Source organism: Tauraco erythrolophus, chromosome 1 (genome assembly GCF_009769465.1).
Source record: "Tauraco erythrolophus isolate bTauEry1 chromosome 1, bTauEry1.pri, whole genome shotgun sequence".
In the NCBI taxonomy this organism is placed as follows: Eukaryota; Metazoa; Chordata; class Aves; order Musophagiformes; family Musophagidae; genus Tauraco; species Tauraco erythrolophus.
The window spans coordinates 14391948-14536126 of record NC_141465.1 but is presented as its reverse complement, the minus strand read 5'-3'; the positions used below and the strand labels follow the sequence as shown (position 1 = coordinate 14536126).

The 144179-nt window shown below is 39.4% G+C and overlaps 4 protein-coding genes across 8 annotated transcripts; 2 read left to right on the top strand and 2 right to left on the bottom strand.

Annotated features, from left to right (window-relative positions):
- Positions 1 to 8439: 8439 nt before the first annotated feature.
- Positions 8440 to 28511, bottom strand: NSUN3 (NOP2/Sun RNA methyltransferase 3). Its single transcript, XM_086629385.1, has 6 exons — positions 28419 to 28511; positions 26725 to 26834; positions 24713 to 25056; positions 22920 to 23074; positions 22371 to 22492; positions 8440 to 8980 (listed from the first exon to the last, which is right to left on the bottom strand). Exons 1-6 carry the CDS (start codon positions 28509 to 28511, stop codon positions 8710 to 8712), a joined length of 1095 nt encoding a protein of 364 aa, XP_086485511.1. The 3' UTR covers positions 8440 to 8709.
- A 5979-nt stretch (positions 28512 to 34490) lies between these two features.
- ARL13B (ARF like GTPase 13B) lies at positions 34491 to 84193 on the bottom strand. 5 transcript variants are annotated; one of them, XM_086628965.1, is made up of 11 exons: positions 84156 to 84193; positions 79001 to 79175; positions 77183 to 77253; positions 73652 to 73901; positions 49275 to 49380; positions 45816 to 46018; positions 43368 to 43464; positions 41936 to 42158; positions 41343 to 41459; positions 40812 to 40880; positions 34491 to 36032 (listed from the first exon to the last, which is right to left on the bottom strand). In XM_086628965.1, exons 2-11 carry the CDS (start codon positions 79057 to 79059, stop codon positions 35956 to 35958), a joined length of 1272 nt encoding a protein of 423 aa, XP_086485091.1. In that variant the 5' UTR covers positions 79060 to 79175; positions 84156 to 84193; the 3' UTR covers positions 34491 to 35955. The 5 variants fall into 5 exon arrangements, with proteins under 5 accessions (XP_086485091.1, XP_086485169.1, XP_086485263.1 ...); XM_086629208.1 differs by lacking the exon at positions 40812 to 40880 and adding an exon at positions 39280 to 39323 and having other exon boundaries at positions 36002 to 36032; XM_086629284.1 differs by lacking the exons at positions 34491 to 36032; positions 40812 to 40880 and adding exons at positions 38888 to 38914; positions 39280 to 39323.
- STX19 (syntaxin 19) lies at positions 53330 to 64093 on the top strand. Its single transcript, XM_009989034.2, is given in 3 exon segments — positions 53330 to 53507; positions 63091 to 63445; positions 63448 to 64093. Coding segments are annotated over 2 exon segments (870 nt in total). The 5' UTR covers positions 53330 to 53507; positions 63091 to 63162; the 3' UTR covers positions 64035 to 64093.
- An 863-nt stretch (positions 84194 to 85056) lies between the features above and the next one.
- PROS1 (protein S) lies at positions 85057 to 119469 on the top strand. The gene is made up of 15 exons (XM_086628717.1): positions 85057 to 85135; positions 89647 to 89804; positions 90879 to 90903; positions 91232 to 91318; positions 94340 to 94462; positions 94615 to 94737; positions 96672 to 96797; positions 104000 to 104121; positions 106644 to 106762; positions 108859 to 109048; positions 110034 to 110201; positions 111263 to 111431; positions 113036 to 113184; positions 113983 to 114196; positions 117113 to 119469. Exons 1-15 carry the CDS (start codon positions 85057 to 85059, stop codon positions 117256 to 117258), a joined length of 1998 nt encoding a protein of 665 aa, XP_086484843.1. The 3' UTR covers positions 117259 to 119469.
- The last annotated feature ends 24710 nt before the right edge of the window (positions 119470 to 144179 follow it).

The window sequence follows — 144179 nt, the reverse complement described above, 5'->3', positions numbered from 1 at the left end:
CTGCTATAAAACATTGTACATTGTCAGTAAAGATAATGAATCCTCTCATTAAAAAGTAGCCTCATAATTTAAAAAATGAATTCCCAGGTTAGCCAACATCTGGAAATTGGTGGAGTCAGTCAGACCTTTACAAAGTAAACAAAAGGTACTGGGCCAAGCTTGGCTTTTGTTGCTCTAAGACCTATGTGGCTCATAAGTATCAATGAATTTATGCTCATATCATTTCTATGAGTAAAACACGTAATTCTCAGTAGACAGATGGAAAAACAAGACCTGGGCACTTTGTGGACACAACAGTAAACGTGCCTCAATAAGTCTTAACTCTGTTTTCAGACAAGTCAACAGGAATTTTTGATTTTGATAGCAGAGTTAGGCCTACGCAAAGCGCTTCTAAAAATGTCAGAAGAAAATTGCCCAAAGGAAATCAATAGAAAAAACAGGAACTGAACTTTGACCTCCTGAGCTTCAGGCTAGTGCTATAGCCACAACGGCATCCTCTCCACAAAGCCATACTGGTGGTTTATAGGTGCTTTACAATGAATGGTGTTATGGTGCACAGTTCAGCACTTGAGACGTAGCTCTACGTGAAACTGTTTTCAGCACTTGAATCCAAGGTCTGCATTCTCTGGAGAACCATGTAGGAATATAAATCCCAGCCTAACAGTTCAAGTCAACTTTGTATATATAATTTTTTAAAAAAGACTATCTACATATTTAAAAAAAACTAAACAAACTTCTGAAAATACCAAGATGGTGAAAACTAACCAACCAAAACCAGTTAATGTGTCTCAGATAACTACTGTTTTACAAGTGTGGCTGTAGGGGACTGGATGCAAGTGGACTGGCTTGTACATTTAGATGATGCTAATGTCCTTCAGAACAGTGGTGTTTGTCTGTCCAATTACTGTGTCACCTCAACACAGCACACCTGCTTAAATCAACACATTCATAAAGAGACACTCTTCAGTGTCATGGCACTAACTAAAGGCAAGTGGACTTCAACAAGCTGGATATACTCTTGCGTACATCCAGTCAAGGAAAGAGTTCATAAGTCTTCACATAATCCAATTCCAGGACCCGTGACTGCAGCAAGCACTAAGTGGAAGAGTGTATTGAACAGTAAGGCTAGGTCATCCGTCACCTGCAGTGCAGTCTGCTGAATTATTTAGTCTCTACCAGTACATAACTCACAACTACACTCTAAGAGTTTTAGTTAAACTGAAAATTTCTCATTTGGGTCCTCTGCAAACCCTGTTCTCACATTAAACTGGGAATGTGATTGCTCTCCAGCATATATTATTGTGAAGAAAGGAAGCTTCTCAAGTGAAGACATCAGCCTGTCAAGCAATTCCATTTCCAGTATGCACATTCTGAATGCTGCTATGAATCCAGATCTTCCAATGCAAAACCTGCAGGGTTTAGAGCTACTAAAATATGGCTCAAACATTGTACATTTTCTTTAAATAGGGTCAAGGATGATAGGTCTGGGAGGGAACAGACACCTTACCATTATTTAAAATGTTTCTCAATAAGAACACTAGCTAAAATACCCAAAGAATCAATAAGTAAGGGTTTTTTTTTTTGTTTGTATCTTGCTAATTGAGCGAGTCACTATCCAAACAGATGCTTTCCAAAAGGGACCTTTCTTAGCCTCTGGTGCTGCAGACTGCTGTGCAACGTACTAACCCACTGATCCATGCCGCCTTCAATTTTCTCTGGTGCTTCCTATTTTTCAAACGCTGAAGCATAATGTTAACCTTGTAAGTGTAACATCTATTTCTAACGTAGTTACCTCCTGCAATTTATTTGGGCAAATTTTCCAAAGACAGTACTTTACACATGGAGACCTTCTACATGCATACTGTGTCTAAAATAAATAAACAGATAGATAGATAAATAAATAAATGTCAACCTTTAAATCTCGTTTTGAAGACAGATCACGTTATCTCATCAGCTGGAGACTACATCAACGGTTGTGACTTAGCTGCTTTATAAAACATTCTCCAAACCTCAGATGAGAGGCACGTTATACACGGAAAATAGTGTGTGCAGCAAATATACATTGTATATCTACAAAATGGGCCATATCCCACTGCCATTAAAATTGATGGGAGTTTTGCCATTCACTTCAATGGGATCAGCGGCAGTATATAAAGATGAATTGGCTATAAGTGCACACACTGGCGCTTTATGGGCGTGACAATATAAAAGCCCTGTGTGAAGTAATGAAATGAATTATGACAGGGCTGGGTATGTCAATCTTCCTTCTTTTACCTTCAGTTGCTGTATCAGGAACATTAAACATTTCCCTGGTTAGCCATAGAATCATAAAAATTACCGATAAAAAAGTACTATTAAGTCTACTTCTTGCCAACACAAAATTATTCCTCCCTGTACCTTTTCTAATCCTCTGTGCAGTCTAGTTTTACACCACTCAAATGTTCTGGCATCTTCTCCTTCCTGTAAAGAATTATTCCATCAGCTACTTAATCACATACTCAGCGAAGCTAGATTCTTCCTAGAAAATAATTTGACAAAGCAACAAACTCTACCAAAAAAACATGATATATTGCTCTGAATTTCCTCTTATTTCACTTCGGGACAATCAGAAAAACACTTTTTGAGAACTCTATCAGTTAAATATTTCTCTGCTTTTCATAGCCCACCACATCCAAAGACAAGCAGTAGTAGCTGCTCGTTTGTTGATTGTGAGTGTGTGATGGCAAACACAAACAGGAGGCAGGGAGGTGAATTGATCCTTTCGTTCTCTGAATTTTGAGTAACATAATTCCAGAAGTATGTTCCAGTGGAGACAAGAAAACTGAAATCTTTGAGGTAAAGTTTTAGCCGTTTATGGCAGGTATATTGGAGACTTACCAAAGCAGAGTACTGGAACTGGTGATATGGGAGACCCTTTTCAATAATATGTCCATAAGGCACACACAACGCCAAGTCCCTTGATACAGGCAGTCCTCATTTTGTCAGCCAAAGAGAATGAGGAGTTTCGGCCACCGTTATTTCTGGGCAAAATCTAATTAAATGTTCAGTCTAGAAACCACCATTTAATTCTCAGTAACACACACGTGCTTGTCTTACAGCTCTCAATAAGGCTGAAATCACTAAAAAATGAAGCCATCTTTCCGTTGTTACTTTCATGTTGCTCCTTGCCCATCCACTCCCTACTGAATTTACACTCTTCTGGGCTTTACACTGTTTTAAGATAGGGCAGAGAGAACCAGCCTTCTTCATCTTTTAGGGTAGGATGTTTAATAAGTGCTGAGAAGGTTAAAAAAGGGAAAAAGTGGATCTAAAAGACATGCTACGTTTTTACGCACCTTCACATCAAGGGACCTCGAGCAGGTTATGATGCTACAAGAACACCTGTTTGGAGACGGAAGTTTTGCCTTGTTAGTCTGTGCCACGTTAAAGTACATCAAAAGATGGTTTGAAAGCCATTCCTTCGCAGAATTGTCCCACTGAAGCAAGACGTGCACCTCTAGAGATCTCCCCAGTAGCAAAGACAGTTACTGGAGACAAAGAGAGAACCAGTAGGAGTCGAGTCAGGGCCCATCCCTGACCAGGTGCCGCTACGCAAGTATTATACCAGAACAGGATGGGTGACCGAGACAGAGCAACAGTTAACCCAAATCTCTTTTAGATCCTTGTGAGAGCTACTCTGACCCTTACGTAAACCAGCCTCTCACCTGTTCTGACCACTTTATTTGATTAGCTTGTCACAAGTAAGGTCAGGCCAAATGGTTATGGTCATTAAAGAGGAAAGCCATACATCAGGGAAGCACCATCTTGTAAAGAACAACGTAAGAATGTCACTAATAAGCTGAAGCACTAGTCTCATTCAAATTTGGGTAGCTGTACTACCTTCTAGTGTTTCTACCTGCTTTGACAAAAGACTTAGTTCTTCAACAACTTTTGGAGCACTTCTTACTATACAGTTGATTATTACCTGTGGTTTTAGGGTAGCAGATCCATTTCCTTTTCCTCTGTGACCATGAGGGTTATAGCACTGTGACGCACAGGTAAGTGACTATGGTACTGCCGTGTCCATAGGACCATCGCAAAGTGAAACAGCAAAGAAGCATTTATGTAAGTGATGACCTTAACGCAGCTTTAGGGAGTGGAAGTTCTTCAGTGAAATACAAAGACTGGTATGAAACCCAGCTTTTTGTGCTCTCAAGAGTAGTTTTGACTTTTTGATGGGGGCGTTTTATTTTGGTACCACCTGAAATACATTTTTTTAAAATGGAGCCATGTGAGCTCTATGATGTTTGCCACTGTTGAAAACTATGTACAACCACTAAGAAAACAGAACTTTCCAAGGCCATTAGACCTTGACCTCAAACCTTAAGAGGCAGCCAGGAAGATCAGATGATGAAAGCATTTCCTGTCAAATGTTTCATGATTGCTATGATCTGTCTTTTAAAAACCTATCTTTAGTCAAAAATCATGAGGTGGGGACACAGCAGCACCATCTAAATGCTAAGACTAGCGATTGCATATACTCTCCGCTCTCTGATCCAAGTTTCACAAACTGAGAACTTGAAGTTTCACTTTTACCTCAGTTTTTACCTGCAAGTTAAGAGACTACCCCAATACATGCTGTTCGAGTTTCTCCTGGAAGAAAGGGCCTTGTTTATAGCCAATATTGCACACAGTTAAATCAGCTTACCAGCAGGCCACATTCTGCGACAGAACAGACTCAAAATTTACTCCCACCAAATCAATTTTTCTGATAGAAACACTGCACCCATACTTCCATTCATTTTGCATGAAACAGGCAGCCATGCTCTTTTTAAATACCCTCCAAGTTTAAAGCAAAGCCCCCTGCAGTTTTCACGACTGATGTCCTCAAAAGCCATTTTTTCTCCTAAGATAGACAAATGGACTAAGGGGACCCTCCCACCCCAGCACAGGTAACTGTAGCCCCCACTCTTCCCCAAAGGAACTCTCTTCTCCCCTCTGCCCAGACAATCACAGACCTTTTCCCATGCAGGGTGCAGTGTTGCTGCTCCTTCATGCTAAAAGCCGTGGCAGCTCTTCTTCGGTATTTCACATTTTTCTTCCACTGCTGTAGCCTTGATCTTTTCATTTTATCCCTCTTTCAGTGTGCTACACCTTCTCTTTGCACATCTTACTAAGAAAGCCAAGAGTTCGTTAGTCCCCTCATTGACTGTAACAGTCCACAGCCATTTGTGTGTAATCTGTTTTTCCACTCTGTTCCACAGTGGAGAATGCTTTTGACAAGCCATAATTGAATTGTGTCAGTTGTCACTGAATAAAGGATAAAATTTGGCAAATACTGAAGTTGCCTTTATAGAAGGCCTTTGTTGTTTGTTGTGCCAACCGCCCCAAAACTAACAGGGAAATTACTTTTTGTATGTTTGAAAAGGGAATAGCAGAAGAGCATGATAGTTTGAGCTCCAGTTGTCTCTGCTACCTCTGAGGGATACTGGTGCTGATGTGTGCTACGCATACCATGATTGTGAGTACTGGCACAAACACTCCTAATTGCCTTTACTAGAGATCATGCAGACTCCTCTGGCTGCTCTATCTCACATCTTTTGCACTGGCAATATGATCCCTCATCTTGCTCACCTGCCTTTTTCCTGGGGCTGCAGTTTCCTCTAAGTTAAAGAGGCTGACTTGTTTAATAACCCATTTCCATCAGCATTGTTCATGAAAGAGGAGGCAGGACGTAGTAGAGGAATTAAATTACAATTCCCTGGGAAAAAGGTGTAAAAAGGGAAAATGTTGCAGCCGATCCTGAAGGTGAGCAGAAGCCATCTTAAGACATCAGAATTATCTAAGAGGTACCTGAAAGGATATGAAACCTTTTCAAGAAGCACCATTGAGTGGAAGCTGCTTCCCCACGTGTGCAAATCTTGCCCCTTACCTCTACAGGCACGTCTCTCCTCCTTTCTGCTTTTCCCTTCTTACCCCCTCTCCCTTTATATGTGTTTATCAAATCCCTGTCACCAACCAGAACTGATTAGAACAGAAAAAAACACCAACTCTGCAGCACTCTGGACCAGTATTCATCTTCTACGAAGCAAAATAAATACCACCTTATTAACTAACCTTATTTTCTTGTCCGTTTTTGGTGCAGTTTTAGACTAGTTGAAAAGAAACTCCAGGAAATCAGCAGAGTTATGCAGAACTCAGTGCAGCTTTTCACATATATCAAGGAGGCCTTGAGGCATAATTTAGGCCTAATGCAACACAGTTCACAAGGACTTGCCCATATGCTTAGAATGAGCAAAGTCCAGTTTTCAAGGATCACTTTGTTCTTTCTGTGATTACTGAGCCCACGTTCTCCTCAACCATTCACTTTAACCACATATTTTAATTCCATCCCTGAATAAGTTACATTCTTGGCTTTCCATTTCAATTTCCACAGGGCAAATAAAACTGATGGAACGCATTTTGACAAGGGTACTGTTATTTCATCCAATAGCCTGAGATGACTCCAAATCTGGATATTACATTTAATGTTTCTGGGACAGATGCTGTTAGGTCTTTTCGTAGGAACACAGTATCATCTGCATACATTAGCAACTTCTGTGCCTGAAGTTGCATACGCTTTATATCCTCTTAAGTTTTCAGAGACACTGCTGACAATTTAATACTACAGGGCACCTCAAGCATTTTTCATCACAAAGGAGGAGAAAGAATAACCGTGGGCAGAGTATCTTAGTGCATTTATTTCCTTCAGCAAAAAGTGTAGCAGCTAGACACTGTTGTGATGGCAAACCACCGAACCCATCCTCCTCGTAGTCACAGAAGACTGAAGAACCAAAGGTATTGCTCATGATCAACAAGTGCTTTTAGGCAACAAAGATCTTCTTCAGTTCAGGTGCCATGGTCCGGAACACTGCCCCCTCGCTTCTCTGGATGCTACGGACAGGACCTTGCCAGCAGCCACAGTGCTCAGAGCGGGGACAAACGTCGAGCACTCCGTGACCATGGGAGTACTGACAGGGAATTGGTGTGAATGCAGAGTTGAGGCTCATCAGTGTAACAAGGTGAGCAGAGAATAAAGGCAGTGAAAAGACAACTGAATTTTTCAGAGACAAAAGGCAGTTCAGTGACAGTTGTAACAAGCATTTCTGAGCTCGGAGCAACAGAATCACTGGATAATCTCACGTAGAACTATTGTACTTCCAGTGTAGTTACATAGAAATCCTTACGGAAGACCTCAGGCAATCAACTCTACTCCTGCCGTTGTTAACAATGTGCAGAATCATCAATTTGGTAGTTTCTCCTGTATTTACAAGTTGATAGTCTTTTGTATTCAGAAAAAAAAAAATCAAATCTGCATTAGCAAGTCTTGTTTGTGATTGCAAAAAACTTATAACTACACATATACATAGAGATGTACACATAAAACATACGAAATACATAAACACAGTCTCACACACACACACTTCCACACAAGCAACTCATCTACCAGAAAAAAACCTTTGTTTCTTAAGACACCGTTCCTTAAAAAATATTATAAGCCTCAATCAGCTTATAAGCTCAGAAGAGGATGAAAGGACTCCACTCCAAAACAAGCACTCGACATAACATACACACTGTCATATGATGTACTCACAGGCAGAATCCAAGCACTGCTGGATCAGGAGTTTTCACACCCAACCCACAGTCAGTACACGGAAGAGACAGTTTGCCTGTGCATACTCATGAACACATGCACGTAGGTCTACACATTTATCCATCAGGGGAACCTATGAACAACATCGGCCCATGTTCTCACTGAGACCCTCTTTCCTGAACCACCACAGATATGACATCACAAATTCACATAACGTGTCTTCACTCGGTGGATAAGCCATGTCTCCATATTGTCCGTTTTGCTCGTCCTAACTGTGATTATGTAATAAAACTCTCTGAATACTGTGCTGCTATTGCAGTTCTTAATCATTCTGCTTCTGTTTCAGATATGTGCTCTAGAGACTGCTGGATATACTGCATTATGCCATAAACTGAGTCTCAAAGCTAAATAAGCCTAATGTTTTAAGGACATTTCAATGTAATTTACTCAATTTATATTTTTGTAAGCTCAAAAATATAAAAAAAAAGAGAAAGCTGGTGTCAATATAGCTACTGACCTTTGTGACTGTAAACAAAATACACTTTTTAACCAGTAAACAACCTAACAAATATGAAACCTGTTTTGCCAGCGCTTGGAATAGTCAGTGCTTAAGATGACAGACTCTGCATACAAATCAGTTCTCACAGGTAAACAGATTTCTAGTTGTGTTTGAGAGAGAATGCAGGATTTCCATAACTTCAGAATCAGGCACGATTCAGACAATTTATTTTAAAATATACTGTATTCAAGCCAAATTAGTAATTAAAAACAAACTAACAAAAAAAAAAAAAACAGTGAAAAATGCCACACAGGCCTCTATTCTAGGATAGAAATCAGTAAAAGAGCATCACCTTGAAAATAACACGTCTCCCATGACTTCATAAGGACTTCTCAGAGGCCGCAAGTCCACATTAGAAGACACTTTCTGTATTTTAAGCTAAACTAATTTACATGTCTAGCTTCCTTTTTATCAGGCAGCAGCTGATACAAAACTGCAATGCTCTAAATTCAGTTGCCTTGGACATGTTCATATACACACACCATATTAGACATAAATATTAATTTATCACATATCTCTCATAAAAAACTAACAGGTATCAGATGGACTTCATTTTCTTTAATTTCGCTACGTACATTGGACCCCATGCTCTCTCTTTCTCTGGGAGAACCAGAAGTTCATGCTGTTGCATACCACTGAGAAAAGCGAATTCCTGAGAAACAGCTTTGGCCATTGCACTTATGTCTACAGGCATAACATTACTGCAGGAGTCTAGAATGAGATTTATTACATCGCTGTTTTCTGCCTTTGAGAGAGTGCACGTAGAATACACCAACGATCCACCAGGACGCAGTGCTTTAATTGCAGACCTGCAAGTAACGAAAAACAAGATTCAACATAAAAAGTGACATACTGGGGGTGGGGGAACATGTAAAGACTTATAAATGTCGAATTATAAATAGGTAAAAATAAATATGAGAAAAATAATATAAAGAAAACGTCTTAACAGTATATAATTGACAGTTCAGGAACCACCTGCAACACATTTTTGCCTTCTCATTTATTACTGTAGTCTCAGTTAACTGAAGGTATTTTTTTTATACAACAGTGACAAGTAGAAAGCAGCATCCATTCAGAGTTGCAGAATATACTTCAAACATTTATATGCACAGCACGACTGTGAAAATGCTGCAACTGTGCATACAAAACGGGTTACATCACATCAAAAGTGCTAGTTAGATACTTAGATACCGGCTTGCGAGAACCAATACCAGAACGTACAGTTGCAGTAATAGCCTGCACTAATTACTGGGCTGCAATTTTACAAATATTTCTGCAAATTCTGCAACTTGACTCAGGGGTTTCACTGAGCCACTACTTTTCAACCTGATTTCCTAAATAAATATGACTTTTAAGAACATATAGTCTGTTTATGTGCCCTTCCTGTATTAACCTGCTGACAAATTCTGGCTAAACTAAGGCAAAATAGTGGCTTAAGAGTTCAACTATCCTGAAGGATTTATGACTCCTGGTGGATAGACAAAACAGAGGTTCTTTTTCACTTCCCCACTGAAACTGAGATTAAACAGACTCTTTACTTTCCATTAAAGCAGGTCTGCTTTATCAGACAGATAAAATATCATCTATAAGAGTACAGAAATGAGATATGCAATCCATATTCACATACTGAATTAAAATTAAAAGAGTAAGGAGAAAAATCCCAAATATTGCGCCACAGAAGAGCATTTTTCAAATCTGGTACCACCACATAACTGAAGGAGGATGCTACATTAAAGGTTCATTTGCTCTCTTAAGATAATCCCTTTTAATCATAAACTTTGGAGCCTTCAGGGACATAACAGCTCAAAGACTGAGTTGTAAGCTAGTATTCAAACAGATCACTTCACTGCTTCTGGAAAACAGATACTACTGAGCTGAAGCAAACACCACATTAAAATACAATTGTTCCCTAAACAAAACTTCTTTGGTTTAAAAACAAGAGAATCTGAAGAGGTGAATGCTGTTATTCAGCTTGTGAGTATCAGAGAGACAACAAAGTAGGTGCTCAGGGGACCACAAGTGTCACTGGGAATTTAGCAGGTGCACAAGGGCAGGGCAGATACTGGAAGCATCGACTCGTGGAGCACAATGACATAAACAGTCATGAGGTATGGAAAGACACTGAATAATCTTCAATGGGTAGATATTATTGACAATACTGCATTGACTCCCAGTCCACTACCTCCCCTCCCCAAAATCTACAGGGAAAGATAAAAAGAAGGAAAAAAAATAACAAAAAAACCCTTATCCTCAAACCAGTGAGGTGAGCAGCTCCCCAATGCAGTGAGCCTGATTCAAAGCCCTGATAAACACACACAATGCCATTGAAACAGCAATTCCTCCAGAGACAAGCTGAGGACTTTCTAAAGGTGGTATCTGAACAAAAACAGTTGAGAAAGGAAAGAAGAAAATAAAAGGAGGAAAAGATAAGTCCTTTTAACAGGACTGGGCTTTTTCAGGAAAAGAATCAATAAAGAAAAGCCTCGTCACAAGCAGGATCAAAGCAGATCACAGATCAAAGCTGCTCTGAAAGTCCTGTCTGAAATAATAAGGAAACACCAGGACAAGTGACTGTTTCAGACAGAGAGAATACAACTCTGGCCACCTTCCCAGGTGAAAACTCCTGCGTCTTATACCCAATCTGTTACTCTTCCATGAATCTTGGTTATGTTAATCAGCAAGCCAAGTACATATTTTACTGGAGTCTATCTACTCCAATTTTAGTCAGTGTAAAAGAACAGAGCGCTCTCAACAGATAATGCTCAAACAAAAACCAGTGTTTAATGCCTTTGTTGTATCGGTCTTCAGTACAAAGATGGAGAGTGAGCAGAGAGCTAGCACATTTAGCCTAAGTGAGTGAGCAGCTCAAGTTCAGTCTGTTACAAGTAAAGAACAAGTTACAGAGTACTTAGGTAGTTTGAATAATTTCAATTTAACTGGGCCTGATGGACTCATTCTAGGATACTTCCAAAATTAGCTAAAGCTATCACAAAATTGCAAGCTTATCTCAGACCTCTGGCTGGCTTTTGAGAGTCTACAAAAACGTTCAAGAATGTTTTAGACACAGGTTGATGTACAGGACGACATTTGCAATGCCACCTTGAGACAGTAAAACTGAGCAGATGTCATCCTAACGTCCCTTCCAGATCTTATTTTCCAAAATTCTGCAGTTACCAGCATGCACTTGGATTGCCCAGCTCCAGATATTCATCCTTCTTTCCTTCTGCATCTCAACACACATATATACTCCTTAGCAGGCTACAAAATCACCGGTACTGGACCCGAGGCCCTAAGCTGTCTCTGCTGTCTCTCCAGCTACCTTTCTTGTTTGCAGCTGTCCTGCTGTGGCTGCAGCTGTCCATTTAAAAGGCCAGGGCTTATGCTGCTGCTCTCTGGCCTGTCTGAGCAACCACAGCACGCCCAGAGGTATGGAAGGTAACTGTCATGAAGCAGAGCAGGAATGTACCACCTTCGCTTCTCATGCACGACAAGCCAGGAAGAGAATTGCATGCTGATCCCGTCTCCTTGGCCTCATATCAGTTCTGGAAAACATAAAAGCATTTTTTTCCCCTCATGTAATACTCGCTTGCTTTCTAGCTTTCATATTAGAACTCAAAGAGAACAGGGCTGAAGTCTAAATGGGTTCTCATAAAGTTGAGCTGATCTTCACAGTATTATTAGAAACCACCTACTTTACTAATTTTCATAGAATTTCCTGCTCCAGCTACACTTTTTCCATGCATACAGCAATGCTGAGCCATGAGAGGGCAGCTAGTTGGCTTGAATATGTTTTTGTGTGACAATCAAGGTGTATTTTTAGCGTACCTGATAACTTTACTTATAGAGGCAGATAAGGGCAACTGCTTTCCTACCTGTAAGACAGATACTACATAAACATTTAAACAATGAGAAAATATTTTTACCATGTAAAAGTGGAAAAGGTAAAAGGTAAAGGTATATATACCAAAAAAGTAGATGTAGCTACAGCTTGCAGGGTTAAAAGTCTGGACACTTGTTAAGCATCCTTTTCTTACCACATATGAAGAAACAACCGTTCAAGGTAACACTTTCAAACGCACCACGCTCCGACAACTGAGTCACTGGGGCAGTGAGTAAGAGGAAAGAGCAACACAGGCTTCTGAATGAAATCCTGAAAAATCTCACATCGAAACCTCCCTAACTCTAAGCCTCCTTAGTTTGGGAACCTTCATGGCCCATAACCCAAAAAGGCCAGGCTGCTCAGTGCAGTTATCTTTATTCTGAACCTAGGCCATGAATTAAAATATCTAAGGAGGATTACTTTACGCTGCAAGGTTAATCAATGTATCTATCCATCTTGTCAAGCCCAGCAACAGTTGTTTCAGCGCCTGTGTTCAAAGTCAACCGACGGCATCCCTGATTAAGCCGTGCTCAGCTTTTCATAAACCTGCACCGAGCTGCAAAATTCAAAGCGAAGGAACGCTGGGCTCAAAGTCAGAGGGTGACACTGCGCTGGGCTAAGCAGATTCAGAGAGTTTGGTCCCCTCATCATTGGCACGACAGAGAATCCATTCATAAGAGAATTCATTCAAATAAACTTAGGAAACTAGTCTTTCTCTATAATCAATGGAGGGAAACAAGCTTATCCAAGGGACAGGTCAGAGCTGTAACATAACTTACGGACACCTAGCAAAACCCACCACTGCTACTACGACTCCCCCATGTAAAAATGTAAAATTCCTCTTACATTAGGCATCTCGATTTTCCCTTAAATCCTTACTTAAAGCTTGACTCTTAGCTGAAGAAATGTGGTGCCTGTTATAAGGCGCTTTGTAACTTCCAAAAACGGGCTCCAAATCTAGAATGATTAAAAAGGATGCTAAGGCAAATGACCTTAAAATATTTTTACACCTGTCTCATTATAATACATTATTTAAAAATAAAATACATGACTTAAAGGTAATTAATCTGCAGTTATTTTACTCTTAGTGGTACAGATGACCTTCACGTTTATTAAAGAACTAAAACTTTCAGTTTAAATACAGATCTATTTAGAATTAATTTTGTAATTTTAAACTCAGGTATATACATTTACCATAATGAATTTTACATGTTACAGGCACTAATACTGCAAAGTTTCAAGCTTCATATGCAGAAACATAAGAACACATATCAAAGGCACAAGAAACTTTTCCTGGAGCCTCTTGACTTGTTCACCTCTCCCTACAACCATTTTTGCTTTAGTAACATGACAATCCCTTAGTACTTGCAATCAAGACCCTAATCAGTACTGGGGCTGATGTTATTTAACATGGACAGCGGGATTGAGTGCACCCTCAGCAAGTTTGATGATCACACCAAGCTGTGTGGTGGTGTGGCCATGCTGGAGGGAAGGGATGCCATCCAGAGGGACCTTGACAGGCTGGAGAGGTGGGCTCATTAGAACCTCATGAAGTTCAACAAGGCCAAGCACAAGGTCCTGCACATGGGTCAGGGCAATCCCAAGCATAAGTACAGGCTGGGCGGAGAATGGATTGAGAGCAGCCCTGAGGAAAAGGACTTGGGAGTGCTTGTGGATGAGAAGTTCAACATGAGCCGGCAATGTGCACTGGCAGCCCAGAAAGCCAACCATATCCTGGGCTGCATCAAAAGAAGCGTGGCCAGCAGGTCGAGGGAGGTGATTCTGCTCTTGTGAGACCCCATCTGGAATACAGTGTTCAGCTCTGGAGTCCCCAACACAAGAAGGACATGGAGCTGCTGGAGTGGGTCCAGAGGAGGGCCACGAAGATGATCCGAGGGCTGGAGCACCTCTGCTATGAAGACAGGTTGAGAGAGTTGGGGCTGTTCAGCCTGGAGAAGAGAAGACTCTGGGGTGATCTTATAGCAGCCTTCGAGTACTTAAAGAGGGCCTACAGGAAAGCTGGAGAGGGACTTTTTTCAAGGGCATGTAGTGATAGAACAAGGGGCAATGGCTTTAAACTGAAAGAGGGGAGATTTAGATTAGATATAAGGAAGAAATTTTTCACTGTGAGGGTGGTGAGGCACTGGAACAGGATGCCCAGAGAAGTTGTGGATGTCCCATCCTTGCAAGTGTTCAAGGCCAGGTTGGATGAGGCTTTGGGCAACCTGGTGTAGTGGAAGGTGTTCCTGCCCATGGCAGGTGGGTTGGAACTAGATGATCTTTGAGGTCCCTTCCAACCCTAACCATTCTATGATTTGATTCTAAAGCAGTAGCACTTTCGACAGTTGACATGTGTAACTCAAGCTCTTATGTTGCATGCTATCATACTACACCACTGCAGAAGTGTAAGGTTATTGTTTCAGTGCCATAAGACAGTCAAGGCATAGCAGAAAAGACTAAAATTGGCAAAATGTACAACACTCCGTTAACATGCCCTATGTAGTAATTATGTTCTAGAACTGCAAGTACTATTTGCACATGCTAAACTAAAGAAAAAAAAAGTCAGCTCTTTTCTGGAGTTCTGAACACAACTTTAGTACATATCAGCACATCACAATTTAGGAGACTTTAGTGATATCAAATAGTCCAAAATTCTAACGGTACTTTCAAATCATCAATAGCTTGGAATTGCAATAGCTAGAAAACTGTGGGATAGAGTGACATTCACTGGCACATCACTCTGTGAAAACTTGCCTGACGCTTCTCCATACTTGCTTTAAACTACTGACACTATCACTTTACAGCCACCAAATCCACACTTAAATCTTTCCTGCACATAAACTCAAGACATGTCTGTAATCCAAGCAAAAGGGTAACTGATGTCCATTTCATTCAAGGAGTACTCTAAACCAATTTAACACATGGTTTCCTTTTTTTTAAAAAAAAGAGTTATTAGCAAAACTAACTTCTATGGAAGTCAGAGATACAGAAGATGCATTAGAGTAATCTATCCTAATCTCCTGTATTACAGGAGTACTAGATGAGATTTTTTTAAAAGAAATACATTATTTTAAAGCAGTTTTAATTAGTTTATTTCTCAATATTTACTTTAAATCTAGCAATGGAGAAGATGCTAACAAATTTGGGAAAATAGAGAAGTATTATTACTTAATATCTGGGGGAAAAAAGGTCACTCTAGAGCCACACAACTACTCCAAAACCAAAAAACTCTTACATGCAACTAAAACATAGCCAGAACCCAGAAAGAGGATTTTTCACACTTACAGAAAATTAAACATGATAGGCTGCCATTTCGCTCATTCCAAAAGTCCTGGTGTCTCAAACATCCTTTTAAAAATAGGTAGACAATAAATACATATTTCATACTATAGCTAGTACCTGTGTGTCCAGCCTGCTCCTCCTGTGCTTGGGTTTACGTTGCATGCCATCGGAAGGGTCAGCATTAATTATGTTAACCATTCAACCATTTTCAGTATTAAATTAAAAAGATTACATATATTTTAGGGCAGTTTTAAAACAATACGACGCTTCAACAGTGCCCTCTTTTGGCAACTGGTATGTATTTCTGCTCAATATGCAAGATAACGTCTGATCAGAATAAAAACTGCCAACCCTTTTGTAAGCTATTCAAGAAACAAAGCATCTCAAGACGCACTTGCTTTATCCTCGATCCTGTTCTTTTATTGACTACAGATATCAGACATATTCTTCTTCCTCTTGCGAGAGTCCAGATGCACTATGGTAATATGGCCTGCATGTTAAAGGTTTTGCTTTTATTTTTAGTCCAAAGTGAGTAAAAATGGTAAGGAAATTCCTCCTGTGTCAAAATACAATTTTTTTTTTTTTAATACTTTGTGACGGGTGGTGACAGAGCTGCACAGGAGACAGAGATACCAGTTCAAGTATTCTCTCCATACCCCAAGCATGTCCTGCCTCTGCTCCTAAGTAAGCTTTGTTACTGCGGAGAGACATTGCAGTTGAGAATAACATGGCAGCAACAGGAGGAACATGAAGTGAACTGCTTTTTTTTCAGCATTAGATTGAACTATAAATAAAACTAGACATAGCCACAAAAAAAAAAAAAAGACCCCACAAAAAACCCGAACACCACAAACCCAAATAACTCACCCTATTCTGCTCTAGCCAAAATTTATCCCGAAAATTCTGATAAATAACATTTCTATAGCAAACTATTTTAAATTCTTCTAAAGCCAAGACTGAACCTTGAGTTTAACGTTGTTGAGCTTTCTCCTCTAAAACACGGCGAGTTCCAAAACACTCATCCTGTCAACCCAGAACTACGAGACATCCTTCGCAATACCAGAACTGCAGCGCCCTTGTAGTGGTAGCAGATCAGCTTATTTCCCATTCTCAGAGTTAAGAAATGACAACACAACCCTCAAGAATTTTGCTTCCACTCTCAACCTGGCAGCTGCCTCGCACACTCACGTGCTGGGTTTCTGCATGCTCAGTACCACTAACAGCAAGGCTGTTTCTAGCTGGCCAGCCTCCAGCAGCCAGAGGCAGTCCACTGTGACAAACCTTCAATCCTCCCTCGTTTTCATCATCCCAGAACTACCTTCTTATCTTAAACACTCTCAGAGGTCCATCCCTCTTCCCAACTTAAAATCACTATTTACAAGAAGAAAAACATATATAGCCCAAGCAGAACCTTCTCAGCTAGAGACGGGAGAACGAAAGACTTCTGAAGTCCGCTACAGACTTTGCCACACAGCTTTAGAGCTGGCGTTTTTCATTACGGCTTATGAACCACACGTATAGGACTGAAGGTCACATTAAAGAAAAATTTGTGTCTGAATTTAAATCTGTGGTCCCAAGACAATGACCTAGCTGCTGTGTAGCTTATTTGTTTATTTGTATGTTTATTTATTAATTCAATAAACTTTGTTTTGCAACATATCATAAGGGACTTGATCAGGAAGTTACTCACAGGGCGCTGTCGAATGCTTAAGGAACCAGGCAGTACTTAAAATCAGAAACTATTTAACATCTCTGATTGAAAACAAATGGAGCCACAACACTCACTATTCGTGAAGAAATTCAAACCAACGAGTCTAAACTCTCAGTAAAATGACTTATACCTCCAGCAATATAACCAGTAGTGTTTGGGGAATGGCACAGCACAAACACGTCACATTTAAGCATACAAAATTAGAACAAAAAACAAAGTCTCCTTGTCCAGTCAGCAGTTATCTAACCCTTTTCATCCAGAGGAGCAAGGATGCGCGGAGAAGGAACGCCGTTTGCACAGCAAGACACCCTGAAAAGCACACCTAATTTAGAGCTGGGGCTAGCAGTCTACATAAACTATTCAGCTTTCCAGAGATGGAAAGTGGTTAAATACGGAATCATTCACACAACCCACAGAAGATTTGTTGGTTCAACAGTTGCAATTCTAAAAAATTCCCAGTGGAGCTAATTGACTAGATGGTTATGGATAACGAGTGGATTACACGGTCCGCTACAGTGGAGCAAAGGGAAAAATTCCAGGGAAAGAGCTGAAGAACAGTGTGATGAAGCAATCCTCAACACAATTTTCTCCACTTTCCTACGTGCCCTCTTCTCCTTCTCCACAGAAAATGGCACCCCCATCACTTCCTCCCTCAGCTCACCTCTCCCACTCCTGTGCCATTGTTCAGAATTCCCTCAGGTCACTTCAGAACACCCCTGAACTTCACCCACGGGACTCCAGTGCAGGACTTCAGCACACACTGAAACAAATCTGTTGTATTTCCGGAGGGACTCCCTCGTGCTTCTCCTTCCCCCACGACATTCAGCCTCGCCATCCTTTTAATGCCTGACACTAAAACTCAGGCAACTTCTATGATGGTATATTTTTTTAAAGGCTCAAGACATTGGCTCTCCTCGCCTTTGCAAAGAACCCCACAGGCTGAGATTTTTTCATCAGTAGCAAATCACAAGCAAAACTGAGCCACTTTGCCTGGACAGGACAACTAGCTAATTGCAAGTATCTTCCCTTTTACTTCCTCATTACATGCCCATGTGCTATAAAGGTTTTTGTCTTCATCGAAACAGAAATGGTACAGTGGTACCATATGCTAAATATATGACAGTACATTTATAAAAAACAATTTTTGCCTTCACACTACAACAACAAAAAAAAACCGCACAATTAAGAGCACACAATTCCTCTTCTAGGTACATGTGGAAAACTCTGTATTTCCGTGAAAACACAGAGGTGACAACAAATGTGAGAGGAGGAGTATCAGGATTTTTCCAGTAAATCACAGTATTTATTACATATTATGTGAAAAAGACTTTTTTGTCAAATAAATCTATGGCTATACGTATTCTATGAAACCATGTCGCTAATTTTGACATACCAGAGAAAACAGAGCAGCTTATAATTTAAGGTTTGTTATATTTATGTCCACATTTTCACCAGAAGTTTAAACATTTATTTTAAGTAAGATATATTTTCAAAGGTCTGGACCTGAGAAAATAAAGCAGGTCTTGTGGCATGCAGATTGGCCTTCAGAGACTTAGGTTGCCAATTCTACCCAATGACTTAAGGGCAAACGTCGATATCATTTTACTTCCTATGTGTGCATCTTGGTAAACCACCATACCAAGCAGCTGCATGATCAGCAGTCTCTGCTCCAGGACTAAAGCAGCAAGACAAACACAGATCAAAAGCTTTATGAAGCCGCTTGCACAATGCCTGGTTACTTACGTATGACATTAACTAATGGTTTAAGTACCCTTTACTTCAGAAAGACAGGTTCAGAATATTTGGGTCTAGTTTTTTAATTTATTTTTTCCTTTCAAGTAAATCATGTGCACAACCCTCCTACCTCCAAAACTATTCAATGAGTAAGAAAAAAAAAAACAAAACCCTCAAAATTTCTGGCATTCTTTTCTTGAAAAAGATCAGCAACTTCAAATACCACGTTATGATTGATATCCAAAGCAAAAAAGTTCTTTATACAGAGGGAAACATTAATTTTATCTCACTATTGCATTCTACTTGCATAGGGTTTGTAAGAGGAGATACATGTGTTATACAGAAACAGACACAGTTCCTCAAAAATCATATTTACAAACAAAACAGGGACTGAAACATTTCATTAACTAGGAAAAAGAAAAGGTTTTCTGGATTTCTCAAGTTTAATGCTTCATCCTGAGTTCTGAAAAATGAGAATACCTAGAACTCGAAAGAGATCAACTAGGAAGACGAGCATTTTGTATGGCTTATTTTGCTATCAGTAACCCAAAGCACAATTCAAACTTCTCAGGCACCGCAAATTCCCCCCAAATCTCTTAACTTTGTGTGTGCATGTCTCAGGTACTCAAAACAACTTCCCTTGTAGCGTACTACAAGGGGGAAAAAAGAGGTGAAAAGGAAAGTCAGCCAATACATATCTTTTAAAGTTAGCCTGAGCTCCTGTGGACCAGAACTCTATTACATGCCAATTAGAGCTGTTTAATCACCGAGAGATGTTTTGTATAGAAGAGTTACAACAATGGAATGTCTTTGCTGCATTTGCTAAATTGTATCCTGTTGAATGTATTTTCAACTGAACCCTAACAAGGTTTCTTTCAGCTGCAGTAACTGGTGTAGGAATAATTACAGCATCTGTAACCATTTCACCACTAAGTCATTATGCACTCAAGATTAACCCAAAATTTAATTTCTATCCAAGAACTGATAACATTGGTAAATCCACTTACGGGAACCACTGCATTTTGTGCTAGCATACAGTATCAGGAAATGAACGTTCCTTCCTTACTCTGCAATTTGTTTTCTGCATGAACACTCCAAATAATAACAAGATTTGCAGGGTGTTCTTGGATTACAACACTCGGCAGGGATGCTTTGGTTTCAGTATTAACAATCATTACAATCTCAATTTCCTTCAAATCAGTGGTGCCCTCACTGCTTATAAAATTTGCTGTTCAGCATTTATGCCACTTATTTACATTTCAGATTTTACTCAGACCGGAGAAAGAAGATCATTGCATCAGTTTCAACGCTTCACCCAAATCTTCATTCTCTGAAGCATTTAATTCTTCTCATTTGTGTGTTATGCTTAATACTACTGCTAAACTGAAATAAAGCTTGGTCCTTGTACTTCAAGCTTCATGTTCAAATCGCACAATATTTCTTACACTACCCTCAACAAAATTGCTGGGATCCAGCTTTCCACTTGTTTTTGTTTTACAGATACAGGAAACAAGGTGAGAAACGCCCACAAGCACAAAGCATCAGGTGACCTGAATAGATAACCCAGAGGCAGCTCTGCATGAGCTGACTCACTTAAGATGCAGCACAGCTGGATTAATGTAGGTTCAGCCTTCCTGAACATTACTGGAAATATCAGAGACGGGATTCAAATTCAATTTTTTATTTATAATTATGGACTCCAGCCATAAAACAAAGGCTTGAATAGGTAGTATTCCACGATTTTAGTTTTACCAGACTTCTAATACACTTGCATGAATTATTTAGCCTTTCCTAGTCTCATCGTTTCCTTTTTCCCATATGAGACGACTTTAGTATGGGAAATTCGTTCTAAAGTGATCAGATAAAAGGAACAATAAAAATACAGTGGACAACGATACCATTTACTAAGTATTTGTGAAATATTTTACCCAATAGTGCTTGTAATCTTTCACTCTTGAAACTAATAATTTACTTCATATGCTCCAAAATCTTTTAAAAGACAAAAAAATATTCCAGTGTACATAACAGTGGATTGGTCAATCTACAGAACTACTGCAGGCCTATGTTGAGCAATCAAATTGAAATTACCATCCTTTTACTTCAATTTACATATCAAAAGTATTTCGTCCTTACAAATCTAATTCTTATTGCTGTTGCTATAGTAAAGTATACTTTTTCAACAGAAGCAAAGTTCTCCTCTTGATTTAGGAAAAATTCAATTAAATCTGATTTGGGCTGACAGGAATGTCTCCTTTTTAAAAAACAAGGTTCCTGCTGTCATGAGTTCTTGACTTCAGGATTACAATCTGGAGTGATTTATGCAAATTCTCAAAATTTCTCCACATGATATATGCTTTCTTTTGATAGGCGTTCACAAATTGGATTTTATATGTCAAATATTGAAAAGGGAAAGCTGAAACAGGTCAGTGTTTTAAACGTGATTGATTTCTTCAAAGGAAATGGGTGACATGATGCATTACTGCAATAAGATACTCATATTTCTGTTATAAATCATAGGCTTCTGCTAGGCCTTTTTCAACTGGAAGTCATGCAAAACTATCCTGAACTACTGCAATGGGAACTTACCCTAAAAACTTTTTTTTTTTTACGGTATGTTATTTTTCCTTCAATTTGCTTTGAAAGATGGACTTCAGGCATGACTGTTACTTTGCCAAACACACTCCAGTCTAGCATGTATATTGGGAAATGACTTTTTTTTTTTCCCAGCAAGAAAAAATGTGGAGATTGAAATGCTTCAGAAACGCTAGCCTATGGCTGGTATCATTAAAAAACTAATACATGACAACCTTGACTTGGATTATTGGGTGTATGTTCTTGAAAAATAAACAATCCCCTCTCCCTCACCAAACCCCACATTCTTTTATTTCACCCTACCAACTATGATCAGTAGTCTTTCTGTGCAACAAGTATGACATTCAAGCAGCATGTAAGAACGTGCAATAGTGGACTCAATCTCATCATATAAACAGCCTAGAAAGCAAATTCCAAAGCAGCCTTAATGATCTCAGTGATGGCTGGTAACCAGTCCTGACTTACAGCTCAGTTATCAAAAAGAGTGTAACAAAGAACCAAAAGGGACAATTCTGTGAAAGAACGACGACAACAAAAGCAGCCTGGGAAAGAATGCCAGCTTGGCAAGTTTATAGACTACTTTCACAGATAGTTAAAAACCACCACTATCGAAAATTACATGCGTGTTTTTACTTCAGCTAAGGACTATATCTGAAACCATTTTAGCTGTGTCCAGCAAAAGTATTTTTATGTGGTACCAGACTGTTCTGAATCATCTGGAAATGGACATATATGTGAATAAGCGAGTTAAGAGAACTGTACAGCAGTAGGGCAGCAAAGCACCTAGGCCTCACTGCTTATACTACCCCACACAAATTTCCGTATTAACGTTAACCTACATCAACTGTTTATTCTAAACAGCATTGCAACAACATACTCTTCACATTCTTTTCGCATGGTGAAAGCTGGTTTTGGTTATTAAACATGACAAATCTTGCCCCCATGTCATTTTTATTAATTACGAAAAGCTCCTTTAACAGCTTTCCTTTGTACTCCTCACCTTAGCAGATGGAATTGTAGAGATGATAGCTCCTTCCTTTGCAATAGCCTGAGCGTAGCTTGCTGAGTATCAGAAGAGAATAGCCAGCTTCTGTCATTTGAACAAGGAGCATCAACCAGTACCTGTAAAATAAATAACAGCAAATAAGACAATTCACAATAAAAGATATTCACCTTCCGAACACTGTGTGCCAAAGATCTACTCAGCTTACTTTTGCAAACACTTAGAACACCCCTTTTTATTTTCCATCTTAGGGGCAGAAATTATCTAAATTATTACTATTTTGAGCTGTTTTGCTTTTTTTCTGGGGTGTGCAGGGGAGGTGCAGAGGGAGAGAAGAAACTACTGCCCCAGAAGTACCCTTTACCTGAACAGCTCTCACTTGTTCCCCTCCTTAATTACACATCATGCAAAGAACACAGCTGCAAGGTCTTCAGAATTCACTACCAAGGCTAGATGGGTAACATCAACTAATACATGATCAAACACACAGGGGAGAAAAGTAAGTAGAATGCAGAAATATCATTTGCTAAAAAGTAATAACATTACCTTGTCATATAATTCAGGTTCAAGATCTCCGATCCGTCTACCATCCAATTTAGAGACTGTTATTAATTTAATCAAAGGATCTGGGATGAAAGATTCTATTGTCTGTTTCAACCATCTCGACCTCAAATCATTGTATTCGTTACAGTGAAATTGACCTTAGAAAATTTAAAAAAAAAATAAGTAAAACAACCTAAAAAAAACCTTTGTGGTTTTCTTCTGTTTTGTGGGTTTTTTTTTTTTACAAATATAAGGAGTTACACTGATTTCAGAAGTTCTACTGTTTTGCCATCACTGCCATAGTGTTTACACCTTATCTACTCATGTTTGTTACTGCACATTTTATAAGAACGCTGAATTTTAATAAATCTGAGTAAATTTCAACATGCTCCTACAGAGCAACCCATAAATATTTACTAGCAAACACTTACTATAGCAACAGACTTCCACAGTAAAACAAACTTTAAACAAGACCCATATCCAAAGACCAGTACTAAGTGCCTTTCTGGGCTCCTTTAGCTACTGTCTAAATGAAGTATATGCCCCTTATCAATTAATAATTGCCTTTTAAATAAATAAAATATCAGTTTTGTGTATACTAAGTCAAGCAATCCAACTCCTGATTTATTCGAAATCTAAGCCACAAGTGTTTTAACAAAAGCCTTTTGGTTGCACCTACTCTTAACAATGTAGTGAGAGTAGTTACCCCTTCAGAAGGAACACTACTGTTGGTGGTACCCAGACCAGAAGCACAGCATGCTATTTTTCCTCTTAGTCCTGTTTTCTAATTTAATAAAATTTCTATTTTGATGTATCCACAGGCTGTCCTACACCATGTTTGCCACACACAATACAGTACATCTTAGCATTCTCCAAGAATATATTAAGAATCAACTTCCTTGCACCTTATGTTCTCAGCAACAATTTGGTATCTTCAGAAGCAGCCATGGGATATAAGCAGTTTACTTCAAATCTTTTGAAAGGGCCATCCATGTTTAATTTACCTCATTGGCATCACCTCATTCCTCTAGAAGAGGGAGGGACAGGTGCAGGTGGTTATAGTAACGGTCTCATCAGTAAGAACACAAGGTGCTGTGAACATTTCAAGACAATTACTACCCAGGATAACACATAAACTTGGAAACAGTAATAACAGGTTTGCTTTAACTCCCTGGCCTGAAAGAACTGAGCTGCTGCTTGCTGTTGCCTTCTAAACACTGTGATTATCTTAGTGCCCTCCTGCAACATCTAGGTGGATTGTGACACAGAGCTTATTAAATACTGATACAGACCAATTCCTTATAAGCTTTCTCTCTCTGCCTAGATCTTGCACATTTCGTTTGTTATGCTCTGTTTTACATCAATACAGCTAAATTTACTTATACTAATCGCATAGCACTGGCCAGAGAGGTAGCAGAAGAAAAGAAAAAAAAAGTACAAGTATTCTAAGATTGCAGATTACTTACCTCCCTGTGCCAACAAACAGACATGATATTAAGTAACTTCTTGAGAAGTAACAATAAGGGAACCAGTTGAGGAAGAAAACACAGAGCTACTCCACTTTTGCCTGTCAGTCTGCAGTATATTAACTATTATTAAATAACTACTGCATTTTTCATCCTGTTTTAGGTAAACAGACTTCACAAAAATCTTACTAAACAGCATGGAACTACTTGGAATATAAATTGTTTGGGTTTTTTGCTCCCGATCCAAATCTTGTACAGCAAACAGGCACAACTGAAACATCCCAGGCACAGAGCCAGGGATCAGCTGCTGCCAGCACCTCGGTACGTTACCTGGAGAGGCACACTGCAGTATAGCTACTGATTTACCCCCTGGTGCAGCACAGAGATCCAAAACGTCTTCCCCATCTTTCACTTCTAACGCCAACACTGGCAACAGTGAAGCAGCATTCAGCAGGTAATACTCTTTCAGTTTACCAGCCCGGTGTTTTTGTGCAGGGAATCTCCCAGGAGTTCTCCTGATGTAACACTTCAATGATGCCGGAAGATAGGGTAAAGGTCCTTGAAAGGCAGGATGATATCCCTTCACGCTCAAGGTGTTCTCCAGTTCAGCAGACTGGCTGAACTTGTTAAGCAGAATGGCATACTGCCAGCACAATGGGTATGTGAGCACATCCCTAGATTGAAAAAAGGAAAAGCTATTTAATAACTTGGCAAGCAAAATGAGCTTTCCACAGTGTAGAAAGCCTTTTCTTACATAAGGGTAACAATCTCACCATTAGGTGATTCTGGTATAATCAAAAAGGGATTATTTTGATTAGATATGATTAAGAAAAGAATACAGGAAAATAATTTTAAATGGGAAATCAAGTCACTGTTTTCTCTAAACATTGCATTTAAAACACTAACTTCTTCCAATACAAGACGTTCACTATTTTTCCCAATTCTTTAACAAATGACTGTAGAAGTTATAAATCATGAAGCATAATGCTCTTCCTGACTATAAAGTACTTCCCTAGGGACAAAGAACAACTGTAATATTAGTTGTAAGAACCACAACAAAAAGAATCATATTGGCTTTGCAATATGGTTATTCCAGCCAACAATGTAAAAAGTCATTTTTACAAGTGTTCTTTCCTAAATTTCCTTTTATGTTCTGCAAACATTAGGCCAGAAAAACTCGAATGAAGGTAATTCCTGGGAGACAGTCAAAAAGTAGTGCTTAAATGGTAGGAACATGCTTGTTAGTATTTCGGTTCACTTTTTCAGATCTTTCTTATATGGATTTCCCCTATTTCCATTTTAATTCCTCTCAGTATTTTTTCATTTAGCCTCAAACCATACTTTTCAGGAGTACTCACTGCTTCAGAGAGAAATACACATTGATCCAATCTAAAAGAGTTTTTAAGGTGATTCACTTAAACTAATGTCTATCTATGGGGATTTTTTTGTTTGTTTATTTTTGGGGTTTTTGTTGTTGCTTTTCGGTTTTTCTTTGAGGGGAGGGTTGAGGTTTTTTTAAACAATGAAGACACTTAGGTTAAACTACTTTTTAATCCAAACAGGATAAACCAAAGAGGGATGCTCAGAGGAATCACATGGTTTCTAAGACTCTGATTACATAAGATGCTTTTCCTTTCAAAATAATGTGGCACTGAGCATGGGACCACTCCTCATGCACTTCAGGTCAAAGCCAACTGCTTTTGTTCAAATTCCAGTTGAAAAGTACATAAGCTAAGCAGTAAACTTTTGGAGAAGGGCTCTTCTGCTGGCTTTCCTACGAGCAACAACCACCAGCTAGCAGAGAAGGGAAGATGTCTTCTCTCAATACAACACTCAGTACTTTTGCGGCTGTGTGATCAAGGGCCAAATTAAGTGATATCCTTTTCTGTACATGTCATTAATATTCAATTTCTTCTAATTAAAGAAATCAGGGAATGAACTTTTCTCTAAACATCTTTGTCCCAGTCTCTCAAGACACTATAAAGCTATATAGAAGAAACCCTAACAGCAGCTGTTAAGTATAAAAGGATGCTTTTTGGACTACATTTTTACAAAACAGTCAACAAACACACAAGATGACAGCCTCTTTGCAGTGCACGTGTATACAGGAGAGCAGAAACTTCATCACGTCCAAAAGAATCATGTGAAGGAAAAAAACTAAAAATTTCCAAGCTTTAGTCTTCTGTTATTTCGCACTTTTGCACTAGTTCTAAACTGAAAATAAACTGAAGCAGTAGCTACAGTCCATGACTCTTTTCAAAGTCATTTTATCAAGTATTTAAAAAAAAGAAAAAACAACAGAACCTCTCCCCTTCCTCCCCCATCTCCTCAAAACAACAGACCTGACACTGGTCCATGTATCTCCCAATTCCTTTGTGTACTGCTTCTCAAAATGATCCAGAACGACTTGACAGATCTGCTTTTGAAGTTTCCCTTTTGTTTCATTTTCCAGCTTCAGAGAAAGCAGAAAAGTAGTAAAAACAAACAAATGAAACCCTCCCTAGTTCTCACTACAATTATTAAAAGAAGATTTAAATCAACTTAGTATCAGTGCCATTAAGATGCTGAAATGTCAGTCACAATACACACGTGAGCGAGAGGTAACAGAAATTTCAGAAAATAAACAAGTTAAGCTGGTATACCCTCTTCTTGCCTACCTGTGAAGAGGTTATTCAAAGCTTGTCGATAACTCTCCTTCTCCATATCCACTATGCTAATAATACAGTGGTCCCTGGAACTCTGCTATACCAGGAGCAAAACAAGCAAGGTATGATTATCATCATGCACTATGATCACCTCTGCCAACATGCACCCACGTGTGTAACTAAAAGAAATAAATTAATTTGAATCATTGTGGAAGGCAGATGGAGTTGAGCAGCAAAGCACTGCAAGAACTAATTTATTCCAGGAGCAATAAAAAAAAAATCGGCTATAATTTTTGGTTCTTTTTTAACTATGAAAATGTCCTACTTGGGGAGGAAGGGAAGAACTTTCAGTTTTTAAACGAACTGGTGCTATTCAGAAGGAAAACTCCAGAGGGAAACAATAAATTTGGATAATTTCCCTCCCTAAGGGCATGCAACAGCTCACCCCTCCAACCACCCTCCTCATCCTCCCTCCTGCCTCCAGCCCTGCCAAACACTGGACCCCTCCGAACAGAATCACCGGACACAAGCAGGAACCCGAAGGAACTGCTAATCTCCCAGCTACTTCTGTTGCCTCTTAATTTCTTATTTAAACATCACAGAGCGTTTCTGGGTGCGATTTCTCTCTCTAACACGAAGCAATTCCTGCACGAGGGCTGCACAGCCTGGCAGCGGGAGCCGCTGCTGTACCGTACCGCACCGCAGCCAAGCGCGGCCGGGCACGGCCCCCGCGGCACGGTCGGGTACGGGGGGGGCCTCAGAGCGGCCGGGCACGGCCCCCGCGGCACGGCCGGGTACGGGGGGGCCTCAGCACAGCCGGGCACGGCCGGGTACCGGGGCCCTCAGCACAGCCGGGCACGGCCGGGTACGAGAGGCCTCAGCACAGCCGGGCACGGCCCCCGCGGCACAGCCCGGTACGGGGGGCTCCAGCGCCAAGTACGAAAATCGAACAGCCGCGCGCTTGTTCGCAGAAGGGACGAGGGGACGACAAACGGGGTCGAACCGGTGCGGCGCGGGACGCCGGCGCTGTTCGCGAGCCTCCACCGAGCTCTCGCTAAAGCTACACACACCCCGAACCGCCAACGCCGCCGCTTCGAACTGCGAAGTTCCGCTCTCCACCCACGGCCGGCCCTTGCGCTCCGCTCCGCCCTGCCCGCAGGCTGACGCCGCGGCCCCTCCAGAGCAGGGGAGAGGCGAGCCCGCCGCCCCACGGCCGCTCCCGCCGGCGGAGGCGGGACACGGCGACGGCGGCGGGGACCGCTCCCGGGCCCGCGGAAGCGCACCCACGTCAGGACGCGCAGGAAGGTGCCCCGAGCGCCCCTCCCGTTCCGCTTGCCCAACTCCAGCCGCGCCGCGCCGCTCCCCTCCCCGTTCCCCGCCCGCCGCCTCACCGGCTCCGAGGCGCGGGCGGCCGCTCGCCGCGGCAGCGAGGCGGCCCCGCCGCTGAGGGGCACCAGCCGGGCCGCCGCGCGCGACAGCCGCATGGCCCATGTGGCGCGGGGCGGGGGGGGTGGGCGCCCCCTGGCGGCTGAGGGCGGCACCTCCGCGCGTCCGACTCTCCCTCTTGTCCCGCCGCTCGCGGGAGGTGCGGGGGAGGGGGCGGGGGGGGACGGTTCGAGGGCGGGTTGGTTGGTTGGTTTGACTTTGGTTTCTTTGTGGTTTTCTTTTTTACCGTGGGAAGCTGTACTGTCCTCCAGCCCCCTCTGCCTCTCCGGGAGACAAACCAGGATTATGCAGCGATGGGACCCTCGATTAATCGATTTACAAAACCAGTGCTCATGCCAGAGCCCGCTCAAGCTGCTGCTGCCATCCGTGCTGCCACCGTCAGACCTCTGCTAATGGCTTTTCACCAGTCCTTAACTCCTGGCTGGTCCAGGCTGACGCACGCTGCGTGACTGCTCTTCAGCTGCTCAATGGCCTCCTCTAAACCACACCAGGGATCAGCTCTAGCTGCACCTGCTGCGGCCGCAAAGACAGCACGCTGTGACAAACTTGGGAATTATTCACACAAAAGTCTTACACATGTTTTCAGATAGGCCATTCTCTGAGAGTCATAACAGGGAGAAGAGCCAGACCCCAGTTCACCAACTGTAATCGGTTTAGCAGCACCAACATCTGCGTGAATCTGCTGGAACACTTGGACAGTTTCTCTTCTGACCACTCCGTCTGAACAGATCCGCAGAGACCTGCAAACTCCTCCCAAGAGACAGGGCATTTTGCTGTGTTCACAGTCTCTCGCTGCGGTCGTCGTGGCCTGGCAAAAGCAAAACAGTCACCGCACACCCTCTGTCTCTCTCTCAAAAGCTCACGGGTCCACCAGCGCTTGCCGGGTCCATCAGTACGAGTGGCCCTGGTGGAAAGAGCCAGTTTGTTTAACAGCAGTTGCGATTAACGGCTGCCCACGCGGCTTCTGCGTGCCGAAACTGGCCTCTGGAATCCAGGCTGGAAAGGGGTGCAAAGGTAAAGGCAGGAGTGCTATCATACAGATCAATATTTGAGTTTCAGGCGCTGACTAATGAAGATTAAGAACGTTTATGCAAATCTCACGCAAATTATCATCCCATTTGAGAACGTATTTAAAATGTTTCAATCGGGATCCTGACAAAGAGGCAAAATGGAGACCTCCTTCCTATCAAATGTGAAAGGAAACCAAAGGGCTTTTTGATAAACGAGTTGTACCACGGGACATGGAACAAAACTGATGTATAAAGTACAGCTCTCTGCAGTTGTAATTCTGCCAAGACCAGTAACGTACCAGAAAATACATGCAATAAATGAATTTTACTGTACCAATAAAACAAAAAAGTATGCTGAGTGAGTTGCCTTCCCCTCACTCTAGGGCAATATTCCACTTGGAGATGGTGCTGTCAGTCTTGCTTAATGTGTCTGAAACCAGTAAGATTTGCAACACATCAGAAGCAAAAAAAGGACTTCAGTTATATTGTTCACTGGCAACACTACAGTCGCAAACAAACTACAACAAAACAGTAAAACGCAACTGCAACCTGTATCTCTATCGTGTGCTATCGAAGAGATGGACTGACCCTGGGAGAATTATCTTCAGCACGTTTTGAAAGGCAGGCTACTGCTCCTCTTCATGAAAACCAATGCAAAACTATGCGATTTCTTTCACCTGAGCAACTACGCTTGCCAAGGTAAGTGACCACCTGCATGCCTGGATGCCCTGTTAAACCTCAAACTGCAAACTGTAGCTCATTTCTGCAAAATCCATTGTATCTCCACAACTCCACTATAACCTCAGTCCACAATTCTCTTAACACGTTTCCTTTAAATGTATGTTACCTTATTTAAAACTTGTTTTTTCTAAGCATGTCCTTGCGTTCAGGAAAGCAAAGTAAGAGGACACAGTGCATGCCCTGTTGTCCCCTGATACTTTCAGAGAGTGGAGGATGGCTGAAATGTCTTACAATTAGCAAGTCAATATTCAGAACCAGCACTACCAGCACATCAACATCCACCAAGCCTAGCAAACAGAAGACAGGTCATTACTGTGACTTTCACTGTTCAGTTTCAGGTGTCCACAGCTTCTTGGATCAAGCACAAATTCTGAGTCTTCCCCATTATTATACAGTAATTTAGAAACACACAAGCAAACATATCCTCCTTGTTTGTTATATTAGAACAGACTTACCAAAAGCTTGCTAGGTTTTATGGAGATCAAAGTCATGGACAGTATGACTTCTAGGATAAAATATGTAGTTTAGAAGATCACGTAAAGTAATGCTATTGGGATGTAGTACTCTTTGGGAAACTTTTTTAAGACTGTATTTTTCTGCGTGATACATTTTTGGACACTGCTTTTTGCAGTAGCAAATGCAAACGTGGTGGGAAGACCTGACTAAGCATCAGTTTGAGGTCTGCAATATCTACTACCTTCTGCAGATAATTTTTAAGTGTATGAATACACTTCACAATCCTGAGTCTCCTATTCTTCCTCAGTCCTTCAGGCTATTATCTAGCTGCTTATCAGTGAATCATGATTTCAGTAGCACAGCTACCTTATTCAGGCTCACCTGGCTTTATTGGTCTCCACTAGTTTAACCCACATAGTTGATTTGATCCAATAACTTCATTTTTTGTAATTCATCCTCACTTAGCTTTTCCCTTTCTCAATCTTTCTATTAGTCCAGCAGGAAGAGAATTTGAAGTCATCTTAAATTCATATTCACTGGAGAGTATACATAGATTGCTCACTATTCCATAGTCCACTTTCTTAAAATCTTCTGGAAAGCACAGATTTTCTTACCAACGAGCAGTTGCCAGAGCAATCCTAAGTAAGAAAATACAGCTTATATGAACAGTATGGGAAAAAATAGAAAAGAAACCACCTCCAAAAGCCTTCACAAAACCAACCAAAGAAGAAAGATTCTTCTGTGTCCTAAGATAAACTTGTCTCAAATTATACTTTCTTTAAAATATAGTTCCTCACTCCATTTACAGATGCATCTATTGAAACAGTGTGGAGTATATTCTATTCAAAATAGTAAAGTACTTTTAAGTTGAATGAACTCCAGAAGCTAGGAAGCTAACAGACAGTATGGCAAAGCCTGTGGATACCATCCTGAACTTATAGGTTTCAACTGAAATACTCGAATACCTTAGTGGAAAAAATACCATTTGAATGTTATTTAAAGAAAAAAAAAGCCTATGCTGCTTGCTTTGTTACTGTCCATCAATCTTTTCTAATGTGTCACCATTATATCAATGAATAACTGTTCTCAGGAAATACACTGGTTTCTACTGGAGAAGAAAATTATCATGAGACCACTCCTAGCAACCTTATTTTAAGTCATCTAAAATACCAAAACTGAGAAATCCATTTTTAAGTGAAAGATAGGCCTCCAGGGGACAGAACTGGAGTTCTTTGGGTTTCAAGGAAGGGGCAATCACCGCAGCCTTCATAAAGCTGACGACACAGAATTCACAGCCCAGAAAGTGAGAGATCACATGGGCTTAAAGCCTGCTGCACAGAGGGCTTCTACGGCCCCACTGATAGCCAGCGGGGTGACTGACAGGCTCGAGGATTGCTAGCCACGCTTGCCTTGCTGCTTCCATTTTGATCTCGTGATCGGGCTCCAGGAGGGCCATGAGAAAGCTGGCATTGGCTGTCTAGTGCAGGCAATTCTTTTAAGGTTCTCTAGTTCTCCATCAAGACTGTGGAACTGAAATAGAACTCTCCCAAAATTATCAAATAGCTTTGTCTAAAAACACATTGCTTTTGTCCCACCTCAAGCGCCGGATCATGCACTTGGGTGGGTCACAACCCCATGCAGCGCTGCAGGCCTGGGGAAGAGTGGCAGAAAAGCCAATACCTGGGGGTATTGGTCAATAACTGGCTGACTATGAGCCAGCAGTGTGCCCAGGTGGCCAAGAAGGCCAATAACATCCTGGTTTGTATCAGAAATAGTGTGTCCAGCAGGACTGGGGAAGTGATCATCCCCTTGTACTGGTACTGGTGAGGCTGCACCTCCAATACTGTGTTCAGTTTTGGGCCCCTCACTACAAGAAAGCCATTGAGGTGCTGGAGCATGTTTAAAGAAGGGCCACGAAGCTGGTGGAGGGTCTAGAGAGCAAGTCCTGTGAGGAGCAGCTGAGGGAACTGGAGTTGTTTAGCCTGGAAAAAAGGATGCTGAGGGGAGACCTTATTGCTCTCTACAACTATGTGAAAGGAAGTTGTAGAAAGGTGGGTATCAGTCTCTTTTCCTAAATAACAAGTGATAGGACAAGAGGAAACGGCCTCAAGTTGTGCCAGGGAAGGTTTAGCTTGGAGATTAGGAAACATTTCTTCCTCAAAAGGATTGTTAAGCATTGGAACAGGCTACCTGGGGAAGTGGTTGAGTCACCATCCCTGGAGGTATTTAACAGAGGTGTAGATGTGGTGCTTAGGGACATGGTTTAGTGGTGGACTTGGCAGTGTTAGGTCCACATTTGGACTTGATGATCTTAAAGGTCTTTTCCAACCTAAATGTTTCCATGATTCTATGAATGAGTGCCCTTCACTGTGCATTATGTACATGAAGAAACCACGTCACAAACATGAAACTAAACCTAATGGATATCAAATATACCTACTTTTAATAACATAATTATAGGTATTATTTTCTATTTAAAACCCTTAAATCTCTGAGTAAGGTTCTTCTGTGGATTCTAGGTTTTTGCTAAAAAGGAAGACAACAATAAGAACATCTTATTTTGAAGCATTGATTAACATTAATTCAAGCTTATGAAAATTACTATTCCTTATCTTAGAAATTTAACTTACCTTTAAAATGTTTTGTCTAAAATATATTTAAAATGTTGCGCATAGATAATGCAAAGTGTTCTCCTTATGTAGCACATTTCTGTGCTCTTACCAGTCATGTATTTAAGTACAAATACTCTTAGCTGAATGCACTGATACATTTTGAAAGCATCACAACTTTAGAAGACTTCTTCATTTCTGCAATATTTGTTAGCTCTCAACTTACAACTGTGCAATTTAATACCTCTCAAATATTAAGTGCACTATCAAAGCATTTTATATGTATACATATATACATAACTTCGTGCCGATCTATCAATATATGGTAAATTTGACGACATTGCAGTTGTAAAAATATGCAAAGATTCTGTCAATAAGGTCTCTATTTTGTACATTTCAGCACTGTAAATGAGACTTGCAGCCATTAAACATTTATGACTATACTTGCTTCCAAAAAACGGTAAATTTATGATAATGTGGGAAACGTTGATACTGTGCATGAGTTTTACTCTAGACACAAATTTCATCTTAAGCAAATAAAAAGTCAAGGTACTATAAATTACTGAAAAAAACTACTGTAGTAAATAATTACAGAGCATATTAATAAACAAAACCATGAAACCTTTTTGAGTACTTTGGTCATGTATTTTTAAAATTTATTTTAAAAGCAGAAACAAAACTGATACGAGTCCACACACACAACACACATAACACTCGTTTCACATATGAGTTGAAAAACATTTCAGTTTCTCAAATTTTGTTACCACAGTAGTATTTAGCTTTATTTTTAATAAAGACTTCCATTAATTTGTTTTAGATAAGTGTTAAAATAAAAGGGTAATACATTTCTAGGAACTGAAGCTGTGAAAAAATAAGCCTGTGAAAGTAGAGCCTTTAAGCCAAAAAATTGACGTGGTAACATAGCCAAAAATAAGATTGAGATTGCACACAAACATTTATGCAATCCCCAACCACTTAACATTGGGTTTGTTGAAGTGAAAATGACTAAATTCTGAGAATAATCAAACTGAACCATGTTACACTATTCGAATACGATAGAAGTATTCACATGCTGACAGTCACATACAAATTGCTTCATCCTTACCCTAAATTAGCAAACTTGGAAAATTCCTCTCCACCCATTCCAAACTTAATATTCTTAAGACTAATTCTTACCCCCCCCCCCCCCAACATACTCTTTAAAAATCTTAATTCATAATTTCATTTTGATTAATACGGTAGATGTTTATTTGTGCAACTCATTGCCGTAAGGGGTATATGGCAAAAATTTCTAATGTCAAAGTGCTGAACATATACATCACATTGTTTTAACATCTACTACAATCATTTGGTAATACCATGTTATGGAAGACAGAGTGTAATAGAAAATCTCTAAGTACTGCTTCTTCAAAAAACTTTTGAATGGGGGTTTGATCCTTGCTGTAACTAAGTGGCAATTATTCTTATTTGATACACCATTACACAATATACCAATGGTTATCTCCAAGGTAAGAGAAAAAACAATTAAATAGGAATATATTCAATTGTAACTCTTCTTGTTTATTTATCACTTGTATGTGATTTTTTGATATGTAAAATCAACACATTACATGGAACTATTATATATTATTATAGTATTATATAAGACCTTAAGAATCTGGGGTTTCTTTAATTTTCAAGACAGTATTTTAGTATTACCGAGATTAAAAATTGCTGGAGCTTATCTGCATACTGGTTGATTCAGTTTTCCATTCAAATTGATGACTGAATTAGTGCAAAACTTTCACTCTGTGCAATTTTCTTGTACGTTGTAGTAGATGATACAATATTCAGCTCTATTTTTTCAACTGAATTTATTACCTATGCCAAACTCAGTTAACAAAACAAAGAAAACAACACGTACGAAAACTTTCAGACAATTCAAATAGCATTAATTTTGTATAAAATGTATTTATATTAAACTTTCCTTTCTACCTTCCCCTCCCTTCAGATTGCCAGAAGTATGAAATACGCATCTGGTAATGTAATCCCTAATAAGAGGTATTGCTACAGTAAGAGAAATGTAAGAGTCAAACACACTCTATTTGTATGCATTTGACTATCAGCTTTCTCATGTTTTCTAGGATTCATTTTATTGGTAGTAGGTATGCATGTCCACTCAAACTTTCAAACAATTTTATAAAAAGGTAGAAAAATATACTCAGTATTTGTTGCATAACCTTCCTATATTCACCCTATCACATATGAATCTTACAAAATGCTTTAGAATAATTTATTAGCTGCAAAAATACCAATGCAGCACCTGGAGAAAGGTCTTGGTGAGGATGTACAATCCAGTACTTTGAGATCTTGAAGGTATTTTTCTTCAGGTTTACAGCTATGTATTTTCACAAGTAAACCCAATAAACATTCAATATCATGTTCATATGAGCATCCAAATGACTTTTCTTGATCTCATGCTAAATCCTGAAGAAGAGCTGGTGATGTGAAAAGTAAATGACAAAGTCTGATCGACTAAGTACGATACAATGAACTCCATGTTTAATTATCACCAAGTTATTTTGCAACAAGTTGATAGTCTCATTTTTAAAAATTTCCTTCAAGGGCAAAAAATGTTTCTGATATAATTTTTTAATTGTGTTTTTTAAATGTTACTTGTGATCCAGTTAAGCAATGACATCATGGGTATCACTGTTGGGTCTTTGGCGTATAGTCAGCGGGGGCAGAGGCTTTCCATAGAAATCTGTATAAGAAATGCCAGACAAGAAAAACACATTAATCTGTCATTTACCGTCTCCTTTGCTTCAAGTTGTTTAAACAAGGTAAATTCTTGCTTCCTTAATGAAAGCTAGGTAGCCTGCACGTTTAGAGCTAATTTCTACCAGCAACTTTCAGGTATAGTGCTAATTAACGTCTGGAGGTGTATTGGCCAAAACCGGGTTTAATTACGTTTTATTATACATGAATCAGCTTTTGCAAGATCAAGCCCAAACGTAATCTGTAAACATGCCTAAAAATTGAAAATGAGACATCCAAAGTGTACAAATAACAACTGAAAAAAATAAGTATCAAAATTTGAATGTTGCTGTAGTCAAGCCTGCATTGCAATTAAGTTTTAAGTGACAGTAACGCTATGCAGCATCCAAAATTTTGGGACCATTTATGCATGGCATCTATCTCAAAAGCCATACTAACTTTCTAAAAGAACTATATTAAGAATTTTTAGATAAAGTGCATCATTTCCTTTTGTCAATAAAGGAGTTTAAACTCGTAAAATTGTTCACGGAAAAGTTAAGTACATCAGAAGAGAATAACAAATATTTCCAAACATTTGTAATTGATATAAAAGAAAAAACAAACATGCAGACTGGTACATGCAAAGCATTTCACAAGCAAAATAATGAAAGATGGTAAGATGAAACAGGTAGAAATCCAGAAAAATAAAAGCAGCTTTTTGAAGCACTCAAATCTCCATTTTGTTTATACAGACAATGTCCTCTCCAACAAAACCTTGATGGCCTGCCATCACAAAATTCAGCTTTAATAAATCACAATTTTCCAAGAAAAATATATCCCCACTTGTTCTACATATGCAAAAACTTGTGTTAAAATCGCATTCCTGAGCTAAAATCGACAAAAGCTAGCAAGCTGGATTACATTACTCTAAGAATGTGTGTACATGTCTGTAGGATCAAGGTTTTAGTTATCCTTACATTTAATCAGCAAAGTAACAACACTTTTATATTATTGTTGTAAATATTTTAATAGAGCTAATTCAGTGTTACAGCAGCATGTGAAAAGCAGCAAAACTGCAACAAATGCTTATAGGGTAAATGAAAACCTGTACAATGGATGTTTTTATTAGGCAGTTTCTTGAGGTCTGGCAGATGACTTTAGGACTGGCACACAATTTTACCTCCTATAATAAGAGAGGTTTATTATTCTTGCAAATGTATCCTCCAGTGACAATAAATAGATGCTCATTACCTAGCATTGTGCTAGCATCATTAACGTGACTAGAAAAATTGCAGTCTTTCAGTGAAAATAAGCATATAATTAAAGATTTATATAATTGACTCTGCTGCCTGTTAACTCTGCCTAAACATCCAATGCAATGTTCTCTGCTAAGAATGACACAAAAATGACTCAATATATATACCAAATAGCCTGCTTACCAACACTTAAATTTTTCAGATGGCATATTAAATCATTAAGGCAGATTTATGTCTCTGAGAACACCTAGCATTAAAACCCAGACCTTTGGAGGTTGTTTCAACCTCGCACTACACTAACTTTATATATTTCAGCAGTAAGGTCTACCACGTCTGTGATAATTCAAAAAAAAAAATTTTTAAGACACAAACAAAGGAATAACTGCTATCCTAACTGACAAAGACCTGTACTAGAATGCATATGAATACTGATAAACACCTGTTCCTATGTTTTTCCATGGACTGGCAGAAATCAACACTACAAAAAGTCATATCTGTTTTGAAGCTTAAGGGGATTGACTTCCATTGAGGAGCTATCAAATGCTTTATTGATAATGGTCTTGGACATAGACTTTGAGACTACTCCTGAAAATAACCTTTACGCATAACCAAGGCTCCTTAAACTTTTAAAAGCAGACTGCTAAATACTTTTTTTTCCCTTGCCCTTATGGACACTAACCATTTTACCTGGAGTCCTGACAAAAGCATCTACCATGCATCCTACTGGAATTGAGGTTTTTCACCCTGGTCTATATGAAGGTATGTGCTCATTTGCCCCATGTACAAAGACTTTGCAGTCACTTAGCCAATAACAGTTTGTCAAAGCAAATTCTTCAACAGAATGCAGTATTACTATAAGAAAAGGTGCACTTCAGAGAATCAAAAAAATCCACAGAAAAGAAAGCCTTATTAAAGTCCTAGCTAAAGGAAATAAAAATTTTAAAATTCTAAGCTTTCACTGCAAATTGTGCCTTCAAGCCATTTATATCAATTAATCATGAAACCAATAAGGAAACGCAGCCCTTTTATTTCACAAAGGTTGAGTGCCTGAAACACTTTTAAAACCACCTTTACAGTGAATTTTGGGTGAAGCTGGGGGAAAAAAGCCACATCTGATTTATTTCTCTGCTGAAGGGAGAGTCAAAAAGAAGGTGGTTTTCAGAAAGATGCAGTTCAGGGAATATTCTAAACAATGGGTCAAAGGTAGGCTCCACTGGTCTTAGGAAAACTCAAATGAGTTTCCAAGCAGGAGCAGGTTCTCCATCTGCAAAATATGTAAAAACTCATTGAAAAACACTGTTGCCTGACAGAAAACGGGCAAGGACAGATGGCGAGTTAAAATCAGTGCAAGATGGTAGTGTTAGGTTAATTGTTGAACTCAACGATCTTAAGGGTCCTTTCCAACCTAAATGATTCTATGGCTCTCAAATGGTCTGAGTGAGAAACCAAGTGCTTTAAGCAATGTAAGTAATTGATGCTCTTTGATATCAGGACCTAACTAAAGGTTTAACAATGCTCGACCATGTGTTTGATGAGCTTTTTTCATTTATAAATAGTGCTTTCCTAATAGACCTTTTCTTGCTTTCTGAGGATTTTCTGTATATATGTGGATCTTGTAAGTATCTCAAAATTCCTGAAAAAAAAAAAAAGAATCTCAGCAAGTTGCTGGCAATGCCTTGAATTCAGCCGCAAGGTCCTGAGCACTCCAAGTTTCCTCTGATCTCAATGGTTACATGTCTGGTCAAGAGATTGTTCCCCTGCCAACATCTTTTCCATCATGAGATTCTAAAATACTTTACTTATTATCCTTATTTTACAAATAGACTAAATTAACACAGATCTCAGGTTACTAACTTACACACCTGTGAATAGGGAACCTAGCTTAAGCATTTTTTTTTCTCTCTTTGTCCCACCCACGCTCATGCTACAAAATGCAACATCTCCCTTAGGCACAGATAAAAATTGAGTACCACCTCTTCCCTTTTTTCCCCTCCCTACCTCTTCATCTGGCTTTTCTTTCTTGACGCCTTCTCTCTATATGCCTTTAAAAAAAAGAGCAAGACGGTTTTAGGATTAAGACTACAAATTACATTTTATGCACATGAATTATGCTTCTGTGAAAAATGAGTATCTAGGTTTTAGAGATCTTAATTCTCCTTTAGGTGTCTTGTGATTCTTTGGCAGAGAAGCTCCATGTTCTGTTGCTTCAGACCTTCAGCAGATACGTCCACATAGTAGTACAATCAATTCAAGTCAGGGTTAAGCTCAATAATCACTACAGCCACACTGAGCTCCTTTATGAGTTCCTCAATTAATGTTTTCTTTGTTCAACCTGTTTAAGTGCTCCCATTGCTTTAGTTTGGTTATCCTCCTCTCATATTACTCTAGATGTCTTGATATTCACTTGGCTTTTCAAAATTTGAAAAATAAAAATGTAAGAAAAATGAAGAAATTATAATCTAAATCTGAGAAAAAGATGCAATATGAGCATATGAAAAACAATCTTCCGTGGTCTTCCAAAAATAGTCATTACTGAAGAGAGAAATCAAGCATCTGCCTACTACACCTTGACATTTCCAGTTATTAAACTTATTTCTCCTATCAGTTTGTGAACTTTCAGGGACACTGGCTCTTCAGATAAAGCAGCAGGTCCCAAGCTTTATCACTGACATCTCTCCTCGCAGACTAACAACCTAGTTTTCAGTTGGAAGTCTCACTACCTTCAGCAATCAATGTTGGGCTTTTCACCATAGCTAGGACTGCAGTCCCTCCTTTGAGTTGCTAACATAACGCACTTAATTCAGAGGCGCCCACACGTCTTTAGTTTTCCTTTACAAGAAAACGCCACCAAATAAATGACAAAAACCTGACAGACTATGCTTTTAAAACCACATGGAAACAGTAGCAGTGGGTAGAAGAAATTTTAGACTATCTCAAGACCAATGTGGAAACAAACAGGCAGCTTAGTGCAGAACCAGCCTGGATGTGAAAGAGCCACTATGAATGCCAAATGAATAAGCCCTCCTGGATCTCCGCAGTGTCCTCTCTGATGAGTACCTCAGACTTCCTCCTGTATCCAGATAACCCAGCTCCTGTCCCCATTGCATCAGATAACGATGAACTGTTTACATATGGACAATGGAAATATGCTTTGAAACCTTCATGTTGAATGCAATATGTGTTTGGACTCTTAAAGTAACTGGTCCTATTACTCCTTGTTATATGGCACATTATAATATTTAGTTGCATGCTGCTGTGCAAATAACTTCAGACCATACATAGCTTCTGATATCCCATGCCACTTTAAATTTCGTAAGGGAATCTGAGAGCACTTACTCTTTTTGGTGAAAAAAGAAATAAGACTTGAAGAATCAAAAAGATGCTTTCTGCTAAGCAAAAGGGTTAGCTTTTGGTCAATGAAAACTGGCATTAAGAAATTAAAAAAAGATGAAGAATAAAATGAATGTAGAAGTGAATGAGCAATGGAGAATGCTTTAAAAACGTACAAAACCTCAAATATTTTCAATTACCAGCATGATGTGTTTCACCAAGAGGCTCAAGTTTTCGAAGTCTATTAAGTTTGGGAGTTCCCCAGCCAACTAAAGGAAAACAAAGACAGTCAAAACATGCCACGACTGCACTTGATTCTGATGAAACGTACAGAAGCCAGTTCTCTTTTGGAGAAATTAAAGCATTTAGAGATGCCAAAAGTGTGTAATATATTGTATAGATGGTGAATAATGACTAATACTTTAAAAATAAACTGATTTACCCTTAAAAATATTGTTATTTTTAATCACTTTTTCATCAGTGAGTAGTCAAGTTTCTGACTTTTTTTTTGTGAAAAAAATAACATCTTCCCCCACGGAACAGATCAAATCAGTAGTGCTGAAAGTTCATACCATGAAGTGGGAAACGGCATCAAAGATTTCCTAGAGAAAATGCTTTAGTAGCGTATGTCTGTATGAAGACCATTCCAGTTTCATAATTCACAAATGGATATTTTAAAGGATTAATAACCACAAATTGATAAATCAATTATTGTTTGTTAGTACACTTACCTGGTGGAAGAGCTGGTGGTGGTGTAGGATTTTTGGGAACAGCGTCCTCTGAATTAACAGGTTCTACTCTGTGGCCCCTTTTTAATTTTGTTTTTTTATTTTTTTTCTTACTGTTATCTAGACCAAACAGAAATCAAGCATTACACATCAAGCAGTTATATTCAGGGAATATCTTAGATCATCTTCTAATACAATTGTTGGGGTGAGATACATCAGTGTTTTCAGTCCAAACTTATACACAAAATTATGTGAAATGTAAAATATACACAACATTTTGCTATAGAAAATAAACTGTGAGCATAAAATATATGCAAACTCTAGGTTATAACAAAGCAATTCAGCTTAGCTTGGTACTGATGGAAAGTGGACCACATATTTGATTATGATAAAAATGAACCTAGTTTCAGCTACAGTATGAGTCACACCAACAAATACACACTTTTTCAAAGCAGATTTTCCAATACAAAAACCTAATGGTGTATTTTTGTGTTTGCAATACACTAAGTTGACGTGTGGTATCATGAAAAATAATACAGACAGAGGGAAGAACTATGTGAAAAACATTAAATGACACACTAAAAGAAGCTGTTTACCCGAGTCAAGGCATTCTGAGGCTTGCTGCTCATTCTCTTCATGCTGCAAAAGCTGCGTAGTTGTAGAATTGCACGTTTCTTGTCTACTATCATTTGTGTTTTGGCTGCTGCTACTTGATAAATGCTGGGCATCCATTTGTTCCTGCTCTGTTTGTGATTTCAAGACCACTGTAGCCTTTTCAGTCTCCAACCTTTGCCGCTTCTTTTCCAATTGTTTTTCATTCTAACAAAAAGTATAAGAATTTTTTTTTTAACAACTTCTACCGCTGTAAACTGACTAAAAAGACAGGAAGGTTATTTTAAATGTCAAAATATTACTAAGATATTTTTATATCCCACATCTAGCATAGAAAATATTTTAAAATAGGTGAAGAAATTCAATTTCCAATATACTGTCCAGAGGAAGGAAAGGAATTTAAAAATAAAAATAAAAAAAAGGATTACCACCAAAATAAATTATCTTTAGGTTTATAGCCTGTTTTCTTGCTTCTTTGTTTTTGGTCATATGACAAAAAAAATGCTAGCTGTATAAACAACATCAACAGTCCTGAGCAAAAGGTTAGAAAAATCCTAATTTCTTCCTCTTCAATTATCTTTTTTTTTTTTTTAATGATTTAGTTAAAACAAAACACATGTGTACGGAGCTTAAGTATCCAGAAAGTGCCACCATGATTTGGACAAATACCAGTTGTGTCATACAGACTCAATGACGGGCTGTTTCACAGGTTCTATATCACTAAATCACCATCTCTGCAGTACTCGGAGCTATATCCTCCTCTTTTTACTCTGCACGAAGCTGACTTTACAAGATATAGCAATACGGATGCTTTTGTCCTGGAGAGAAGTAGATGTTTGAATGAATTACCGGAAAAGTCTCTGAGAGCTTACATGTTTTGTGAGGTTTTTATCAACTGAATAAAAAAATATGGTACAATAAATAAGAAGTACCTGAACTCTGAAACACAGGTTAAGGAAACTTTATATATTAGTATGCTTCTCGTATTTCAAAGCTAAGAAAACTTCTCCGTTGTCTGTTTTCAACAGAACACAGGCTATCCTTGGAAATCTAAATAGCTGAAGTAGTCAGGGAGATTTTCTGTGACTCACTACATCACTAAAACACTTTACAAGAAACTAATCAACCTTGAATATTTTCCACTCCTGAATATCCAATAGCTTAATCAGGAAATGCGTTCAGTCTGTGTCTACAAAACTTTTTGTCCCCAAATCAATAATAGGAGATTTTCTTAACATGAAAACATTGATTCAATGCACACAAAACAAGACTGCTAAGATTTAAAAAGCTAAATAAAATAATGCTGTGCATACAGACTTAGAATAATTCTTTTAAATGAACCATTTTTCTTATTACCTCTCGGACATTTGTTAGTGGTAGGTCTAACACGATCCAGATTTCCACATATTCTCATACCTCAGAGATTACAGCAGATATAGGCTGGAAGGGGTTTTCAGCGTTCCCAGGCTCAGGGTCTTCCTCATCAGGTACACTTCTGCCTTCTTCTCTTTCCCTTTGTTTTGTTGTGTTTATGATGTTGTTGTTTTGGAGGTTGTTTTTTTTTGGGGGGGGGGGGGAGGGAGGGGAGGGTAAGAGCAGAAGATGAACAAAGAATTATGAAGAAGCCATAAATTTTACATAACAGAGACTTATTAGGTCATCTAATTCACCCTCCAATTTATGTCAGCTGATTTTTACAATACGCTGCTGTATTTTGAAAAACATTCTACAGAAATCACAATGACAGGCTAACATCAATAAAGCACGAGTAGGTGTTCCGGCATAGGTAGAAACACACGCTGCTACGTGCCAGAATGTTGAATCAGCACTTCAGGAAGCAGAAGCAGTTTCTGAGGACAGGTATGTTACAGAATACATCTGTAACTGGAAAGTTTTGATTGTTCAACAGTATGCTGAAATTTTCATGCTGAAATTTTCACACTTGTAATCTTTTATAACAATTGATTCAAGGTATTCAATCATTTAGAAATAAAAATAGTAAAATCTACGTGGTGGGAAACCAGACTATCTAAAACTTATTCTTCTATTTTTAATACACCTCCATTTCTCCTAATTCTAGAATTTTCTTAATATATATAAGAGACAACTAGTACCAGACTATTCAGTTTATGTAGCAACAATTAGGGAATCATATTTGCTTCAACTAGGCTCAGAAAAGTTCAGAAAGACATGTAATGCTCGGTCTACTGTTGTTGCACCAGCACTAGTTATTTTTTATGTACCAGATCTCTGTGTAAGAATTATTAAATTACTATGTATTAAATAAGGTATCATTAATAAAGCATATGCTCATCAAATACTTTTCATCAATTGATTTGATGGTACTTGTGCACAGGAAGTCACTGTTACACCAACTTTACAGCTGCAAGTACTGAGAGAAGAAGTAACCCCATTGTTCAGAGGCACAGATGGGAATGACAAGGAGGTCACTGATCCACTTGTGAACCATGCCACTTGGAAGGAGGAGCCAGCGCTATGTTAAAACTTATTGGCACTACCTCTCTCTCTGGTTTTCCATTTGGAACAAGATGATTTCTACTCACATGGTGGAGGAAATGCACTTTAAGGAAACATTCAGGGAAACCAATCTAAACAAAAAGCAGTCTGGGGAATTATTAAAACACAGAATGAAACAGAATTACACTTGAATCAAGATTAACCTGTTCCTTACAGTAAGAAATCGACTTGATGCAAAACAGCAAAATGAGAGTTAATGCCATGTCTTACATCCAAGACAAAGCTACAGGCAAAACCAGCAGAAGTTACTGGTTAGCTTTCCTCCAAGACACAAGAAGTTCAGCAAAACTTTTAAGCCTTTAATCCAATTCAGACCTAATCAATTCTCCCAGTGAACAAATACAATCAAGATCACTGAGCAGGAACATAATATATGTAAAATATCAGTCAGTCAGTCCTCCTCGCTACACAGCATAAACCCAACACAATCCAACATGGTCAGAGGGTTTTGTCTACACAGAGACATCTGGCACACACTAACAGCACATAATTTTTTAATAAGTTTGTGAAATAAGAACAAAGACTGTGTCAAATTCCAGGTATTTAAAATGTGCTTAAGTAATTTACTTGCTGAAGTAAACCAAAGCAGCAAGAGTACAAGCCAAGATACTTCACAGTAGCTTCATAGTTACTTCTGACAGTAACTGAGACTCGCAAATCTCTGCATATATAGGGTAGACGAGCGGGGGGGGGGGACGGACACACACGACAGAGGTATTCAGCACATTTTTTAAGAATGCCCCAGTAAAATGATTCACATCAGTCTCTAACAGAAACCATGGTGGGCTGCTGATGACCGCAAAGGGCTTTGAAGGGAAGTAATAAATCACTTGTCCTGCTTCCCTTCCCTGCATCATCTTAAGTCTTTCCATGCCTCACCTGCTGGATATCCTGAAGTTGTGCTGATTAAAATTTCCCATCTAGTCTTTGATATTCACATGCGAGTTACGAAGTCTAACTTAAGAAAAGTTTATTTTAGAACACACTTGAAGGTAACTAAAGATTAAATGACAGGATTTATTTTTTAGGTTTGCCTCTTGTGAAGTTACATTAACAAGGCCAAATTTATTCCACAACTACCTTGCAATTCTCATTGACGGTGAATTTCCAGCACAGAGCCAATAAAACAAAGGTGATGATCCAGGCAAAAACTTGTAGGTCTTAAAGGTTCTAGCATTCAGGTCTGTACTTTAAGTATGGAGACTCTTGGATTGTAAGCTTTAAATCCTTGATAGCTTAGTTCCCACAAGGTCTATGTACAGGAATGAATCAAGTGTCTTAGAGAAAGGGAGGAAGGGGAGGTAGAAGAAGTTACAGAGATAATACCTTTCTTCTCGTATCCTTCTCACTCGCTCAGCTCGTTCTAGTTTCTTTTGTTCTTCATATGCTTTTTGTTCTGTAGTGTCTCTTTGGATGCGCTCATTTAAGGCATCAAAATCTTTTGCTATGATATGTAGAAGCCAGTATAAACCCTTTTTTATTGATTTATCAATTTTCTTCCCACAGCCCATGATAGCTGAGCAAGGTTCCTGTAAATAAAAAGAGAAGGAAGGGAAAATTATTTGCAGTTCAGATCGCATTCCTTGACTGAAAACAAGAAACCAACTAAACAATTACCATTTACTGTGAAGATTGCAAAACTCTGAGCAGTACGGGAAATTAATTTGCATTTAGGTATTCTATACATTTAGGTGGGTTTTTTTGCCAACCCACATTAGTTCTACCAAATTCCATTATTTCTAGTCCCGTTTCAAAAATACTAGAATACTGCACAGAAAAACATGTTTGCATGTCTATCTCTAGACATATATATACACACCTGTTACAACACACAGTTGTTATATATACACCTGCTATATATATTTACACACCTGTTTCTGTACACATCCACATATATGCATCTATATAGAAACATAATTTATCAACCCCAAATATGTATGTTCTGTTTTGCTGCTGGTTTATAAATAGTCCATGTTATATTTAACTAGTAAAATGGAAAAAACGAGATGCAAGAGAATCAGCTTAGCTTCAGTTCATGAAAGGAATGTTAGACTTGTTCATAAGCACCGAGGGGATAAATAAAATCCCGAGTGACTTTGTCAGAAAAACTGCCAAACCAATTCATTTTTTTTAGATGAGAACAGGTATTGTGCATAGGGGTGAAGCAAAATATTATGCATCTTGACTGGAGTAGAACTCTTGTCATGATATTCTCATCAGCAAGCTAGAGAAACATGATCTAGGCAAATTTATGGGAAGATGGGTGCAAAACCCATTGCTAAATTAATTTGGAATGCTTTATCTAGCTTGCATGCAACAACTCAAAAAAGTGGATTGACTGGAAGGATCAAGAAGAGCACAGTGAGAAAAATCAGACAAAATTGGTCATGAAAACACATCTGGTAAGAAAATACTGAAGGAACAAGAGTGGTTCTCTTGAGATGAAAAAGCTTCAAGGAGATATAATAATAGCCTTCAAAAACACAAGACATAACTGCAAACAGGAAAAGAATCATTTGCTCTTCATGTTCATTGTCAGGAGGACAAGTATAATGAGTTTGAATTGGAGCAAAAGAGATACGGCTTGATTCTGGCTTAGAACATGAAAAAGGACCACGTGACCTCTCAAGATCTCTTCAGAACTATTTTTCAGAATGTTTTGGAGCACTGTATGGGTCTTTAAACTGTTCTCTGAACAATAATTGAATAGATCCAGCTATGTATTTGACATGAAGAAATGATATTTCATACTGATTGTGTTCAGGATTTGTGTTCATGAATGAAGGAAGATTAAAAAGGACTAACTCTCCAATGTCAACACCTAAAAAATTCTCTGTGTTATCTCTCCATTTGACAAGCATTTAAATGACACCATAGTCAGATATGGTATGTGCGATTTACAACTGAAAAAAATACTTCTGACCTATTATGTCCCCCTGGAGTGCCAAATCTAGTTTGCATTTTAATATGTCCCTACTTTATCTAAATTAAGGTTCAAACATGAATGTTATTCACTATAGAACACTACAATACTCTCTAGCAGAACCTAATCAGGGCTAAGATGTATAGGCAATAATACCTTGTTTCTCTGAGAAAACGAAGATAAAACAATAGATGGTACTGGGGCAACTTTCTTCTTGGTTTGCGCTAAGATTACTGTTGCTGTATTTCAGTTACGAAATATAGAAATTTAGAAATATAGAACATATAGATACAAAAGAAAAATAGGAAAGTCATTCTCACAGACACTGTGAGACAAATGATCCCTTCCATTTTCTTTAATATTTGTGGAGAAATGTAAAGATCAAGAAGAAAACTAGTTAGAAGAGTAAGAACAAACCAAAGGTTTTTTGGTCCTTGCCTAATTTTATTTAAATCTTATTTCACAATGCCTCTGTTTAAATTCACCCCGTGAGTCTTCATATTGAAATAATTTGAGACCATGTTCACCTTTAATACGCCTAGTAAAGAAGCTGCCCATTGGAGTATGCAAGACTCTCACAGCTGCTTTCAGCTAAAATGACTCAGAGTACGCGATCTAGTTTCTTTGTTGATTACACCCAAGATATACATGGAGAACAAGAACAGCATTTTACTGGAACATGTCATAAATTAAGTAATTCTAAAGTACTGGAAAAATACACTAGAATCTTTGAGGTCTTTTATACTGATAATGCTGTACAAGAAAATATTTTTGTTACAAGTCCCTTGGAAAAAAAAAAAGGTGAACTTGCAATTTTCATGTTTATGATTGCTACATATGCATAGTGCAAAGTCTACTGACTGAAGAAAAGCACTTAAAGAATCAGGACATAATGAACATAGCTATGCCCTGCTATAACTCCACTTTCTAGAGAAAATAATAGCAACACGTATTACACTATGAACTTTGCAACTCTCCTTAGGGAATTAAAAGTCTTTTCTAAACTTTAAAATGCAAATACCATCTGGAACGGTTTTGCAAAATTGCCTTCTAATTTTGGTTAGTAACAGCATAACTCTTACTATCTTTTACAATATTTCTTATTGCAATTAGAAAAAGATGGTAAAATTAAAGACCACAAATAGTTAACTGGTTGATTAAACAAAGGCTTAGAGAAAACCTCAGGGAATACTGATTTGGATAAATTATCTGAAATATTGACCAATATTAAGTAGCTTTCGTGCAGATTCCTGGTTTTGGCTCCCCTTCGCCTTTTTTTTTTATGGTTTATTATTACTATTTTTTTAACGTGACTATGAATACTACCTCTGAAATGTAGCTGGTTTAGGACAAATATTACTAGCAACTAGCTCTAACAGTGTTCTTTAGTGACTACTGTGGTGGGAATTAGATGCCCTAGGAATTAGATTAAGTTCTTACTGTTTGCCAGATGGTGACTCAGACTAAATGATGATTTTAGCTATGAACAGAAATGAGACAAACATCATATCCAAAAAGCGATCCTTCCCGAATGTCAACGTAGGCAAATTCCATTTCCTGCTTCTTTTTAAAAAGATGGAATATTAAATTTGCTGTCCAATTAAACAAGTTTTAAACCACATCAGTAACTAATTATTCTTACCTGGTTTCGGAACGGACCAGCCAGTACATTTTGAGGATCCTTGCTAAAAGCAGAACGTCAAGGCGAACAGTAGAATTGCTTGCAGAACAGAGATATGTACTGTACCTTTGCTGGGATTGCAGGTGTTTAGTTTCAGTTTTACACCATGTGGCACAATCTCCTATCTTATTGCAAGCTTTACACATATATTAGAAAACGAAGCATCTTAAAATATACTTACAATTTGACATAGACACTTGTGTTCATTGACTAGCTTTTCCAGAGATAAGGACTCGATTACATCTGCTTCTGACAGAGCTCCTTCTCTGTCCTGTTTATTTGCCAGTCTAAGGAAGAGACCAAAAGAAACACTTAGCACCCTGACATGAGAGAGACTCTCAGATCTCCGCAAGTGAAGTTTTTGACAAAAGTAGGACGAAGAAGGGGAAGAAGGAGAAAGTAAAGAGAAACGCCTTGTTTCAGCTTTAATTCTTAATTGCTCTTTATACTTAATAAACATGTTAGTCCATGCACTATTTTCAGCAGATACTTACATTAAATATTTGCTAAGATGTTTAGTAATTATTTAATAATTATTAATAGATGAAGCAATTATATTTTAAAGCTAAGAAGACGGATGTAAAAAACTACTGTTCTACATCTGGAGCTACACAATACAATCCACTGGAATCTACGGATCAAGTTCAGAACTTTGCAACTTCCTAAACTATGCACATTTCCCCACATAATACTGCTTCATGACCAGCTCAGGTCTGCCTACTATCCAGAATTTCTCTCTGATGCCAAACAATTTTATATGTAATGTTTTGAACCTGCTCTTTGTAAGTAAAACTTCAAGCTCAGAGGGAGGAACTTGCAAGAATGGCTCTAAAAACGTACCTTATTATTAGAGGGAAGAAAAAAAAATAAAGGTGTATGAAACCCATAGCTTACAAAATAAGTATTCTGTAACATGAAGTGCCATCATTGTCTTATTTCTTAGAGATATGGTAGCAAAGAGGACTCAAGAAGATAAGATAAACATGTTAAGTTTTTGGGGAACTGTTGTTCTTGATCAGATTTGTCTTCCATACACTCTGTAACTGCATCCAACACTGCAGCTAATAATGTGTTTTTCAAAAGGCACAAACCAGATCTGATTTACCATCCAAAGAATGTGATTCATTATTTCACACTTTAATATCGACGTTCACCCTGAAGCAGAGGCTGTTGTGTTCCTTTCAACACTGTTATCAATAACTGCTACAAAGGCAGGAGGGCTGTCCAGAATTATTAACATCCTCAACGCTAAAGTTCTTCACCTCAGCAAACTCCTGGTGATACCATGTTCTAACCACACACAGAAATGAAAGTTACTTCCTTTTATCAAGACTAATTTTTTAATGTTTCACTGAAAACTCTACACATGAAATGAACCTGGAAAAGCTTCCAATCTAAAGCCCTAAAAGGTACATCGAAAACTACATGAAAGAAAAAGCACAGGTAATTGCCAAAACCTGTATGGAACCACCTCTCACAGAAGGGCAAAATCTTTTCCCTTATGGGGGTTTCTCTAGTCTCTCCAAGTAATAATTTTCATGAAACTCACAGGATTTGACTAGCCTCGAGACCTCAATTTCTTGATTAAAATGGATTTAAATCGGTCAACATCCAAGAAGGTAGGATGGATTAGTAAGGTAAGTTTACCTAAGTATTCAGGAATGTGTTAGCCAAGCAGATGTATTCTCTGAGAAGAAACTTTAAAAAGTAAACTTGCAGTCACATTGGTCAATGATTCTCTGAGTTCACTTAAAAGCAAAGTTTAATAACAAATGAAGAAATTTAGATAGAAATCCAAAATACAAATGTTAAACAGACAAACAAAAATAACAAAAAGAAACGCATATGAAATCATTCATGTTTCCTGAGGGTCTGAGAGTTCTAGAAGGAATAAACAAAACTTCACAAAAGGGGTCGAGTCAAAAAAGAGTTGTTCCTATCTTCCATAAAAACTTGTGACAATAAGATATACAGTCTTACGTCTCCCATTACCTGCTTTTAATTAAAAGCTAGTATGATAAAACTCTAGGAATAATGAAAATACATTAAATAATATTTTACAAGCGATAGACTACTCCTGTTCAAAGTTACTATTTTTCGGCATGAAAAAACTGGTACTGTTTGCTTTGAACCACCATCTATCATTCTAGAATATAAGCATACAATACAATCTTATTTTGCATTTTCTACAACACTAGTAATTCAAGCTAAGTGCAAAAGCTGCAAAAAGGAGTATTCCATAGCATTAGGGAACCTGAAAATTGCACTTGCCTTTCTCTAATAAAGGAATTCCACTAAAATAATGTTCTTCTGAAATTTAGCAACCCTTCTATTACATGAGAACTCTGATTCAACTTTCTGGGTAAAATCATAAATATTTGGCTTCCATGAATGCAATGGCAGATGGTTTTGTAACCAGACATCATAGCCTTTCTTCTGAAATGTCAAGTCATCATCATTAACTCAAATGGCTTTTAGGGAATGTTAGGCCAAAGCTCCTCCTCCTTTCTGGGAAGGAACAACTGTAAGAATTCACTCCGTAGTTAGTAGAAATTGCCAGCACTTCAGTTTAATGTAAGACCTTATTCCTTCCTGTTTTCCAGAATTGCAGTATGAGTGCCTCAATTCTTAATTATTTTACTCCCAAGAGAGTTTTTAGCTTCAAAGAGACATTAAAAAAAAGCTGTGTTGGATCTACAGCTCAAAAACCATTCCTTGTCACTATTAACCTCATGAACTATGATTCATTATCTAATCTTTCTTTTCAAGAAGACTTTATGAAGGAGACCATAGAAAGATGGCTTCTCAAGTGTCCATTCTCTCTCAGTCTTCATCAGTCTTAACTATTCGTGGTCCCAAAGGTTCACTTATTTATCATCATCTTCAGGACAAAAATCCCTACATCCTACTGCTAATCAAAGCTTTGCTGACTTGCCTGCAGAGCCAGAAAGAACATAAGGGTCTCCTCCCTGCCCCTCCTTGGATAATCCATTCCCATCTCTCAACAAAAAGAGCACTTCTACAGTACTTTGTATGATTTAGTGCAGAGATTCCCTAAATGTTGTTTGATGCGTATACAGAACCCATGACATCTTCAATAAGCTTATGATACTCTGGCACTATTCCTTCTCACCACCCAGCTAGAACAAGTAATGCCTTCTCAGTATTCAGGAATGAAAAAAAGGGAAAAAAAGGGAAAACCAAGAAAAACTTCCTAAACCAAGGAAAAACTGAATCAAAATTAAAGAAAGCTAGGGAAAGTAATTAAAAGATTGGAACCAATTATCTCCACTTTTTTTCCCCCCACATAACCTGTCTTTGTTACAGTCTGAAAATCCTACTGCACTGCCCCTTAGTCTCAAAAAGCATTCCACAGCAGTGCTGTCAACTCATCTAGATCTAATTGAGAAAAATATTTCTGAACACAGTTTGTTGCCACAGCCTATTCTTTTCTCACCTGAAGATTAAATAACTGCACTATTCAGTATGTTATTGAACTTCACATTCTACAAAGCACAGCTGAAGCAGAATGAAATGTTGGTAAGTCGCATAGCTCAGTGTGAGTGTGACACTAACATCCTATAACTTGCAGTAGCTGCCGATTTTTAGCCTCTAATACCCTGAAAGGTGTAAGATTTGTCTTTTTTGGTCAATTAGCTTCCATTTTCTCCACAGCACTCCTGTTGCGTTACTGACTGCATTAAGAAAACACAGCTGAGGTGCTGTATCTGGAAAAGTAGCATATCCAAACAGCTGTCTCCACCTTATGCTCCCCAAGAACTGAAGTGGTTTTGCACAGGTCATACATCTCCGGCTGTACACCCCTGTCCGCCCCAGCCCTTAGGTCAAACTTATAAACGGAGCTAAAATATTTTGAAGATACTGTGACAAAGGGTATCATTTTGCTATTGTGGGCTGTGTTTTTTTTTTTTTTTCCTCCTTTTCAGGAAAATGCATTAATAGATCCAGAACCTCCCCTTGTTTCCTTTTCCTTTCTACTTGTGCTTCACAGATAGGCAGTGCTCCACTTCCAGCTCACAAGGCTCTATCTGGGGAGCTGCTCCCAGACACTTCCTGCTACGGGGCAGCTCCAGCAGCGATCCGCCCCTCTGCAAGGCTGGGTTTCAAACAGGCAGAACCAGATTCCCCAAGTAGAAAGTAATCAATTTGCCTGCCTACTGCAGTTGCAGAAGTCAGTTTCTCTCTCACACCACTGCTCCTGCAGATGAACCCTTGGACAACTATATAACAACTAGAAGCGGAAGGCATGCAGAAAATACTTCATGGAATGCCACTCAAGACACATTACTTAGGCAAATATTCCAAACAATGTTTTTCAGGTTATACTGAAGCTTAACCTCAGGAGGTCCTTCGTAAAGGATAAAACAGAAAGCCACCAGCACAGGATTAAAAGGTAAAGATTTTCTTTTACTTAATGTTTATAAAGTTGCAAATATCAGAAAAACACTTGGTAGTGTGGTTTAGAATGGAGATGTGCCTAAGTGTCAAGACATAAAAATAATGGGTATCTACCCTGCAAAGAATTGCATGTTTCTCTGAGTGAATATAGTCTCAGAGCTCTGCTGCTCATGCACAGGAATGCTAGGCTTTGAGGCAAGTTTTATGCATAAAACTTCCTTCTTTAGGGAATACGTCAGTTATCTTAAAGGATAGACCTTGATTTTAATTTTCCAAGTCAGTAGAACTTCATATATAGCAATTTGTCATGTTTAAAAAACTGTAGGAAGTATATATCGAAACATACTTGAAAGCACAGGAGAGTGTCTGTTGGTTTATCACATTAAGTTTGCTGACTGAGAAGCTTTCATACACAGCATCATGCTTGGCTTATTTCAATTTCACATAAAGGGTTTTTGGAACCTTGTAACAAACTTACTTTATGCAAGAAATAACGAAAAGGTAGGCATCAACTGCTTTTATAACAAGTAGGATTTTTTTCAGCAACTAGAGAGCTTTTGAAGTTTATTTTAAGAGTTATGGGAAACAATGTGGAAAGGGAGTGCATGTGTGCATTGGCACAACTGAGAGCTACAGTTTAGTGACAATATTTCTCTCAGAAGACAGAAGACATGACAGAGAAAAACAAAGTCTGAATGCAAACTAAGTGGGTTCCTTGATCTGTTTCTAAAATAAAAATTACTGAGCAAAGAGGAAAAAAAAACCCTACACAACAACAAAACAACACTATTAAATTTTACTTTACAATCCAAAGGATTGGTGAAAAAAAAAATCCAGGATGAAATGGACACATTGTATCTCAGCTTTCATCAAAAATCGAAGAAGTGTTACAGAAAGGGTTTATTTGGGAAGAAGGTGTTTTGGGTGAAGGTATGTGCACATGCATGTGTTTGTTTTCTTGTTTTGCAAACTTGGAGTTTGTTTGTTTGTTCGTTTTTTTTAGAACACCGCTACTTTCCAACTTACACATTTCTCTCTGCTTGTGTGGGATTCTCATACAGTAGTGTAAGACTGAAAACTAAACACTGTAGGGGGTTACACACTGGCAGGAGGGGGCTAATCTGTAAAAGTGTCTTAAAGATGCTGCATTGAGGGTTGAGTCAAATCAGTCGGTTATCACAAACCCCTAATTTTGCGTCAAACCTGCATGGTGGCCATCAAAATTAACAAAGAGCAAAGCATCCTTGAGGTCAAAATACTACAGTATCAGAACTATCAGCACGATTAAAAGCAACTTTAGGAAAATGAATCTTTATGAGAATCTTTTATCTAAGATAAAGAATATTAGTTTTTAAGGCTACTTCAAGAAGCCATAGCTTTGAGTGACTGAATTAGCATTCCTAGGAAAACAAAGGAGAGAGAGAACCTTTGAATTTAAAAGCAGTCCACACAAGGGAAAGAATGATGCTGTATTCTTCAGTCTACCGGTCCATCTTCTATTTAAAAGTGCTGTTCTACCTTTTTTCCTTCAGAAATTTCATCTCATAATTAAGTTTTTTCTTGGGCAATCCTGTGGACTGCAATCAGTAGGATGTTTTATCGTAGAGAAGTGAGGCCTCAGCAGATATAGCAAGAAAAGGTTTGTTGGTCTCTGTTTTGCTTATGCTAACAACCATGAAAGTCAAACTCCTGATCTACAGATGCGCAGAAAGACGTCAGTTTGTCAGATTGTTTTGTTTGTTCTTTCCTCTTCAGTTACCAGCAATTCATCAGCTTTTCAAGGACGTCATAGAAACCAAAATTCTTGACATTTTTAACATATAAGCAGACAGGAGAACTAGCCAACAGTTTCAGGTCTCCCATGGAGATCATAAGGCACTCTAAGCTCTGAGCCCACTCTTTCCACAGAGGTTTTGCAGATTGCCTTAAAAGCTTTTAACTACACTGAAATAATCCAAATGGTGGATGTTAACAGATCTTAAACAACATTCTTCTTTAGCACTTTAAGCCCCTGCACCTTCTGGATTGTTGACAACAATTACAAACCCATCAGTGACTTTTTACTGATTGACACCAGGCTCTTTTCTCAAATAAGTTTCTCTAGTTTGCTTTTCATGCCTTCAATTCTTATGCAAAACAATCCTTTCAATATTAGGGTAAGCTATAATGAAAAACTGATGAATAAAGTGCTACAAGATTATCTGCCTGCAAACATCAATTAAGAGTTTGCTTTCATGCAGTTGCAGGAAGATAAGAGACATTTCTCTAATTCATCCTTTTCCCTAAACAGTTCCTCCAGGTCACATTTAAATAAAAGAATAGTTAGAAATAAGATTCTAAACTCATCCTGTTTATAATATCTCTAGGCAACTCTAGAGCAATTTCATTCTCATATCACCTTTTGAAGCAGTCACAAGACTGTCAACAATTACAATTTGCTTCATTTCGGTTAAGTGGCCTCACTTTCACCTCAGGTCTGAATCATATTCCTATTTACCAAAAACATATTTATCCGACACACTCTACATTGCTATCAGTTTAACCACACCTATTGATCAAACAGGCTGCATCCAAAGAGATGTCTGAGCTCACATCAAGAATATTATGTTCAGCTTCCAGATGTGTTATTCCAAGTCCAATGACAATAAATGATATTGCTACATATTTTTGTACGAGGTTTAAAAAAATTTGTAAATATGAATTATTTTATTATATTCTATTTTACATTGATATATCAATACCTAGGCAAACACTGAAGTTACTTAGTCAAAGTTACCTGTAAGATATGTTTTTTTAAAAAGCTGCCTATAAATCCTTACATTTATTACAGTTGAGTTCCAAGGCTCTGACATAGTTATATATTATGACATGAAATGGGAAAGTAAAGTAAGTGGGATGTTGCACAGCACAAATTTTGAGCCTGCAATTCTACTGTTAGGAGCACAAAAATCTTGAAACTGATTTACAGCAATACAAAGTCATTAACTAGGAGTTCAAACTATATATCCTGTTAAATGGAAAGCATTTCACCTGTTGTTATCCTGTTGCAGCCCTTTCTCATGCTCCTAATTTATTTTCAAAGATTGCTTTAAAATATATCAATATCTGGACCTTAGTTATGTGATCTCTTGGCAAAGGAGATTCTGATTTTCTTTCTAGATTTCTATGACATATAGATGGCCATCGTATTTGCACCAGCTAATTAAGTGAAAGCGCTGATTTCTAGTATTATTCTTGCTGGAAAGAAACAAATAAACTCAGGTATCTACAATGTATACATTTACTTCTCTACTGTTCATTTCTGAGGTCTCTCAAAGAGAACTACTGACAGTAAATCTCTGGTTTAATAGGTGAAAAAAACACCATAAAAACATTAAATAAGTTCTTCAGTTTTACTTTTAATCCAGGGATACTCCATCCCTTTACCAATTACAGAGAATAATCTACAGACTGACTGATCTGCAGAGTAAGATCATCATTTTGTCAGTCAGGACTTGCAGGTGCAGTATATATCACCATAACCGTGACTTAACGTCAGTGCAAAAGCACTCACCACCTTCCATTACCCAAAGTATCAGTAGGAAACATGAGAATTGTCGTCTGTAGACATGGAAATGGTGGTAGATGCTTTTCCTCAAGTCTTCCACATCTACTGCCACGCATTCATAACAAAGGTTCCAAAACTCCAAGGAACAATCTCAGATTTGTCACTGATTCACCGTGCACCTTTGAACCAAATACTTCAAAAAATAGCAAAACCCCCCGAATTATTCTAATTGGAACATAAGAGAAGGACTGATGGTTGTAGAGATTTCAAAAGTATAAAATCTTGTAACAGAGATGATTCTCAAACTGCTGTATTCCCCCACTCCACTAATGCCAAAGTCTATACCTTCCATTATTCCCTTCTCTTCTCTCAGAATTCTTCCCTGTATCACGCAACAGCACACAATCAAAACAGGACAGTTACGTCTCTGAGAACACCATTGTGTTAGATTTCCGGCCAAATGCCCATGAAAATCTGAATTATTTTAAGTAACTAAGGTCTATTTTCCCCTTCTACATCCTCCTTGTAAGGCTTATCCCAGGAGCATGATTTGGTTACACTTTTCCAGCAACTTTGGACTCATCCATCTTATCAACTCCTTCAATACTCAGACCTGTTTTATTCCATTTGAACGTCTTGTTTTCACTCACTATCAACATTTCTCCACCTCTCATGACCTATTTCACACTAATTAGAGAACTCGCAAGCTACCCTGCTTCAAATGCACCATTTCTGTGCTCCTGCATACTGCTCATTTTGGTTTCACTAGGTAGCCTCAGGGTTATGGTGGGTAACATTGCCTCAAGGGACGAAGTAACCAGATTGTATTTCCTCAATGTTACTTAGTAGGCAAAGCCAGAAGCAACGTGCTACAGGTTATTGACCACAGACAAAGACTGACAAATGCAAACGACCTTTGCATGTTGGTATTTTTTAGCATTAAGAATAAGATATACCCATTAAGCCCCCTGTGCTGAAAACGTTCCTGATTTTGCACTGTCATATCATATACACTCTGATACAATTTAGCTATATACCATGTACAATGGCATCTTTTTTTAGACCCGTAACCAAGGAAAGCTCTGTGCCTTTGCTATTTTCCTGTTGAACCACTCCCACACTTTCTACAAACAGAAACTTTAACTTAGAACTATTTTTAAATATGTTCCTCCAAGGACTTATCATCTTAAGGCAGAGATGCTTTAAGAGGATATTTTCATCCAACCACCTTGCTGTGTGATAATCCTTGGTTTAAGCATATTTGTTTACAAGGTATTTAAGTTAAAGGAAACTTTTTAAACAGAGGAGAAAGCAAACGTAACCTGTAGCAAGATTGCTTACTTTAGTTACTTAAGATATACCTTTGGGTAACAGGGCAAGATTCCAAAACACCATCAAACAAGTTCTTTTCTTATTAGAATATATGAGAGAACGCAGCCTTCGAAGCAAACTGAAATTTCAACTCAAATCTCTAGTTTTCCCCACAGACTACTGTAAGTATCTTAAACTGTAGGCATTTAAATGCTATATATATATTTCTTACTAATTTTTTGTTGCTAAACTTAAGACATTTAAAGCAGTTAATCAAGTTCCAGACCAGAACATGACTCCAAACATTACTCAGTGCCACTGTGCTAAAAAATAACAGCTACACAAGTTTGTTGGCACCATATAACAGAGCTATAATGTTAACTTCACTGCAGCCTGGAAACAGACTGGAAAAAAAAAAAAAAAAAAGAAAAAAATATGTAAGATTACTTGTAACCTGAAATTCAGTTGGGACACATTGCCTGAAAGTGTCCTTTACCCAGTGACCTTAATCGACTCATAACTAAGGGACAGGAAAACAAACTGACCCTTATTTTTGTTGTAATCATTAAAAAAAAAAAAAAAGGCAGCTATTTCAACAGAGGTGAAAGAAAGGAGTATGACGCAGAACACAGATGATACATCTTAAAGAGCTCTCTTTCAGAGATAATTCTGACCCTTGATTGTCTGCAAGTCCTCTTTTCCTGGCAGACTGCAGTATGTTAAAAATGAATGTAAGAAGGCATGCAAATTCCATCAAAGATCAAATATAAACAGAGCCTTTTGTGCCGGGCATTTTAATGAAGGTGCTGAATAACCAAGAAATAGTGAACAAAACTATGGAAATTAAAATAAACAGGAGTTTTTGGTAAGTCAGGGGGTGAGGAGGAAATAAAACAATTCATCAATGCTGAAAAAGAAGCCATTAAATCTAATTTACAACCTGTAACAAGGCTAACATATGATCAACTTACCTACTTTACATACCCATTTATGCCTTTTAACTTAGTGCAGCCCAAATCTCATTTTTAGATTTTGTAGATCTCAAATTTTAGATTTTGCTCCCTGTTTACTGGGTCTACTAATAAATTGGATAGGTGGAAGCATATTCTATATAGCTGCTTTGCAATTAAGCAAAAGGACCTTTCAACTTGCTTTTTTTTTTTCCCCTCTTAAAAAATGGAGAAGATAATATAAAAATTTTCATTTCCATCGAATTCATTATCTTTGAATTTAGGACATACTTCATCATCATGACAGATTAATAATGGTGGAGCAGTCATCAAGATCTATTATTCCCCTAGTCAGTGTGCTGAGGTAATTGTTATTATAAATACTTTCCCAGCCACCTAATTCATTGGTTTGACTGGAGAGATTCATATTCCTGATGAGCAACACAGTAAAGTTATCAGAAGGGAAAGTCTCTTGCAATACCCTTAAAACGTATTTGACAAAGATGTGAAAATTGCATTTCTGAACCTGTCAACTATATATAACTATATTTAAAGATGCCTATCAGAAGAACTAGTACAAACTTAATCACCAGTGGATCTTCATGATAAAAACACTGTGAGAGGCGGGGAGGGAAGCATTTCTAGAAGATAAGGTATGGCAGAGTGACCAAACTGAAACGTCACATGTGTGTTCCTGCTTTTTCTCCCCAAATATGTCTATGAAAGCACCTCAATAATCCTTGAACTCCGAGCACAACTTGGGTGCTGGGCAAAATTGGGCCTGATTCTTCCTCCTTTTCCTTCCTTACTCCTTCCACCTCCTCCCCAGATCCATGCTATAGCCCTGTCTGCACTTCAAGGAAATAGATCTTCCATCTCAATCAAAAGAACAACAGGACACGCCCCTATACATATACACAAACATGCAGGACAACAACAAGCACTCAGTACATGAACAAAGCCTGTTGTGGAACACTCAAGAAGTCAAGCCAACAATTTCCAAGGTTATCTTAGTCATGAAGACATCCTTATTTATTTGAAACCAGCATGCGTTTCAGTTGCCAGTATAATCAACCACACTTACTGGCCAGCAGGTTCAGCAGCAGCAGGTTTTGAAGGCAAGCCCGACAGGATACAAAATACAAAAGTAGGGTTCAATTGCTTACATTTCACTCTTTAGTGAGTCTGATTTAAACAAGAAAAAAAGAATTCCATTAACAGCAATATGAAGTATTTTCTGCTTACTTCTTTGCAAGTTTGATATAGAATATTTGCAGATTTGCAATTCTATTGCTTCCCCCCCCCCCAAGAAATACAGCTATTTCAAGACTAATGCACTCAAAATATTGAAAACTGGATGTCAATTGTTAACAGACACACAAATTGAAGATGAAGCTTAGCATAGTTTCAAACCATAGGAGATTAATCATATGTAATACTGGTAACTGCCCTTTTGAGAAATTGTACTGTCCTGAAGGAGTAACTGGATGACTGCATGCACGTTTTAGAGCTTTTCAGTAATTACTTGCATTCTCTTAGATGCAAGAAAGTGTTGCCACCTCACATTATAAGCATTAATGGTGCCCTCAGAACTTGCTTTTAATCACAGGCTTGCTTGTCAAGCCATGCCAAATTAACAGGGGTCAACAGATGTGTTAGGCTATACTAAAACAGATTTTCAGGTCACTTCTCTGAAGCCTCCTTTAGCACTCCTGGTTCCTTTCACATGCCCCAGACTGAACTTTCCCTGCAGCAGTCTCGGTGGTGCCAAGCAGCTCTCAAACATTCCTAAGGAATGTTACCTTGAAGAAATTACCTGACTTCTGCTGTGGGGAGATACACAGCAAGTTAGGCAATGAAGGGGAATTACTGTAACAAAATTAATATGTGTTGCATTTTCCCCAACCCAAAGTAATGTTTTCCCATAAATTACTTGCAAGCTTGCCTGCTCACAAGTCTCACTACATTACTGTAACTTCTAATGACTGCCAGGCTTTTTGGATTCTCCTCATGTGAATCAAACACTAAATTTAGATAATTTAGATATTAAGGCATTAAAGGAAAAAAAAAAAAGCTGCAAGGGAAAACCACACTAGGCTAGAATATCAACATTCTTTCTCACAATTGATCTCTGTAGCATTTCAAGTTTTGTTTTTCAGCTAATCCTCCTGCATACAGCCAGATTTACACCTGTGGAAAACATGTTCACACTGTTCAACTCCATGACTTATATTATGCTAAAATCTAAGGACTTCAAATATGTGCAGTATCACTTTAAGCTGTTCAAATGTAACAAAGTTGTTTGCACATTGACAGATTACTGGACTGATCCTTTGCAGTTATTACAAATGCATCCTTTTGGATACTCCAGAGAGATACTGCATTTACTTACTAAAATAAAATAAAATAACATAAATCTTTAGAATTGGGATTTAAGAAGAAACCTACCTATAAAACACTACTATTTCAGAAGACTGCCCTGAAACCTCAGAAAACAGCCAAAATAAACCACTATACTGTTTAACATTGACACTTGAACAGCCTTTTGAAAGGCACACGTTTGACTTAACCAGACGACCCCAAGTAGAAATCTCATGATCTTCTAGTCCTGAACATTTTACTTTTTATTGAAATTTTCCATTCTTGATCGTAGTCCAAGGAAAACATTCATGGAGAGTTTGAGGAAAATACTTTCTTCCCTATCATTAAAAATAGTTGAACTTAGTTATTTTCTAGAACATACACAACAGAAACTTTCTCTTCATTATATCTCCAGTAAAGCTTGCATAACAGCTAGGATAGAACACAGAACTAAATCCACTTTCTATTAAATAAGAAACAGTACTGAATTCTATCCCACTATGGTGCACAAAGTACATTTACATAAATTTTATGAAGACTGCAAATGACAATGTAAGAATAGATGACAGCAATCCAAAAAAGGCCTAGAAAATTTTCAAGCTGCAATATTAATGACATGGATCCACCTCTATGAAAACTCAGACATTAAAAAAATAGTAGGTATTTCTATGCTAAATTGTTAAAATTCTGTTGTTCTGCCTTGCTGTAAAGTTAACTTCTGCAGTTACTATTGGTGTTTAACTCCCTAGGCAAAGGAAGTCAAGGGAATTGGAGAAAGGTTTTTCAGCATGGCTAAACTAAAAGCCTAAAGAAGCTTATTTATGCCAGAACTCTGATTCAGTAGGTAGACTGTCTCATAACCTCAAAAGCTGAAGTGTGTGCTTCCTACTGAGAATCCAAAAATGGAGCAGCAGAGTCACTTATATTTCCAAAAAGATTTAGAAGTTGATTAGTTTTCATTAAACTGGAATTATGATAAAAATAAGAATTTGAGTCACTTCTCTCTCCCTCCCCAAAATAGGAGTCCTATCCACATGCCATATTACTCATTGTTGTAAGTTCTGGACCTTACATCACAAATCCACCACAAAATGGGCCTGGGCTATAAATCACTGTATGTGGAAAAAAACACTACAGTGAAGAAGCTCAGGGAAGAATCTTAAACCTTACCCATCTGAAGATAAATTAAAACTTTATGTTATGATTAAGTCCTGCAGAAACTGGATTAAATGGTGGAGTGCACTGACACAACCTACCTTGTACATTTGTTCAGAACACCTACCACTTCCAATTCATTGCTATTTTTACTTTACCTTTCTGCAGAGGGAAGTAGCTTTAATCTCCAAAACTACTTTTGATGTATATACATAAAACTGCAAACATTGATTGTTGTTACACTTTGATTACAGCAAAACAAGAAAGAAGGTATTGGAGTTAACTCCTTGTGCTGCTAGAGGGGAAAAAACCTGAACACAAAAACCATGAGAGATCGCCTCCAAGAGCTTAAACTGAGAGCTAAGGAACTCCAGATAGCTGGAGAAAACAATGGTGCAACTGTAGAAGAACAGGAGGAGTTTGAACAGCAGGCCATTATTTATGAAAAAGAGCCCATTACTGAAAGGCACTTGCATGAAATCCAGAAGCTTCAGAATGAAATTAATAATTTGGTGGAGGAAGTTCATAAATTCAGTCAACAACAAAAAAGCCTCGTATCTTCAATGAGAAGATTCAGTGTTCTGAAAAAGGAATCTAACATAGCAAGAGAAATAAAATTCAAGCAGAGCACATACGAAAGTGTTTGGATGAACTGTCAAAAACAGTGAAAAAAGCTGAAAATGAACATGGGCCATCACGTGCCACAGTAAGAATTCTAGCTTCCCAGCACGCTTTCTTATCCCAGCGTTACCTCAATGCTATGCTTTCATACAACGACGCTATAACTGCTAAGCAAGAGAAATGCAGAACATTTATTGTCCGTCAGCTTGAAGTAGCTGGTAAAGATGTATCTGAGGAAGAAGTCAATGACATGCTCCAACAAGGAAAATGGGAAATTTTCAATGAAAATCTACTCACTGAAGTAAAAATTACCAAAGCTCAGCTTTCAGAGATTGAACAGAGACACAAAGAACTAGTCAATCTGGAGAACCAAATCAAAGACTTAAAGGAACTTTTTATACAGATATCAGTTCTAGTGGAGGAGCAAGGGGAGATGATGAACAACATTGAAATCAGCATGAACAATACTCAAGAATACACTCAAGTATCTAAAGAAAAATTCGGGCTTGCAGTCAAGTATCGAAAAAGGCACCCTTGCAAAGCAATATGCTGCTGGTGTTGTCCATGCTGCAAATAACAAAAGAAACAAACTGTTTGAAATACCAATGGTTCCCATTTAGTAAATTGATCTTGTAAAGCAGTCTCAGGATCCCTTGATTGCTTCATTTTAATTCCCACTTCCCCTTCCACAGAGGTCTCGGGGAAAAACGGCATCTGTTTTTTCAAACAGAGTTAGAAGAATGCAAAGAATCTTACGGTTTTCACAGAAACACAGGACCTAGAGCAAAGGATCAAAGGACACAAGTGACACTTTTTTGATCTTCCACTCAAACTAAAACAATGTGGCAACAAACTACCTGTGCCTGTGGGAAGTGTTGAAAATATTTTTAATCTCAAAGACAGGATTCGTAACAATGGTTTAGTTACCTTTTATAAAATAATAATTAGTATTTTTAACAGCCTTGTGGTTTTTTAGCACTCATATTTACTTGGTTCAAATTCCAAGGGTTTTTTTCCAGGAATCTGCAATTCTACAAGAAAAAAGTAATAAAATCTACACATAAAGCAGTCCAGAACGGGATGCCTAAACCAAATAAGAAGTCAGAAAACAGTTATCAGGAGTGTTTCAATACTGCCTCTATAGGAAAAGTTACTTACAGGCTTACTTACCTACTTAACACCATGAAATAATGCTCATGTTTTAGTAGGACAGAGTGTACTGTCTTACAGAATGCAAAACAGACATTGGGTTATTTATTTTAATAACTCCATGCTGTATTTCTTACAGATAGGTGTCGAGACGATATTTTCTGAACATATTAAATATCACTAGCAGCAGAAGATCACATCACCAAGCCTACAAGGATATTTGTTAGCAGCCTGCTGAGAAACTAATATAATAAAAAAATAAAATTCCATCCTTACAAAAATAAACATAATCTAGAACCAGAGAATGATTTAGGTTGGAAGGAACTTCTAGCAGACATCCAGACTAGCCTCTTGCTCAAATCAAGACAGGAATTTCCCTGGTTGCCGCTCTTGTCCACCACTTCTCATCCTATCACTACGCCATAGAAAGCCTTGTTCTGTTATCTTCACACCTTCCTAGTAGGCAGCAGGAAGATCTCTCCCTTAGTTTCTTCATCTTAAGTTCAAACACAGGTCTCTGACTCTCCTCATATGTTACACAATCCAACACTCAAGCAGCATGGACTCACTAATCAACATTTATCTTCACGGTCGTCTTGTAGTGGGAAGTCCAGAACAGGACATGGTACAGGACATGCATTTATTTGTACTACTACAGCAGTGGCCGGAAGAACTAGTTCAGGGTTTCCAGAGCTCTAAACGGTTCCATGAAATTCTGCTAATTGTAGGAGCCTAGGATCCTCATGTAAGTATGCAAATCACATGCCTAAAGCAGTAAATATGAATATCTCCCGAGTACCTAAAACAGAGCAGCTAGCCATTGACTCAGCCTGTCCCTGAAGATACACAAGATGTTCTCTATGAAATAGCTCAACTAGCAAGACAGGAAGTATACCACTGCTTTATTTTGCAGCACCAGTTATTTCTGCACTGAAGAGAAACAAGCAGATGTGAAGTGCTTTTGCTTTCCACAGTCCCAATGGTTTGTTTCTGCCCTGGACCCAAACCCTTTTGGAACTGAACAAGATATAGTGCTCTAACGCAATTAAACAGAAAATAACAGTGCAGCTTAGACAAAAAAGTTATTTCCCAAAATAATAAAAAATCACCACTAAAACCAAACACCGAACCAGGAATGTATTTCTGAACTCCTTTATGCTGTGCGAAGACACAATCAATACCACTATATTTGGATACAGAGAAGTCAGAGCAAATGGCACTACAATTCTGCAAGACACTAAGTGAGCTAGATGTCTTTAATTGCCTCTAGTGGGGAAAAAAAATAAAACAATCAATCTACTATCAAAAGACACTACTGACTTATTTTTTCACACTGTGATATTTATAAATAGTTGGATTCCTTCCATCCCAGCTTAAAATTGCAACTGAAATTAACTGTTATCAATCAGAGGTCTGAACCTTAAAGTAAAAAAGATTGTTTACAGAGTAGCAACAAAAAATGAAATTAGATAATGACACCACTGATACTATTCCATTAAATAATCTCCCTTAACTGTTACATATATGGAAGCTACTTTATGTGCCAAGGGCAAGACATAGAAAAAAGTTGCTATGGACAACATGCGCTTTCACATATATATGTATACGTATATAAAAATATATAAAACACACAGAAACACGCACTACACAGAAATACCACCCCATCTTCTTTTCCTGTTTTTGCCTTCAGAAAAAAACAGAAGCACATAAGAGATAGCCTTTTCCTTCTCTCCTGGGCCCTTAAAAAGAAAGGCATTAGGGTACTTCTGTGAAGGATTATTGCAGCCAGCACTGAGAGAAGAGAAAACCAAAATACAGCAAACACCACCTGGTTACACAGCATCCCCCAAGCAGAAGTATTCACACGAGCATCCTTATCTGAGGGAGAAATGTGTTCCTGGGCTAGCCCTTCCTCTTCACACCACTGAGCTATTTCTTTGAAGTAAACATGGTCTGGTTAAACAAGAGCTGTACTTTAAATCCCAGAAGAAAACTCAAGTTTCAGTAATACTCAGGAAGACAGCTGCCTATCCATACACGAGTAAATAATTCAAGTAGTTTTCAGCTGTATATGGGTGAGAAAATGGCAAAACAGAAACATAACAAGCTGCAGAAGAACTGATAAGTAAGAAAACTGGAAAGAATTGTGGAAAGCTTTTTCTTAATACAGGTGCTATTAACTGAAAGTAATTAGTATTAACTACATCTTACATTTACATCATGAGAATTTGATATTGAGTATTTAAAATGATTAATAGCAGAAATCGTGCAGGCTGAACTAATCACTAAAATAACTTTGCATTTTTGTGGGGTTTTTTTTGTTGTTACATAGTTATGCAGCACAGCAAACAAATTAAAGCAAAGCTGCTAAGTATTCTAATAAGAAATGTAAAATATTAGTAGGTACAATCCCTCATCACTATAATAACACGTAGAATGCAGCTTTCCACTGAAAAAAGCTGCCCAGCAATCTCTCTGGTATAAAAATATCAGTCATAGCACATGGAATTGTATTCCTTCTTGCACACATTTCATGACAAAGTAAACTTCCCCCTAAAAAAACCCACAACACAAAAAAAAATTCAAACAAAAACAGTATCTGTGTTTGCCTATATCATATGAAGTATTCTTTTCTCATAAAAGGAAGGACAAAACAATTCAAAGAACAGAAAATTTAAACTTGTGTACCTATATGTCTTAAGGATGCTGACAGAAGAATTGACCCTTGAAGATAATAACTGCAAGAAGTCTTATTTTCTACAACTCAATTTCCCCATACATAACAGATCGATTAACTACTTAAGCACTTGAGTGTTAAACGAGGCCCACATGAGCAAAGCAAACATAAATTGAGTAGTAACACTGAACAGTAAAAAAAAATGCCAAATATAAAGTTTAACGTCTTGAAGTAATTTTTTCTAAGACTCAACAACAGCCAATACCATCAGCACCTCAGGAAAACTGCTTAAAATGATACTGTGATACCTCCATGGGCAGTGACAGATAAGAAGATGCCACAGTACCAATTCAATTTGAAGCAAATATCACACTGAACAACATTAGAACCCTTATATCCCCATTTTACTGTAATATAGGGTGTCTTGTACCAAACTTATGCCCACATTGCACAATTCAGCCTATTCTCTTTCCAGACTATTGGTCCTCAACTTCTCCCTGAATAGTGCTCAGGCTTGCTATCCATTCCTTTATCAGGGAAGGTGAGGAGCAAGAGTTGTCTTCCCCTTTACTCTTCTGTCAGCAGTGTGCCTTCTTACGCCTGGCAAAAAGTAGAGCTGTCACATGCATACACTTACTATCAGATTAGGGCATACCATAATGCAGTAGATTGGGATGGAAGAAAAGATGGCAAAGGAAAAGTGGGCCAGTGACTCCAACTGGACTTAGCTCTGCAATGAAGATTGCATCTCAAACTCACCAGTATTTTATATATATTGTATATTTATTGTATATTTATTGTGAAATGAAACCCATCTACCCATGATAATTCACAGTCATACCTTGCTAGCACTACTCACAGTATAAAGTTGATTACAAACAAAAGACATCTAAGACAACACGCAGTGACATAAGCTGGCATTAATTCCCAGTGCTTTCCAGAAAGGATTGTTGCTTGTTTTGGCAGATGTAAAACAAAATAGGAAAAACAATCTGGGGAAATGTTCTGTTATTCAAAGAAATAATAGAAATAGTGTATTTACTGGGAAAAGCTAGCATTTAAAAAAAAAAAAAAGATTTTTTACTTTTATTCTGGAAGAAGTTATTTTTTTTTTCTTAAACACATTTTTCCAGGACCTGCTCTTCTACTGGAATGATTTAAAAGTATTTGTTGTGGATAGAATTTTCCATATACTTCATGAAAGAACTGAGAGCCTCATTTTCACACCCCCCTATACATTATGATTAAAACCCTTTTACTGCACACATCACAGTCTTAGCTGGACAACATGCCTAAATTGTTCTCACACCTCTCCTCCCCATCAAATACATTAACTTAGTTGCTCACCTGGACAATAAATTATCCCCATTGCCTTTGTGGATAGTGGAGGAGAACAAGATCCAGCCCCTGGATGAAGTGGTGTGGACTGGCACCCAAGTAAACTGTCTGCAGAGAAGAGCTTTTGGAGACCCCCTTCTGAGAGGACTGGTCACATCCACACTACAGCACTTGACCCCAGTCTCGTGGGCTGCATGTGACATCCCTCTGGCCTTAGGACTTACATCTATAAAATTATTTAATTTTTAATTTAAGATGTCTAAACTACCGATCAGTGCAATGCATCTTATGAAAGAATTGTTCATGTTGGTATCATGCACTTAAAACTCTTGGGACATAGCATGAGGGCATGTAGTGTGCAAGACCTGCTGATGCAGTATTGCAGACCTGTCCTGATCAACAGGAGCTGACGTTGGTATGGTCTACACCCCGACTATCTGACCAAACTACAGTGTTACACAGACATGCCCCCTCAGGAAGAGGGAGGACACACAACTTACTCTTCAAGTAGAAATAAGTGAATCCGCTACCACATACACAGCAGGGCTCATTGTGGTGGCATCACCCAAAGAACAACAGAAAAATAAAGGGGAGAAGAGGGGAAGGAGTAAATCTCTCAGTGCAGACAAACCACAATTACTGTGCTGTTCGAAATGAAAAAAAAATATTAATTTGTCTACTTTCATTAAGGACTGTGTTTCAAAGACTCCCAAGCCTTTCCTGGTGACCATTAAGTGTATTACTGTCAAAGTTTTTTTCCTATTTTTGGGGGTTTTTTGTGTGTGTAGTTTTCTTTGTTTGGTTGGTTTTGGGTTTTTATTATTTTTTTTTGCTTTTTACAACTCCAAATCCACATTAGCAAATGAGAAAATCTTGAAACTGAATGAATATACAGAGCACTGAACAAATCTGCTATCACATAACAGCAAACAACTAGAGAATGCTTTTATTTAAATGTCACTATCAGAGATGTTTTTGCTGTAATGAACCAGACTCCATAGTTACAAACAACACTACCTTTTTACAGGAAGAAACATACAGTTATTTAAATCAAGGTATGTTATTTTCTTTTTTAAATCTTTAAAGATAAAAAGGAGATATATTTAGATAAAGGAACTTCAAGATTCAGCATATATTTTACCCATTACATCACATCAAAAGTTACCTACCTGAGTAGAAAAAGTTTTTTCCCCCACTATTTTTTGAGATCATTTTTGCAAGGACAGTTAGCTCCTACAATAACCGTACTATTGACCTATATCAAATTCATATAGGTAGAAGAGAGAGAGCAAAACTAGTTTTAATTCATTCACTTCACCTGTTCTCAAAGGTAACAGACAAGTACTCCGCTTGTTGTGCCACAACCAGACACAGCATGTGCTTACCCAGCCAGAGAGAAAATGCTGAATGGAGGAAGGGAAGAAAAGGAGAAAGAGTAAGGAGGTGAGACTTCAGGAACTAGTGAGAGAGGTCAGAGTATGTAAGAAAAGGTGAGTATATTAGGGAATGTGTTTATTCATTAGTACAGAGTTATACAAATTGCATTTTATTTCCTCTTGGAATTATTATTGAACAACCAATTTTCTAAAAGCATTCAACAACAGAACTCTTAATCCAAATCCCAATGTTCTGAACACCAGGAGCTCTACAAGTAAAACAAGATGAAAGTTCCAGTAGGCATTAATTTACCTAACAGGGAATGTAATTTCTGTTTCAAGGTTTTTTTTTTCTATATACTGAGGCAGTCCATGGTATAAAGGCAGATTAGGAAGAGAACTCTGATAGATCAGAATTCTTTTCCAGCGGCAAATTCCTGCCTCCTTATCATTGCTACCACTGCAGTATCACTCCAAGTTTTATTAACTAATCAGGAAAATATTACAGAGCATAGCCACAAATATGATATTAATAATCTGATAACTGGAATGTTCCTTTATGAATACACAAATTTAACTCTGATGAGCAATGGTTTATTTTAAAGCTCTTAGTTACCAGTCGTGAAGATTTTATTTTTCCCTGATCTAACTGGCAAAATTAGTTTTCTCCAGATAGATGAAAGTCCACAAATGCAAAAGAAAAGGTAATTCTGTCTTTTTGATTATTATCTACCAGAAGCATACAAAAATCAAAACAAACAAACAAAAAAACCCCCAAAATGTTCAACCAGCAGGTTATTTCAAAGAGAAGCAGATGCTGGGTACACAGAATGATACACCTGATACTGCATAAACAGCAACTTCTGCTGTTGCCTTCTAAATCCAGAATGGATTTGCATCCAATCTTACAGCATACTTCTATGTAATTAGTTGTACAAGATACTGCATATAGCACAAGTTAGGGTGAATAACATTAGACCAAAATTCAGTGCTGACTGTTGAAATTTTGGTACATTGGTTCAAGCTATGCTTAAAAAAAAACATTACTATCCAGTATAAACATTTTAATTGTTTTATTCTGATGAAGTCAGCAATACTTCTCTCATCATTCTTCAGCACACACACACAGTTAGAGCTCACTCCTTTTCACTCCTTTAGAGTTTAGGTTCTTTTATTAGTTTTTAAGATGTTAATTGGTAATTAATAAAACACTAATGACTAAGTGCTTTGTATTTAAGCATACAAATAACAGAGCAGAGGAATCTGTGCACCTACAAGCAGCAGAGAGTAAACAAATCACACCTGTTTTTCTGCTTCTCCTTGTTTATTTCAAGTGCTGGAGGAAAGCAGTAGTCCAGACCAGAGACACACTCCTGGAGTGTAGAAATCACAGAGGAGGAGTCTCTCTCCTCTGCAATGAAATTATAGCAGTATTCTATGAAAAGAGAAATAGATTGTACTCTGCACTGCAAGAACATGGGGAGAGACGGGAATTACTTTAACTTCAACCTTCTTGGATTTTATACTCAGAGGTCACTGTATTGTTTTCAGTAAATTCTAGTCTTCACATATACATGGACAGACTAAAATGCACTAATTCAAAATTTATCCAGAGATTAGGGAACTTGTTGCTATGTGGATACCAAGTATCTCATTACTAAAAAAAACCAAACAAACCCAAAACAAAACAAAAGCTGAACATCCTTAGAAGATGGAAATATTAAAAAAGGCTAATTTTCACTACAAATTTGGAAATCTGTTTCCTCTATTCTGCTCTTGATAAATTTTCATTTTTCAGTTATAGAGACTTAAGGGAAAAAAGTTTATGCCACAGAAGTCTGATTTGGCAAGTATGAGTGAGAATCAGGAGAAGGGAAGGTGCATGGGACCAGTTTAATCTCATTTGCTAAGCGCTTCATTACCATACCACAAACACCAGTGCTTACTGACCAAGCCTTTCTGACTCACAACTTGCAGCCTTCACAACACAGAAACGCTTCAAATACTGGAACAAATTCTAGGGTTTACGGGATTTGAACTTGCCAAGAGTAGCATAGCTATGCCATGAGCACAGACACCAAATGGAAAACAAAGACAATACAGGAAAGAATTCATACCTCAAGACGCAGGCTCGTATAGAAAGCATAAAATAAAGAACTACTAGATCCCTCCACAGAACTGGGACACTGCAAGAGCAAATCCTGTTCAAAGACTTGAGGCTCAATCAATTAGAAGGCAATAACATCAACAAACTTAGTTTAGGCACCCTTAGACTCTGTCAGTACACTCTGCCTTCTGGTTAGCTACTGATATGGATCGCAAAGCAGGATCAAGTCCCTGGGAAGTGAGCGGGCTTTCCACAGGTACAGCCAGCCACTCAAATAAATTCTATTGTGGGATTAGGGCATAGACATTTCTATGAAAATAATCCTAAAGTTGTATTTACTTAGAAACACCGCACAGCTGTCATCTGTCACACTTCCATGTTCAGAACGGATTTGAGTTAAACTAGATGCGTTAAGTTGGGTTTATTGCCTTCCCTGTACTGATAACATTCAGATAGCAATAAGAGCTAAAATCTAATCTATTTTCAACATATATACTATTAGATTGCTCAACTACCCTCCACTTGATCAAAACAGATTAGCCAGTTTCACCCTCAAACCACCAGGGCATCACTACTTCTTAAGAGAGGCCACTCCTCTCAGCTTTACAGATCCTTTATGTCACAGAAATGCTGTCTAATTACTGCGTTACAGAGGTCTTATGCAGACATAAAGATATTGTCCTGATAAACCATTTTAAACTTCCATACTTTATTTTGTAACTTCAAATGGGTATTTGTCCTCAAAGATCTTTCGTGTGGCTGAATTCAGTAAAATTTGTTATTTTCAATATTTTACAAAAGCTATTATTTAAGCAGAGAAGTTAATGAATCTATCTGTTCTGTGAAAGAACGTTTCTAGACCTTTTGAATCTTTAACTGTTTTTTTTAATTAAAACACACGCACTGAAAAAAAAGCATATGCCAAATACTATTAAAATAAGCCTTCTTTAATGAGATTTTGCTGATCATGTATCAGCAGCACCACCATGTGTTAAGTGAACAAGACATTTATTGCTGAGAGATTACTGGTATTGCACTATATAATCAACCATTTACAATTTAAGTAATTGATGTAAGCCTAAATAGCAACAATATTTTTACACCATGTTGCTGTGCCAAACTTGCAAAGCCTTTAACCTATCATACTATTTCAAGCAATATTAGAATTTTTTAAAGAGTTAAAAAAAAACACCCTTATTTTTCCACTGCCAATGAAAGAGAAGGAAACATCCCTGAGAAGGACTAAACTAGATCTAATGTCAGATGAATGGATTCAGTATATCACCATGTACAACTCAAGAGGGAAAGAAGGAGGGAAGAAAGCAAGAAAAGGCTTTGTTCACTAGTATGGTATTAAGATTGGCATAAATAAATACTTCAGAAATACTGTAAAATTAATTGTAATGTTGCTTAATGCTTAAGTTATAGTAGTATTAGTGTACTTTATACTCATGTTTATACTACACATAAATACCTCTTTAGGTGTATTGAAGGTCAAAATTTACAAAATTTAGATTATTAGGAGAACATTTATTACCATTACTTACACTAATACGGGTTTTCCTGATATCTTAGGGCTGTTTAAAACTTCTATCATGGCTTGCTTTGTTTCTTCCATTCTTGCAATGTCACTGGAATCCACAACAAATATTACACCATAGGACTCAGCATAGTAATTTCTCCAGATATTTCGAATTCGTTTTCCACCTCCTAAATCAAAGATGGTGACTTCGAAGCGTCCCTGTTTAAGGTCAATCTTGGAAAACCCAACTGTTGGAGCCACATCTTCAGGAGACTCTGTCAGAGTTCAAATAAGAGAGTCTTCATTAGAAGTGTCCTTAGTTATTTAAGGAGGATTGTACATTGTGATTTGTGTAGCAAAATTCGTATTTTAAAAACATGGAGCAAACCCTCCCTATTAAGTGACACCACGCTGCTAAGCACATATTTTTAGGATTTTCCCTCTCCTCAGGTAATTTCAAATTAACACACCAGTCGCTCAACCAGTTACTTTACATTAATTTAGACAGGAGCACCGGGGGTGGAGGGAGAAGAAAAAAGAACCAAAAAACGTAATTTGTAGTACTTACCACCACAGTTAAATTGCAGTGGTGTTCAGTGTACTTCAGTTTTTACTTTTCCCCTGACCACCAATGCTCCCATCTGAACAGTTGCACAGCATTTGCATGGTATTAATCCAAGTTTGAGAAGGAAAACAAACAAAACAGTTAATGCATTATGACCTGGGAAGCCTTGTGCTCTGCCAAATTTATTCTTTATCCCTCATGGTTGCCAAAAGAGCTTCAATAGTTCAAACCAAGGGCTGAAAAGAAGTGACTGAAACCACATTCTTCCGAGATGTAAACTACTTGATTCCCTTTATTTGAGATCAGGTTTTGGCCTTTATTTGTTTGTTTACTTTTATTTTCTGATTTTCAGTTTGCCATGCACTATGCCAAAAAAATGCAGCTTTACATTTAATACTTTTGCTTGCTGTCTCCCTTCCCAGAGGGTAAAGAAAAATCTGTACTTGCTTCACACTACTAAGCTGTCTCTGCAGGAGTGAGTTAATTTGATCCCTGCAATGGTTTTATGTAGCTTAGTAGCATATGGCAGGAGAAGCAGATGTAAAATTTAGCTTGTTGAGAGGAAGAAATGAAGGCATGGTCAAAAGCACTGAGCTCCGAAGAGCAGCGTGGAAGCTAAATCACCACCAGCCTTTGGCTACCATGTTCCTTTTTTGAGAGAAGCCTTCACATGTAGCCGAGGTAGGGATTCAGAACGGGCTCTGACCAGAACAATGTAAGCCAAGACTCCAGCAAAAGAAGGGTCTGGGACCTCCATTTGTGAAAAACTACAGCTTTTAAGCCCAGCAGACTCCATTTTGAAGAACATTTTGCACTGTGAGCTGTAAATACGTGCTCTTACAAGAGAGAACAACGTGAACATGAGGGTTGGTTAAGGGTGAAAGTTATCGATAGTGCTGAACGTAAGTGGATATTGCTGAAACCTCCACTCCTATTGTACGGTCAGGTCTCTGACAATAAAGAGTCTTCAATGTAAAAACAGGGTCTGCCATATAAGCTGCAGGTTCATTTTGGCAAATAAGACTTTGGTGACCATGCTGATTTGACCAGGTTGAAGGGTCCTAAGAACTGAAACATATCGGGTTTCTGCTAAAACCCAGCAATCAAAACTGCAGTCTCCTCCTACAGGCTATATGACTGTATAGCCAAAAATACTGGTTTTATTAACCCTGAAGACTAACTGAAGGTTCTAACGTCTGCAAGCCCTGTTAAGGAGAAAAAAATTGCTTTCTGAGGCAAAGACAATTTAAGCCCTGGGAAACAGTCACAGCAGTCAGAACTATCTTTTCCTGGAGTTTTCCTTTAGAAACACCCATCTTCATCCCATTTTCTCCCAGAAAAAAAAAAAAAAAATCTTTTAGAAATAACTGTCGCATTTAGTGAATAAAGGCATTAAGTTGATTTTGAAACAGAACAGAAGGCTGAATAACGAAGCACTCGTGTTTTCAGGGCAAAGATTCAGGAATATAAATGCCAGACTACTCATAACTTTATTATTCACGTTTTAGCAAGTCCATGAACTTACATAACACGCATAAACAGAAAGTCGAGGTGGAGTCTCAGAGTCTGCCAAAACACTACTAAGTACTCTCTTGTTATTATACAAGATGAAAGTTATTGAGAAAGCCAGTCTCACAAGGGGAAAAAAAGTAAACAAAAAACAGAGAACTTCTGTCTTCATAAGCACAAGTTTCATTTCGAATTATATCCTACTTGCATGTGTCATCGGATAGTTCAAAGTATCCTCAAAAATCAAGTGGTCTCTTACTGAAGTAAGCACCTAGAAAATTGCTAGTGTTTTTCTGGTGACAAATAATGATACAAAATATGTATTGCTAGAATAATCCTTTATGTTACATACACATACATGCAATTTCCTTCCATTGAACCTTTTCCTCATTATACATACTTACAACACTGATTTTTATATAAAGTTGAGTGATGTATGCACATCACTGGGTGGTCACCCGAAAGCAACTTCAGCACATGCACACAAGAAAAAAAAAAAAAAAACAAACCCCAAAACAGGTCCACAGATTTCTGTGATGTAAGCTAAGATGTAAATCACATCATTAACCAGAATATTTTGTATCTTTGCATTAATTCAAAGTAATTATTAATTACAATGTGGTCTACAACCTTCAGAGTTTTTGTTCTAAACTTTCTTTCACTTAAAGCAACTGATGGAGTCAGATGACTTGCTTGTAGTTAAAATGTTCCTTCATCTATTTATAGAACTACTGAAAAAACCTTCCTGTAGTCAAAAAAATATGCCATGATGCTCATGACATTTAAACAAGAACTCAGAAGAGATTTTGTTGCAACACAGTTAACAATACAGTGGTCAACTCAAGGTATATAGGCACCAAGGTACTCTGAACATTTGGTCTTAAACACTTCTGTGGAATGACTCTATCTCAGTGAACTAACGGCTCCAACGCTGCATGGTGCAATATCTTAAGAGGCAGCTCTCTCCATACTATCCACCTTGCCTCTACACCATACTATTACCTTTGAAAAATGTGTAGCAGAATGGTATCAGCTTTGCTTTTCAACTTCTGCTGGTGGTGTTGAACTAGCACTGATTTGGTCTACATCAGCTTAACGTGACGGTGCAGTGGCCAATGAGCAAACACAAGGCTTGATCTGCTACTTGTCCTGAGCATAAAGCACATGACTGCGAGCACCTACTTTGTAAGTCACCCTAGCATGACTTGTCAGATACCAAAAATCAGGATCTTTATGTTTCAAAGGTAAGACCCCTTATTTTTTCTCTCATCTGCAGGTCTTCACACAACGGGGCCTGTAACATACTCACTTTGGCTACTAGAATCTTAGAAGAGAGTACAATCACCAAAATTTTCTTTCAACAATATGAGAGGGAGAGATAAATTAAGAGATTAAGCAATATTTTTAGATTAAAATTATGGAAAATGAGTAATTATACTCTCTCTTTCAATGCTCCATTTAGATGATAAATTAATTGCTTACCTCCTTGAATTCCTCGGACTGTAGCAGTTTTACCAGCATTATCAAGACCCACCATTATTAGTGTCACCTTCCTCCATAAGGAGAAGAAAAAAAAAAAGAAAGATATTTCAAATTTTTTCCTCTAGCTATATGTCACTTATTTTGTTAAGTTTTTTAATACAAGCATAACAAATTTACCACAAAGTAGCAGAAAAAATAGTTATCAAAACACCAAGTAGCAGGCATTGTTATGATTCTATATCTGGTGTTCAATATGTCAAACGATCTGATTAGACAGAGCAGAAAAACAAGGTTTGAAATGAGAAGTCTAATATTGTACTCTAAGTTTCACATGACACAATGATTTTACTTTCAAGTTCTATGTGCCTGCTGAAATTTAATTTGACAGTACTAGAAATTTTTTTGTGTGTGGTCATGGTCTCTTTAGCAATTTCTGTAATTTCGTTTCCGTTCTCCCGCATTTTTACTGTCTCTCTGCCTCAAAGTTGTGCCTACACTAGAAATTTATTTTTCTCTCACCCAGTGCAGCTACTATAGAGTATACAACACTTGTGTAGACAATATCAGATGCTATAAACAAGCAGCACTGGTACTCATCATACCTTTCTTTCAAGCAGGAACAAGCAATCTAGACTGCAAATGTGCAAACCCACGGTGTTGAGTAGGTACAATATATCAGCAAACTGATATACAGGTTGGAATTTATACCAGATAGGATTTTAAGTAAAGCAATAGGAAAAACATCTATGTGTATACATCAATAGTTCCTTCTACTCACAAAGACTCAGAGGAGCCAAAGGAATTTGCTCGATTTTATGTCCCTTTAAGCAAAGGAATACTAAAAACATTGTTATTTCCAGTCTTAAAACTATAATAGCATCATACATGAAGTATAATTTACACAAGTTATTTCAGAACAGCCAAAAAGCTCTGAGAAAAGAATCTAAAAAACCACAACAGTAGGGTCACAGTAAACTCTACTACAACAGTCAGCTAGGGTCAGAACAGCCATGAACATTTATAAGCTCACAATTGTCTACAACACATTGGTGGTGTCAGAAAGTTATTCAATCCAATACAGTACTTTGAACAGCAGTGTTTTCTGTAAAACATGAACTACACAGCAATGGAGAAAATAGCAAATCCTCCTGCATGAGCATGAAGTATAAATTAGTGTGGTGTACTCCTTATTTCTTTTCCCCACAGTTTGTAAATAGTTTGAAGCAAACTACGCACTATGTCTGCCAATTGGAGCGAAAGGATGCAGGATGTAGGCTGTCAATGTACGAATAACAGAAACAAACGAGAACATTAGGATTCCATAGGCAAGAACGGATCTCCAGGCTACCGACAAAATGCAGTAGTAAGATACTTAGATAACAGTAAGAAAACTAGTATTACACTGAGGCTACCATCTACTCTTGGCAACAAAGTGTTTTAACACATTACGCTTCATAATCTCAAAATGCAGAAATTAAATCAATAAGACAAAAACTGAATAAATTTTACATAAACATTCTAGCATCATCCCATAATGCTCAACATGAGGAAACGGTATGCAAAGGACAATATATTTTGAACTTTATACTTTCCTGGAGTCAGAAACAAAATACCTGAATTAGAGATGATAAACATTTCATTTTTAAGTTCAGAAGATGTATTGATTCTGTCTTGGAGAAAAAAATGATGGATTTTGTCTCAGAATTAAAAACTATGGAAGAACATTATACAGGAAATAAACTAAAACATAGGTGAGAGGACATGAAGTACAGTTTGGGAAGGTCAGCACAGAAATGTAAAATACTTTCACATGTTTACCTGACAGGTTCCTGCCACCGTTTTAACCAGCTGCAGCAATTGGCCATTAGACTGAACATCCCTCTTCACTAGCCATCCAGAGCCACCAAAGCTACAGAAACAAGGTGGGCAGGCCAGAACAACCCAAGAAGGCTGGGAGAGAGACTGCAGAGGCTCAGATGTTGTCTTGTCACCGCTAGAAGAAACCAAAAAGAAACAAAAGATGAAACGCATAGTTAGTCCCTGCTTACAACCAAGGCAAGCCATTTCTCCAGCAGCAGCCTGCCTACTCAGAGCATGTCATATTCAGTCAGCCCCATGACAGTTCCATTGTGTCTTTCACTCTTCTGTCCTCCCACATGTCATCTGCCCTCATTTTACATATCTGGGCAGCAACAACTCGCTACTCGTACAAAATAGTAATGCGAGACCGCCGCACACAAGGGAACCTGCAAGTTAGAGCAGTAAGACACATCAGGCTGTGAAATTCCAGTGCCTGCCTCACTAACGCATCCCACAGCTCTGCTGACTGACAGAAAATAAGGACCAATTTCAAGCATGAGTAAAGCTTGTAAGAACATAACAGGATAAGACATCAAAAGCAAACAAAGAATGTCCTACCTGTTAGGTATATTCATTTAACTGCCAATTTCTTTTACACATAAAGATCTCACAAGGAAATGGAGTCCTCTAGTGAGTACTTTGAGGAACTGGCCACTTAGTATCTAGTAATTCTCACTAAATTAAATAGAAGCATCAGGTACTTCCATCATTTTACAATCCCACTTTCTACGCTCCAAGGAGGAGAAAGAGAATATTCCTCTTTCTGATGTTGCTCTGGAGCAAACAATGAAGAATAACTGTGTGATCATGTGCATGTTTACTTCTTTGCATGCACACAGAGCTATGAGACAGTAAAACTTACACAAACCTTGCGGTCAAGTGCACAAAGATGCAAAAGCTTTAAAACTCCCTTAAGAGATTCAGCTACAACGATCCTCCTGTGCACAACAGTAGCTGTCCAGGAAAAGGCCTTTCACTGGCAAGCTTTGAGCCATTTTACTCCATGAACTCAAATCCATGACCTCACTGGTATGATGATGTACTGGGTCTGGCTGCAACGAAGTTTATTTTCTTCACAGCAGCCATTCAGCTGGCTAAAACACTGCTGATAACACACAAATATTTTGGTTATTGCCAAATATTTGCTGGACAGTGCTTGCATAGCATCATGGCTTTCTCTCTTTCCCACTCTGCCCTGTCTCCCTCTCCCCCCAAGCCAGTAGGCTGGGGTGGGCAAGAGGTTGGGAGGAGACACAGCCAGGGCAGCTAGCCCAAACTGACAGGAGGAATATTCCATACCTAATGATGTCATGCTGAGCAAAAAGTAGCTCAGGGAAAAGAGGAGGAAAAGGAAACATTAGTGGTTATTGCATTTGCCTTCCCAAGCAGCCATCAAGCATGCTGAGGCCCTGCTTTCCAGAAAGCGGCTGATCATCTGCCCACTGATGGGAAGTAGTGATGGAATTCCTCATTTTGCTCTGCTTGAGCACGCAGCTTTTGCTTTCCCTGTTAAACTGCCATTATCTCTACCCACAAGCCTTCTCACCTCTCTTCCATCTTCTCCCCATCCAGCAAGTCACTCTGGGTGCGTCTTTAGCTGTTGGCCAGGGTCAACCCACCACAATCGTTCTTGCTCTGATGGGGAGAATCGTTCTTCTCCCCAACGTGGAGCTCAAGATAATGCTCTGTTTTGATCTGAGCCCGGTATAGTCGTCAAATGGCTCCTGTGCTGGTTGCTGAGCTCGCTTACTTTACTACATATTGAAGTCCAGTGCTTTTAGTGGCTGGGAAAGGCACAGTAGGTTGCTCTTCCCTTGAGAAAAGGCAAAGCCATTCGTGAGATTTTCTTTGCTCGAGGACCAAGTGCACTTGGTGGGTAATGTGGAAGGATGAGGAAGTTTAGTGTGTATCTCAAGGAGATTTAAACTCAGGGGAAATAACCCACGATTTGACTTGTACATTACAGTACAGCGACAGTTCAGCAGAACCACTTGAACCGAAGGAGGATGAGCCTTGTGAGGAACCAGGCAACTGTGACTCAGCCCTAGTGGGTCTTGGCACCCAACTATCTGACATGCCCTGCCCCGAGTGATCACCTAATAAATATCCCCTGCCCTGAGTGATCACCTCCAGATACGGGGCCTGAGTCATCAACTGTTTTTATTCGAGGGAGGGAGCTATGGAATAGGGGAATAATATCCATGCATATGTCATGGGACAGGAGATGGTGGTTAATGACATACCAATCTCTCCTCCAGTGATTATCACAACCCTTGCAGACAGAACGTGCACTATCACCTTAGCTCATAGGCTCATATCATCTCAGCTCCCATTCTGATCAGCAGCTTAAGCTAAAAAAAACAACTGGATTCATATCAGAGAAGCTGAGATATAGACAGATATTCCCTACTGCTAACTTGCCTCCATGAGCAGATTAACTGCGAGTGGTGACACTTTGAATTACTACAGGAAGTTTCCTAAAGCTTGTTTCTCAAAATTCCGTGGTTGTTTTTAAGAAAGAAATTTCTTTCATATTTTAAATGGTAACTAACCTCAAACTAAGGTAATTTCAAATAACGCAGAAAACTGAATAATTAAGTATTGTAACAACTTTCTAAAGTTGTCACCTTCCCAATCTAGATCAATAAAAGCAAAAAAAAAAAAAAAAAAGGAACTATCCTTAACAAACATATTTTGTCCCTAACAAACCACAAAAGTTTAGATAATTTATACAGGTAGAAACTGAGAACATCTCCTGATCTTATGAAGCTGCTGTATTCAAGGATGCCTTTATGTGGACCTGCCATCACTCAGTGTCAGAAACAGGTCAGATTTCTTCCAGAGCAGAGACAACAAATGCTCTTTAAATATTTATATTCCATTATACAAGAGCACCTGAGAATAGCTTCTCCACAGGAGAGCTCAGTGTGTGAAGAACAAAGAAATTGCTAAAAAGGAAAGCAAGATGATTACAACTATTATAAGTATTAAAATTGGGCTCTGAAAAATCCAAAATCCTAAAAAAATTTTAAAAAACCCACACATGCAGTGGAGTATAGCGCATCAACCCACAAGCAAGTACAAACAAAGCTAACTTTGAGTAGCATAGCTACGCAAATTTCAGCTAGTTCTGCTGAAAAGCAAAATCTAACAATTCGACAAACAATGCACTGACAAAAATGTAATGTTTTCAGTGCCTGAGCATCATCACAGAACAATTTCCATCCCGTATTATTCAGATTGCCTAGCTTTGCAAATTGTCACAAAATTTCTCTACAGCACAGATACAGCCCATAGCATTCAAATGGGATTCATGAGATGAAGAAAACTTTTTAAAGAATGAAGAGCAGAGGATGACTACGTCACAGAAGATGAATCTTGTTTAAATACAAAACCCCAAATGGGAGTGGGCAGGAGGTGACAAATAAGATGAAAATTTCCAAAACACGCCACTATAGAAAGAAAAGGCACTCAACGCTGCTGAGAAAATTATGGTAGGGAGGCAAATCACAATGTGTTATGCTTTTTGGAGAGGCTGAGTTTCTTGAACTAGCAACAGATAAAAAAATTGATCTCTGAAACACATGTGGAACATACTACATGTATTTTACGTGTTGCATTAACAACATTCAGAAGTTGTTCCAGACATTGTATCTGTCAGCTTTAACTCTTTATGCTTGTCGAGGTGAAGCAAAATCAACATGCCCACAAGCTCATAAACAAGCAAAACTGTGTAGTTAAGCTAGTACACCATTTAGCTAGCAGGTCAGCACAAGTGTAAAGGACTAAGAATGTCAAAGATCTCACTTTTAGGTAAGAGAACAGAACAAGTACATTTCAGAGACTAAGCAAAACATGACAGATAACTGCATTAATTCTTCACACAGATAACAAGATTAATTCTTCTTGATTTACATCAAGAACTACTTAGCAGCCCGTATGTTATGTGATCCAAAGTAGTGGGTACCAGCAAGTCCAACATCCAAAGTCATCTGATGAATAAGTTTATTTACTTCCATATTAAAGTACAAAGCAAGAACTTTTTATGCATTTCACTGCCAGAGTTTATATGAAGTGTTCTGCCTTTGGGAGAGGCTTTTAGAGATTTTTTTTTTTTCAGTCATATTAAGCTCTCACTTTCCTTAAAACATAATTAAACCACTTAAAGCTGACTCTCTTCATAAGATTTAATTATTTAACTTCTTACTATGACGTTCCTTGCTTGTTTGAATTTTAATAACAACAATGCAGGATTTTAGTTGTGTTGCATTATATTTTGAACAGCAAACCAAGTGATTGAGCAGTAAAGAAGGCATACTCAGCAAAAACACAAACACCATCCTCTCTGCCAAAATTGCAGTGTAGTTAACAGGTGCATGAAGCACAAGTAAGAACTGCTACGTCTTGAGACACTAAAGCATACAAGCATTTGTGAAAAATAGCTCTAGGACCATCAGTTCTCCTGTAACGAAAAGTTACTACAAGACTAGCCGTTCAAATTCCTACCCTTCTTGTGTTTCCAAGAAGAGAAGCCCTAAAATCCAGTGACTTTGGTTCAGGCATGTTTCCTCTGCTTGTCTCTTCGGCTGCAGGGGTAATTTTCCGATTTTTAAAATCACCATTTCAGCGAAAATCTACTCTGCGTTGCTTAAAGACTTACAAACCGGCTGCCCAACACCCACAGCCCGAGGCTGCCCGTGCGGGCGCACACCGATGTGTTTTACACGGCGAGGCTGGAGGAACTCCGCCGGCCGGGACCCGAGCGGGACGCTCGGTCCGAGCCCGGAGGGGCGACACCTCCATCGCGGCGACCCAGCCCGCCAGGCCGCCCGGGAGATGCCCCAGCCACGCCAAGAACCGACTTAACCCCGGGCCCTCCCCGGAGGCATAAGCCCCTGAAGAAGTCACCGCGCCGCGCCGCGGGACACCCGGGCCCCAGCTCCGACCGCGAGCTGCCGGCCTCAGCACCGCCGGCGGCCCGCCACGCTTCTGGAGAAACCGGCGGCGGCAGGGCCGGGCGGGAGCCGTACAACCAGCTGCCTCACGGCAGCAACCGCGGCGGCGGGCAGCCCCCGGAACGGCCGCTGCCTGCGCGCCCCGCGGCGGCACTCACCGGTTGCTCGGCGGTAAGGCCGTTAACGGCTCCGCGCCACAGAGCCCGTCCCCGCCGTAGCGGCGGCCGACGAGACCTGGCGCTGCGTCGGGAGAGCGCAGCCGAACGCGGGGTGCGGGGGGGCGAGGCGGCGGCCGCGGCACTCCGCTCCGCCGCACCGGACCCGACGCGGCAACTCCGCCGTCACGTGCCCGGCGCCCCGCTCGCGCGAAGCCGCCCATTGGTCGAAGCCGAGGTCTCCGAGGCGGTGGGGACGCGTAACCAGGCCGGTAACCCCTGGTTACCGCCAACGGGAAAGGGGAAGGGACAAACTTGTCAGCAGCAGCGGAGCGCGAAGGCAGGCACCGCCGGCGCTCGGGCCCGCGGTTAACCAATAGGAGCGGGCGGCTTGCTCGGTGCCCGCGGAGGATCAGCCAATCAGCGGTGAGGAGGCGAGGCGCAGAACGCCCCCCTCGGTCCCCTCGGCTGACAGTAAACAAGGGCGCGCGCGCCCGGGGGCGACGCGACCCTACGGCAATGTCTGTCGCCGCGCGGGGCCCCTTCGCCCCTCTCCCGCTGGTGCCAGGCCCGCCTGGTGGCCCGGCTTTGCGCCCTCCCGCTCGCTGTGCGCGGCGCACCGGCGGCCTCTCCCGGGGAGGATGCCCGCGGACCCCCGCGTGCGCTGCCGCCGCCCCCGGGGCCGCCCCTCGGCCCGGCGGCGGGCCAGGCGCGCGCCGCCCGCCGCGCTGCCCCCGGCGCCCCGCTGACGCTCCCGCAGGGCAACGCTGCCCGGACACGGCCCAGCCTCCCCCCGTTGCCCCTCCCTCCCGCCCCCGGAGGCTCGCCCGGCCCCGGCCGCCGCGCAGAGGCGCCGCCGCTCAGTCACGGCGCCGTGCGCTGTCCCGGCCGCCCCCCGGTAGCCATGAGGCCGCGGGGCAGGCGATGCCTGCCGCTGCTGGCGGGCCTGGCTGTGGCTGTCGCCCTCGCGGAGGCCGCGACCTGTGAGTGAAGCGAGGCGGGGGGGAGAAGGAGGGTACGTGGGGGCGAGCAGGGCCTGGGTGCGCGGGCGGCGGCTGCTGGAGCCGCTCGCGCTCCCAGCCGCCCGCCCCGCCGCGCCGGCGGCGTCGTGGGGTCGGGGCCGAGCGGCCCCGCCGCGAGCCGCCCACCGGGGGGCCGGCGCCGTGCCCTGCGGGAACGGAGACGGGGGTACCGCGGGCGAGGGGCAGCCCTCCGCGCCGGTCCGGTGCGCCGCGTCCTCCCGTCCCGGGTGGGCGCCGCGATCCCGCCGGTTTCGGCTGCTTCCTCGACGCCAGCCGGTACGGTTGGGGCAGCGGAGCCCCAGCTCGGGGCTGGCCGCGGCTCGGAAGCCGTTTGCGGCCGAAACGCAGCTCCGCAGCGCGGGGAAAAGCGCGCCTTCAAACGGCGGTGGGTTCCCCCGGGAGAAAACCACTCGGTGGGTCGTGGTCTCAGGAGAGCGGCGTCGTTGTGGGGTCCATGCAAGCAGCCCTGGCTCCCTCGAGAAGTTGAGAACTATCAGCCTAGGCAAGAACTGCTTGGGCTCACGTATAGATTAAAAAAAAAAAGAATAAAAAAATCTTTGACGCAAAAGTCTTTGAGCTTAGTAGTAAAAGACGACAATGTGTATCTGGAACAAGTAGAATTACAGCTCAAAGTAAGCCTGTTTCTGACATGTTTTACTAATGATTAAACAGGCAGAAGAAAAACCTAATGTTTACTCTTCAGGCTTCTGTTTGAATGCTAGGGATTCTGAAACGGTATGGAAAGATGAAAGTTCATTTTATAACTTATTTTTTAACAAGTCCTAAAAATAAATCTTCTAATAAATATTTTGTAATGTTCTTTTCTCCTGGTTGCATCATATCTTTCCCGCTGCATACCTTGTCAGTTTTCTCTTTTATGAACACTGGGAAATTAAATGTTGTCCTACTCATGCAAAATTTCTGTGGTCCATGTAGTCCTGTTTCCTATCTCTGGCTCTGAACAATTCCAGGGATTTCTGAAACGGGGGAAAAAGAAAGTGAAAGCAGAAAGATCTTAATAATGCAGCTTGTACCATGCAATAATCATAAAGAAAAGTTGCCTCTCTGCTAGTCTTAGTGCAGCTGCATTTGGTCCCACGTCCAGTGAGGAACATGTTTTAGATAAGATTGAGATGGAACAAGCAGACGTTAGCAGTTGGTTGGCCTTATTTTGTTGGCTACATAAAGCTTATGTCACTGATAAGCATTTTGGAAGACTCCAGTCACTGGAATTATGGAGCTGATTGCGATGTAACAGCTGTACAAACAAGGTGATGCCACTTTCTGCAGTGGCATCACTTGTCCTTTTTATTCAGTTAATCAGGTCTACTGAGTTTCTGAGAGAGAGCAGTAGTAGGCTACAACTACTTTCCATAACTGGGGTATTAGGTAAGCAGCTCCGAGCTGTGTTTAGCTAGCCCACTCACGTCGGGTTTATAGTTGCATCCGCACTGCGAAACAGCTGTAAGGAGCCACTGAATCCCATTCGCTCCCACCATTTCTTTTTTTCTTTTTCTGTAGCATGGCTTCTAAACAAGTGCTTGATAAGTAATCACTGCACAGTGTCTGTACAACACCTATTGAAATCGTAAGGCTGTAGAATTCCGTGAGGCTTCAGTGATAACCATATGAAACACACTGAGTTCATTAAGGGTTAACTGTTGGTTTGTCAGGGTCAGAAGTGGGCTGGAGTTTCCTGTAATCAAACTGGGGGCAGCAGCAGTCAGGATTTTATTTTGTTTAAAATAAAAGTCCTATCATAATCTTTGTAAGGAAAAAACAGTTGAATAAATACACTGATTCTGTGCATGGGAATTGAAATATTTGCACTAAAAATATGGAATTTTCATTAAGTTACATGCATTATTTAAACTCAAAAGTCATACGCAATCAGTTTAGGAGAAGGCTGAACTACTGTGATGTAGGGGAAAAGACCTGTTTCTATTACCCCACTGTACTGAAAACGAGGTAGGCAGTATTATATATGATGTAATATCCTCAAGAACATTTCACGCACCTGGAATTTTCTTGTGCTTTATTTACGGAAAGTCTGTGTGAGAATGAGAAGGATGTAGCTAAAGGTCAAACCAAGATTGTTTAAAGTCGGCTGTGAATTGGGCCTCATCTATACCACAGAGCCTCTGCCCCGAAGCTATGTCAGCATGGGCACGCGCACGCTGGTAGAAATCCCCAATGTAAGCAAGATCAGCAGGTGCAATGCACAATTTTACTATTTTTTGTCACTCCTTTTGCCTCGGAACAGATGGACTTTCTGCATCCTTCTTATTAGTGTGCTTTTATGTAATGACAAATAAAGCCATTTACTCAAATTAATTAAAATGACACTGCTAGCAACAGTTGGTGGTAAATAAATTATCTAAATGTTTTCCTGGGTATGCTTTTCAGTGCACTTAGAGCTCAGAATAGCTCTTATGAGGTTCTTCTTGTCCTGTCATCTCACCATGATTTTTGCCAGTCTCCCAGCAGACAATGTGTTAGTGGTAGGATCATGGATTGAGAGACTAGGTCTAGAAGATCCACAGTTGCAGGAGTTTCCAGTTCATTGCTCGTCCTAACTGCTGTATGAAGGGTACGTAACAACCGGAGAATCCAAATCCGGCTCTTGAAATACGTTGTTAACAGCCCCTGGGAGGTGCTTATGGCATACCTTAAGGTTTATGGAAGCGGAGAACAGCAGAAGAGGAAAGCAGGCTCAAATCATTTCTTTTGCGCCAAGAATTTCTGGAAGTGGGGGCCCTGAAAGTAAGATAAGACTTTTCTTTCTCTGAGAAGTTTCCTTGAGGATCAGTCTTTACCTTACAGAGTTCTTACCGTTCTCCAGTAAGACCACCATATAGATCAACGTGTATAAGAAGAAATGAATCCTCAAATACCAGACTGCTGCCTGCTCATATACTTACTCGTGGGGAAGGGCACGAGCTGACTTCTCTTCCTTGCATTTCTAAGCAACTTGCTGGTTGCCCTCTGAAATAAAGATGTCCTTCAAAACTTTGGAGATATGCTGTAGTGGATCCACCTTATGCTCAGGAGATCTTAACCTATTGCCTTACCAGAAAGATTAGTCTGACCAGAATGAACACAAATAGATCAGTTTGCAGTTACAATCTTATCCCACATCAAATACATTTAGGATACTGTAACAGAAAGGTTTCTTCAGGTCATTATCCAATGTTGCAGCACTTCGGAGTGTGTTCCCTGTCACTTGAGAGACCTTTAAGTAACGTGGTTAGGATGATATGGTTTTAGTTACATGTCACCTGAAAGCTGTTCTTGCTTCAGGTTCTGGCCCTCATTAGCTGCTCTTTCTCATGAGCCTTCTAAGTTTTTTCCTTCCTGTTAGCACACAGACATTGGGAGGCTGTTCTCGGACACTTGGCTGCTGGTGTGTGTCATAAACATGCTCTGGGATTGAGGTTTTACATGCTCATACACAGGACTGAATTGACTACGCCTGCTTGAATTGATCTTCTTTGCAGACTAGCGATGAATATTTACGTACATCATATCTGGGTTGCACGGCGGGTGTCATGAACCTCACACAGTTGGGCCAGTCCGAGAGGTGAAGTTGTGCAAAGGCTGATAAAAGAAGGGCAGGGGTGGAAGTGTGGTGCTCTCCAGTTAACATATGTCAGCCATGCTCTTTAACCCTAGCAGCTGGACTTTTTCCAATTACGTTCATCCATTTTTCTCTTAATCACAAAGTATGTCCAAAAATTAAACTAACAAGGCAGTCTAATTTAGTTGCTGTTCCTGTCAACTCACTTATTTGTTCACCGTTTGTGTAAAAGTCAATAAAATGACTATGACAAGATATGTAAAAATTAAGTAATGACACACAACGTGCTGGATCTGAAATATAAAAGTTAGCTAGGATTGTATTTTATCTTCGTAAAATGTGAATGTATTTGTAGGTTATCTGCCTTGATATTTCTCAGGATATCATTTGCACCTTTTACTTTGTCTTGTTCTTTACAGCTCTGAAAAACAAAATAACATTTATGTTAATTACATGTAACAGTCTGAGTTTATAAGACACACTTTTGGTCTCACATAAGTTAGATAGGATCAGAATATTTACTCCTAGATCACTGAAACAGGTAATATAAAAGGCTTCACAGCTTTTTGCCACTTCTTACCTACATATCTCACTTTGTAATAGCTAGAAAAAAAATCTTGTCTGAGTATGACATTTAAATTATGCTTCAGGCATAGCATTGGTCAACTTTTTTTTTTGGTTACTCAGGATTTTTTTGGTCAGAAACAGCTGCCTTGCATACAGGTAACAGAATCTTAGGATTTCTTGCCTACATTTTCCAAAATTATAGCAAACAGGAACTCCTGACTAAGCATTTAATTCAGATTTTTGTGTTGTATTCTCATATTTGTTCAATGCTTATAATGTTTTTCAACTGTTAAATAAATAACAACAGAGCTCCTTTGTTTCTACAAAGTTTTATCCCAGCAGTATGCCTCTCAGTTCCTGGTGAGGAAACGTCGAGCAAATTCTTTTATGGAAGAAAGTAAGAAGGGAAATCTAGAAAGAGAGTGCGTTGAAGAATTATGCAATAAGGAAGAAGCCAGGGAAATCTTTGAAAATAATCCTGAAACTGTAAGTATCTGATGAACATCTGCGAGGTAGATAATAGTAGTTCTTTGCAGAGGGAAAGCTAGAAGTACGTAGAATTCACACTGCAAAGCTAAAAACTGCACCATCCAGACCAAGAACTGGTTTGAAATTCTTCTGTGTATAGAACCTGCACAATTAATAATGAAGGCTGTATAAGCAAAGAGAATAGTTGAGTAGGTATTATTTTAATTTCCAGCACGGATCACCAGTTTTAGACCACAGTTGTATGCAAGCATTCCATGTGGGAAAACTCTGTTGTCTTCAATTAAAATTTTACACAGAGGATGCACAGCAGTGCAGCCCTTTTAATGAAAGGATTGGACAAATTACTGTGAGCTTTTTTCCTAGTGGGGAGAACTTTATTCCTCAGTTCATTCCCACTGCACGTTATTTAGTATTAGGTATGTTTCATTCAACTTTGTACTATAAAAGACTTATTACAAAATAAATGTGGTTAAAATACTTTCTGGTTTTGCAAACTGTATCCAGTTCCATGTTCTGTCTTTGATAATGTTGTGTGTATTTGGGTATACTGATTGTTAAATTTAAATAGTTTCAGTAATCAGTAAACAGTTTTTTGTAACAATTTCTGCTTTAGTAACAGTTTTCAGTTTATTTGGAACGAATTGCATGTGAGATGTTCAACCTATTCCAGAGGTTTTTGTTTATTTTAGAGTGAAAAAGGGAAATAGAGGACGCTGCTCTGCATCCAATAACAACATCAGGCAAGATCCTCCCATTTAAAGAGACAATTTTCAAAGTCATTTTGACACCCATTTCATTTTCATTGACTTCACTTTGAAAGTGTCCAATTCAGTGCAGTATCTTAATCTCTCCACTGAGTCTTGCATTTATTAAATTGTTTACTAGCTTAGCCTAAAAAAATACTGATCTAGAAAACCTGGTCTATATTCTGTGAGTCAAACTGACTTTTTCTTTTTTCTGCCTTTGTAATTGTAATACCAAATATTTTAGAATGTTTTCAGTGGTATATTTTGCTGTAATTCTATCTACCTTAAATTTTTCTTACTCTTTATTTTTCTTTTCTTTCTGCAGGAGTATTTTTATCCCAAGTATTTAAGTAAGTACAAAAACCCTGAAAAACTCTGGTATTTCAGTCACTGGTCTTATTTGGATAGTACTAGTTTAGTTATTCTGCCCATAGCACTTAAATGGTTTCCATGCTGATTATAATGCATAGTAGCTCCTAGGCAGTTCTGTGTGCTTAGATCCTAGCAGAGGCACTCAGAAGGCTGGTCTGGGATCAGCTGTCCTTAATATGCCCAGACAGGTTTTCTAATTCAAGCTGTGAGAACAGACTCTTTGAAGATGCCGTGCATAAGCTGTTGTAATTTCAGTCTAAATGAGTGTTTGTATCATAAGCAGATTGTGTGGGTTTGCCTTTGCAGGCTGCCTTGCCTCCCATCGAGCAGGGATTTTCAGGGTTACTGCAGTTACTCCGGATTCTCCAGCTGACCTGAGGGCTTGTGTCAATGGTAAGTGCTGCTGTTAGGTAAAGTATCTCAGCACTCAAATCTAAGAACACACACACCTACACGACTAGAAAACAGTTCACACAGGCAGAAATAGAGGCAAATCTCCATTTAACTCAGGCAAACTCAATAATCTGGAACAGAAATTGACAAAAAAAATATGAGGTGAGATGGAGCGTTTTCAGAGCAAGCGGTGTAAGTGACTGTTTTTAACTGTATAAACCATGCTGGAAAAGAAACATAATTAACTGCAAAATGGAAAACAGAATTCTTCCGGGAACACAGGAATGTCCTACATCAACGCACTGATGTTCCCTAGTATGTCCTCTGTACTCTACCTTGTCTTTAATAGCTATCCTGACTCTTTGCATCCAGCAAGTCCTGTCCTGTCAGTTAAGGGAAGAGGCCATCTGGTTAATTCTACTTGGTACCACTCTTTGGCCCATAGTTACATTGTAGCCCTTCATAAAATGGGTAAAATTACCAGCTGAAAAATTCACATATTAGCTGGAAGACATAGTCATTGGCTCCAGACAGAAGAAGGTCACAAAGGATGAAATTTGTGATGTGGCTTCAATATTGTATTTTTTTTTGCCTATACCTTCATAAGTCCAGCATGAATTGTGTTTTTTCTAGTAAATTCACAGGAAGCAATCTGTACCACATTTCCTACTTGTCACAGTTGAAACATCTCTCTAAATCTCTTAAACTTTTACAGCCTGGTTACATCAAAGAAGCTTTCAGTTAGTTTGAATAGAGATATTTATCCTTAACCATCTGAGACTGTTTTTTTTGTCATTGGAAGCAATGGAAGGCAAAAAAAAATCCATAATGATTACACTGCACATGGTCTTGGATGAACATATTTTCCAGATCACTTGGCCAACGTGACTGCTGTCACAAACTGAATGTGCTTCCATCCATATCACTCTTTCTCACTGTCATTAGAGGTCTTGGGAGGAAAGGATTTAGCAGAATTGTGTGAATATGCAGTGTTTCTGTATTACTCAGTGAAAACAACTAGTTTACTTGATAGTCATTGTATTCCTTCTTTTGGGTTTGCATTATAAATGCAAATTAAATAAACTGATACCATTGGTCAGTTACCAGGATAAAGGAGAAGTAAGAAGAGTATGCATAAAATTTTCAAGTGTTTCTAAAGCTTAAATGTTCAACAAAATATATGCACATTTCTGGAAAGGAGCTACTGCTGAGAAAGCAGAATTTAAAATTCCCATTGGAACTACATAACATTTTTTAAAATGTGTTTTCATTGAGACAAAGATTTTGTGATAATGGTATCAACAGATTTTTATTTTTAAAGTTTTGTCTTTCTGAACTTAGTGATCCAAATTTTTTTTATATTGTCAAAATGAAAAATCCAGTTTTCCTAATGAGAAACAATTCAAATATTATAACATAATATAAAATATAAATATTATAATATAAATAATTATATTGTAATTATGAACTAAATTATCATTTATAATAATACAGTAACTAGTTTGAATCTCAAGCTGAAAAAAAAAATCAAGGGATAAAAATAACAATGTAAACAGAATTGAAAAATAATTTAATTGTTTTCAGAGTTGTCCAAATTACTTATTTCAGAACACGAATGAACACACATTTAAGGACACACATTTCTGGATAAAGAATTAAAAAAATTTGTGAATATATTGACTTTTTAGTACCCATCTAGGAAGGAAAAGGAAAATTTTCACAGGAATAGGAGACCCTTTTTTATACTTTTCTAATCCGAGCAGGTATCTAAGCTGCATCTTTAAGTCCCTAAACATCTGTATCTCATAAATCTGCATACTTAATTGCTTTTGAAAATAAGCACTTAAAAATCCCTGCATTTATATCTATCCAGCTCACCATGACACATCTCATGGATACTGAGCCTCTGAGTGGCAGAGGATACAGGTACCACAATACATTTCTCACCACGTACCCTTTCTATTGCAGGCTGAGTATACCTCCTGCCATTTAGGTGTTGTCACAAACGTTTACCAAAAAGCTTTGCTGGGTAGTAGGTCAGAAGGCACCCTGAACTGGGAAAAGAGTAACACCAGGCCCACTTTTGGAACGGATAGCTGCTACATTACTGTTCTTGCAGTGGCATCTTAATCATTCATCTGTGGACATAACCTCTTTGTCCATCCAGTCCTATCCATCCTGTCTGGTTGTCTTTCTCTAGTGTATTTCACCAGTTCTCCTTTGTTTCATTCATTGGTTTCCTCAGTTTTCCCTTTATATCCTTAATTCACCTCATTCCATCCACTCTTGTTTCACACTGTCAACCCAATCCATCTTCTCTCAGTTCCGGCTCTTACAGAAACAGATGCAGTCAAGTTTGTTCCCCAGTTGCACACTCTGAGGGTAACGTCCACATCTATCATTTATGAAATGCTTTGCTCGTAACAAGCTTAGTTCACACACTTTTCCTGGACCAACAAAAGCAGTAAATAATCAAAAAAGTGAAAAAAAAATATGTAGGGAGTTCTAGAACTTGCATTTGGAAATTACTGTGAAGGATCCATACGTAAACCCCATTCTTTCTATTTCTTCCGCACAATTTCTTCTGTCAGTCTTCATGTGCAGCTGGAGTCCTTTGGTCTGCAATATGAATATCACATGACATGCAGTACCTATTCTAGAGGTGCTCTATAGTTTTAGAGCTTGACTGGCCTCTGGCCTTTTGGATTTACTTCCAGCAGAATTTAATTAGAAGTAAATTTAATTGAAAAATACATTAAGACAAATGTCAAGGCAACCTGAGGCATTAGTTTCTCTGTAAATGTGATCCTCCTTGGACACAGAAACTGATCTCTGTAGTCTTGCAAATTCTTTCTGACAGAATTAGCAGCAAGATGGTTGTAGGTACTTGGTGTTATGCATCAACACCTTTCCTATTTCATGAAAGGTAAAAGATACCTGTGAGAAGAGAAGAAGAAAGACTAAATTGATCCTTGAGGAAAAATAACCTCAAATAACATTTCCAATTTTTCCATCCCACAGAAATTTCAAACCAGTGTAGCCCTTTGCCGTGCCATAAAGATGGATATAAGGATTGCATAGATGGACAAGCCAAATATACATGTGTCTGTAAACCAGGATGGCAAGGAGAGAAATGTGAAGAAGGTATAGTCTCTAATCTCATTTTGATGTTAGTTTTCAGGAACGCAGTTGTAGTTCTACTATTATTGAATAGTATCAGATCTTTAAGTATAGCCACACAGCTGGTCAATGAGTGCCTTCCCTGAGCAGAGATTTTTGTTTTGTTTTAATTCTAGATATAAATGAATGTGAAGATTTAAATGGAGGTTGTAGCCAACGCTGTTCTAATTTACCTGGAAGCTACCGTTGTTTATGTGAAGATGGCTACTTCATGCATTCAAATAAACGGGATTGCGGAGGTAGGAAGTGAGACTTAAGGAGGACATCATTACATGACCCTACATTGCCTGTTGACTAGAGAGGAAGGAATTTAGTCCAGTAGTTCCACAAGTGCTCTAAGTCAGCAGAAGCTTGCATTGCCTCTGAAAGATGCAGTCCTGCTTCAACTTGGCTACTCATTCTGCCTCCAGCCTTACACCACTGCAAGCATTTGTGCAACTGTATAGTGAACCAGATCAAGGAACTAAGGTGGGTTGAAACCAATTCAGAAAAAAAAAAGAAAAGGAAATAAAGAAGAAAAAAAAAGAGAGAGACTATACATTGGATTCTGCTTCCTTACAAGAGCTCTGTAAAGCTTGTTTTAGTCACTAACCACTTTCACGTAGCCTTTAAGCATGCTGAAACAAGAATCTAGAGTGGTGTGACCAACTAACATTGTTACCATGGAAATCCTGTCTGGTAAACACTGCTTTAGGCTGAATCACTCCTAATTAGTGATGCTGCTCTTTTAGGAGTTTGAAGTTCATTGGAGAAGAAACTATTAATGAATCCGAAAATGCTCTTAATGGAGAGAAAGATTTGTCTTTTACTCACCCAGCATAATTTTTTTTTTGTACATGCTTGTGTCTGTTATTATTGGCCATGACCTACAGGCTTCATTCCATTCCAGATAAAGACAATGTATTAACATAATTAGCAATTCTTACTGCATAGTTAGGGAAAAAATACAATCTCATTCCATTTTAGTGTCATACATTTTATTGCTGAACTATGCCAACAGTTTTGGACAATGTCAAATACTATAAGAGGCCATACTTGAGGGCTATCTCTTGCTGTCACTTCCTTTAGTCTATTTTTTTTTTTCTTGGTAAATGAATAATTTCCAAAGAAATTCCAGAGGAACAGAAGATTGCTGTTTTGTCAAGAAAGGCAAGTAGATAAACTGGTTACAATCTCTGTAATTCTTGGAAAGATACTGGAAAAGTTGGTTAAAAAAATAATCAAAGTTAAAAATACACTAATATATACCTTAGTACCTAGAGTACTAGTTTGGTCATTTGATAAACTGGATTTAAGTGTTTCATTATGTCCAACTACAAAATTATACACCTAGGAATTTGAAGCGCACATGGTAACTGTAGAAAAGTAGGCCGAATTCAGAACAGCTTTGACTTAAAAAATGTTTTTGAAGTCCTAGTAAGCCTAGGGAGTCCTAGCGAGCCAGTGGCAGAATCTGTTCTCCCTGTGCAGCACCGTTTCCACAACTACTGCAAAACCACAGAGAAAACTAGAATGATCCCTGCACATACAAGTGGGAATTGAAGTACTACCAGGAATTTGATATTTTTCTGTCTACAAGACATTTAGTAAGATTGATACTATATGCTGCATCCTGTTGTCACATCTGCATTGTGAAAATGACATTGAAAAATTGGAAACAACACAAAATATAGACACAAAAACGGTTTGAGGGATGGGGAGACAGTGAGGGACTTGAATACCTGTCAGCATAGCCAATTAAAAGGTTATTGTGACATGAATTGATCCTAGCATGTAAGAAACTCTGATAGGATTCTCTCTTGTCTTTCTGGATGTCTTTTTCTAAGGTAGGATTTTATTACGCAGTCTGCTTTAGCTTATAGGAAATCTGTAGACTGTTTCTCTCTCTCCCTTCCTGGAGATGCACCCCTGTTCCTGTTATCCACAGAACATGAGAGGATGAGAAAGGCAGGCAGGCAGAGAATTCGTTTTTCACTGAGGGCATGCAGAAGTGCCTTTTAGAGACTTCTGGAAATCTTGATGGCTATAGCTATAGTCTGCTATGAGCATGGTAGACCTAGCAAGAAAGAGCCAGTTTGCCAGTCTCATTCAGTTTACACAGTTTTAGATAGAGTTAGGAAAAAATGGTATGCGAGAGAGTGACTTGTTTGTAGTAACTTGTTTGTGTTTCTAGATATAAATGAATGTGTGTTACATCCAAACATCTGTGGGACAGCCATCTGTAAAAACACCCTGGGGAATTATGAATGTGAGTGTGCAGAAGGCTACACTTATAATTCAACTTCCAAGAACTGTGAAGGTAGGTCTTTGTCCCCTACTCCCTTTTTCCCTTTTTTTTTTTTTTTTTTTTTTTTTTTGAATCCACTGCTATACCAAACTCCAGCATCTCATCTAGTGGTGTATTTATTAGTCGTCATGTTGTTTATTACAACATGACTCAATTGTTTGCTCTTTCGGAGGTTCAGTCAGGCTGTATTGCATATTGTGTATACAGTTCCAGTGACTTACTCCCAGACGTTCGAGAGTTTTATGATGTACTCCCGTGTCCTGCTGTATGACAGATAATTTTCTCAGTTCATGGGAGCTCTCCTGTCCCACTCTAGAGAGGACTTTCTGTCCAAGCTCTCAAGCCAGCTAGCATGTTTGCTTTCAGATAACTTGGAGCAATATGTTGAAGATCTGGACATTACTAGAGTGTCTTGTACCTTGTTTTTAACCATCATTACAGTTATAAGGACAGAATATTTGATGTCATACCCCTAACTCAAGACAAGTTATAGCAAAAGCAATTAAAAGTACTTATTTGGCAATTCCAGACTGGGCAAGAGAGTTAGGAAGATTTATAAAGAGATAATTGCCAGAAGGGAAAACCATGCTGAATCAAGTTGTCTCAAAAAGCTAAAAAGGTTGTCTTTATCCATCTGATAGGCTGTTTAGGTGCTTATTTAGCCCTCATGGCCAGGGGCTCAGTCTCTGTCCTTTATATGTCCTTAGATCGCAGATACTGGAAAAAGTTTTTCACTGGGGTCATTGAATTCCATTTAAAATAACATTCAAGTGTCTAATCCTTCCTTCAGGTATCTAGTTATGCTAGAAAATAACAGCATTAGAGTGAACCATTCCAGCATTAGAGTGAACCTCCAGCATAACCAGCATTAGAGTGAACCTCCATTGTAGGCTGGAAATGATAGCATGACAGTTGTATAAAAGACTCTACGTTTAAAATAAGAGCATTCTTAAATATTCAGAAAAGGAGCTATGAAAAAAGGAGCTGCACCGAAAGAATCTTTCCTCGACACTATTCTTTTCTGAAGTGAAAATCTGGAAGAAAGACTTTCAAAACAAAGTTCTGTAATAATTATAGCGAAGTTGAAAAGTACCGATAGCTAGCAGTAAAGCAGCAAGAAGCCATTCATACACAGATCACCAGAAAACAATTTTTTTCAGGTATTGAAAGTCTTTGCATAGTTGTACTAGAACATATTTTATTTTTCTCTACTTGTTAAAGTTTGTTTAGTACGCACATCAGAAAGTGAATTTCAGTTGTAGCAGAGATATATAAGCTTCTAGAGTTTTACTGTGAAGAGGAATTTTCTACATTGCCAGTTCAAGAAAAATACCCCAGTGACTGATTTTGATTTTCAATGCTGCCTTTATGTTATTGCTCAAAAGGACACAAAAGTAGCTTCTTGCTGGCTGTGGATCTTTTGCTCCATGGATTTTCATGTAGTTTTCTTGTGATAAAGCTTTGCACAGTAGTAATGATTACATATTCAGATGTCTGCTCCTTGTCCAGTTACTATGGGATTAAAATGTTACTGACAATTTTGTGTCCCTGCGTGCACTGAAATGAGGAAAACTTCACAGTAATTAATCTAATTCTTGCTCCTGTTAGTACTTTCTGTAGATTCATGGGATGCATCACATTGAATTTAAGTATTGTTTTTCTCCTGAAACATGGTTTTCAGAAGGTTACAAGATGAGGACATTAAAACGAGCAGTCTTACATCCTAGAAGGAGGATTATGCTTCTAAGCTTTCAGACCTTGTTGTAACCACATTAAATGAGTCACCAAATCCTGTCTAAGGACAGGATTGTGCAGATTGACAGGAATGTAGCCTTACAGAAATACTAAATGAGGTTAGCTTTTCAGTGTCATATTGTATATAGGTGGCCAAATTCAATTATGCTTATTAGAAAAATCAAGTTTACATACATTTATGCACAGCTATCTCTATCATGATAGATACAATTTGTATAGAATCACAGAAGAGGATTTGTTGTTTTTTTTTTTTTCCTCTCACCCTTACCTAGGAGAATGTTGCTACAGTTCTTCATCCCCACCTTTTCAGAGACACTATCAGTGGAAGATATCTGCATAGTCCAGTCTTTGTTTCACATAAGCCATACAATTTTAGATACAGAATTTGGTTATCTTTTTTTCAAATACCTTGTCAAAAAAAGAGATAGTGGGAATGAGTATGAGTTTATTGTGCTAGATCAGTCTATCTTGCAGTCAGTATCGAAGAGACAAACCAAGCTGAACCTGTATTTTAAAGAATGACCTAAGTTTTGGCATGTCTTTCCCCTGTTCTTCCTCTCTGAAGGGAGAACTTCTCTTGAAGTTACTGAACCAGTTAAACAGCACAGAGTATGTCTGTATTTCAGGTATTAGTCCCTCTCTAGCACATTGTCTGAAAATTTGAGATGAAGAACCAGGGTTTCCCCTTCCCACATGAATTGTTTAGCACAAACAAAACCCTGCCTACTCACATGCATGCTCTTGGGAAATCACCATATTTCCCTAGCATTATATAGAGTAGATCACTTCTAGGACATGGTACGCAGTTCCTTTGTGGCTGATTTTATTCATCCCTGGAAGTGTTCAAGGCCAGGTTGGATGTGGCTTTGGGCAACCTGGTGTAGCGGAGGGTTTCCCTGCCCATGGCAGGGGGGTTGGAACTAGATGATCTTTGAGGTCCCTTCCAACTCTAACCATTCTATGATTCTGTTGTATCTTAGCAACTTATCTGAAGCAAGCTACTTTAGCCTTTCACTGAAAGCAGCTGTATAAACCTAGGATGCTGCTCAGATTCATGGGATTGTGCAAATAGCCTCTGCTGACTGTTTTATGATGTGGGACCTTTGGACAGATCTGTGGGAAGCCTTTGAAATAGCTCATGCAAAGATGCTGACTACAACCTGGAAGAAAGAAGCAACAGGATAATTATAGCATAAGTGATTAGAACAAATCTCCAGAGCACTCGGTCCCCTCCAGCCTGTGCATGTCAGCATTTCCATAGCAGGACAATTAGCTCCACACAGGGAGACCCTGCCATTTGAGCTGATCAGTGATTCTAGAACATCTGCTGAGGAAGGAGACTTCATACCTATCCAAGAAGCTTGCCTGTCCCTCTGCTGCTCTAGTACACCCTGGAGGGAGACCTTACCCTTGAGCAGTAGGTTCATTTTGGGTAATGGAAATTCACACTCCTGTAGGGCAGGTCCAAGTTTCTGAGTAATTGATTTAATGATAGAAATTCACCTGTCAAACTGTATGATAAGCTTTCATTATAATTCCATAAGTCTCTGCCTGCAGGCCCTGGGCCTGAGGAACATGCTCAAAATTAACTGCTGCTTTCAGAGAATTCAGCACTCGGATTAATCTAGTGCTACTGGTCAACCAGTGCTTGTAGTTCTACTTTTGTACTGCTAGGTGTTCAAGTACTGGAAGGGGTACAGGATCTTCATGGAGAACAGTGCTTCCTAAAGTGTCTACACAGAGCCATTCTCCTCTAGGAAGGGCAGGGGAAGAGAGGTGCTTCTCAGAGTCTCTGTACTCCAATTCCTCAGATGTCAAATTATTTGTTTCCTTTTACATTTCCACGGCGAAGTAGGCTATAAGTTGCAGGTATTTTATTATTTTTTTCCTTATCTCTGTGTGCTTAGGCCTAGGTGGATTTCTTGGCCTTTTCAGATTCCAAAATGATCATAACCAGAGTAACTTTTTTTTTTTCCCCCCAAACAGGCAGAGTAGGAAAGGACACGAAGTGTTCTCCTCACCATTGCATAGTATGGCTAGGTTACATTTTGGATTTTGCCATTGCCTCATTTGCATGTTAGCTAGAATGCAAAAACAGCACTGACAAAAGCAGCTTCATGTTATAACACATCATGTTGTAGTCTTTGTTTTAAATAGACATCAGATTCCAGTCACTAGAAATTGTTAGGAAGTGACTTTCACAGCAGAACCCTTTTCACCGAGCTGAACTTGCAGTCTACTGGGTTAGGCAACCCCCATCAAGACCATAAACAGCTTAATGATTTCTAAATGGAAAGGAGTACACATGCCAAACAAAAGAGTAAGTAGTAATCGAGTTGTAGCTAGAGGAAATGGAGGGGTCAAATCACTGCAAATATGCATCAGCAAAATATTTCTTGACAATTGATGAAATCCTGCCATGTGACTAATTATCTCCAAAGCATATGGAAGGAGGTTTGAATAAGACTCCAAAATAAACACCTAGATATTGCAACCCACCCTTGTGTCTTACTCCCCTAAGAAGTACTACAGGTGACAGAGGCCAAAATGAATGAAATAGGAATTAAACTGTGAGTAGGAGGTTGGTAATTTACAGTTGCAGGAGTCTGCACACATGTGCATGCATGTATACACCCAGAGTAACCCTTTTTAATAGGAGAGCTTTCTCAAATCTGAGCAAAGATAAACCTCTTAACACTAGGAAACATTAATCTCTGAAGGGACTGTAATTTCAGACACAGTCTCAACTTAATTTATATGCTCATTATTTAAAAGTAATTCAAGTTATGAGGATGCAACACAGAAAACATCTGCAAAATGTTAAATCAACTAGAACAAACATCCAGGACTCTATTTCTATATTAAAAATTACTTTTACTCACTTAGCTGACATTTTAAATGCATGAAGCACTTGAAGAGAGGAAGAACTTCTTCCCAGTAAGGGTAACAGAACACTGGAACAGGCTGCCCAGAGAGGTTGTGGAGTCTCCTTCTCTGGAGACGTTCAAAACCCTCCTGGACGCGTTCTTGTGTGATCTGATCTAGGTGGTCCTGCTCTTGACAGGGGGATTGGACTAGATGATCCTTTGAGGTCCCTTCCAATCCCTAACATTCTGTAATTCTGTGAAGGAGTAGAGAAAAGCGGAAGAATCTGCTATATAACCTTTTCTGCAGCTATGAACTTAAGACTGGTTAGAACTGGAACAATCCAAAAAGCAACAGTCATCAACTCTCCACTTATATTTTAGGAACTGTCTTCCAATATGTATCAAACCTTTCCCCAGAACAAGAAAACATGCTGGCAAGGCTTGCTGGTCAAAGGCTTGAGGTCTTCCATGGGTCTTTATAACCCAGTGTATCCTCAGAGAACCCTCCCGGGACAGGCAGTGGAACTGTGTACAAAGCAGTTGGTTTGAGCTCACTGTTTGTAGACATACCATGGTAGTAAAGCAGAGAACTCCCATTGAGAACCTTGTTTCTTTTCCCATCCCTTACCCCCTTCCAAGGGAGAGAGCTCTTCTGGTGAAATGGAAGAAAGGAGATGGCAGAGCTGGCTGTAGAGTTCTAATGCCATGTTGAATTCTGCACAGCTTGAATATACTACAGATTTGTCCATTGCATCCTGTGCCTTTCGGAAGAGTGCCCAAGACACTTGATAGGCTTCTAGCATGCAGTGTAATGATTCTTAAACTTGCTAAGCTAGCTCAAAATGGCACTGAAACTCTTTCCAAAAAGAGGGAGAGGGAAACCTTCCTGTTGCATTCTCAGCCTGCTGCACAGCAGGAGATGGTTCTCAGCTTGGCAGAGCACAAGTAAGCACTCATTCGGGAGCTAACAGAACTGACTCAGAAGAGTCCTCAGTAGTTCACGGAAAGAGCGAACATGAAAATTGATATCACACAGACCAGCCTTTATAAAGGGCCATCCAGCTTCTGAAGATCAGAGGGTAGAATGGGAGATGAGCAGAAGGAGGTAGAAATTATGCAAACACCAGCAGAAGACTGTGTTTGGATCCCGTAGCTTACACGGCGACACATCAGATTGCGATGTCAGCAGGAAAAGTGACGCAGCATGTGACTAGATCTTCAGCAGAACTGTGGTTCTGGCTGGATTAGCTGCCGTTCGGAGCAGCACAGCTTTCTCTTCTGATAAGATCACGTATGATGGAGCGTGAGGCTGAGCGCAGACTCCTTGCAATGATGATTTATGGCGGAGGTGAGGAAGAGGAGATGTTTTAGTGATAGGAATCTCCAGCCAAACATGAGACCAGATTCCTCAGCCTGTTCATGAACTGTTGGCAGTTTAAATAATGTAGAAAGTGCTAGCACTTAGTGGTGAAGCAGCTTGCCCATAATCATTAACTGCAGCAGAGGCGAAAATTAGAATAGCATCCACAAGCTGTTAAATATAGTATCCAGGTTTGGAAGGATATTATGCCTACTAACATAAAATAAGTTTCTCAAATAAGGTTTTGGGGTTTTGTTTGCTTTTTTTCCTCTTCTTGTTTGTTTGGTTTTGGTTGTTGGGGTTTTTGTTTGTTTTGTTTTCTTTTCCTCTAGCCTCCTCTAAGCAACAGAAAAAAAATATTTTAATCTTAAAAAAACCTAGCATAGTATAAAACAGATTTTTTGAATGCACTCATTGGTACAAAACTGTTTATTCCCACTAGAAGGGCTATTTGCTTCGAAACAAGTATTGCAGTTTCTTTATTCTGAGGCCCAAAATCACCCTCATTAAAATCCCTTATCCACAAGAGATTTTGTTTGTTTCTATAATAGAAATGTAACGATCACATTGGCCTTTTACACAGCCTTTCATTTCCAAATTATTTACTTTGTAGAGCCTACTAAATTGAAAATGAAGTTCCTTTAGTCGGTTTAGCTTTTTTGCAGCTCAAATCAGATTGGTCCCCACAAACATATGATGTCTGAAACTTAGCTTTATGAGATTTTCGTATGTTTTTTGAAAAGGTGTTTTGCCTTGAGATTATTTTGGGTTTATGTGAATAAAGCACGTTCTTTCTCCACATATTTGCTATATATACTCTTAATATTCTTAAGTTCTGATGACCTCTTATGGGGAAAGGAAGAGATCTGACCCAGAATGGCATTTCTGCCATAAATGGTAGTGATTTATTGAGATCTCTTTCACCAATTCAGCCACCTTAGAGCTCAGCTTCTTAACTGCCTCACAAATCAGATCTCATTTTCCCCAGCTCTGCACACAAGGCCTCTATCAGATTACCAGGTTTTATACACGCAGCAGGTAATTCTGGATTGTAAATTTTACATAGGAGACATCCATTATCATTAGTTTAGCTTAGCAGCAGTCACCTATTGGATTCATGTTTTGCCAGAGAACCCATCTTATATATTATTCCATTAATTTATTGTGTTTCTTATTTTTCAGTCTGTGCCATGAATAATCTGAATAAATCTGTATGCTTCCATTTCTCCTAGATATTGATGAATGCACTGAAAACATTTGTGCTCAACTCTGTGTAAACTCTCCAGGAAGTTATAGCTGCTATTGTGATGGCAAAAAAGGGTTCAAGCTCTCTAAGGACATGAAGAATTGTGAGGTAAAACTGCACTATGTAAAATTCCATGCAGAAAATCACAAAGTTGGATTTTTCCTGGTGACAGGATAAGTTAGATAAGGAAAATAGGAAGCTATTTGACAACAGATTCGAAATTGCTGAGGAAGTACTGGGGACTCTTAGCTGTGGTTTGGGTCACAAAGCAGACCCAGTAGAGACTTGGATGCCGTTCGATTCATGCATTCTCATTTACAGGAATCCTATCAAGAGAAGCTTGCCTTAGCCAGTCGTCTTTATTCCCTGCTGCTTCCAAAATAAGCCTCAGCTTTCTCTTATCAAATAATTCTTCTTCAGCTTACTCAGAGCCAGAATACTCCATTCGTTACTATGTTCCCAGGTTTTCCTTAAACTGCACAAAAGTTTTCACTCGCTCTTTCAGAATTACTTTATACTTTGCCTGTTTGGATTGAAAAAAATAGATTGTTTTCCACAGTTCTCATCTGCCATAGCTTAAGAAAAAACACTTAGTAACACTTGCCAATTGAAGAACATATCTCAGCCAAAATTGACTGGTCTTGCTCAGTTTGAAAGTTTACACTTGTTAGTAGCAGAAAGTTTGAAACTCCTCTGAAGAATCTCAGTTCAAGGATTTTCTTGTGAGTGGTTCACTATACTTTGAAAGGTTCAGGCAGGCTGAGACTTGTTATGCTAAGTGAGCTCAGATAGCTGCCAACAAAAAAACACCTCTAACAGTAAAACAAAATTGGGCTTACACTGTAGGAACAAGGTCTGACTCAAGTTCTATCTAGCATTTATACATTAGATCTTGTTTGTACTTTCTGAAATTTAGTATCTGAACAACGCATGCAGTCATTTTATTTCATTTTGCTTATTTATGAAATAGGAAGAGCATCTTCTAGCCTCATTACATGTTATTTTCAATGCTGTTGTTCAGAAGTGATTTAACTTTATCTGGAAGTTAGTTTCAGGCCTTTTAATTGGAAAAAAAATAGTTTAATCAGCTGAAAATATATGCAGTCCAAAGACTAGTGACACTAGTGACACATAAAGTGAAGTAGCCATAAAATTGAGGATGAACACCTATATGTTTAATGAAACTGCTGCATCATGAATATGGAAATCAGAGTTTGGGAACTGCGTTGTTAACTTTCACCCAAGTACAGCATGTCTTTAGAACAGAAAAGCCCTTCACGCCTATTATTGATCATTCTCTTCTGTAAGACTACTATGCTGCCATCATACAGATGATATTCAAGAGACTTTTAGGCTCCTACTACTCAATGAGACAAGTGCTCTAAACCACATTCTTCCCAACTCTCTCCACCTGCAGAGCCTAATTCCCTGTACCGAAAGGAAATCCGAGTGGATTTCCAAGTGGGCACTTTTAAAACAGAACTGTATCTATTACTTTAATTATAACATCACAGTTTCAGAACACAAAGAGGTCAACAATGCCTTAGAATGGATACCTAACATTTGTTTACTGAATGTTTTACTAGTATAAATTTGCACCACATATATAATAGACATTATTCCTGGATATATACATCTTTATCTTAAACTTCAGGTAGATAAATATTTGAAAGAATGAGCACCATTTTTTTCCCTCTCTCATTGCAACTGCAGTTGGTTGACTGTGATTACTCACATTGACTTTGGCTAGAGCATTAGGACTAATCCCAGTTGTAAATACTATTGTAGGCCTTTCAGTTGCCACAAATACTTAGATCTTTTACAGTTTTCCTGGGAATGTCGTCTTAAGAGCTTTATATTCCCACTGACAGTTCTCAGAAATATGAATTCAGTGCTATTCCAGCAGGAATTGTGGTGTTGATTTTGTCAACATTCCTTTCCAAAGTTCAAACAGGACAGGTACGTTCAAGGAACAGCCAGATAGAAACGTTTTCTATTAATCTGTTGCTTAATCCAGTTGTAAATTATTACTTTTTATTCCACATAAATGGTTCTAGTAGTACCAGAGATTGTTTGGCTATAAGTAGTTGTACATCAATATTGATAAAGAAAATAAAAGGTGATTTTTTAATTTTTCATTTATTTTTTTAATTAGATCTTCTCAAGACACGGCTCTGGCCTCATTCCCTTCTAACACCTGATCAGGTTTAGATTCCAGACAACTTTAATAATGGAGTCTGGCAGGACCCTAGTAGGGGAGTGTCATAGGTCCCTGGTGAAAAGAAAAGTGCCTGATGGAAGAGTTGAATTCTTAATTCAAATGCTAAATATTTAAATATTAGTTGCAAACCACCAGAACTGTTTTTCAACTTGAATTATCCTCCAGCAGCTTACGTAATGGACACTTCAAGCAAAACCAAAACCACACCCTTTCATTTGTCCATAGATATTGAAGTTTAAAAAAAGAAAAATAAAAAAAACAAAACAAACCAAAAAACCCAGAGGCAAGCCATTGCTTTAAGGAAAAAAAAAAAGACAGGCTAACAGCCAACAATAGTGAATAGTAGTGCCAATGCTTCATGAACTATCACAATGCATTAACAGCTTTTTTTATTCTCTACCATTTTCAGCCTGTTACTGCGTGTATCCCACTGAACCTTGAAAAGAATTATGAACTGCTTTACCTGGCAGAGCAATTTACAGGAATTCCCGTTCTGTACTTAAAGTTTAAATTGCCAAATGTCACGAGGTAAGCATTTGCTATTGATAAAAGTATGCATTGAAATTATGGACATTTATTTCCATTAATATTCTGAGGGTTTAGAAAGAGGGCATTGTGTGCATAAATTATATCCCTGTCTCCTCACTGGTTAAGATGCCTTTATATGGAGAATGAATTAATTTGGGTTCCTGCACAGAGTAGCACTTAGAGGAAGCTGGAGTCATTTGAAAGTGGACAGGCACAAACAATGTGTCTGGAGTCAGTGTACAGCATCTCTTGTTGGTTTTACCGTGTCCTTGAGCCACTTCATCCGTACAGACGGCAGCTCTCTTACATGGCGAAAGTGAGAGGTCAGCAAGTGCCTCCCAGATACCTCAGAAGCAGGTAGGAGGCAGTACCGGCTGTGTCCCAGCCAGGAAACAGTGCACAGCTGGGGCAAGACATCCACCACTGGCACTCAGGTGTGATCATATCCATGAATAACAGAGCTGGAGTCTTCCAGCCATTACAGTCCTGGGTTACCAGTGGTGTTACAGGGAGAGGCGTATGGACTGGGAGAAAATGCGAAGAGATCCAGACTTGAATGGGCGAAAAAGGAAGAAGATGGAGAGCTGTACGTTTAACAGGGAGTAGGTCCCATTGGTTTGTGGACAAGAGAGCAAAAAGATTGGTGCTTCCTCGTGACAGAAGCTTACCCCTCCTCTGGAGGAAAGAGCAGGGGCTGGGGAAGGTGGGAGGCAGTGATACAGATACAGGAAGGCATTTAGAGTTCTCAACATAAAATTCAGATGTCACAGGAAAATTACCGTACAGCTTCCAGTTATATATGGCAATGGCTTTCGTTTAGATGTTGCTGCTACTTCATTTCTGCTCCGAGTAGAAGCTGTGACATGCTACACACATACTGCTGAGAAAAAAAACAAGGCCAATGCTTCCCCCCTGCCACTGTGCTCCCTTTCACAGGGTGCTCCAAGGACACTGATAGAGCACAGTACCTTGTCTAGAGCGCTGTCTGTATGATTTCTTTTGCAGCTGTCAGAACGATTGCTGACCCTTTTATTACTCTTGGATTTCTTCGCTGCGGCAGCTGAAATCACAGTGTTCCTTGACTTACTGACCAAACAATTTGAGGGTAACAGCAGCAGCAGCTGTTGAGCTGGTGATCCCCGGAGCCTCAGAACCTTACAGCAGGACATAAATATTGAGAACTTTTTCCTCTGCCGCAATTCCGAGTTGACCAGGCATTAATACTCTCCGGGAAGACCTTGCTAAGATGATAAATGTTTGAAGCTATCTTAATACTCTCTGTGTAAATACAGAATGATTTTTCTGTGGGTCTGCATGAGAGACAATGACATCTAGTGGACAAAGAACAAGACTGAGAGTAAAAGCAACCCAAGTTCTTAATTATAGCTCCCTTACTTGTCTCTTTTGTTGTCTTCAGCAAATCCTGACTTCCAAATGCTTTCTTTTCTCTTTTCATCCTCAATGTATTTTATTTAGTCCAAAACTTCTAGGAGACAAGGACTGTTTTTTGCTATACTTATACTTTCTCTTTTCCACTGTACAGGTACTATAATGTAAACCATAATTTTGCTACATACAGATGTTCAACCAACTTCCAAGATCCAGACAGCAAATCTTCAAATTAAAGAATGGCATATAAAAGGCAGCAGTAACCAATTGCTAGGTTATAATTGTTGTAGGACAACACTTGGCAACCCTGTTGTACTGAAGCACATCATAGATGATGTATTTTTTCTGCATCACATCTCCACGAAATGCAATAGGAATATTACATCTATCTTCTTAACTCAAGGGGGTGTGATATCCTTCACTTTTAAAGCTCATAACAGATTTGGGAATTGAACCCAGGTTCTTTCAAACCTCAGCTCAGGGTGTTAATCTCAAAAACTTTTCGCTGGATTCGGATGAACAAGGCTTACATTAGATTCTGCTTTTGACTAATTGTGTGCAAACATTATAGCTTCTCAGATACAAAGTTACCAAAAGGTGAACCTCTATAAACTTTTTTTTTTTTTACCCTATTAATTAGCTATCCTACGCTATACAATATTTCATGGTTCCTGTCTTCTTATTAAGATTCCTTCTTCACAAATCAGGTTTACAGCAGAATTTGATTTCCGGACATATGATGCAGAGGGAGTTATACTATATGCAGAATCCTTTGACAGTACAGCATGGATCTTGCTTGCTCTTCGTGATGGGAAGATTGAAATTCAATTCAAGAATGAATTTGGAACAAAAGTCACCAGTGGAGGGAAAGCCATTAATGATGGACTGTGGCATATAGTAAGCTGGGTTTTCTTTTTTTCCTTCCTTTAATCCACTATGGGAATGTTCTGTCTTGATAAGTAAAGTAGGGAGAAACTAAACAACTATTAAAAAAGCTTAGAATGGTGCCCTCAAATCCCAGATTTAAACGTCAACCAAGAAATGCACAAGAATGCCTTACATCTCGGAAATCATGGCACCTGTTTAAAAATCAAGAAAGAGGTAATTACCACTAGCTGGCAACATAAGAATTATTCTTTGTAATCATGAAAACAGCAGCAGCAGAGTATTAAAAATTGTGATTGCATAGTCAAGTGCATAGTTATTAGATGATTTGTCTAGAAACCAAGTTTCGCATTTGCTACCCCAACAATCCATCTTGTTCTTCAAGCTTGCATACCTAAGATGAAAGGCCTTGCTCACTGACGCTATCTATAAATCGCATCTAATTATTAACATCAATTAGGTTTTGTTTGTTTGCTTTTAGAGGGGAGTGAGAGATGCTAGAATCTGCGTAGACCTCCTGTTTCAGTTCAGTACAACTTCCTTGAGATTAAAAATCTGCTTTGATACCTAATAATAGTGGCAGCAAGCGTTGAAACTGTTTTGTCTATGTCCCATCTGAAAATTCAATCCTCTGTAGCAGCTTGCAGTGACATGGAGAACTGTATGCCACATGGGGATTGGATATAGAACAATTGTAGAAATCATTTTCTTGCAAGCTCTGTAGCACATAAACCAAACTGATGTGCTACATGGGTTTTCCCAGGGGTAGGATGGGGATGGCACAGAAGATCATTCTTCTGTGGATTTCCATGGATATGGACCATTGTCATGATTCAAGTTTAAATATGCTGTAAATATTGACTGCGTTAAAACTATTTTACAAGTTAGATATTTAGAGAAACATTAGTAATGCTTCATATGGGTATATGTAATTAGCATTTAAAATATTCTACATGTTTGTGTGTTTAAATATGTAATTATTTGTAATTAATTCTAGATATCGGTTGAAGAACTAGAGCACAGCATCAGTGTAAAAATAGCTAAAGAAGCCGTGATGAGTATTAACAGCCCAGGAACTCTCTTTAAACAGTCACAAGGTTTCTTGGAAACTAAAGTGTACATTGCAGGATTACCTCGCAATGTGGGCAACGCTCTTGTTAAACAGGTAACTAAAATAATAAGAGTAGTGTAGATTAATACTGTTCTGTTATTTCTTTAGTTTTGTATTATTTACTTAGTAGCCACAGAGGAAGGAAGAGTGGCATGGAATCCATTTAGAAAATGAAAATCAGGTTATTAAACCACTGTTTTGAAAATAAACATTCATGAAGCTTTGTAGTCTGTCTTCAGTTAGGTTTCAGTTATAAAACCACAATACTTACAGCCTAATCTTTCAGGATTCTGTTTCCTAATATAGCTTTAAGATTCCCTAAATCACCACCATTTCTGCTGCAAGAGCATTTCAGAGTGATTCATGTTTCTGGTGCTGGCTTTTGCTAGGCTCTGAATAGGTATGGAAGTCACTGCTCAGGCAGCACAATAAGCTTTCATTTTTAATAGGTTTTATGATAGCCCGGGCTAGACAAGGCCCATGATTCTTGCAGTCTTCCACCCTCAACAGCTCTGTCTTATGCTGGGGAGGGGTACAGTCAAGTTGTTGCGACTGCTTTGCAGTCCAAGAGCCCTCAAACTAATTGGCAGTCTAACCAGAGAGGCAAAAAGTAACTGTGCAGTAGAGGCTGCACCTTTTTATTTTAAAATATTTTTGCTCAAAAGTGGAGCAGAGAGAAAAAATGTGAAGCAATACAACAACATCCCCTTACTCAATGGAAAATAATTCCAGAAATTTCTTTGTACTTTGGTACAAGGAGAAGATGAAACCTTGAAAAAGGAGCAGTGCTAGTGATCATTGTCTTTCAACTGCAGAAAAGCTGTTGTGACCTGAACAAAACGACAGCATGAGCTTTAAAAATTGAAGCAATCTATTTTGTACAGATCACTGGCATCAAAATGGGAAACGTTATTAAATCAGAAATACCTGTTGAAGGCTGAGGTACTAAAGGCATGCCATGAGTTTTCTCCCAGCATCAGTGCTGTAACCTATAGCATTGATAAGGCTGTTTGTTACTGGCTACTCAGAAATAAGTTGATATGCAAAGTAATGCCTTATTAACATTTGTAAAACAACTTTGAATGCAAACACCTACTGCTGTAATTCTTCTACAGATCAACCCACGGCTAGATGGGTGCATTCGTGCCTGGAACCTGATGAATCAAGGACATTCAGGTGTGAAAGAAGTTATTAAAGAAAAACAAAGCAAACACTGTTTAATAGCGGTGGGGAGAGGATCCTTCTACCCTGGCACTGGAATGGCAATGTTTCAGATAAACTATAGTAAGTATTTTTCTGTCTGTATTCCTATATTTTTTGCTGAACTAGTGATGGAACTGATGAATTAATAGAAGAAATGGGGGGAAAAAAAAGAAAAGGGACACACACAAAGCTGTACACCACTGCATGCAGCAATGATTCCTGTAATTTCTGTTAGAAATTTGCTTTGAAGATAATTCTGATCCCGTTGGTGTCATCCATTTAATTTCTGAAGTGCTTTAGTGCTATTCTTTATTTGCAAAGGATGGGCACTGTTGAACACATTCACTTTCCAAAGATCTAATTCTTCCCCCTGTTCATCAATGGGGAAAGCTATCATATTGCTGACAGGAAAAGAAGGTTGGGGATGGAGGAAAGGATCACTGATAGTTTTGTATATTCAATTCTGCTTCTAAACAAACATCCTATCTAGAAGTTTTAGGTGCATCTCTTGCTCCTTCCCGAACCCAGAACTTTCTTGCCTGACCTCCTGCCCTAATTTCAAAGTTTCCAATCCTGAATGTCTTTATGCACACCTGAGAGCTCAAAACAAAACATCTCTTGAGCGTCGTCCCAAATCCTGTTGTCATTATACTCTTCCCCATCCCAGATGCTATGCTGCCATTCAGCCCTGCTTCAATCTCCGATCCTTTTCATTCTAAGACTTGCTATTCATTCCTAGGCCTTTTCTTCAGATTCCTTAGCTCACTTCAAAAGATTTCTTCAGCTTTTTATATTCTATGCTTCCAACCAACTTATATCAGAGTTTCCTATGCCACTCAAGTTTCCTCAGCTTTCCTTTCAGTCACTAACACCATGCTGCCATGACTTCTCCTGACTTTTGTGTTTGGGGCTGCTGCCGTGACTTCATCCCCTTCTCCTTTCTGTTCTCACCCCTTCCCACCATCCAAATCTGAGAGGCTGCCCAAACCAACTGCTGCCCTTCTATGAACTGTAATAGCCCAGTGTCTCCCTGCCCATTTGGCTTTATCTAGGAATATAACCTCACCTCACATTTTAGGATTTCTGCTTCCTCAAGAAACTACTAGAAATAAACTACTAGATTTGACTGGGGGGGGCGAGGGGGTGGAAGGTGGGTGAGGAAGAGACACTTGAAGAAAAGATACAAAAGATGACAAATACCTCTTTAAATAGTAATTTTTATATTAGCTTCACTATGAATGCATCATATGAAATCATATTTGTGCCATCTGTGTATTTACTTTACCTGCATCTTCCTGTTTTAATAGTGGAACTGCTTTGGAATGTAAAAGCGTATGAGAACTGCTGATCTTCTACTCAGTGGCAGCAATTTATGAGTAAAACAGTTTTTGGGGTTTAATTCTGAACTGACCTTTAATGAACATGGCACCTGTTCCACAGGAGAACAGAGAAGGTAGCAAAAAGTCCAGTAAGGGAAGATTAGGATTAAAGTTTGTTTGTGCATGTGTTTTTTTTGTTTGTTTGTTGTTTTTTTTATAGACTTATGGTTCTTTCCAAAGTTTCTTCTGGAGATTAGTACTCATTTTTTCATAGTGGGAAAGCAGATTAAATACTAATTTTTAACACCATATTAATTTTTCTTTAGCAGATGGATTTATTAATGTCAATTATTCTTTTTAAAACAGATAATCTTGACAGTCCTGAAGATTGGCTAATAAATGTGACTATGACTATTCGCCCATCCACAGACACTGGTGTTATGTTTGCCTTGGTTTCTAATGAAACAGTGCCTCTTGCTTTGTCCATAGTGGACTCTAACTCCTCTGACTCACAGGTGATCTTACAATTATCACGGCAGCTGATACGCCTAAGTCACACCTCTTGTCTCACTTAACTTACTACTCCATTTGTGAAAAATCAAACTTAAAAAAGCAGCTACTCGCGGTGGAGCTGTTAAGCTGAATTAATATTTTGAAAAGCACTTAGATCATATAGTGATGTGCAGAAAATATATTACTATTAATGATTGCTACAGCAGGGACTAAGCACTAAGCGCTCTTATGTCAGGTACTATGTATTATTACATCATGTTTTCTTTAACCTCTCCTTCCAAATGCACCAAGCAGAAAGGGAATATGACAGAAGTACAGTGATGATATTATAGAAATAGCATCATCTTATTTTCAATTTATGAACAGATCTTTTTGTCCTTAAGTTTCCATTTATGTCTGCTTACATCAGGCATCCCAAGATAGAGCATGATCATACACCATGACTAATCCATGCTTTTGCTCGAGATAAGAACCTATAGCAACCACCTGACTACCTTTGAAACTTTCGCCTGTAAGAAAAACAGGATTTCACCCCAGAACCATAGACAAAGATTTTTTTTTTTTTTTTTTACAGTGAACAATCTCACTTATAAATTTAAGAATATAAATGAATGGCATTCATCACCAAAGGTGATGAGTGTACATTGACTTAGGTAACTTCTCCAACTTAAGGTACCAGTTTTTAAAACGTGGCTCTAACATTTCCTTTTCTTCTACTTCAAAACATAAAATGCATCAGAACTAAGCATAATTGTGTGTTATATGTGACATCTTTTGTGACCTAAGGTTCTTCCATTTAGAAAATCATTGTGACCATTGGAAACATCACTGTTGCACATCTGGAATCAAAGAAGTTATGTACACCCAGAAAAGTGCTGGTTGGACTTCTGGTAACCAAACAGCAACTTGAACTGTCTGTTGATTCACGCACAGACAGAAGCAATTCAGAGCAACTGTCTGTCCTGCATCAAGCAATGATGGCAAATGTTGTTACCTACTTGGGCGGCCTGCCAGGTGAATTCTATTTATTTTTGTTAATTTTATTCTTACAACTGTACAAGAAGAAACAGGTTTTTTCCCAAGTGCTTCTTGTTTCATCCAGTCTATTCAGCTTTTGAGGGAGCCTGCTTTTCAACAGTAGCATTATTAGGCCTGTTAAAAGGCAAGAATCTCTCTCTAAATGTTTGAATTTGGAAAACGTCTTGATTTTTGAACTGGGAAGGAGTGAGCATTGCATATTTCTGAAATGCCACCAGCTGGCACAATTTAGGAATTGCATCAAGCATGTAAGAAAAACAGGCATTTGTAAGGAAATTGTCAGAAGTGCAGAAGGAGAAGTCAGGAATATGGTTACAGCAATTAAACTCTAGGCAACAGATGACTGGCAATCTTTATGAGACACAAAATATGTTGAAACCGCAAATATTTTGTTTACAGCAAGCTGCAAGTGTATCCCCAGTCTTAAGACATGTACAAGGATTATTTTGTACAGGAAGTGTACACATGCTTATATATAAAATAGTTCAACTTCAGGGTGAATCACGAAGAAAAATAGCATTGCCATAGATGAGAAATTTTCAAAGCCTAAGATCCTCAAACCTGAAAACTGGTAGAGGAAAGACACCATGGTTACAACATGGTTACTAGTGGCAGAGATTTTCTGTATCCCTACTGAAGTTATTTTAGGGAGAGTAAGTTGCAATTCCTAAGGAAATTCTGAGTTTGACCAACACAATCTTGAATTAACATCCATTTTACATGTAGGCTGCAGTGTCAGAGCACTGCCGCAGATATAGCTGTTTTTTATCTGCTTTGTGTTTCTTATGCAGTAGACAAGGGTGCACAGGAGTAGAAAGAGGGGAGGAACTGTGTATCCATTGGGGATGATCTCTTTAGGAATTTCTTCCCAGGCAGCATACACAGGGGAGGTTGGAATTATGGTTTCGCCCTCTAGACTTGCTTGTCAGAATTAGAAGCAAGGTGTTTAACGCAGCACTGCAGGTACCACAACCTCTGCCTGAAGTGGTGGTTGTCTCATTATCTAGGCCCATATGTTGGAACTTACTTGTTCTTTTCAAGTCTTCATACACTGGTAATCAAGGATTTAATGAGATTTAGGCACCAAATGTGACAGTTTCTCCTCTAATTTTGCTTTTGAATGGATGTGCAGTATCTTGAAATCCAGATAACCAGGTGAGTTCAATTCAAATTGAATGCGTAGGATGCGAAGAATGCACCAATGGCGCAGTGCTGTCACATACTGCAATAGTCAGTGTTCTTGTAACACCTGCTCGCTTTTAAAAGAGAGGCAAAGTCAGTGTTTACTTAGTAGAGGTTGGTCAGTAGGTTAACTGAACCATTTAGTAACTTAACTAAGATTCTGATCATTTTTTAGACCTCTTAATCTTTGTGATATTTGAATGATTCTTTCTGGTACATAGCTAGCTGCAAAGTAATTGGCATCTTAAGAGCTAAGACTTTGGCTTCAGTCATGCATCCTGATAGATAAGAAAGTATTATTAGTTACTTGCTGCTCCTTTAAAGTAAGTGTAATCTCTCAGTTTTAAAAGGTGTCTTCAACGTGCAAATCAACAAAAATAACTGTATGCATAAACAGTTTCTACTTGGAGGTCTCAAAAAAGCAACAAAACCCCCCACTTTATCCAAAGCAGCCTCTTCCACAACAGTGTCTGCTACCAAAGAGAGAGGAAGTAATATAGAAAAACTACTTTAGGTCCCCATGTACAGCCACTTTGGCTACATCTCTATTCATTTACTCACTCCAGCTCACCCCTGAAAAGCCTTTGGGATTACTACGCAGTATAAAAAAAAAATAGGTATGGATCTCCACACTACAGCTACAGTGCACAGGACTGTATGGTTAAAAGACCATAATTTTAACAAAAAATATGCATTTCATGAAGATCAGAAGTTCCCATTTTTGATACATGTTTCTTCAAACTAGTAACAGCGTTGGGAGTATGCCGCTTTGTTAATTAATTCAGCACAACCAGTACAGGCTAAATGAGACTTGCACAGTTCTATGACAGCAGTGTTATCATCAGAGTAAAAAGAGCAGAACGGCATGATTCTACAGAGCTGCTTGTACAGTCCCTCAGCTGATAGTAAAATAAAATCACAAGGAAGCAACATTTCTTGTTCCACAGGCAATCAAGTCTATCTTCTAGGAGGAATAGGATGATTAACATCTGAAAAAACAGATGATGCTCTTGAAATCAGCTGCTAGGCATCCTCATTCTAGTTGCTAAAGGTACCTTATGTCTACTTTGTAAGAATCCAGTTGTACTCTAAGACCTCAGAGCAATGCCTGCTAGGTTTTGTGCTTAACATATTGTTTCCTGGAAGCGTATCCGTGATCTGATGTTGCTGTAACCCAAACAATACCTAGATGAGCAAGAGATGAAGTGAGTCTTTTACAGAGAATTCACTTTGAAGAAGCAGTAAGGAAGCAGTAAAATACGTGGAGTTTCCAGGGGTCCCTTCTCTGACAACTCGCAGATTTCAATCCAGAGTAGTTTTCTGGCAAAAGGAAGATGGTTCTTTCTGTGGCCTCTAAACCCATAAACATCTGTTTGTAGCTTAGGATAGGAACAGAGGACTCCAGGAAACAAACTATTGGTTCACTGTTAATACAGAAAATGCTACTAGGAGAAACATTCACGTAGTTAGGTTTCTGGATGGGAGTAGACTTCTAACGCATATTTCAAACTATACTGACCTTTCTCAGCTTTGCTGACTATCTCAATCTTAAAGAAAAGAAAGAAGAACATGTTTCCTGACAGATTGCTTTTTTCTCCCATGGCTGGCTAATGGATGGGGAATGGAGTATTCCCCATGTTTTTGCTAATCTGAAAAATACGTAAGAATTTGCATGCCTTCACCTAATAAACTACATGTGTTTCTGTGCAGATGTTCCTCTGGGTGCTACGTTAGTGACCGCTTTTTATAATGGCTGCATGGAGGTGAAGGTCAACAACAGACAGCTGGACCTGGATGAAGCCATTTCTAAACACAATGACATTAGATCTCACTCGTGCCCACTGATTATGCAGTAACCATTCAGTTCTTAATTTAACTTTTTTCTTTCAGATATAATTTGCGTAATTAGTCTCATGCCATAATGAAACCTATAGTATTTTATTCAAGATGTGCCAGGAAAATAATCAACAGCGTGTTTTTCCTCCCTTTTATATAGAATGGGGAAAAAAATTCCCTCTCTTTTCAGCTGTAAAGAGACAATCAAGATCAAAATTCTGTAAAAATGTTCATTTATTCCTATCAGTGATAAATCTTAAATCTAGATTTATCTTCCATGTTCATAATATGCCCTTGATATATTTAGTTTGGAGAGAAAGTTCAGGAAGTTCTATTTAGAACCAATTTTACTTCTTATTTTTTCATACATCAGCACGAAGTTACAAGCTGCAAATTTTGGTAATATATTTGAATCTAAACAAAACCAGTCTCATTAAACTTTCCCAAGCGTAACATATAATGAGAAATCTCTACAGGTTTTGTAATATGTGCTTTTGGTCAAGGAGAAGTAACCTGGAATCTGGAGCCCGAGCTCTCTGTGAATATGTTTACAAGTTTTGTCAATATTGGTAAAGCAACTTCAAAACGCGAATGTTTTTGTAAGTAGCTCAATTTTTGAAAACAGCTCTTGTTATACTGTGCCAGCTTTAATTCTTCTGTCTTAGGAACCCACCCGTAGACTTTTAAGAGTTCTGGATCAGGTCAGGTAACTTACTTTCAAAGCAGGTTAAAATACACCCCATGCAATTTTGGAAAACAGAGGAGATGGCTTGAAAGAAGGAGCTCTGGTCTTTGTCACAGGACATCAAACTGGAATTTGCAAAGTAAAGCTGAGAAATTGCGGCAAACAGTTCTTCCCTTTGTGACAAATCTAGCGCTCCTCAATATGAGCACCCTCTAATGGTCCATCATATTCCCTTGATTTAGGTCAACTTTGTATTCACAGAGCCCCAGAAGAGATTTATTTGTGGGCCCTGTTGCACTTGTGTTTCTGACATACTTGAAAGCCTAAATTTTACTAGTAACATCAGAATGTAAAGCCGTGTTGTGCTCAACCAATTTTAATGCAACAGGTAATTAGAGAAGTATTGTTTTCCTCAGGTGTGCTCATTTCAAGCATTTCTAATATTTCTTTAACATCCTTTGGGTGTTCTTTCCACTTCCAACCTCATTTTCACACAACCAGAAGCCTCCCTGTGCAGCTCACCTAGTGGTTTTGTTAACCTCAAACCAAATAAATAGCAAGAGGATTGCTGTAAGCGATGAATATATACTCTCATCCATCAACCAGAGACACATTTATCTGCCAGGATTCTTGACCTGAGGTTTGCTTTCTTCACTTGAGACATTGAAGTGGAAATGTAGGTACAGAAGGATGGATTGTGACAATGTTCATTTTGAGGATTGCCTTTCTCCAGAGATATTCCCAGTGACATCCCAGTAAGGTTTCTTTCATTGTTGAGTACTATCATTAGTACATCAGTATTGCATAATCTGAGCCCATCTTTCAACATCATGGCTTTGTCTGAGGTTGTTGTTAACTTCAGTTCCCACTTGTGTCATGTAATACAGGATTTGCTCTGACTTTTCACACCAGCCACCCTCAGTACAGTCTCCGAACCTGTCTGGCACTGGTTTATATGTCTCTGCTTATAAAGTAGAAGTACCATACAGCTGACACCCGGGGGCTAATTGCTGGTGAACTACTAGTTCCCTTTTCTAGCATGGCATGTAAAAAAAGCTTTGATTTCTCCAGACTCCGTGGAGGGGAGATAACTGCAGGAAAACATCCCTCCCTGCTCTCCTCCCATCCCAACACACACATTCTTCACTGGGGCCTAAATTGAAGAATAACTTGACTGAAATAAGCAGATTTTGCATCCAATGTGGAGCTGAATTGGGACTTTTGACATCAAATACACAGATGATCATTTATAGTATTTTAGCAGCACCCACTGAATTCCAGCAAGCCCTTGGGTCAGCCACTGCCTTGTACAACAAACAGAAATGATGAGATGAGAAACACGAAGTGAACGGTCAGCAGTACTCTAAATGCTTACGTCAGCATGCGTGAACAGAAGAAAAGGTTTTTGGGTGGGTTTTTTTAGGTTTTGTTTGTTTCAGTGTAATGAATGGTATAGAGATTAAATGAAAGAAAAAAGATCATTTTCTCACAGACACCATTTCTTTTTATTTTCATGGAATAATATTTTAGGGTTTTGTAGTTACAATGAAACCTCTGCATTTATTTTTTTTAATGTAAAAGTGCCTCCCTATTGTAAGAATTAAATAAAGCAGCATTTGCAAGTTTCTTTTCATTTTAAGTTGTGTTTGCTTATCTGTTCATTTTTACTGTGCAAGACTTGTGCTAGTGGTCAAATGACTTACTCAGGAGATTGTGATAATCTTCAGCATCAAAGAAAAGAATTGACTTGAATTAATATGCCATCCAAATAGGCATCCATATTCTCTAGATAAATTTTTAAGGTTACTAATTGTTTAATATTGCCTGAGGAAATTAAGCTTTGCTCAGAACTACACGTAGAGGAGAGGAGATCAGTGAACGTATTGATTCCTATCTTTTCGCCTTCATCTGATGTATTTGATTGTATTTTTAGGCATAATCATTTCAGCAAGGGCCATTCAGTGTTTACATAGAACTGCTGGACCTTCTCTGTGCTTTTTCAGCTCCTGTGCACCAAGTGTTACAAATCAGTATGTTGTAATTTCCTTGAAAATGAAGTCTAGTCATGGAATTGGTTCTCATTTATACTAGAGCAGCTTCCTGCTTACATGCCTGATCTAAGTTGACTCTACACGCTTTAATGCCTGCATGTGTCCTGGTAGATCAAGTGCAAACACCTTCACTATTGATAGTTAAGATTAGCTATAGAGCTGTCATTTTCAAAGAAAGAGAGGCCAAACTTGTCAGTTATTCTAGTCCTCTTGTCACTGAACAATGCACCAATGTTGGTCCTTCGATGTCATTAGTCATATGGACGTGCTTAATATTTTTTTGCCTCAGCAACATTGTTATATCCAAATAACCACCCTGATTTGGGAGCAGTTTCATGTTTCATTTGCCAAAAAGAACAGTTACGTACCAAAAAAAATTAGATACCAGGAAAACCATAACAGGTAATACCAAAGGGGTAAGTAAGGCATCACTTTGTGAATAAAAAAAAAAAACAAAAAACTGAGATACTCAGACTTTGGTTTTGTCCCACCTTCTTTTCCTGACTGCAGTCCTGCAGCAGCAGTTCCGAGCTTGGTTCCTGTCATTTTAGATAGCTTAATACCTGACACGTTGGTGCAAAAGCACCAACAAGATGGAAGTACTGTTGTGCTATCATTGGAAATCAAAAGGAACATCTATGAAAACTCTATGAAACAGCGTTTACTGTTCATGTTTTTTAAAAAATGCTTCCTATCCACAAAATGACTGTACCTCCATTGCTACACTGAGAATATGCTTTTGCTCTAAGGGTAGTTACATTTCAGTAGGAATATGTGAACAAGCAGCTAAATCATAAGCTGGTTCCAAGTAAGGGAGCTAGTAAGTTGCTTATAGGCACTTGAATCAATCAAGTGGTTGCAAATCAACACAGCTATATGTAATTCAGGACTTAATGATGTGGCTCTAAAAGTTTGGAGTTTTTTGTTTTTCGTTTTTTGGTTTTTGGTTTTTTTTTTTAAGGAATTTGAAGCATCTCAGCAAATTAGAAACGTTGAAAACCCACAAGTAACAAGAAACCAGTATCATGCAACATAGGTTTGCAAACCCACATATTTCCTCCACCTTGTCATTCTGGATGAGGACTGTGGAAATGCAACAATATATAAAGCAAAAAACACACACCAGACCCAACGCTCCCCTCCTCATAAGCAGTTAGGTGCTTTTTGGGAGTCAGACATGCAAAAATATTTTTTAAAGTACTGTTGGAACAGTTAACATTGTCATACACAAACATTAGCATAAAAGCATCCTACGCAGCAATCTGTGCCAGAAGATGTTTCAAAGTAGCATGGCGCTTTATTTCTGTCTCTTCATTTTAGAAGCACCAAAAACGCAGAAGCCCAGTCCACCTTGGTTTGCTGGCTTCTATTCAGTCTAGCTGAGCACTTGTGGGAGGGACAGACTCATACACACCAAAAAAAAAACACATCAGAAACAACACTAACCAAAAAAAACAAACAACCAAAACCACAAAACAACACACACACTAAAACCCACAAGCCAATTTGATCCAATAGGTGTTTGCACCTCCTTTCCTCTCTCCCACTCTACCCACCTCCAAACACATAAACACCTCTTTCCAATGTTACCGAAAATCCGGAATAAGAAACTTATCAACACCAATGGGATGTAGATAAGCAGACACTTCTTTATTGCGGCGCCGGGTGCACGGGGGATATCTCCTCCTAGCGTGCGCCGCAATAAAGAAGTGTCTGCTTATCTACATCCCATTGGTGTTGATAAGTTTCTTATTCCGGATTTTCGGTAACACCAAAAACAAATGCAGCTCAGTTTCTAACCTAACTTGGTAATTTCACATCATCCAGCATGGCAAGAGTTTGCTCAAAAGCCAGGGCTGTGCCCGCCCCCAAGGCCAGCTTTACCAATGCCTGTATTTGAACAGGAACGCTTGCACGTAAACCAGAGCTTCAACAAGGACTTCGGGTTGCGCTGGAGTATCTGTCATTAGAAGAGTAACTGGAGACGCTGGGAGTACAGGATGCCAGTTTGGGATGCCAGACCTGCTAGAGATCAAGTCTCTCACTCACCTTTCCTCATAAGCAAATGAGTCCTTGAAGCACTTCTGAAAATCTCGCTTTACTTTTGCAAGCCTTAACCATTCTAAACCAGTGCTTTGTTTCCTAATGCTCATTAAGAAGCTGTGTTTCCCTTCCCTCCCATCCCCCAGTTAAGAGGTAAACATACCCCAACACATCAATACACTACTCCACAGTTACAAAAAGCCACGTAATTAACTTTTCTAGATACAGCGCCAAAATCAGCCCCCTCCTCTGGTTGAGTCAAGCTTCCTCTGCTGAAGGCCAGCTGCAGGGCTACCAGGGAAGCACATGCCAACAGCAACGCCGACACCAGATGTGAATAAATCAAAGAGGTGGTGAGGGCCACAGGACTGGAGAGCAATACTCTAGAACTTACTAGTGGCTTTATTTATGATATCATAAATATTAATTAAAAGTAAGGCCTTAATTAGTAGGACATAAGAAGACCACTGTAAGACACATGCCAAGTTATATGTGAATTGTTGCAAGTTTAGAGTAGCACAGAAGATACAGAATAAAAATAGCTTTGATGAAAACAAGCTCCAAGAAAGAACAGTTCATGTTAAAACAGGTGATATTCTGATTGCCATTCAGCAGTAGCTTACCTTTCCAGGAAAGATTTTTCCTTTCTTCAAGTTCTGGTATGATTCCTCTCAACAAAAGCTTTGCTTTTTTTTTTTTTTTTTTTAAAAAAAAAAAAGCTGTCATTAGAGCAAGCCTTATTCTTTTCTAGCCTACCAGAGAGTGCTTAATCATTCCCACCAGCTGGTCACAGGCTCCTCCTAATGCAGCCCATTGAAAAGCAATCTTCTCTTTTAAATCTGGGCTGAAGCCAGCCTTTTGCTTAAAGGGTTTCTTCTGGAACAGAAGGTCACGTAGATTTAACAAACCTGTTTGCCTGGAAGAGGCAAACCCTATCACCTTGTAATTCATGACTTTATATTACCACACTGGGCCATAGAGGCGTTAAGCAAGCTGCGCAGATGAACTGAAGTCTGTGTCTCAGTGAAGGTTTATACACACTCTCTCAGTCTTTCAGAGGATTCAAAAGTAGTTCGTTGGCAGCTTTACAAAATCCTCATAGTGAAGTCATTACTCTGCATTTGCTGTTTTCCACAGATGTGAACCAGGATGACATCAGGATCTGCCCCAAACTGTCCTTCCATTTGCTGGAATCCTTGGGGTGCTCCACCCCATACGGGAAATCAGATTAGTCTGGGTCAAACAGTCAAAAGAGGGACTGCTGCCCTGTCTTCAGAAGTGAAGGCTGCTTTTGTAGGCACTTAGCTTTTTAGACAAAGATAAATGAATAATATTTCCAAGTATGCTTCATATAAAAAAAAAAATTGTCTCTTTAAATGCACAATGGATAAGAGCAAAGATTTCAAGCAAGGTGAGCACAGTTACTGTAGATCTTTTTAAAGCAAGGTGAGCCTTGCATTATTATTTTCCAAACTTTATTTGCACAGGGAAGCCTTTCAAGAAATAACCCAACAAAAATTAGAAATAAAGGCTGAATTTTTTTCCAACAAGTGGACAGAATGTTGTCACAATAATTTGGGGCAAGATGGGTTGGTAAGTCCTTTATGCGTCCCTGAAAAGCCCAACCATTGATTTAAATTGTGTGAATCTTCTTTTCATATTTTGTTCCTGCAGAAAATAAAATGGTTTTTACTGCTGTTGTAAAGCAGGTAACTTAAATGGTACTCTCTAACCTGTTTGTGCTCTGTAGCAACCTTTCTTCTGAACTGGCTTTGGACTTTCATCAAAAGGTGAAGATATCAGAAGTCCCAGTTCCTGTCTCTGTTTTGGGTGTCAGTGAGGTCATTAGCCAAAGCTGGTGAAGCAGAGCTATGACCCATGATCTCAAGGGCTGAAAACGTAGTTTAGCTCATCTGTAAGAAAGCAAGAACAAACTTTGCCAATATTTCAAACGTCTGGCTACAGTCAAAAGCCTGAAGAAACTGCTGCTAACCAAGGATGAAACTGGTTTAATCAGTCTTACCTTACACCCTGCTGCAGCTCTTGATATAGAAAATACCCTCCACCCTCCAGAAAAACACCGACCACTGAAACTTTAAAAGTGGACATTAGTTCTTTAGGAATATGCACAATGAATATTAAACAGATCCCTGAAGCACTTTGTGCCTTTGCCCAGAACCAATTGCTTTTTCTTCATTATGTGCACTGATTTTTCTGCTGCTAATGTCGGGTTTAACTCCTAAATTGCAGAGAACGTTTGTGTAGGCAGGTGGCAAAATAACACATGAAGGAATGATCTCCAAGGGCGCAAAGGGACATTAGGCATCCACCTGCTGTTGAAAGTCAACCACTCCACTACCCTTCATGCCTCTGAAAATATGTCTCGCTACACAGCCAGGAGAACCTGGTCTACACACAGTATCTCAAAGTCAAAACTTAAATTGTGTGCTGTTCTTTACCAGAACAAAGATCTACCTGGATACACATATAGAGGCTTATATGTGCAGTCAGAGGAGAGATGCAATAGGTCCAAAGGTTCTCTGACTTCAAACAAAAATAAAATGTGCTTGTGACAGTACTGCACTGGGAGATCAATTTTAACCTGTCCCTGCTAAGAATGATGTATTCGGAGAGTGAGAAAGCAACTTTGCAGACTATACAGAAGTCTGATGACTTCCCATGTCTGTTGTACATTGCACTATATATAAATGCATAGAGTAACATGTTTCTAAGTACTAAGTGTTGAATATAAGCCATACTGGCTTTATGCAGTGATGCCAAGTTTAAACTCCTGCTAAAAACTTTTCTATCCAGACTTTCAGTTCTTAGTGACAAAGAAAGTTTCAATGACACTAATGCCTTTTGCAAATCACAGCTAGGTTCATAAGCCACTGCCCCAGTGAGAGTGCTGGGGACTCCAGTGCACTAGCAAAATTCATCTCCACGTCTGTTCCACCAGGGTTCCAAAGGCCAGTTGTTTGGCATGGCTATGTCTGAGCCTTGGAGGAGAGCTCGCTGGCTGTCACTCAGTCCTCCTAGCAGAAAGGCGATGCTGGCTGGCTGTGTGAGGCAAGCAGAGCAGACAGAGCAGATGGTATGTGTTTGGTCTGAGGCTTACATTCAGCTGCTGTTCTGAAGGCCTGCTGTCTAGAGGTACCATTGGATCCTCAACCATTGCGTAGCACAGAGAACATACAGCCTATAGATACATTGACGCTCCAGGAAGCAATAACATTACGATAACCTGTCTTGCTTCAAACAAGCTCTATTTGACACTGTCATGGAGCGTGGTGCAAGCCCATTTGCCCTGCTTCATAAGGCAAAGAGAAGGCCCAGGTAGCCCTGCAGCTGTTCTGGCTGCCTGTCTGTCATCTCCACAGACACTGCAATGTTTATGGATTGATTTGCAAATATACTTACAGCAATTCTGTATGTTCCTGTTTATCTACAAGGATCCATCTGCTTGAATGCTTCAGCTTTGTGCTGCTGGTCACAGGCTGAGTTTTCACTACAGTACAATTCCAGTTTTATTACCTTGCCTCATAGGGCAAGAGCCAATCCTGCCCCCCTCCTTGTATTTTGCCTTTAGAGCAGGAAAAGGTTTCTCCAAACACCCTCCTGAAGGCAAAATCTCTATTCTGTGTCAGTCCCCTCTTTCAGCGTACTAGGTTTCCCATCCATCATTCACACTAGCGAAAGCAGATCCATGGATGTGCTCCTACTCACTGAACATTCACACAGAAGTTCATCTGAGCACAAACGAAGCATTTTGAGGTCCTAGTGAATGCACATGTCCAACCTGCTCAGCTTAGCAATAAAATAATGGCTACGGTAGCTGCCAGCACAGCACCTTCACTTGCAGTGGCAGGCATGCTGGGTTCTTTCAGGCTCAGACACCATCCATACTGTAGAGCCCACCACTGGTATTTGGTTACCAATGCCCTCGATGCTTCATAAACCAGAAATGAATCTGGCTCACTTTCTTATGACTGAGTTGTTTTTTACAAAAGTCTGGGAAACCTGGACATTTTGTGAGTTTTGGTTTTATAATTTCAATTTTTGAATGTGCAGTTTGTGTTTACAGACAAATTTAGACCTTGTTGTGCTACCAGAGTTTCAGTCATCCTACCTATTGAGCGAAACAACACGCATGCACATGCTCTAATCTGAGGGCAAGGAAAAGCTGAATTATTGATTAAGAACCAGAGATTTTTCAAGCTGACAGTTTCCACAGTAGCCGATGGGTTTTCATACTGTGTATGCTGCGTGATCAGAGGGGTTGTTCTCCAGGTGTGCAGGACTCAGCCTAGTACTACCTGGCCCTTCCGGCTCTTTTGCTCCCATGTGTCTCCTCAGAGCATTGTTCTCCTGTACATAATGAGATCTCATCTACTCAGAAGCATGGAAGAGAGTGGGCCATTATACCAAGAACTTCCAAAGACCTAGCATTTCTAAGATGCAAACACATAATCAAGGCTGTGGTCTCCTCCTGGTCCCTAACCACTCCCCTGTTGTGGCCAGGTCCGTATAACACCCTCTTGTAGGATTCTACCTCTTTCTGTGCATTTGTAAAACCTCCTTATTTCTACTTATTTCATTTGACTTTTCTTAACTCTGGGCTTTTCAAGTCTCCTCCTGCTTCCAGATGAGGAAATGCCTACCTGAGCCTCTTCTGATTTGCATCACTCTTATTTCCCTGCCTCTGTTGTTGATCACAAAGTGGGATTCAAAGCATCTGGTGCCATTCGACAACATTTTAGTCTTTATATTTAGGTTATATGGCTCTGCAAGCTGTACTTGCACTTGTGGGAGAATTTGATTCCCCACTGTTCCCCTGGTCCAGTTGGTGGTCAGTCAGAAGGGGATGCCCTGCTTCTAGGGTTGCTCTGGGATGTTGTATCCCTCTGTGAGGTAGTTTTGAAGGGAGAGATATTAGCTGTCATGGAGAACCTGAATTTCGAGCACTCTCAGCGTAGTGACAGTGCAGCAAGGCTCCTGTCTAGCCCTCTGAAGAGACATAACCAGCTGTTGTTGAATTCAGGTCTGATTCTGTACCTGGACTCTCCTTAGTAGATGCACTTCCATCTAGCCCGTGTGCAGGGAGTTGATGGTGCTACGACTTCATGGACACCAGGGTCTGATTTCAGGTTCTCTGACACTGGTTTTGGGAATTTCTGTTTCTTTGCTAAGGGGTTGGGCTCTTGTTTCAGAAAACACGTCTTGCGCTGACCCTTCCAACACCCTGGCAAAAGGGACCCTGATGTCAACATTGACTTTAGACAGGTTCCTGCATGGCACTGCAGGGCAGAAGTGTTTTCCTGCTGCTGACCCTTTGGAGCCTGACTCTTTACGTGTTGTTGGTTTAAGTACTGGTTTTCAACAAACACGTGAAGAAAGCCAGCAGTCTGGATCCATTACGGGCAAGGATCTGTAGATGCTCAGCTGGTCATGCAAATTGTGTTGCTGCTACGTTTACTAAGTATCTAATTACCTGCTTTGGAACATTATCACTTAGACTTGCCGTCCGCTTCTCCTACCTGCTGCTGGCAGAGGAAGAGAATTAAACAAAATGCTTCTATCCTTCCAGGAAATAGACATCTGAAGTTGATGGTCTCACCAGGGATACTGACCAGCTGTTTGTTTATTGTTTCTCTGGAAATCTTTGTCTTGTTTCCAATAAAACACGTTCTGTCATAGGTTTATTACATTTCCCTACGACTAGGGCACTGTTTTTCATTTGTATTCTCTGTTTTCTGGCCAAACATTGCATTACAACCAGAGAAAGCTCGCAAGAATGTAGCAGCATATCGGGTTGGAAAATAAACATTCTAGGGATACTGCAAGTATTTCCAAAACAAGCAATACACCCTCAGCAGGGTCAGAGTTAAAGTTCATCTGAAAAGAAACAAAAGCACATGATGGTTTGAGACCGCAGAAACAGGATTTTTTTATACAAAGCGTTTTGCATTGTGGGGCAGGGGAGCTTCTGCTTACAACATGACAAAAGGTGGTGGCCCATATTAAGACACATCTGCCATCTAGCACTTCTGTCTGCACACATCAGCTGCAGCGACACGTCCACTCATCCTCTCTGCCTCACTGGTCGAATATGTTTCATGAAGATGCTAAAACCAATGAGAAATGGATGTTTCTCACATGGGTAACTACTGATGTACTGTCAGAGGAACGTGTCTGTGTGGAGAATCAGATATTTTAAGGACAAAACATCCCTCCCCTCTCCCCTTGGAAAATTCCTCCTTTAGCTGACAAAAATTCTTTCATGTCAAACTGTGTTATTTTGGATGATCGATTGCCAGTTTCTCACTCAATGGTTTGCCACAATGTGATGCACCAGATCTTAGAGAAATGCTCGTATCCGTTATGTTTCTGTAAGCTGTTAAAACCAACATACTTACTGGGGAAGGCACAAGCTGGGCCTATATAACGGATGTGCTAATACAGTTATCAGCCTGGCCACACCAACTTGGAATTCGGTGGTTTTTCCACGTGCTTGTCAGCGAGGACTTACATTTTTTTTTCCCTGGGGGTCAGCGATCCATCCATTTGCTGTTCCATAAATCAGGTTTGCAGAAACACAATCACTTTCTAAAGCTTATGCAAGATGTGCTGTAGAGAAAAGGCGTGTGCGTTCACTGCTATCTACGAAAAAATGCTCTGATCTTCCTCCAAAACTTTTTTTTGTTTGTTTGTTTGTTTTCTGTATTGTAAATGAAATCCAGAAATTCGGAGGAATTACAGGAAAGTGGAAACTTTGTGAAATTCAGCTTCGGAGGAAATATTGTGCCGTGTTTAAGGATGATTTTGCAGGTGGAGAAGGGAGGACCGGATTTCCCATGCGGGCAGGGCGGGAGTGGCCGCGACTCCTCTCCCCCGGGGCGGGAGGGCTGCGGGGACACCCGCCCGCCTGCGCGGCTCAGAAGCGCTACCAACAGCTGGTTTCCTATTAAATCACGAGCGGAGACGGCTGGTTCCTCAGCCAGGACGTTCCCAGTCGATCCCATCTGGAAGAGAGCAGCGCTGCCGGTGCGGTAAACAGCCGCGACAGAGGGCAGATCTTCCGCGCAGCGCGCCAAGGCGCTACCGCACCCCGCTCGAACGTCCTGCGACGGCCCGGTACGCATCTTAAAGAGGTTTATTCCCCTCCTTCCCGCAGGTTGGGAACACTGAGGCACACGGCGGTTTTCCTCTGTCATCCCCGCGGCGCGGCCGGGAACCGCGGGGTGGCGCTGCGGCACCGGGAGAGCCGGGCCGGGGCGGGGCCGGGGCGGGGCCGGGGCGGGGCCCGGCGGGCGACTGGCCACGCCTCCTCGCCCTCTTCCTCCTCCTCCTCCTTCTCTTCCTCCTCCTCCTCCTCCTCCTCGTCTCCCGCAGCCGCAGCCTCCTGGGCAGCTACAACCCCGGCGGTGTTTTAAGCTAAAAAAAGGACTGGGACAGAACGGCGATTTCTTCCTCTTGCGGAAGCTGTCGGGAGAAACCCACTGCATCTCATCTTCTGGGAGAGTTGTAAAACAAATCCAATAAGTCCTGGCATTTTCAGACCTCTGAAGTCCTTTAAACTCACAGTGAACTTTTATTTATCTATCTATCTATTTATTTAATTTAAGAGCAAACAGGGTTTCTCCCTAACGTTGTGAAAAAGTAGGCGTTTATTTTGGATGAGCATTTGAAGATTTCATGGAGTAACTGTAGCACATCTGAAGTGATGTGGGTAAATTCATCCTCCGTGCCACTAGTCGTATTGTCTTTGAATTAAAAGGAATTAAGAATTTTCTATCTCAGAGTTTAGACAATTTGAAATTATACATAAAATCAGAAAAAAACCCTATAAATTGCAAATATGAATAATAGCAAATAGTTCACCAGTCTGGATAGTTATGATCTTCATAAATGAAAAATAAGTATTTGAAATGTAGTGGGCAGAGGCTACTTACTCTTCTTTTTTAGCTAACCCGAGATGTTTCATAAAAAACTATTGGCAATATACTCTGATGGTACTCTCAGATAAGTAAGGGACTGTCTCCATTTATATTTTCAAGTGTCTCTAGATGATTTGGTCATTCCTGAAGGCTTTTCAAGACAATTTTAGCAACTGCAACACTCAAACTAAGGTTTTGTATCTGACTGTAAAGGAGGCTTAAAGCGGTTGCCCAAGTTATGACAAAGGTAATAACCACTTATCTGACCCCTCTGGAGATTATCTAAAGATGTATTTACAGTTATGTGGCTCTATACACTATTCATGACAAAAGGGGGGAAAACAAAAAAAAAACAAGGTGCGTTAAGGAATCAGTAGTCAATGTTCAAGATCCTGTTATGTACAGCTGGATTCTCATCCACCACTTCTGATAAAGGTCTCCTTCCTATACGTTCAGATAGGCCTGTCAAAGCTTTCTAGCTAGAAACAAGTACCCTCTTTGTGAAAGTTACGCCAAAACCCTGACATGAAACGTAGAACTAAACTGTAACTCAAAACGAAAGTAGCAAGTCCACATACTGTGGCCAACAATATTCTCCGTAGTCAAAATGTGCTGGGATGGAATGAGCACATCTGCTTTACGTCAAAAGGGATTTTGGGTAGCATCTTCATATGCAAATGTCTCCAAAGTCTCCCTGTATCACACAGACAACAGGAGTTTTATTGCACAGTAGTTGGAGCTTTGACTATTTTGCTATTATTGACCAACAAAGGTCTTGCTTATTTACAGGTCGTAGGATTGTTTAGATAGAGCCTGTTTATGCCACTGACTGTAAAAACAAGAGGGCAAAAATGGCAAATCCTTTCCTATGCAGAAGCTTCTCAGGAGGCACAAGATGGGCAGAAAGGGTTTATTCCTCAAATGTGCTTCAGTGCCCCATGCAGATGGCAGAGTTTGCGCCGAGGAACAGAAGAGGGAGTGCTGAAGAAAACAGGAGATGAAGTGCACAGCTCTAGGCTTTTTCATTGCTTTCCAGAGCTCCAAAGGGACCAGGGGAAATGGGATATAAACTGGCTGTTCTAACTTATGCTGGTGATCACGCAGGGACCAGGTGGCCCTTGTATGTCTTAACCAAAAATATCACTTACAATAACCCTAATCCTTATTTTTCCCCTGAGTACTACGGATGGGGAACAGAGCTGAGGCCAGTCTTTCAAATCAGCTACACTAATACTACAGGAAAGTGGGAACACCAGCTTTTCTCCCAGACATATGAACCACCAAATGTCTCACAGTCCCCTATACTACTTCTTCCTCTCCCCTCCTTATCCCAACTGTGCAGTGCATGAATCTGATTTAAAGGACCTGGTAAGACTTCAAGCTAGAATAGAAGGTAGTGTCCTGTCAAAAGACAAGCAATGATTAAAAAAACAGTATTGCCTTTCAACTGAATTTGGAACAATTATCCATACAAAAGAAATGAGGCTGGATATCTGATCTATTTTGCTCTGTAATAAGCATGGTTTTGGGGTTTATTTTGTTGCTGTTTTGACTATACTAAGGGAAGATTATTCCAGTCTGCAAATATGAAAGTCATATGCACTTTTGTAGTTTCCTGGTTGCCCTGCAACCTATTCAAAAAGCAGCATCACGTACAGGATGTCACAGATCTCTGAAACAAGGCTGATTTAAGTGCTAAGGTGCAAGAAGAGTTGACTGCTCTGAGTTTCTTTAGAGCTCTTGCGCGAGTTGCACATTCACAGCATGGCCCTTGTCCCTGTTGTCGTGTTGATTTATTCTCACCTCCTTCACTATCAAACCACTTCAGTATCAGCAGGTCCTCAGGACAGTCCCCAACAATTGGCTCCAACACGAAAACTTCCCTGAGCCTCTCCATAATGAGCATTCACAACTGTAATACTTTCAAGCTTTTCTGCTATTGACTTGTCCTTCCGTAGTGGTCTTTTTATATTTTAGTAATATATTTGCCCCATCAACTTGCTGGCAAGCTTCCTGCTTCTGATGCATTTGAAAAAGAGTTTTTATTGTTAGATTTTGCACCCTTGCTCCTCAGAATCTTTTTTTGGCCAGCTTTATTATGGCTTCACATTTAGCTTGCCAGAAGGTTCATTATCTTTTTTATGTTCTCCATTTGGATTTCCACTTATTGAAGGACGTCTTTTTTTTTCTTCTAATAACTTCCTTAGTTTGCTTTTAGCCCTACTGGCTTCCTTTCTTGTCCCCAGTTCTCTTAAACTACAAGAGTATTGGATAAGGCTACAAATACTCTGTGAAAATGCCAAAAGAAAAAAAGAAAAAGTACCCAACTTCTCAAAAGCTGCCAGAATTCTTTTTTTTTTTTTTAAACTAAATTTGAAACTGAAAAGCATGCCGAGCCTGTAGCAGAAAACTAAGGTTCAAAGTGACTCGCTCCCTCTTAGATGACTCCTAAAGTCATCATAGTTTTCCAGGATGAAAATAGAAGCATCTAAAAAGCTGATGGAGAATACCTTTCATGTGAGGAATCCCAGGAGGCAGAAAGATTTAGGTATGAGATTAAGTTCTTCAATATGCAAAAATTCTAGTTGCAGGTCTAAAAAGTTTAATCAGATCTTATGAAGTGATGCAAGTTCAAAGAATTCAACATGAGTGTGTACTGCAGTGCTTGGGAAAAAATACTGTGATGTTGATAATGCAAGAAGCTCTGAAGTGAATAATTCTCAAAGCACGTGCAGGGAGCTGGCAAAGATTGTGCCCTTAAAACAGTGGTTGAGAGGGAATGTGTGATTTAGTAAATCAGTCAAGCAGTGAGCTTTCATCTTCGGAGCCCTGGTTTATAGCTTACTTAAGGCGCTAATTATAAGTGTCTTGGGTATCTGCTCATCACGTAATTAATCTCCACACTTAGGAGAAGTGTGAATCCAGATCAGAAATAAAAGGTCTTCTAGCACAGATGGCCTCATGTGCCTGGAAGAGAAGGAAAGCCACTTCGGGATCCAAACACAGTGGAAAGACACTCACACCTAAAGGCTTATAAATACTTGTGCACCAGAGATAGTAGAAGATTTCACTTTTTCACCTGGCAGTGTTCTTCCAAGTCTGAGGATCCTCATCTAAACAGGGATCCTCAATATTACCGCACGGTGTAACTTCCCATCAAAGAAGGTTTTACAGGATTTAGCACGTGTCTATTCTGCAGACTTTTCTCGGTAGGCTACATTAGCTCATGCTGATGCATATGGTGACTAGACCTGTGTTGCTAACCGAGTGAGACAGGTGAAAGCTAGTGTGGGTGCCTATGTTACTGCCCTACGACTGCAGAGTACACATGCTTATGGTGTCAGCCTTATGGTGTCTGGTCCTTCATTGTGCAGTGGTGTTAAATTTCTGACTCAAAGAACATTGTCCGTTGAAATTTAATTGATGAAAAGAAAAGGAAGCTGAAAGCAATAGGAAAGGTAATACGAAGTTGTAAGAGAACAGAGATAGAGAAAGAACCAGGTACCAAAAAGAGAAATAGATCTTGGAGAAAAAGATATGAAAAGCAGCAGACATGTCAAAGGCAATTAGATTGATTTAAATGCTCCAGAACCTGGACTTTTCTCATAAAGTACATTAAATGGAGAAACACTAGTAAACGTGATTTTTTTCCCCCCTGCACTACAACGTATCACTTGCTAATTAAAAACAAATAAATGAAAACTTAGATTTCTGTGCACGTCCCAGTCTTGTTACCTTTGTAACTTGATTTTTAAAGATTTTTGATGTCTTTTAGTGATGAGTTCATACAGAATAAAGCATCAGTGGATTAAAAAAAAAATGACAAAAAGCTTTTTAACTTACCATTGTTCTTTTCAACCAACTGCAGCAGGAACATTCTTCCTATGATTAGTTTTGCACGTGACTTAAAGATATAAATCCATAATTAACTCATCAGGTTATGGGAGCTTCTAGGTCTATCGTTTATGCAATCTGTTTATTAATGATAAGGTAGAGATGCACATACATTATTGCAAAGCTTTATTGACCACTATTAACAACAATTAAAAATCAGATGACAGTAATTACTTTAGTTTTTTAAGAATTTTTTGGTTTAGTTCTTCTGCACACAGCCAAGCTCTAATTAAGGCTGCAGTTAACTGAGGCATCACAGGCTGTATCTGGGTCGCTGTTTCAGTTTGGAAGCTCATACATATCTATCTTCTACAGTACTGCAGCATAACATTTTTCTGAAGTTAGGATTTTGTAGAAACGGGATCATTATATGGAATATCTGACTTTCCCCCTCCCTAAAAGATGGATAAGCAATATTTCTCAGACAGTACAATCTTTGTCTGCAGACCCTCCAAATTTGACCCCGAAACTCCAGGTGAAGGTCATGCTTGATGAACAATTACAGGTTTAACATCCTCAGTCCAACTTCACTTCTGCTCTACATTTGCACCAGATAAAGTGTAGTTAAATAACCGAGTTAAGTAGAAGATTCTGCTACTGAATGAAACTATGAATCATTTTATCATGAAGACTTTTTCCTGACTGTGACTGTATAAGTTTTATTACTTACAGTAAAGCTATAGTTTTACTACTATTATTCTAATAGAGGATAAAACAACTTTTCCACTTTTTGAGCAGAACCAAATGTGTTACAGAGGCATCTGTTTATAATTGTTCAAGGTCTGGCTTCGTAGCAAGTGTGAAATCACCAATAACTAACATACCTGCAAATTCCAGTCACCTTTTTAATACAGAAACAAGCTAGTCAATGATGCGGAAGTGCAAGAGGAAAAAGGCAAGGGGTTTACCACCAAGGACCTGGCCAGAGTTCGTCAGATAACCTAGAAGAAATTTCATTTGCAGAAAGACAATTATTATTAAAACACAGTAAAATATATGTTTGCCCTATTACCCCCAAGGTTGTTGAAAAAACTTGGAAATGTACTGTTTAATAGCTTAACACTGGAATCTGAATAGATAGCATCTCTTTTTATTTTATTTAAAACTTCTGGTTTGGGTTTGATTTCCTAGCTTTTAGCGACTAGCTTTTGAGTTGTGAGCACTTGAGAACGCTGTTATTTTTATCTCCTTTTTTTCCAGTCAACGGTAATCAAAACCTAGCTTTCTGTATCTAATTTCTTCCCATGGCTGTAAGCTCCGTGCATATGGAGGATCACAGCTTCATCTGACTCTTATGGACCCAAAGTGCTTCAGAGGAACAATTTTAAATGTCATTACCTTTAAGACTCTTTTTGACACAAAAACATAAAGTTCCAGCTTTGTTGTAAGATTATGAAACTAAAGTGAATCTCAATTTTATTTTGCTTGGAACCCAACGAGCAATCTCTGGTTCAGAAATCAACCAGATGCAGGATCATGAATACTGGTTCACCAGTAATTATCAGGTGTGGCTCAAGCACACAGGCAAAGTCACACAGCAGTGGCAGCGTCACGGTGGTGCCAGCCCTGTGGTAATCCACATACCCATCGAGAAGATCTAATGAGGAATCTTTACTCAGCACATTGGTTCATCCCCAACCTTGGAGAGGGAGGTGGCTCCTTCAGCGCACTGCTGGTACCTCCCATATGACAAAGCTTTCCTGGAGAGCTCTGCCCAGGTTTGATTTTCTGGCTCTCAGTTCCTTCGAAATTTCCTAACGGTACTCCTAACATCAAGAAAGTTGTTTGCTCCACCACTGGGATATGTCTTCCATTTTGTTTTTGACCCCTGAGTCAAGTAAAAATCACGTATCAGTAGAGATCTTGCTTGACATGAAAAGGTGTTATATCTGAAAAAAACATTTGTTCCTTGAGAAAAAAGAAAAAGAGAAGATGCAGAATATACTAAGACCATTTTCTGTGTGCCCTGACTCAAAGTGTGAAGACTCTGCTAGCCAAGTTGCTACAAGGACTTAGAAGATTTGAGAGAATGAGTGGCACACAGGGAGATAAAACACTTTTATCAATCTGGAAAGCTAACGTGAGTTCCCATTCTACATGGGGGAAAAATAAAGGAGGCACTCTTAAAAAACCGAAAAGCTTCATGCAAATGAGTGAGTGCTCCAAAAAAGATTTTAAAAGTGAGAATAATTTTTTTCCACTTAAATGGATTATATTGAAATGTCACTCACCAAAATACAACACATCAAATAGTTCATACAGTCCGTCCAAAACACGAACAAAAATTCCATAGTCTTTATGAATATTTATTTCTTTTTCTTTTTTGAGTCTACACTTCTGCCTGTTTTTTGGGGGGGCACCATGAGGCAGGCAGAGGGGTGTCATACTGCAAGGAGTTCTGTAGGGATGGCAGCTTAAATGAGAGCCATCACTGTGTAAATGGTTGGACAGTCATTTCAGTTTGCATTGCTTCCTGGTGAAGATAGACATCTGATGGCCTTATTTCCATATGAGAGCAGCAGATATTTTAATAACCACATCATTTTTCAGCATCAGGCTATGAATATTCAATAAAAAAATATTTCCTGAAGTATTTCTTTTCCTGGCCTTTTTTCCTTCGAAATGAAATTTAAAAGAAAATGAGGAAAAAGTCACAGCTGCTTGCTCTACATTCCCATTTTCTAACTTTGTTCCTATTGCTTTGCGTAATACTACGACTATTCAATGATGACAAGAAATCCTGGGTTGCAACTACCAGATTTCACGTAGTTTGTTCTGCTCTAAATGTTTACCCTTTAAAAGAGGCCCAGAAAGTTGTAACCAGCACAGCTGTATCCGTCGTGTATCCTTCTCTTTGTGGCTGTTTGACAGAATATAAAAGATGGTGTAAATTGTATTGACCTGAGACCATAAGAAGAAGCTTCAGTACAAAATTAATCAGAAAAAATTACTTTTGTTCCTTTATCAGACTTGTACTCAGAGAAACCAGTGATTGCAGGAGCACAGGAACTGAGGTCCGTGTTGATGCCCAGCTGCTGTCCCTTGAGATTTATACTTGGACAATCATGACAGCCTTGTTTTACCTCTACTATGCCACCTGAATATATAAACAGATTAGGGCTGTTGATGCAGCATCTGCCAGGAACTACAAATATTCAGGATCTGGAATTATTCCTACAGAAGTCAATGGAACTCTTACTGATGATTTTAATGAACATTGGACCAGGTTCAAGGACAGGGAAAGAAAAAGTTTTGTTCCTGTGAGTACATCAGGCCTATTCTGACCTCCACTATAGTGTTTTATTTTTTTCCAAGCATTTAACAGGAACAAATATTTGTATAGGTGTTACACAATTGTGCTAGGGGGAAATGTTGAATTACAAAATAAACTGCATTCCTGACAAATTGTAATTACTGCCCAGGAGAGTGAACACCAAGAAACTGCTTCCTCTCAGTTGTGGGAACCAGAAGTGTGCTGTGCACCTGATCAGAAAAAAAGAAATAAATCCCTCAAATAAAAAAAAAAATAATAAAAGTTCCCACAACCAGAGGACTCGCACAGATTCACACCAACATGTTTAGGATTTCAGAGTTCTGCACAGATGTCAGATAGGGGACTGGGATAAGAGAGACCAGTGCCGGGTAATTATGATTACATGAGCTGACATAAAGGAAATTTGAGATTAGAAACTATCCCCAAAATTCAGAGGCCAGAAGTATACCTCCTGTTTACCAGAAGTAGTCCCTTTCACTTCCGTGATATGGTTCCAGATACACATGCAAAACGACAGATTCTGGCCTCTTCGCATCTTGCTTTTCCCACAGCACTGTATCAAGAGTTTCAAAGGTGTGTCACCATCACCTTAAAACATTAAAAAAACTCCCAACTTCATGTGAAGCCTCAAAATTCCTAAGATATGCTAAAAAGTAGACTTAAAAATAATAAACACTTAGCACTCTTAATTTGACCACTCCTCTTTACAGTATGTAAAGTTCACATATTTCAGATTTTTCTCTGAAGCCACAAGGGCCAAAAATGTATTTCTTTTTCAATAAAAACTGAGATCCTCAGGTGAAAACCAGATTGCAGTCTGTATTGTGAAATTCATGAAGATGGAGGACTCAGCAGTGGCAAGGTGACAGACTCCAGTCGCATAAGAGTAAGAGGTGGGTGGCCAACCAGAGTTAGCGGGGGCTGATCCTTCTTAAAAGCCAGACAAAACTAAATTGGAGCCAAGGGTTTCATTGCGTGGTAAGCACGACCTGGGGTCACATTCATACCAGGTGCTCCCGCATCCTGCCATACAGGCAGGACCACTGCTGCCATCAGCACATACCATCACCAACACCAACGCGTATAATTCCCCTCATGCAGGCTCACACCAGGCTGATGAGGATTGATGTGCTCTTCCTTTCATGTCCATAGTCCTCCCAGGGGATGCCCATCTCTCTGCAGGGTGCAGGGTCTCTTTTCACAGAAATAAGAGCATGGAGTCATGATGTGGTGCCCCAAAGACCTCATGATGACTCGTTGCCCTTCCCCAGGAAGCCCTGGGCTCACACATCCCCTCTGCCAGAGCTTGAGCTTCTGCATAGCCCAGGGCTTACAAACAACCCTCTAGGGCAAAATGAAAGTTGAGGGGCACAAACTGGGTCTTCCACAAAAGACTCTCAGATGCATGCGAGATATAAGACTGTGGATCAATAAAACAGGCACATCTTCTTCTGTTTCCTCATTCAAGTGAAGCATCCTTGGGCTTAGGGCAAAGTCCTCAGAGATGTCCTCCATCTTTCTCTTACAGTTTATAGGTTTTCTCTGAATTATGGAGTTGGTCAGACAGCCTGTCTGTCTCTCCTGTGTCCCAGCCAATTATCCTTTGATCTTGTCTGGACAAGCAGTTAAGTAAAAGCAAGTTCCTCAGCCCCTCCTTCCTGCAGTACATTTTCCCTTCAAAAACAGGAGGCGCTGCTTCTCCATCCACTCCTGATTTTTCATTTCTATTTTCTGTAGGGAAAGAGAGATATGGTCTCTACTTGTCCACCTCTTGGAGAAGCTACAGGAATCAGTTCTCGTAGCTTCAGCCAATCTCTTGTCTTCCACCCATGTTTCCAGCTAAACACGAGATGAGTAATGCTCACTGATATAGCATTATCTGCAGCTTCTCATCTGGGAGAAGGTCAGAACGAAGACTAGTATGCTTCAGCAATAGCAGGAGCCATGCTGAAAAACTACGTGTATTGTATGGATGTCAAAAGCTTCCCAACAGGGCAAAGGTCAAGGCAACGACTTTTTTTGTGTCACTACAGTCTCTTCCAGCCAACCAGCTCTCACCCCTCTCTGTAACAGCTTCATTCCGAAAGGCTGAGACACTAATATATTTGTCCTCACAGTTTTCCCAGAAGCAGGGAAGTGCAACTGTAAAGTAAATGAGAAATTGAGGTGTAGAGAGACTGAGTAGCACACCAAAGGTCACACAGGACATCTGTGGGGTAGCAGATCAAGGTGTCCAAGGCCACACTTGAGTGCCTCAGCCACTCAACCACTCCTCCTTCAGTCAAGTTTAGAGCCAGGAGATGATATCTGAATATCCTTTTAGTAAAAAAGAAAAACAGGTAAAGCTTTCAGATATAGATTCAAGACTCAAGCCTTAGTTCTCCACAGAAGCTCAGTTTTCTCCAATTACAGGCAAGGACAGCTAAAGAAAACCTTCTGGGCCACATCCTCCACTCATTCAGCCCTGCACAGATAAGACTGAATCATGTAAAACAGAAAAAAAGACGATGCTGATTCTGAAAAAGAGAGAGTGTAGAGGAGCAATACTGTTTCCCTGCCCCGTCGCCCTTTCATTTTCCATAAAACCCTGCCTTTGCTAGCATATTACTTTAGCAAATAAAGGGAGCATGGGTTGCATTTAGGATGAAGTTCAGCCTCCACCTGTAGTTGATAGCTGGACAATTGTCCAGTGCAGCCAGTTTGTTAACGCTCATAACTTGCTCTTCTAAGTAAAAATGGGGAATTCAGACTTTGGGCTGAATAACCAGTATTTAAATAGCTTTCCAACTCAATGAGGCATTTTAAGCTTTTCATTAGCAGTAATTACACAAGGAGTAGAGGTCTCCACCAGAAGTTTTACAGATATTAAAGAGGCAGGATTCAAACTGAATTTAAAATTAGAAAATTAGATTGCACATTAACACAAGAGGCAGATAGATGGAAGTTATTGCTACTGTGAATCACTGTCTTGAAGAATTAATTGCCTTTTTTTTTTCTTATGTTGCTTTCTTGCAAGTTTTAACTATTAAAACACAAAAGGCTTAGGTCCGAGGTGCTATTAACAGGATTTGGTGAGGTAAATGAAGAGAAACATCATGTTGAATTAACCCTCGAAATTATGCAACTATTCATTTATGATGTCAGACAGGGAACAGAAAGAATCCTGTCCTTTGGTAAAAAAAATCTTCCCCTCGTTCTTATCTGCTACATCAGACCAAGCCAACCCAGAGAGAGCTAGAAACTTTGGTTGCTGATGTAGAAACCAAAGTTCTCTATTCCAAAAGTGCTTCCATGTAGGTGGATTTTGAGCAGCAACATTTATGAGATCACTGCCCTTGTGTAAGATGCTGCCTTTCTCTCCAGTAATATTCTAGGAGTAGCAACAGAAGAGCTGTAACACAGCTGGAGGCCCTTGGAAACCGTTCTGATTTACTGAAGTAGCTGCAGACAGCAGTGAGAAGCTGACCCTCGTGCTCCTTTGAGAGTGAGCCTGTACTTAGAAAATTCATCTTTCATTTTCGCACCGCATGGGTCAGAATCCCTGAGGGACTGTGGGCTTTCAAAATGCAATTCACCTACTCTTCGAAGGGTTGCGGTGTACAAAGCCAGCCTCAGTGCTCAGTGTGAGTGCTGATGCTGGGCTTTCCACCCAGCATGCTTCCTCACTCCAGGGCAGCTACAGCCTCATTAGGAACAAATGCTGATTGTGCCCATGCACAAATGTTGGGTAGCAGGATGAATGCAGGCAAAGACTTCTTGAGCCTTTGCCCGGTGGTTTACATCTCTGTAGAGACAAGATACATATTGGCTGCCTAGACCAAATTCTTAAGAGGTATTTGAAATTTTAACTAAGCGAATTTTCACAGAGAGATGTAATCTAGGGCCTCTATCAAGACAGAAGTAACTCACTGATGGGAAACAGGCTTCTTGAAATATGGGAACATTATTCCCTACAAGAAGAAGCACAACTTGTTTGATTTTGCAAGCATACAGGTTCTTTAGAGAGCAGCCAAGTCACCTGTGATGGGCTTGTTCTCTAAATGTCACTGCTGTCCATCTAGAAGAACTTCAGATATTGACTGTGATTATTCTAGGTTGGCAGTGCTGAACAAGTAAGTACAACCTAGTGCGTTAGTTTTCTTTATTCATTTTTGATTCAGGAGTTGAGAGTTTCAGCTGGACTGAGCAACTCTGGAACACATGTTTGAAACTATCAGCAGAACATGCTCATTAATCATGAAGCATGTCCAATGTCTTGCGCTGCAGGCATCAGAAGTGGCCAAGTCTTCAGCAAACTCTGCTAAAACGTGAAGCTCGTTTGGCTTTGAGAGAAATGCACTGATTTCTAGTAGCTGCCAAACTGTCCATAATAGCTTTAAAATACACAGTAATATAACAGGATGCAAGTCACAATATATTCTTATAGAGCTGCAGAAGCTGTAATTTCATGTTGAAGCTGCAAGAGTCTGGATTCCTTTACAAATGGATGTGAGTTCACTTCCTGGTCTTGCTAGTAAAAGACCTCTGTGATTATAGGGCACAGGAGAACCAAGACTCTATAAATGTAAAATAATGAACTTTCCTTACCTAAATAATACAGGGGCTGCATGTTCCTGTTTGAACTGCAAGCTCTGATGGTATGAGTTAAAGCAGAGTGTGAGTTAATTCATTCAGGAGCTGCTACTGGATAAATGGTGCATAATAACGGCAAACAATACTTCACAAAAGGCATACAGTGAGTTAAATACTGTGGACTGTCCTCAAATACAGAGAACTGCCTGCTCGTAAGAATTCTTTAGTTTTGATTAATCATTTGTAATCTGATCAAATGGAAGAAAGCAAGCTGCCTGGTGCAAATAACTATTTTCCCTTTTTTAACAGCTGACCCAACAACTGGGTACCCTTCTGGGTTGAGGAACAAATTAATATTCCTCAACGGACTTGAAAGCATCTAAAGACTGAAACAAGCTGCATATGGGGATGTAGCTAAAAGTGGGTTAAGTAGGAAGCAATTAGCTGCATATAAACCATGAATCAGTCTGTTTTGATGATAAGACTGTAATTTCAGCTTTTGCCTTTTCAGTATGTTTCCCAAACACAATAGGCAGGCTTATACTGAAATGCGAGCAAAATATAACTCTTCTGTTGAGTGAACACATTTCTTTTCCTTCCTTACTGCTCTCTAGGAACCAGGAGGAAGGTTCAGTACAGCACTATGGTCACTTTCTGAAGTTGTGCTTTTATGACCAAGCCCTCCAAAAAATAGGAAGAAAAGATTCACATTAATGTTTCAGTGTCCCTTTAGGAAATGAAAGTCATCACCAATGCAATGAGCAGATCAGACCTTCTGTGTGATACCATGCTTTTAAGTAGTTCAATGTGACTGTGCCTAAAAAGTTGGTGAGTACTAAACAGATGACTTGTTTTCGTTAAAATTTTCCCCCTTCCTAAACCGAAAGGCTTGGATTTTATGTTTGGTTTTCAAGTTTGTTGAGATTTTTTGTGTTATAATATAATAACCTGAATACATCTCCACCTGAATTCACAGAGTAAAACTGTTACTTATGTTTGAAAAGGAGACTAAAGGTAACACAGTATTTTAGGAAACACCAAATGAGGAATACATTGATCTGGGGAACGCAAGAAAAAAAGCAACACTAAATACCACTGCAGATTCATCTTAGAATTTCTGTCCCAAACTATCTTAATGGGAGCTGGTTTTTGGTTCAACTCACTTCCACTCCTTGATTTGAAAGACAATGTCAGAGGCCTGGTCTACACCTTGATTAGTAGCATAAAATCTGATCAAGCACATTGGGTTACACAGGGTCCAGTGTTAAAAGAAAGTTAAATGGAAAAAGGGTATAGCCGTGGCTATTTTAAGCACTAACCAAAATATCAGGCTAATTTGAATAACAACTTTTATAAGGATTGCTTTTTTTTTTGTAGGTGATGATTTTTATTTTGGGGCTTTCCCCTAAATTTCCTTCAACTCAAAGAATTTTAGATTAAAAAGTGTCCTCTATCTGGTTGGAGAGAAAAGGTAGACAGAGGCACAGGAGCAGTTCTAGGGGGACCCATTCACTGAGACCAGTTGCAGCACCGTTAATTGTGATAGATCCCTGCATTAATTCTGTCAAATTGCCTGTATTTCTTTCCTACCATGTACATGTACAGGAAAATGCCCTTTCTGTGAAAATGGAATCAAGGATACAAAGGGAAAAAAATTTTCAGAGATGCAACCTTCACCTCTGCTTTTCTTTAGCCTCTCAAAATTTCATAGCTTACTTTTGACCTCTAGTTTCTTATTGCTCCTACTCCTTTCCATAGATATGGACCTCCAAACCACTAATGACAGTTATTTATATTCATAGTCAGTTATGAGCTTGGCATTGGCAGTACCTCACAAACAGACCATGGCATTTCAGAGCATTAGCCACGGTTATGCTGAGCCCAAACTGTGCAAAACAAGAGCTCAAACTCTTACACAGTGTAGTAAGAGGAGTTCTGGTCCCTGTTACAGACCTGAGTTGTGTTTTAAGAATACAGTACAGAATCTACTTTTTTTTATAAGCAAAATCAATGTAACTACAATAAGAATAAAACATGAAACAGATTATGTTCTCAGCAGTCATAGCGGTAGGATCTAGAGGATAGGAATGACTTTTTCTTCTCTTTTTCATGCATGTGCTTCTGTTCATAGCGCATTGGGACAGTGACACCAACAATGAAGCGCTGCAGTTATTTGTGGACGGTTTGGTAGCTAAGGAGTGAACAGCTGGTTAAGGGAGCAAGTGTGTCTAGAACAAAGAACAAAATGAAGTCTTCCTGGCTGCAGTTCACAACAAATTGCTACAAATTAGTCACACAACTGGGCCACAGTAATTTTTTTTCTGAGAACAGTTTTCTCTACTTGAGTTAACTAAATGATCAGATAATTTAGTGGATGGATACACTGATTCCTGACCTCTTCTCAAAGTTTTTCTCTGCGTGTTGGTGCATGGGCATGCCTATGGGGCTTGGAGCAGGCTCAAGATGGACCATCTATCCTATCTTC

Coding starts and splice junctions, on each gene's coding strand:
- PROS1 (XM_086628717.1), top strand. CDS start 85,057: ATGAGGCCGCGGGGCAGGCGATGCCTGCCGCTGCTGGCGGGCCTGGCT. Junction 91,319..94,339: donor CCTGAGGGCTTGTGTCAATG/GTAAGTGCTGCT, acceptor TCCATCCCACAG/AAATTTCAAACCAGTGTAGC. Junction 96,798..103,999: donor AACTTCCAAGAACTGTGAAG/GTAGGTCTTTGT, acceptor CATTTCTCCTAG/ATATTGATGAATGCACTGAA.
- ARL13B (XM_086628965.1), bottom strand. CDS start 79,059: ATGTTCAGTCTAATGGCCAATTGCTGCAGCTGGTTAAAACGGTGGCAG. Junction 43,465..45,815: donor AGAAGGATACGAGAAGAAAG/GTATTATCTCTG, acceptor AACAAAACAAAG/GGAAAGAGAAGAAGGCAGAA. Junction 42,159..43,367: donor TATCTGCTGTAATCTCTGAG/GTATGAGAATAT, acceptor ACTTTTTGTTAG/AATGAAAAACAATTGGAAAA.
- NSUN3 (XM_086629385.1), bottom strand. CDS start 28,511: ATGCGGCTGTCGCGCGCGGCGGCCCGGCTGGTGCCCCTCAGCGGCGGG. Junction 26,835..28,418: donor CCGCCCGCGCCTCGGAGCCG/GTGAGGCGGCGG, acceptor CTTTCTCTGAAG/CTGGAAAATGAAACAAAAGG. Junction 25,057..26,724: donor GATACATGGACCAGTGTCAG/GTCTGTTGTTTT, acceptor TTTTCAATCTAG/GGATGTGCTCACATACCCAT.